This window comes from Anopheles coustani, chromosome 2, assembly GCF_943734705.1.
Source record: "Anopheles coustani chromosome 2, idAnoCousDA_361_x.2, whole genome shotgun sequence".
Lineage (NCBI taxonomy): Eukaryota > Metazoa > Arthropoda > Insecta > Diptera > Culicidae > Anopheles > Anopheles coustani.
In genome coordinates this window covers 28,846,529-28,973,444 of record NC_071289.1, presented here as the reverse complement: position 1 = coordinate 28,973,444, position 126,916 = coordinate 28,846,529, and the positions used below count along the sequence as shown (strand labels likewise).

The following is a 126,916-nucleotide window of genomic DNA, read 5'->3' as shown; positions in this document are numbered from 1 at the left end:
TCAGTTTATCCTCAGCTGTGCTCGCGAGAAGTGTGTTACTTGGTGATTCCATTTCAGGGCGTGTTTTTACCACAAGCCGAAGCTCGTCGTAAAAGTGAAGTGAGTACCACGAGATTCGCGTCATCGGTTGCTTAAGCAACATCACGTGTTTTGTTTTCCTCACGGGTGCAAAGCGTGATATTTTTGCCGGGAGCTTAACCTTGAAAACGCCGGTTTGCGTTACTTCTCGTGTAACCATTGCTAAATATGTGCTCGAGTAATGTGATTTGTGCTAGTGAATGAATTATGAAGATTTATTAAAAAAAAGTTGCAATGGAAGACAAAGTGAAACCATCCTTCTAAAATACAGAAAAATAAATCATACTAATATCTTGAAATAGTTTCACCTGGAACTAGCGGATTTCCGAAATTGTGTGCGTGCATTTGAGTTTCTAACCATCCAAACACGTATGAATTAACATTCTCTCAGTCATCTCAGTGATGTGATGTAACCGCTTCACAGTTTTAACTAGTTTTGTCGCCCGTTTTGATTTTATTTACGTTGTGCGGTGTTCATTCGAAGTACACTTATTCTGAAAACACGCTATTACATGTTTGTAAATTTTTGTTCATTTAGGTGTTACTAACTGTGTAAGGGAAACATCTTGTGAAAAATCAAAATAGAGGCCTTGTGACAGACGTCGTTACCACAGAGCTATATTAAAAGAGCTTGGGATTGTGAAAACTATTGTTGATGGATGAGTGAAAATTGAATTGAAATTTTTCCTTTTCTTTCCTTCCTTTACTTTTAATGAAAAACTCAACCTGCACGAAACATTCATCTCGATGATCCAGGTCTCCAGTTGAAGCAGCTCCAATATACCTTGAGCCACTGGCATATAAAAGTGACTACGATTCTAGATCATCATGAGTTAACAATTGGTTCAATTACGCACCGGAAAGGTGTGTAGTTCTTCGATCGAAAGTTTCATACGGAGTAATCACATCGGCACATTCATGGTAAGTGTGGATAGATTTCGAGATGGATAAAATGATTCGCTCATGCGCTCAAATGATTTTGGTTAGCAAGGTTAAAAAACGGGACACACAGTTAATTTCTCTACTTGGTGGTGCAACAGCCGAGCGGTCCGCAAAGGGAAAAAGCTTTGTAACCCTTTAACGAGCGCACCAAGCCGGTCGTTATGGCAAGAAGAAGAATAAGAAGAAGAATAATGATAATAATAGGAAAAGTAATAAGAAGTTAATTCTTCGTTACGAGGGACGGCAATTTATAGGAATTGTTAGTACCCATATTGTGACGGTAACTTACTTCGCAGATCCTGGACCAGATTATATGAATGTTTGAGTTGAGATATAGCCTCTTATCGTTTGTATGGCTCTTTTCAGTCCCTTGCCCTTTGTCATATACCATCTTGAATATTTTTTCGGTTCTAACAAACAGTATTTAGTTAGGTACAAGTGAACCAACGTTTCGCTGAGCAAATGGCAATCATCAAATTCAATAAAAAGCTTTTAAATCTCTGATGATTTCTGAACACAAATCGACGAGTTTTCTGAAGGTTTATAAAGAAATGGACATCTACAATGCTTGTAATTTTCAGGCAAATTCTAACATAGAAGTTCAAATACCATGCAACCGAAAGGAAACCGTTTCTCCGTATGCAATGCGAGTTTTTCTAAAAAAAATACTCTATCTATCGCATGTTTTCGTATGACCAACCTTTAACCGCGTGCCTGGGAGCCATTGGGTGGGGCCGAATCGCTTAGGCTGTAATCTGGAAAATATCAAGAAAGAAGAAATCTTGCTTCAATCGTATACTCACTTTCCCAGTAACTCGTAATCAGTAAAAGCGGCTGCTTACATTCGCAATCTCCCAGCCGACCGGCGTTAGGTGCGTTGTTGCTGCTCGACTGCCATCTACGCAACACACCCGTCACCGTCTCTACAGCTAGCGCTTTCCAGTCACAAGCGGACATAAACGCTAGCAACGTCTCACGATCTTCGAGTGGCACATCGTCGGGACATTGTAGCTCCGAGAGAGATACTTTCGAATCCATTGCGCCGGAGGGTAGACGATACAGACAATTGCCTCAGTTCCGTCCGATGGAGTTGGAGTATTTGTAAAGTTGACAGCGTTCTTTGCTTCGCTGGTGACTGGATTGGTTTGATGATTGGTGGATGAGAAGGTTGCTATGTTCGAATAATAAAAATACCGAACTTCTAGAAATTGAGCAAAAAGGGATGAACCGAGCAAAGCCGACTTTTTTCATCCATCTCAAATGCCATTTGGAGCGACAACAGCGTGAACGCTGATGGCATTTTCCAGCATTTCATGGTTTATTCATGCGCAAGTGCCAATCAAATTGTGTCTTTGGGAGGAAAACAAATTCAAATCTTACACAAAAATGTGACGCTTATCGCTAGCGATTGGGCGTCGAACTGATTACAAAAACAAATTCGTACCATTATTCAGACCGTAACCGCCCACCACCCGGTTGATCGTTTTATGACAAGCGGTAGCCCCACCCGGAAAAGCTTATCAGGCGCACAAAAGGCTGGCAAATAAATGTGCAACAATCTGGTGGCGTCAATCGAACCGACGCCGTTTGCTTTAGGGTGCAATAAAACTGTTTAAGTTATTGGTTAGTTTTATTCGATATTCGTACTCTTTTGGGAGTTGTTTTGCTTGCATAAGCGATGTGTATCGACCCAAACTTCCAAGAGCGAACGCTGGTTGATGATGAAAAATTTCATAAGTTTTACCATTGTTTGAACCACTCTTAATGGAGGCGCCATTCGAATAAACGACGGGCAAAACTCACCCGTTGCGAAAACAGATGACGATTTTTGGATGAGCAATGGTATGGCGAGTTTTTTGTCAAATTGATTGAAAAGAGTCCAGAATCGGTCAATGCGGAAACGGATGCTTATCGTCAGCTATCTTAAACACAAAAATACGAAAACTCAGTCACACAAAAGGGCAGAGGGATCCCTCTATGGCTACATCTACTTACAAAACCACAAAAACACGCGAAAAGATCCTGAGATTTTCTCACGATGAATAATTAATCACCCCACAGAAGTGAGTCATGAAAAAAGGGATGTCAAAAAAATAAAATTATTGCCAAACCAGACGCAAAAGAGTCGGTGGTAGTCGAACCCAACATGAAAAGACCTTACATATAATCAGCATGCTGTCAGTAGTACTAATGCTGAATGAACTGCAAAGTATGATCCTCATGGTGAGAAGGAAGAAAACCAAATTTTGCTGAAGATTTTGTTTTCTTCTAAAAAAATTCTGAAAAAGGTCCCCGAAGACGTTCCTGAAACAGAGTGAATAATCACTTTTGGTATTGCTTTATTAACCTTGTTAAGCCATAGAAGCAGAAGCCAGTTGTTAATACAGAGTGAACCAATCGTTGGGAGATGTTTTAGACTTTTGGAGATGTAGATAAAGCTCTGTTTTCCTTATACTCCACTTTAAGTAATCTCAATTAATCAATCTGGAGTTATCAACAGGGAGAGCTTGTCTGAACGTAGTGTATTCAACTTTTCGTTATCAAAACCTCAAGGAAACCTTTTTACCCCATCCAAGACTACCGAGACAACCATCGCATCTGCTGGGTTAAGTGAAGTAGTTCGAACCGGTACAAAGATATCCAAATTAACTTGCAACAAAAGTGCCAGTTCATTGGGTCTACCCCGGGATTCAATGGAGGCGCATGGTCTTTCTCGACTGAATGGAGGCGCATGGTCTTTCTTGGCTCAATGGAGAGCATTTCATTGGAAACCATCAATAGCCGGGTAGCTGTTAGTCGGGTCACGGTTTGCGTTGGTTTGGTATCGACATCGTGTAATCACCATGTGTGCTATCTTCACCTTCCCCTTAAACGTTGTTCTGTCGTTTAAAATGCGGGCATCATTCATTAAAGCGTGAAGGTTTCTGCTGGGCAAAGAAAGGGAACCTTTTTTATTTCTATTATTCAACTTAAATTCAGCATATGATTGATTGTCCGGGCATTGATCCAGACAATTTTTGACTATGGTATGCTCTAAATTCGAGTGCTTTTATTATCCTTAAAAGGAACCCCACCATCAGTTGGGTGTTGAAAATGACGCTTGAAAATTTGAGAACAACAACATTTTGCGTCTTTGGTACCCTCGTCAACGCCAGGACCTTCGCATGAGCTGTACGTACAAAGGCCATTTTGAAGGGGGAGGGTCAAGTCTCAAAGGACGAAAAATTCCATATTTTTTTATAGTACAAAATCACCGAATGAAAGATACATACGTTTGTATGTAAGGTTTTTTCAGTAGTATCATTTAGGAATATCATTATTCCCTTTCAACCGAACAAACAGCAATCGTCAGCCTCAAATATAATGCCTAAAACATCACCTTTTGGTCAAACAATCTCCTGATGCGCTCCGAAAAAGGCACCCTGGTGAGGTAATTTAATGTCTACTTCGGTGGTAAAAATAAACATCCCATAAACAAACTGGCCCCGCACTTGAAAGAAGCTGAAACTCTTTGTTTTTAGGGTCGGTTGGTTATTTGCTTCAAACGATCCTTCCTATCCTTTGCAAGCGGCAGCCTGTACCATCGTTCGAGGTTGGAGAATAATTAAAACAATTATCCACCCAACAGTTGCTTCATTCAACCGGCAGACGGAAGCGCCGGGTCCGTAAACATTTCACCCAGCTTTCAGCAATCACCAACCCTCGTGGTGAAAAATAGAAAACCATGCTTCTTTTCCGTCCTCAGTTCACTGTGCGAAGGAAATACCAAGAATCAGCATCCATATTAATCTTCAAGCCAGACAGTGGTTATTTCCTTTCCGTAAACTGTGATTTCTGGTTCCGAAGCAAGGCACTTGGGGTTTCTGGTTGCCACAGTTCGGCCAGCCTCGTATCCAGTGAAGCGAAACGCTTTTTGTTGGTACGCACGCAACGCAACGCGAAACCGTATAACAACACCAAATACTTCGCCACTAATAAGCAAACAGATTAAAATGATTTCATTTGCGAATAATTGCTTTTTCTTGATTGCTTTTCTTGTTCTACATACCGCGCAGAAAGCACGAGGAAAGGGCAAAACGGGAAAATGGCAACCAGCAAAGAAAGCAAGGCATCACTGGCGGTGTTGATTTCACCCCGAGAATACCAGCTACATTTTCGGTGCGAAGAAATTTAGCGTGAAACTTTTCTAATGAAATTGAGAACACGTTGTTTTTTTCTTACATTTTCTGCCGCGAACATCATGCAACGTGGTCAAGGCAGTGGATCTGTTTACTGTGAAAGTTACCCTCTGCTTTCGCCAAGGGAAATTGGTCTTTTTCTCTCACGGTGCTTCAACTTCCCCCTCAACACTCGACGTTACGCTGTTTATGTTAAGTTGGGTTTGCTCCTTCTTGCTTTCAAAACAGTCCTGCCTCTGACAAGTTCCGCGTGTGAAGAACGACCGTGCGCTGCTGGTCCGTCAACTGTCGGCCGGTGTTGGTCGGGTTTTGCCCCGGAGGGTGATAAAATGTGCAACAATATTGCGCCCTGCTCTTGGCAGTGCTGATCCTTGCCGGGGAGTAGCTCCAAGGTCGGCCTTTTAGTTCGTGGTAACCGATAAATAAGGGTTGGTTTTCTCTCCTTGGGGCGTGAAATGGCAACCCTTCACGGTGAGGGCATGGCCTAACGGTCGGGTGAATCCTTTTTCTACGATGGTGAAAGATGACCACAAAAAAAAAACAAAACCACAACGTATTTCCTCGTTTGGTAAGACTCTTTAATAAAAAAAACCCAACTTTATGTTTGTACTCTATCAAACCATCACCCAACGTTAAGGGCATCTGTTCCGTCTAGATCGGAAGCTACGGAACGCCTGAATGTAGGCAATATAGTTTAGAACCAAACCTTTAGAACAGAGTACAGAATAGAACTGTACAACGTGAAACGATAAGAAAGACGTAGCAAGATTACAGCGATAAGCACTGTTCATCGCTAGTACAGCATGGTGTAGAACTAGGATAAAAAGCAGTAGCTAGGATTTAGATATCGCTATAATAGCATCCGATCGTGGGATGCCTTGAGGCCACGAATTTGAAGCAATACATGGAGAACTTGGAATAAAGAAGCGTAGGCATTATTTATCAAGGCAATTAGATCCGAAACGGAATCCGACCCACGGTAGTTCTATTAGGACACCTTTTTGCCGTCTAAGTCTCCATAAGTTGGAAAGGAAGAGTATTAGTCTGTTGGCCTGCCCATCGACTTTGCTTTTATTTCCAGAGCGAGTAACCTTAATCCGCGGAGGTTACTTCCGAGCTCTTTTCCGTCCAGGCAGTGGTGGCTTCCATCCGCTGAAGTCACTCCCTGGATCCTTCCTCACGCCACGAGGAAGGTCGGTGCAAGTCTGTGTGTAAGTTCGTTCGGCCGCACACCGAACATATGGTCCTTCGAACCGGATCCATTGTGCTGGTGAAAAGTGAAAAGACAACCCGATGCCACGAGTTAGGCACACCCCATCGAAGCAAGTGTATTCCCCAGCGAAGACGCCGAGTGAGCCGACAGCGAGTACTTCAACAAGTGAACCTCAGGACAGCGAGAAGATGGAAAAGGCGCTGAAGACGGCAGTCCGCCAACGAGCGCAGATCAACGCCAAATTACTGCGAATCGAGCAGACGCTGCAGGAAACGAAAGAGCCAACCGTTTCCCAGCTGAAGGTGCTCGCCAAAAACGTCGCGACTGTGTACGCGGAATTTAGTGCCATACACACCACCATCGTAGGCCTAATTCCAGACAGCGCAATGGCAGAGCAGGACGGCGTATACGACGAGTTCGAGGAAGTGTTTTACGAGGCGTCCAATAGAATCGAGGAGTTGCTGCTTGCTGCGGAATCGAAGACCAAGAACAACATGTCTGCCGCGGCGCAAGTCATCATCCAGCAGCAACCGCTTAAGGCACCGATCCCGACTTTCGACGGCACATACGCTGCATGGCCCAAGTTTAAGGCCATCTTCGAAGACCTGATGGCCAATGCCGGCGACAGTGATACTATGAAGCTGTATCACCTTGAAAAGGCATTGGTCGGCGAGGCTGCAGGTGCAATCGATGTCAGCATTCTCAACGCTGGCAATTACAAGCAAGCCTGGGAGATTCTGACGGAGCGCTTCGGCAATCATCGAGCCATAGTGGACAGCCACATCCACGGATTGCTGAACCTCAAAAGGATGACGTCAGAAAACTTCCACGAGCTAAGAGCTCTAGTCCAAGAGACTTCCCGGCATGTGGAAAGTCTCAGGTTCCTAAAACAAAACCTGGAAGGAGTGTCGGAACCAATGGTAGTCCATCTGTTGGTTTCGGCTTTAGACAAATCAACCCGAAAAGCCTGGGAAGGGACGCAGCGGAAAGGTGAGCTGCCCCGTTACGAGCAGACGATGGCATTTCTAAAATCCCGATGCCAGATTTTGGAAAATTGCGCAGCAGCGTCATCATCTGCTCCTGTGGCCAAACTAAAGGGCAACCATCCGCTTTCTCCGAGACATCCAGCCCAGAAGAGCTATACAGCAGCGGTCATTCAGTGCGAAATCTGTGGTAAGGACCATCCTAATATAAATTGCCCAGAACTGCTGAAAGGGACACCACGGGAAAGAAGTAACACCGCACAAAAGGCAGGACTATGCTTCAACTGCCTGCGGAAGGGACATCAGTTACGGGAATGTCCCTCCAAGAGAAAGTGCTACAAGTGCCAGCGTCGCCATCATACGCTCCTGCACGAGGACGTAGCACCCACCGGCCAGCCAACTATTTCCATGGCAGCAGAAGTAGAACCTCAACCTCCGAACCCAAGAGTGCACCCTCCATCGACAGCGGCAGAGTACGGCGGACCAGTGGTACGAGAACAACTTTCGACGGCATGTGCATCGCAAACCATCAAACCCAGTAAGAACGTCCTGCTGTTGACTGCCGTGGTCAACGTGCTGGACGCCAAGAACCAGCCACATCGCTGCCGCGTCCTCCTAGACAGCGGTTCTCAGGTCAATTTCCTTGCTGAGGAAATGGCCAACCGTCTAGGACTGCCAAAGAGACCGGCAAACGTTCCGATCGTGGGAATCAACGCGTTGCGCACGCTCGCTCGCGACAAGCTGACCGTTACAATACAATCCCGGGTGAACAGTTACCAAACAAGCTTGGAATGCTTGGTAACTCCAAAAATAACTGGCACGATCCCGTCGTGCAACATCAACATCGACAACTGGGACATTCCGGAGGGAATAACCTTTGCTGATCCAACGTTCTACACGCCAGACAAGGTTGATTTACTGATCGGGGCTGAGTTGTTCTTCGATATACTCAAGCCAAGCCAACTCGATCTTGCCGATAATCTACCTCGTCTGCAAGATAGCCAGTTTGGTTGGATTGTGTCCGGAGCCATAGTAGAGCAGCAGATTACCATCCCAGCCATATATTCCCACCACGCTTTGGTCGACATCGAAAAAATGATCCAGCAGTTTTGGCAGATTGAAGAGGTTCCAGACGTCCCGGAACGATCCATCGAAGAAGTGGAGTGCGAGAACCATTTTCTAACTACATATAAAAGGGATGAATCTGGAAGGTTCATTGTGCGACTTCCGTTTAACAAACAACAAACCCTGTTGAACAATGGTCGCACAGTAGCCCTTAAACGGTTTATGATGTTGGAGAAACGACTGCTTCGCAACCCAGAGCTACAACAACAGTATGTGGAGTTCATCCGAGAGTACGAAACTCTAGGGCACTGCCGACAAATCCGTGAATCCGACGATGTACCCAACCAGCTGTCCTACTATCTGCCACACCATGCGGTTTTGCGGCCATCTAGTTCAAGCACGAAATGCCGAGTCGTGTTTGACGCCAGTGCAAAGGCATCTCCAGCCGAGTTATCGCTCAACGACGTGCTGCATGTAGGACCAGTTGTACAGAACGATCTCTACTCCATTGTTCTGAGATTTCGAATGTACAAAGTAGCCTTTTCGGGAGACATCGCCAAAATGTATCGTCAGATTCTCCACGCTAAAGAAGATCAACGTTTCCTGCGGATTTTTTGGAGACCACACCCTTCCGAGCCACTACGAGTCTTCGAGTTGTGTACAGTTACCTACGGTACAGCATCAGCACCATTTCTTGCCACCAAATGTTTGCTCCAATTGGTCGAGGAGGACGGGGATGCCTTTCCGATTGCATCCCGCATAATAAAGGAAGAGACATACATGGACGACGTTCTCTCAGGTGCGGACTCGGTTGAGGAAGCTATAGAAGCCCAACACCAACTTAAGCGGCTTCTCAACCAAGGAGGGTTTCCCATCCGCAAATGGTGCTCAAACTCGCTGGAGTTTCTTGAGCATATTCCAGTAGAAGAGCAAGAAAAAGCCATCCCAATGGCCGAACGAGGAGTGAACCAGGCGATAAAGGTGCTTGGGTTACTCTGGGACCCAAAAGCAGATCATCTATATATCGCTCACCAGCCGAAGCCAGTCGCAACAGCTGACCAAAGGGTTACGAAGCTCATCATTTATTCAGAAGTAGCCAAATTCTTCGACCCTCTGGGGTTAGTGTCTCCGGTCATCGTGTTGGCTAAGCTACTCATTCAACGTCTTTGGAAGCTGAAAACTGACTGGAACGACCCCATCGACGAAGGATCGATGAAACAGTGGCAAGAACTCCAACCATCCTTGCAACACCTGCATCGCATCCAGACTCAAAGGTGCGTCACATTTGAGGGAGCAACGTCGTACGAGCTGCACGGATTTTCCGACGCCTCAAATGTGGCCTACGGGGCTTCTATATACCTACGAAGCCTGTTTCCTGATGGTTCAGCGAAGCTATGTTTGCTCACTAGCAAATCCAAACTGACTCCACAGCACGACGTTTCCATCCCACGCAAAGAGTTGTGCGCCGCTCTTCTCCTCACCCGGTTAGTACAAAAGGTTTTGCCAGCCCTGAATTTGAAGTTCCAAGAAATTGTGCTGTGGTGTGACAGCACAATTGTTCTAGCTTGGATTCGAAAACCATTGAACCAGCTGCAGCTATTCGTCCGAAACCGAATTGCGGTAATCCAGAAACACACGGAAGAGTGTCGATGGGAGTATATAAGGTCTCATCACAACCCAGCTGACATCGTTTCGAGAGGCATGCTACTAGAAGCCTTGGAAACCAACAACCTCTGGTGGAGAGGACCCGATTACCTTCATGAGGCGAGCTATATGGTTAATCCAGCAGATCCTGTTCCTGAGGACGAACTTCCCGAATTAAAAGGAATGATGGCCAACCCAACCGTGACTATTGAACCATTTTCATTTTTTGAACGGTTTAGTTGTTTTCGAACGGTTCAGAGAATCATGGGATACGTTCTCCGGTTTGTGGAAAATTGTAGAAGACCGTCAACCCAACGACAAACCAGCCAGTATTTAACGATTCCCGAGTTGCGCCGTTCAACTGAAGCCATCATCCGTGTCACCCAACTCATCCATCTTGACGACGAAATCCAGCGAGCAGTGAAAAACGAACCATCGAAGAAGTTTGCAAACCTTCGTCCAATCTACTCTGAAGGTTTGCTCCGTGTGGGAGGCCGTCTGGATCGGTCTCTTCTACCCTTCGAAAACCGCCATCCTATTATTCTACCAAACAAGGATCCAGTTATTCGTCTTATGGTTCGACAAATGCATGTGGAGTTACTTCATGTGGGACAAACCGGCTTGATGAACGCCTTACGTCAACGATATTGGCTCTTGAATGCACGCTCTACGATTCGGTCTATCACCCGAAAATGCGTCACCTGCTTCAAGACCAACCCAGCCCCCGTAAGCCAGTTGATGGGTAACCTGCCAGCCGCCAGAGTGACGCCATCACCACCGTTTGCAGTTACCGGAGTGGACTACGCCGGTCCAATTTTCATCAAGCAAGGTGTTCGTCGTCCAGCAATGATCAAGGCATACATAGCAGTTTATGTGTGTATGGCAACAAAGGCAGTTCATCTAGAAGCAGTGTCTGATTTAAGCACAAATGCGTTCATTGCATCTCTCAAGCGGGTTATCAGTCGACGAGGAATGATGCAGCAGATTCACTCGGATAACGCGACAAATTTCCGAGGCGCAAAACACGAGCTACATGAATTGTTCCAACAATTCCGAAACCAGCAAACCCAGGACACCATCCAAAGTTTTTGCCAGTCCCGAGAAATTGAATGGCATTTCATCCCGCCAGATGCCCCTGAGTTCGGAGGTCTTTGGGAAGCTGCGGTGAAATCAGCAAAAACTCATCTTAAACGCATCGTAGGCAACACCAAACTCACCTTCGAGGAGTTATCTACCGTCCTCACCGAGATCGAAGCTGTACTAAACTCACGACCACTCTTCAGTATGTCTAACGATCCCGCGGACCCCCAAGTGATCACGCCCGCTCACTACTTAATCGGTCGACCACTCACGGCTTTGGCGGAACCATCTCTACAAGACACCAAGGCGACTCGACTGACTAGATGGCAACACCTTCAGCTTATGCGTGAGCATTTTTGGCGGGCATGGCAACGAGACTACTTGAATACGCTGCAACCGAGGAAGAAAAATCTACGCAGCCTGCCGAATGTTCGCGAAGGAATGATCGTCCTCATCCATGATCGACATCAGCCTCCGCTCCATTGGAAGATGGGCAGAGTGGAAGCAGTATATCCTGGTGAAGATGGCCTTGTACGAGCGATCGATGTATTCGTAGACGAAGCAACATATCGGCGACCCATAACAAAAATTTCTTTATTGCCCATAGAAGAGTAAGAGTAACCCTGAAATATTGAGTAGCCTCAACGGGGGGTGTATGTTCCGTCTAGATCGGAAGCTACGGAACGCCTGAATGTAGGCAATATAGTTTAGAACCAAACCTTTAGAACAGAGTACAGAATAGAACTGTACAACGTGAAACGATAAGAAAGACGTAGCAAGATTACAGCGATAAGCACTGTTCATCGCTAGTACAGCATGGTGTAGAACTAGGATAAAAAGCAGTAGCTAGGATTTAGATATCGCTATAATAGCATCCGATCGTGGGATGCCTTGAGGCCACGAATTTGAAGCAATACATGGAGAACTTGGAATAAAGAAGCGTAGGCATTATTTATCAAGGCAATTAGATCCGAAACGGAATCCGACCCACGGTAGTTCTATTTGGACACCTTTTTGCCGTCTAAGTCTCCATAAGTTGGAAAGGAAGAGTATTAGTCTGTTGGCCTGCCCATCGACTTTGCTTTTATTTCCAGAGCGAGTAACCTTAATCCGCGGAGGTTACTTCCGAGCTCTTTTCCGTCCAGGCAGTGGTGGCTTCCATCCGCTGAAGTCACTCCCTGGATCCTTCCTCACGCCACGAGGAAGGTCGGTGCAAGTCTGTGTGTAAGTTCGTTCGGCCGCACACCGAACAGCATCTGTGGTCGATTTTTTATAAAAAAGCTTAAATAGTCAAAGATCAAAGAAAACGAAACCAGCTGTAAGTGGATGACCATCTAGAGAATTATTCTTTGAAAATGATAAGCCCAAGGAGACAAAACAACCGAGAGAAGTTTTTCTCGGGAGAAAATTACTCTGTTCGTTGGTAGAAGGTTCTTATTCGATTGGAAGTCGTTTATGTAAACGTTAGAACTCTCATATCTGTCCCTGGATTATAACAATATTATTTTACAATGCAGTCATAAGGATATTTCGATTTTCGGCCTAGATGAAGGTCCATCAAGGATCGCTTATGACGAAAATAGTCACCCAATCATTTGGAATTACATCTACCTTGTTGATAAGAAACGGAACAATTAAATAACGAAAAGCATCGGATAACCATTATTGAACAGAATAGAATATTTTTCCCCTTTCCATTTCCCTAGGAATGCTCAGCTGGATTAGGGAATGTTGCCAAGCCTTTCCTCTTCTGGGAGCTAAGAAGCATCCGTTTCCAGTTTGAAAGAGTTCTCATATTATCATTCCTTTGATGATGAACCCTTCCACTTACGGTATGCCCAAGAGACGAGTGTTTGATTCACATACCTTCTAATGAAATAAAAGCGTCACATTTCTATGTGTTCGCCTATTTGGTTTCCCATTGTACACTGAAATGGAAGAAATATACTCCAATGGTTTCTCTAATTAAACATGTCGGGTATTTGTTTCAGCCTGTCCTAATAGTTGTTGACTCTTGACTAGTTAAAATTATAGGGTGCATTTAAAACCTTCATTTTAGTCCTGAAACTGCTACTGCTACGGAGAATAGATCAGACCTGGTTATTCATGTCATTGATATGCATGTGTTCCGATGCAGAAAAGATAAATGCGTGAAATGTTTCTAGTGAAATAGGAACTCTTTCCTGCTCTCGGTTTGCTTTCATTCCATCGTTAAGAGGCGGAAATAAATATCACTTCGAAGCAACAAAGCAATCCAGTTTCGCAAATGCTTCCTGGGCAGCATGAACCTCACGTACATTGATCGGCACTCCACATGGGACACATCAGAAAAGCTTTCATATTAATTTTCATAGAACGATTTAACCTTTTCCTCTGTTTGTGTCGTTTATTTTTATTTTCTTGCTACCGTAATGAACTTTATTTTCGCAGGAATTTATTGGTTGAGAAGAACAACCGGTATTACGGTAACGGGTAGTTGGAACGTGAACCCATATGACAGTATATTCAGTCAAGCATATCAGAGTTAAAACCGTCCCAGCAAATTTCACAGCTATGTGCATCATCAACTGCGGGAAACTTCATTTGTTTTGCATTGTACGCATACGTACGGGCAATTCGGATTCCAGCTTCACGAACTGAGAGAAAATCGCTTTCGACACTGGGTTGTTCGAATATTTGACACATCATTTATTTCCATTTCCTCAATTGCGTCGTTGACAGTATTTAAGTTTCTTCCAAGCAATTCAATTTTTGTTGATCGATTTCGTTCTATTCCTTGGGTAGTCTGGTTTAACGCTGCATGGTGCATCTTTTCCAAACCACCCAAACTGGGTTCTCTGGCAATATCCTGTCGTTTGCATTCTGTCGTCGAGCCAATCTAAGAAAAGCTTGGAAGATATTTCAAAGAACCCATTCGATTTCATGCATGGCCCGCATAATCTTACGCGGTTCTCGCTTTAGCAGGATATTTTCGCTCAATTTTTCACACGGCTTAGGATGAACTATTGCCATGTGCATTCGTTTGTTGTTATTTTTTATTCGCTGCAGAAAATTGCTCCGGCTGCGCTTCACCAACGCCCGATGCTGAACACGATGATTGTCAGTATTTTAGTTTTCTTTCTCACATAGACCAGGCGCTGTGATTGTGTATGTTTGGAAGTAGGATGGTTTTCCATTCTCTTTCCGACGAGCGGAGGAAGCTTTAGTTTGATGGAAAAAATACTGCATACCACACATGCAAGATGTACGATACAGCATCGTTGCAAGAAAGTACAACCATTTATCCATGATCGTCCCATTTTTTCATCTTCTAGCTTCATGCATCCTATTTCCTTCGACGGCGCAAAAACTTGCTCTACGCGGGAGCAAGCAACGCAAATATTTTATGGGCTTCAGCAATGGCGATTGCAACGAAACACTTCATCTTGGATCCTACCCGCCTTCAGGCCTAGCTCGAAAAAAAAAGTGTTATTGCGTGCAGAAGCATTCGAGTGCCCGTGTTCGTTGTAACGTTGCTTATACCGTTCCAATCCGAAATGGCCATCCATTAGCACCATGCCTCGTCGTACCATCCCTTTACTTTGCTGCTACCGACTTTGCGCTTTCATGGTGTTAGAATGTAAGGTTATGTAGAGCCTTTTCCATTTCCGGATAAACTTCGTAGAACGTTGCGTGCCGAGATTCACCGTAACGCTCGATCCAGCCTCTAGAATGCAATGAAGGATTTACAATTTATGGATCGCAAACTGTCGCTAGTGATTTTGCATAACAGCAAACGACTGGACCAACGAACCCATTGTGCCGCTTGAATGCTTGAAAACTTTCCCATTTATTTGCTTCCAGAGGAATGCACGGGGATAGTAATAAAAAAAGCAAACAACGAATAAACAAGAATGGAAAGATTCTTATAGTTTTTTCAAGAGGAATATAAATCATAGCTCCTCTGACAGTGAGGCAAAGTGAAGGCACATCCTTCCGGGTGAGTGTTTTGGAGCGTGACTAAAATATTCCTAGGCAAAGCAGAGACGAGCGTGTTTCGGCATATGCTGGTGAACCAACGCACGATCTGGTGCCTGACTTTATCTATATTATCAGTGCCGGACCAATCTAGGCTCTTTTGTTTTGATTATATTTCCTTGTTTATATTAAGTTTTCTCACTCATCTGAGAAAAATTACATGCGTTGTTTTTCCCTTCCACTTAAGAGTATCACGCGACACAATGTGTGCTACTTCCGTGAAAAACATGTGAGATGTTTACTTGTTGTGGTATTTTGACTGAAATATATATATTCCTTTTACTTGGAAAACCTCTCGAAAACAGGTTTGGCAGGAAAAACAAATACTCAGAAATTTAATATCCTTAGCTTTAAGCAAAAAGTGAGCTTTTGTAATTCAAAAAATCAAACATCCAACCAGCTTCAAGCAATCTCAATCAAGTGCGTTACAGTTTGTTTTCCTAGAAATGTCCGCCCAGAATTTGTGATTATTATACAAATACCTCGGGTACCCTTTAGGTACGAACAATATCAACTCGCTGACTTGAGTCACGACAAGCTGACGAGTGACAGTGCTGTGGGACAACAGCTTCATTACGGTAATCCTTATCAAACTCTGGAGTTTGGTAGCGCTCCTCCGACAGCTTCAAACGCAAGCTGTAGCACCATGAAAATCCCACCTTTTCCATGGCGAGCCGATTTGTCATGCAGGTCGGTTCATCTCTTAGAGTGGCAAATAGCTAGACAAACTTTACGAAAACTCCCAAAAATACGATGTGTGTCCTTCTGTTCCTTCCCCTTTTTTTGTACTATACAAACCTGTCACCCGAAATTTGGCCTTTGTCACGAGGAAATTGATGAAGCTATCATCTTTCGATGGTTCGAGGTGTTGAATCGGAGGCTGGAAAATCAGAAAAACTCTGGTCGGTTCTGGTACAGATCCTCCAGACCAATATTCTTTACAAACCTGAAGTGTGAAATATCACTAAGAATGTGTGTTTGTGTGTATGCGTCGAAAACAAAATGGCAAAAACAGAAACGTACCACTCACCATCGGACGGGCGTGAATGATTGCGACTGATGTGGCGATTGGTAGAAGTCACGCCTATCGATGCTGTCACTTATCGGTTGAAAACACACTGCGCCCATGGGAGAACCTCGGCATTTACCCAACGTCTCGACGTGCGAGTTGTTCAACAGACGCGTTTCATGTCAGACAAGTGAACAACCTCGAAACTTCCTGGAAATTTTATTTGTAAAGCCCAGAACTTTGAGAAGCGAATCGTTTCTCGTTACATCATTCCATCATCTCGCTGACACTTTGGGCGCAGTCAGGATGTCATGGAGAAAAGGAGGGCGTTCAAGTGAAAGAAAAACGTGGGAAATCATCCGCGATGTTTCTTTAAAGAGCTTCTACAATCGATAAGAATATCTGACGAATTCTTCTTTTTCTAGCTAAATTTCCATCACAGATGAGGCTTTAAAGTTCTTCTTAAAGTTGAGTTAAATGATGGAAATGATGGAAAGCTTTCAAGCTGGGTTTTTATTACGTAGGGTTTGATAATTAACAATTATCCCATCATTACAAATGGATTATAGTATGACCAAAATTACCATTGTATTACTCTTAAAGTTGCTTGTTATCACATTTCATCAGCACGTCTATCTCTTAAATAATAAAAAAAACTCTGATAGATCTTATCCTATAAAAAAACCAGCTCTTATTCAGACAATACAAAAACTTGGCTTTATGTTTTAATGTCTCCCATTTTACCCTGCAAATGATCATTTCGTAAAACAATGAAACATTGTTTACGATACATTCCTGCGCCTTTCGTCACGCCTTCCTTTTTACGGACGGCCCTCGACCCGCATTGGGCGAAAACCACAACCGGCAGAAGGTGACAGTAATCAGCCTCCGCGAAATTGAATCAAAAAACCGCATATTGTCTTATGGCATTACGTCGGATTTAAGCTCTAAGTCTTCGAGCCACGTAGGATGCGTGGGATGGAATGTAGTGTTGCCCCCGGAATGTCCCATCAAGTCATGCTCGCGGGAACAATCAGGATGAATATGCATTCGGGATTTGGGAACTTTGCGAAGAGTCATAGTAAAGCCGCCTACCTCGGCGGCTTTCATCGTTGGTATGTCTAATGGTTACTTGAAGCTTTTAGATGCTGTATTTCACGGGACGTCATGTTGAAACCAGACCCGGATGCCTTTACCACTTGCTTCCACGGCATTTATTCCATAGCAAATAATGAGCAACGCGCGTTTGATACATGTTCTCACACTCCGTTGACATTGGAGGTTGCTTTCCTCACCTGCTTCCCCCCAGGAATCCCTATCACGTCATCCCCATTCCTGGTGGGTTTCGCTCAAAAGCGGCTTCCACTTAAAAGCCACAGAAAGTGATTTTAGCTGTCACTCAACTCATTCCGCCATTACGGTGGAGACTTGCTTGCTTGCTCGATACTTCAGTCACGTAGCGTCAGAAACCTGTGCCACCCACCATCCGGAGACCGAAGTGAGTGCTAAGCCTATGACAAGCTTTGGTAAATTGAGAAACGAGATTTCCTTCGGTCGGATGGATCATTAATTTAATTTTACCGATTCTACCCCGGCACGACGCTGACAAGGGTTTAGAGGTTTATTGCTAAAAAATTGTGCAAGAATGTCGATTTATAAGTCGTATGTTTGATCTATTTACTTCAATTTCATTTCAATTTTGAACATCCCACGATAATGCTCAACCGTAGTGATTTTGAACATGAAAACTCACCACATATTTCGGGGTCGTTGAAATGCTGGAAATGAAGAAAAGAGTTAACTAACCATTTTCATGCCGGTGGTTTATGATAAGCAGGCGTTGCTAATCGAACACAGAATAGAATAGAACTTTGGAGTAAGTCGTGGTGAGTATTCTACAGAAACGATCGTCATTTTCAACGATGATGTTCGATGGATGTTTGCTTAGAGGCCGGACTAGGGATAGTTTACAAGTGGCACTCTGGCCAAACAAATCTCATTTCGATTAAGAGTGAAGGCAAAAAAGCATTGGCAATAGCAAAAAGGTACAAAAATGAACAATCTTTGGCACAACCGATTTCGGGTCAGAAGTTTCATACAATGAAAAACGAGGTGGGATTAAATACGAGAAGGAAGATAAAAAATAAAATTGAAATCCTTCCGTGATTCGGTCTCCAATGGCTAAACTCAGGAAGAGCCACAATAAGCGAAGGTTAGAGAAGTTCTCATCATCTATGCAATGCAGCACATGTTTTTATTTCTGTTCGAAATGACCCCTTCAATTGCATTGCCAAACTATATTCAAGCCATTTGGGAAAAGTTTCTAATCGAGGTTTTGCCTTTGCCTGATGTGGTTTCTCTCGGCGCTTGAATGTTTGGTCACAATAAGGACAAACTCTTCGAAGCCCAAACAGTTCGGAAGGAAAAGTTATGGCGTTTTTAGACCCCCTTGGCAATCAGTGCCTTTTTAGTCGTCTCCGAAAGCGAATGGTTTGTACCTCTGTATCCGAGTGTTTGGTTCGTTTTGAATTTTTGCTTCGTTTTTATGTGCGTCTCGCAAGCTAATAGTCTGGGCAGGAAATGATTTTACCAAAAACTAGTTTCCGGAGCACTTCCTTGACAGATTGAAGGAAAACTGATTGATGATGCGTCTTCAAATCGTGATGTCATGAGTAATGTTGTCAATATGTTTGTTCTTTCAGGTAAGCTTTAAACAACAGAGAAACCGCAAAGGACAGACCAAATTCTCCACAGAATAAATAAGCAAGTATCATTTGTGTTTTAAATTAAATGATAAATCTTATTATGTTTGCTCGTTCAAGCTATTTATGCAAGCGTTTCCAAATCGCAGCTTTGAATTAAAATTGAATGATCTAGAAACGAATATCGTCGTTCACATCTCTACCATTCCTGGTTAATACTTCTACATGCAACCCAACTGAGTATGTGTGTGGGTGTGTGTAGGTCACCGTAACACAATTAGTGTCATCCTTAAAATACTCCCAACGACGTTCTTGCAGAGACACTGACATGGACAAATGCATATGGCCCGAGAGACGCCTAAACCGACTCGTCTTTAAGGACACACGCAACTACTAGAGCCCACATGGGTGTGGAGTAGAAATTTGGCTTCTAAAAATCATAACTTATGACACTTTACCTTCCACCAGCCACCATACTCGCAATAAGGATGGTTTCTGTTGGATATACATGGACCTCCAACGTACATTTTTACGTTGACCATGTTGCAGGGGAGGAAGTTTTCGGGGAATGATGCGGTTGATGGTTCTGGCGAATAGTGCATGTGGTTTAGCTTCTCCTGTCTACCCTGCCAGAATTATGCATATCGCTGGTAGGTTGGCTCAAGTGTAGGGAATGAGGCAGTCGGGAGACAATTTTCACAACTCCACAGAAAAACGTGTGCCGAAATGGACACAGAACATCATGGTTATGTTTTATTTGAAATTTGAAAAATGACTCATGTCTTGTGTATGTCATCATTTCGCTCTATAATCGCTTTTTGAGTGAAATGAAACAGTTTAACGCACAGCTTTTGTTGTTTAAAATCCCTCTGGTTTAGTTGTTTCTAGAAATCCGCCTATTGATAAAGTTATTCTATCACAATTCATGTTGAAATCTATCACCATCAAAGGATCGTCTCAAACGCTGCAGATGAGGTTCACAAGTGTACCTTCACCAATAAAAGGATACATTTAATGTCAATATCGGTACCGCGAGGTACCTCATGAAATATTTATTTCACTTTTTCCTACTGGTTGCGTTGTGACTGTTTCCTAACCGAAACCACCACACAAGAAACTTTGCTGCCAATGCATAATGATGGAACACTTCATCCGGCTGTTCTGGATTCGATGCAGAACTGCTTCAGCTAGGAGAGAACTAACTTGACTCTAACGTGTCTAAACCGGGGCCTCGCGTGGTGTTTGGTGCGTTTGGATAATGATGTCAAACGTTATGGATTGCGAATAGTTTCACGTTTAAAGAGAGAATGGAAAGATTGTTAGTCATATTAAAATCGCTACCGTCTGTGGCAACATCACATTTTCCTGGCTGCTTTTTGGTTCTAGACACAACTGGAGGTTTATCAAACCTTACGCTCAGTTTGTATAGCTATCTTGTGAATCAAGTTTGTGTTACGCTCAGTTTGTATAGCTATCTTGTGAATCAAGTTTGTGTTGCAGTCAAACGCACTGGCCTATACGCAACCACGTGCATTGATGCCATGACACGTCCAGCCCAGCACTTCTCGACTGAAAATGCCACGGCCTGAGTTGATGCTTGTGGTATTCCCTTCATCCTTGCAGAGCTTGTTCCAATAGTTGAGTATGTATGTTCACCAGTTCGTGCGTTATGCTATGTGCATTTTGCGGAGGATCCCAAAAGTGTTCAAACCATCCCGAGGCTACATTTGGATTTTCCGCTCTCCGACTCCACGTGGGTCTGATTTAGAATGGCCCTCTGGCTGAACAACCATTAGCTACAGCACACACTGTCAGTCGCACAAGCAGTGAAGACTTCAACTCGTGAAAAATTTAGTGAAAAGTAGTCGTAGTAGACTACCCGTGAGTCCGCTGGATTCTGTTCGATCCCAGGAGGAAAGTTAGGTACAAGCACAAACACTTCCGCAGAACAAACGATGCTACAAAAATATAGTTGTTTGTGAGTTGTAGTAAAAAGTTACGTTCCTTTGGGGTTCGTTTACGAGTGGTTTTTCTTTACTTGATCGAGCAACATGGTGGTGCAATGTAAAGAATTTGAAGTTCGGATGCGTGCCTGAAAGTTCTTCCGTTACTGATTCTCGTCGATTCTTCACACATTTTCACAACAATGGAAACTGTGAAAATCCCTCTGGAAGTTGGTGTTTATTTTGTCGATAACCAGTTCTGTGGTGAAATATTCGCTTGAAACCCGTTCATCGGCTATCGTTTGTAGTTGAGTCAAACCTAGCATGGCAAAATTATTTTGTCGAAGGAGAGTATTTCAGTTTAGTTATCAGGTAGATTTCCAGTTTCTGATTAAGAAGATCCTACTGAACGCTTTGAAATTCAGAACATTTAATTCCCTGTTCATACATAACAAGGATGTCTTTTGATTGTCAAAGCACGGTTGAACAATGGCAACATTTTGTACTGATTTCCTTCGAGGAAAAGCGTAGTTGATCAAGATGAAAATTGTGTCTCCATCCACTACGAGGGCTTTGAGATCAGAAGAACAATCGTAAATTGAATTCTTCGCTTTTCTCAAAGGACATTGGCTTCGGCTGACGAGCACAATAACGATTTAGACGACGACACCACGATGCTATCTCGCTCTCGGTGATTTACTATGTCAGCTTGCTGAACGTCAGCTCTCGATAGCGGTGGGTAAGAAGTTTTCCTTCCTCTTTCGAGGGACGCGACAAACGATGAATAACATTTCTTGATGAGTTTTGAGCTACGATGACACCCGGACATGCTCGTTGACAGATTTGTAGCTGATCGTTCACAGCGACCAATGTTGGGACTCCAAAAATTACCAAACGCAGTTCAGTCAAAGTTTTTCGAGGAGTCTGTTGTGAATAGTTGCTCAAAAGTATGAATTCCCGTAGCTACGCTCAGATTGAAGGCTTCTAGTTTGATTTTCTCTTCGTTTCGTCTCACCTCGAATGTTCGAGAGCAGTTGCTTTGCCTTAAATGATGTAAACAAATGTTTCATTCAACTTCAATAAGAACCAAAGTGATAAGTTTCACTTCCAATCAGAGACCACGGAGAAATCGAATGTTCTTACCCAAAGTATGAACATTTAATCCAAAGCGGGGTGTATTCCTTGAAAATTAAACAAATTAAATCATTACTTATTTTCGTTTGTGTTACTCGTCAAATGTTTGCTTCATTTACAACAACCCTCTCCAGTTAAAACAAAGTAATAATTTTCCTCTCCCTACAAAAGTTCATATAGGCTTCACCTTTTGGAAACGAATGAAATGGCACAAATGTTATCGCATAATATTGTGTTGGCTGATTAGGAGTTGCTTTGCTATTAACATCGTTTGACTTTTTTGTTTCATTGGGTGCTCAGTATTCATTGCTGGGTTCGGTGGTCGTTTCCTGATTGCTCTCATGAATGATGTCAGAACGCGATTGACACCTTGTAATTTCCCGGACCAAGCGAAAATGCCAATCTTTCGCACGAACGCCTCCATGCTGGCACGTGATCCGTTTGAACCTGCGGGACATTGAAGCACACACACGATGTTGCGCTTTAGTTTTGACGTTCTAACTTTTCGGGAGTTGTGCTCCCGAAGTTAGCTTTGCTTCTTGATGCCAGCCATTCGACGAGCGTAAATCAAATATATAACAGACATCAGTTTGTGTCCCAAAACACCCTGAGTAAAGAAGAAGAAAAGAGTGAGAGGGATTGTAGAGAGAGAGATAGAGGTGAAAACCCACGAGTAGGAATTTTAATGTTGCCTTTTGCTTTCGGAACCTCCCTTGAGAGCGGTGTCATGGGTTGCAGAAGGAACGTTCGCTACAACTTAACTCTGAAGGTAAACATACACCTTAAAAATGCCACCATCCAGGTATTCAGTTCTTCAGTTATAGCGAGGACTACACACAGATACACAAAGCCACGGCGAAGCGCGCGAAAACCGAAGATTCAGGGTCCCTCCTTACGCCATTTGTATGCACGACAACGATGGTGCACGTACGCCGTGACAGATGAGGTCGTAGCGCAGGCAAATGAGACTGGAAATGCCTTGTTTGCACGTCCAAATAACAACCTGTGCCATGACTTTCCACATTCCAAGAGGATGAATACTCGTGTGTATGCATAGGAGTGTTTAAACGCATAGTATTTTTGTTTCCCTCGGAGCGGCAAGTTTCCGGGGAAGGAATGTGAATTTGATACTCTACACCGTTTTTGAGGCTGCCCAAATACCATTTTGTATTCAGTTAAGTACGACATTATATCAGCAAACCAACTTAGCTCAGGTTTTGCCATGAAATGTTTTGAGTACACTCATTTTAAAATATTCGGCAGGTGTTTTGAGTGAGCATTGAAGGCATAATATTTCTTATTCTTGTTTGATCTTCTGTGAATCGTGAAGATCGTAGTGCTTAGAAGAATGTAAGAAACTCTCCTCTATCCTTTCCTTTTCGTTATCACCGTGTGTAGATATACAAAAGTTTGCTTCTCATTTCATCCCAAGAGATTGAAGAACGTGCGCATGGCACTAAGCAGATGATGAAGTTGACTGCACGTTGTATAATACTCGTGAGCAAATAAAAGTCTACTGGGGGCGAGGGTTCATGGTAGAGATTGCCTGAGCGCCTACAGACACGCACGCATGCTAAATAACAGTATTAGATTCCTGTGGTACGTGGGATGCACATTTCATTAGCATGCAATGAAGTACTCATCCGTAGGGTGACAAACCAAGTACTCGAAAAACAACCTTATCAACTTGGTGGACTACTTTCTGTTCGTTCCTTAGGGATTTGCAGTTGTTGCCTAGCAGGGCGAAAAGTTCGGCTTCTCAAGATACCAACAATTTGCTTCTAATACTGTGAAGAAACATGACAAGTTGCTATTGCTCGCAAGCGACAATTCATATTAGCAAAGTACCACTGACACCGCCATCGTGTGCCTGTTGCCCATAAGTAGCATCATACCGAGGAAGTGGCCATCTATTTAATGACCATAATACGTCGCTTTTATCCCGAATACGTCGAACTAAGACTAACCACCTACGCTTTGATTCCAGAAGCCATCATTCAGCCAAAACTTTCGATCCCGAGATCCGTATCTTTCCACAAACATGCTTCACCAGCTCGTAAACTTTGCTAATCGCTGTCACGCAGCTTAGTTTTCTCGCTAAGTCTTGAACCTGAAACCTAACAAAAGATGAAAAACCTACACGGTTTCTCTGCAAAATTTTTTTAACTGATTAGATTTTTTTCTATTTTGCATCGTTATTTTTTGTTCAGTCTGTGTAAGAGCTGCTGGGAAGGTTATTTATTGTAATATGATATCCCACCCAAAAATAGACAAAAATCCCAATATCCTTAACCTTCAGGTTGACTTAATCTACACTCGAACCCATCGTCAATGCGTACAAAATTTGATGTATTGTATGTTTAGAAATACAAATGTAGCAACTTGCTTCACTGTCGACTGAGTGATAGTAAAGCCACAGATTTACGAGGGATTTGGGCACCACGCACAAAACCTACCGTTCGCTAGTACGAACCTAGTGTAAAACATCCCCAAAAACCACCATTAACTTGATTCATGCTCACCCGCATTCCGCAAGGGCTTTCTCGGCCAAAGCCAGAACCCACTGTTGTATGCCTAAAAGCCTTCTGCAAACATCTTTGCTTGCGCACGAATACGAGCTCTATCGTATAAAGAGATAATCGTTTTTCACCTAAACCTCGGAAACCTTCCTCAAACGAATCGATAGCGATTTATAAAAATTATCCAGGTGCTTACAAACATTATCTTACCGGAGCATAATCCTATCATAAATTCAGGATACCCTTCTATTAGGCCGCTTTAACCACATAGCTCGCTTGATCAGACAGAGAAGGTCGAGTGATACTTAACGTGAAGGTGTAAGCGAGCTGAGTTTTCCTTAAACGAGGGACTCCCCAACCTTCTGACGACTTCTTTGTAGTAAAAATCGTAAATCCTTTGGTACGATAGCAGGAACCCTGCTGTACTGATAGTGAAAAAGAATGTTGAAACAAGGATTTTCGCTGTAAGTAGGACATGGAGAAGAACAAAAGTGACACAAGACAGCAGGCTCAATGCATCATCTCAACCGGTTGACCAACGGATCCCAACAGGCAGCAAATGACACCTACATTATGGGGAAAGAGGAAAAGGTTGAAGATGTGTCTTTTGTTTTTCTCATGCGGCGTCCCTGATAGCCTCAATTTCGTCCTGATTTAACTTTTATCGTACATATTTCCGCATGACGTCTTTTTGCAAAGTTTTTAGAGAGTTTTAGCTTAAAATTGATAAACTGTCTAATGAACTAAATTATATGTTTATGCTGACGCATACGGTTTATGAAGTAAGTTTTTTTTCTTAGTAAAAAAGCGAAAGCAACTGTTTGATTAAAAGAATTTAGCATTTTGAAATTCCAAATTTCAACGCAACTTTATATTTATAGCATTTTCGGAACTCAGATCTTCTCTTATCGTATTTTCACAGCCTTCCGAACTCATCTCGCTTCAAAATACAAGTCATTTCAGTAAGATTCTTCTAGGACGGGTTCTATGGAATCTCGAAACACTTGCAGCGACTATAACCTTTCCCGATAGCCCCTTTTGATATATTTGAATGCGATATCCGTGACAGCGCACATCCTCAACATTATGACCAATACCAATAAAGCGTTGCTTGGAGCGTTTTTAAATTAACTTTCCTCAAAAACTCCCCCTCCGGCACCCTGGGGTCGGTCCTTCCGTAACCAACCGACGCCGATCCAGCTAATTGACGAAAAAAACTCGTTCAATCTACGCGAACCATCGCTTCGTGATTTTGCCGGGGGCCAAATTGCAATCGAAATTGGAAAAAGGATCCAGCTTGAGCACCAAGTGTAATTGAATCCATCCGTCTTTTAACACGTCCGTGCGTCTGAAGGACAGGCCGGTTATTTGAAATAAGAAAGGTTTGGTCTTATCAACCATTGGGCTCAACCCGAAAAGGACCTGTGTATAAAAAAATCATATTGAATTTTTCTGGGAAAGGAAAAACATAACCGCATGTTATGCCTTCAAACCAGCACGCCCGAATGAAGTCGCATTTTTGGGAGGGTTTTGTTTCGAGAGATTGCTCAAGACACCCGCGACTTGTATTGAGTTCGCAATCCAAAGCAAAAACTAAAGAATCGGTACAACTACCGGAAAGTAAAAAACCAATCGACGATAATCAAAATGAACTGGATTTGCCATTTTCGTTCTCGCTATTCAGTCTGGCTTCGGTTATGAATATTTTATCGATCATCTCTATAATGCCTGCTGCAGTGGATGGAGCCGGTTGACGAATTTTCCCAAAACTTGATTCGCCATTTCTCATGCTGTCTGGCCACGTGAGATGGAATGATGAAAGGAAAAGAATTCATGACTAAATTAAACTATCACAAATGGCGCTTGACGGCCGGAAAATCACGAGGCCTCGTTCTATTTTTGGGGTTTGCAGAAACCTCGATGGAAGTGAGACCCGGCCACGCAAACTATTTTTTATCGCAAATATCCTTCCGTTGGTCGTTTCGGTGCTTGATACGGCTTCCATTTTTCCCACCAACCGTAGCGGTCCGTGCAGTTAGCTTAAATATCTGCTCCCGAAAAATGCTTGTGCTGGCAACAGAAGCAAAAAACCAAACACTGCGCAACGGAAATGACGGAATTTCATCTCCGTCGTTTATCCCCTTCTTTCACTTTTTTCTCCACCCAACTGAACACTAATAGGGGCTCTTGAAGGTCTCCGTAAAGAAATTGCTTTTACTGGCAGTTTATTTGTGTTCCAGGGGAGAGGAAATATAGAGAAACAGACAGCAAGTTTGGAGAAAAATTGTTGAAAGAAAGAGCTGTAGCGTGGTTGTTAGGTTTCTGCAAAATGGAATTGAGTTCAAACTGGTACTGGTTCGAAAAAGTAAAACACCTACACCAAAGTTAAAAAGGGTAAAAAACGAGGATGAAATAAAAAACATAACTTTTCTCGCATGATGAATGGGCGCTCGTTTGTTTGAAGGAAACCGATGCTGCGGCAAACAGCACCCGCAGTCTCTCGCCGGGTCTAAGGGTTCCAAGGGAGTAAACCTCCTGGACAAATATGTTGAAGTCAGCCTAAGCCCGCCGTACGGCATTTTTCATTTTCTTAGGCAACCTCGGAGCCGATCCCAATGGGTTAGATACAGCACAGTATCGTTCGATCATATTTTTGGGGGCATGGGAACTTTTCACACTTTCCCTTCGAACCGAACGAACTTTTTATCCTCCAAAGCTATACCAATTGGTCCACGTTTTTTCTGTAAGCTTTGCTTGGCGTCCGTCGACTAAAGTTGCCACCGGGTGTGTCCACCCTTTTTCAGACAGATTGATAGCCAGAAGACGCCTGCTTCGCAACAAGCTGACAAAGAAGCAAGCAGATGGACAACAATAAAACTGGAAACAAAAACGAGCCAATGGTGCACCCCATGGTGGGAAAACAAATGACATCTCGATTGCCACGACGGAACCGGAAAAGGGGAACAATATTAATCCTCTGTATGTTAAATAACGATCATAAAAATAACAAACGACGCCAACTTACATACACACTTTTCTGGGAACGGTTAAAGAGTCAATGACTCCATCCGAAGGGCCACCCGAGCGTGTTGTTTTTCGCTCCGGAAGGGCTGAGAATTCGGTGCCCACGGTGTAGCCATTACCCTTATTTCATAATTTATTATCATGCGTTTGTCCCGCATCGATATGTACACGGCTCGTGTACACACACATACACACACACACACACACGCACGCACTTTCCTGATGTCCTTTCGTCGAAGGGGAGGGTCTTAATGGATCACCGGAACTTACGACGGTACGGGAAGGAAGGTAGGTGAGAGTTGAAATTTTGAGAAAATGAATGCTGTGGAAAATGCGTCAGAATTCTTTTTCCTTAATGGAGGAAACCATAAACGGGCGAATGTTACTGTTGCTAAAAAGGAAGTGCAAAAAAGTTCACATTTTCCGGTCAACAGTTTCTGCGCTTTTCACTCCTCAATATTTTATTTTTCAGCTTTTATTCATTCAACATCGCGCTCGGCAGCATTCGCCATGAAACCTGCATCCGTTTGTTTATTTTTGGGGATCCGCCTTCCGGAAAGCCGGCTGCGGAGGGACCGCGGCGAAGGGGCCAACATTTTCCGGGTCCAAATCGAAACGAAATGAAATGCCGGGTCAGCACTAATTAAAATTTCGCTCATGAAAAACCGGATCCTTTCTTTTGCCGGTCGCATGGTGACGGGGATGCCAAAAGGTGACCGGGAGGGTGAACCACCCGGAATTCCGTACTCGTACTGTACGTGCCGTGGGAAATTACCGTCGCTTTCGTCAGCCACCCAACGGTACTTTGCTCCGATGATTCGATGTTTGGGGAAGGAAGATCGGTAATTTATTCCCACCCTGTATGCGTTGGGACGTTTGGACGAATGTTGAGACAGGGGTGGGATGTGGGGGGAAAGAGGGATGGATATGGCTGACCGAATGTTCAGCATCCTTCAAGCATATAGAATCCCACCCTATCGTGTTCTGGAGATTGGTTATTATGTTTATGATAATGCCACTGCCTACAGCTCGTTCACGTCGAATGGTTTTCCATCTCCGATGGTTAGGAGAAGTCGTCAGAACAACAACTCACCCGGGTGACCGGAAGTGGAATAACACCGGAAGCAAAGGTGCTATTTTGTAGCACTCGACGATTCCCAATCCTGAAAGACCCGTGCGTGTGTGTCCTAAAGTGTACCCTCGAGGGTTACGGTTGTGGTGTCTTTTGTGTGCCCAAGGCGGGATTGGAGAGCCCGCTTTCGCGTTTCACTATACTGCCAACTTTGTTGAGTAGTAGCAACGCGTACAATGTCATCCCCGTCCACAGTTGGGGTCGTGTTGAGGGCCTTTCCGGTTGGATGACTTTTCCGGCGAAGATGGCAAACAATTTGCTACGAACCGAACGCAAGGTGTCTTTAGGACATTCTCGCCATTGTCTATCTAACACGCGTACACATAAACACTCGGAAATACAAGCAGGCAGTCTAAGGGATGCTGGTAGTTGTGTTTGAAATAGAACCACACTTCCGTTACTGGCACATGACTTGACAACTGGCATCCGATGACATGTTCGGCCGACGTTCTCCGCTCCGGAAACAATGGTACCAAGGCTGTGCACTACACAAACAACCCTTTCTGCTCTACGGAAGTGAAGAGGCATCTTGTGGTGTCTCAAGATGGCTGTAGACGCATTGAGCGCAATTTACCTAATCTCTTATTATCATTAATATTCAGTGGTGAATATTTTATCCCATCACACGCTCCGGGAGCCTCGATACAGGGCGTACCGGGTGTTTGTGTACGAACGGAACATTATCGGTGCGCTGGTAGACGTACGCATGTACTTTTACTATTGCGGCATCACCTCAATTTGAATTGGTGGGTGCTAGCAGGCTTCATATGTAAATACGCACGCAACATCGCACTACCGAAACGCAGTGGAGTTCGCCTGACAGCTGTCATTGAAATTCTAAGCCTCGGTGTTCGAGTTGCCCGGGGACTACGGTTCGTGGATCGCTACCATGTTTGAACAAGCCGTAATTGGAAATTTCGGCCCATGTGTAATTCAGACACGGGAGGGTGTAAAATTCAAATTATACCTGTGAAAATGATCGTAATCGGAGGAATGGAAGTCCCGCATTAATTATGCAACCGATTTCGATTGTAACGAGGCGATGATAACGGAGGGTTGGGAATCTTTTCCAGCGAACCTGCCAATCGAGGACATTGTGCCCACGTTATTTTGATCGCTGTAATTACTTCCATCGGTTCTCTCGGTGGGAGAATATTGTTTCGTTTCGATTATTCTACCGACGCTGGTCTTTCGCAATCGTATTGAGGCATGGTAACGATGGTGCCGGTGCTTTCCGTACATGATCCCAGGTAGAGCATTATGAGGGAAGCCCGCTTTGGTAATCAGCACCTGCGAAATATCATTTGCATATCGTAATACCTCATAACCACAACCTCACAAAAATGCTAATCGGTCCCACACACCATTACGAACTGCCCGAGTTGTTCATATCCAACTTTGAGAAACAACGTAGGAAAGTTTTACATTCCTCAAAGTAAATTTTCGCATGAATATTATGTTGAATATATTTTCTACATCGACAAGAACACGCTCACCTGTTATGCTTTCTTTGAACCGCTTGGACGGATTGATTGGGCGGACTATTACAAACCCATCTACTTAGTAATTTGTACCGAGAAAACCCGCTGATCCAATACTGAACCCTCCCAACTAAGGGCAATTCTTGCTAATTAAATTGTATGCCACCGATTCGTTCACCCTTAACTATGGAGGAGAGATACACAATAGTCTCTTTTCACTACATGGAATCAATTTTCCGTGCACTCTGGTGTGCGTATTGATCGACGAAAGAGTTGTTTGTGGCCCATTCTGCATTCACATCGACTTGAGCAGATAACAGAGCTTGGTTTCCTATGTTTGCTTGAACACAATCTTTATCGTATGAACCGGGATCATGTCGATGCTAACAGGATGTTGATATGCTGCCATATTTACCCTGGACGAGCTTTCTTCTCCACTAGTGGAGATCGTAAAACTCATCGTTCAACAATTTCCATGGTCTGACAATATCTTTGGATTTCGATGTTACTTTAGGAATTTCTTTGGCAATGTGTTGGCTTGGCAAAAGGGTGTTGGCAGAAAGTCCTTATTCCCTTTCTTGAGTCCTGGACACTTTCCATCCCTTATAGAACCATCAGGATAACCAGTCGTTGACCGCATCATTAGACGATGAGACCATTAACGACTTATAAAAAGGCTAACAAATACGCAACTGGAGAGCGCGCGATTGGTTCTTATTTCCCATTAGTGTCGGTAAGCCCTCAACCGCCATCGTTTTCCGACGGAAGCCCCAAAAACTGTGCCATTAGAAAAAACAAAAGTCAGATTTTTTTGTCTATTCAGCATGCTTCTCCCTTTCACTGTTTTATCTTTTCTCCTTTCTGGAGGTAAAAGATTCATGCTTGCGTCAAACTCACCTTATAGCACGATGTTTGTCTGAATGATTTTGTTCCAAAAAAACAGAACGAAGAGACGAACAAAAAATAAGAAAATAGTGAAATAAAGAACAATAGAAGATGAAAGCTCGATGGTCCATTTTGCGCCTTATTTTGATGAAAAAGTGAACCTTGCTCCACTACAGTAAGTACAGAAAAAGAAACGGTGTTAAAGGATATAAACGAAAAGAACAACGCTTCACTACTTGTGTTCAGTTTTGGTAGCTAATGTTTGTGTTTTGTCCTGTACAGGTTTTCCCTTCCGTCTTCAATTGATTTGACTTAATTCAAGCCTTATTTCAACCCATTTTGGACGAAGGCACTTACATTAACAAATCCATTTTCTAAAGGATCCCCATGGTTTTGGACTCGTCTCCAGGCAGCTTGGCCAGTTACTTTTGTGCTCTTCTTTTACTTTGTTGTTTTTTGTACCTTTTCGTTTCTTTCCTGTTTCATCCTTGAAACACATCGAAAAGACGTATACTTCAAGGTTTCTTCAAATATCATCTCCGGGTTGGTCGGGTCGAGGATGATTGTCTTTTAACGCAACACACCGTGGAACACGAAAGAATGGGAAAAGAGTTCCAAAGAACAATTGTAGCTCGATCCGACCGTAGCAAGTTCTTGTCGTACGTCTACCCAACCCTGTAGACTTATTCAATCAGAAGGAACGCACATGTAAGCTTCTTCTTCATGTTTGATGGCGTGGGTTCCAGCTATGCTCTTTTATCCTCAACTTTAGCTTTCGGGGAAGATGGGTTGCTTGTGACAACGGCCTACATACATCGGGCTCACGTAGGACCGGTTCATACGCACCCGGAATTCGGCGCGGATTCTGAAATTGAGTCCTGTATACGGTTCGATGGATTTTATTTCCAAAACGAGGCAATACAATTTATCAGAATAAAATTAATGTGGCCGTATCCATGTAGATATGGATTTTTGCATCGTTTATCGATCGTTTTGTTTCAGTTTGCAGCATTCGTGCCTTAACTATGGAAAGCCTAGTAAATCCCTTGAAACTAGTACCTCGCTCGCTTGGTAACAACCAGAAACTTCTAATCAACGAACAACGATGGGTCTGGTGTATGCAAATTATGGCAAGGGTATATTCATCCCGCACAAAGTTCCGTCGCTCAGTGGTCTCCGGTTGAAGATTGCATCGCAAGCAAAGCCTCCTCTGGGTCTTTCGGGTCGCTTCAGAGCAATCCAGTTCACCGGGATGACCCTTTTGGGACATCCATTGGAAACCCCGTTCCTTGTGATGTTGGAGCAAACTAATTAAGATATGATTGCTTTTGCAATTTGCACATTCTGTTCGACGGTACCATGAGTGGGTCGGATTATGAAGTGACCAGTTTATGCAACTCGAGCTTTTGACCTTAGGCGTGCATAGCGAAAGGTGATTTGCAGGCTAATTCTGTTAAGTTCAGTGACAAATATCAATGAAAATTAACTCATATTCTAATGGGTTTCATGAGCTTTCACATTTTTACTTAATATAAAATGCAATAAACTGGGTATTAAAGATATCGATTTGATAAGCATACAGGTCACATCAATTCTTTACTATCCCTATCGCAAATTCTTATTCCTAAGCGATTAATGCTTAGTCCTATATTGAAGACACCTTTCGGTTCAAAGTAAATTTCTTATGTTCATGAAGCAAGGTGAGCTTCGTTGGATAGTTTCGTCGTTTTTCCAAGATGCGTGGATCTCTTTCATTCAAAATTTAATAGAAAATTGCTATGCTTACGTAGCTACTGGTTTACCGAGCGTACTTCGCCTATGGCAAGCGCACACCGCTCCTGAAAAACCGCATATCCATGCCTGGCATAACTGACATACGTTCTCTACCTTCCAATCAGAAGAACGTGGCATCAGATTCGTCTTTCGATGCAATGTGCTGAAAGTTTTGGAGTGAAAATTTGCTTCTGAAGAGAACAATCCGCACAAAGAATCCGCATTTGAAAGGCTGTTATATTTGTCGAAGGCTGAGCGTTGCAATTGTGGTATTAGGTAACGCGATTGTTTTGAATCAACTTTTTGAAGAGCTTCTTCCTGTTGGAGGCTCTGTGTTGGATGACAGAATCAACACTGATCTGGTGTGGAAGAGTTGTGGGAAAATTTGCAAAATTGCACGCTAACAGATATGTTCATGAATAACCTGATACAATCGAATGAAGAGTCCTTTCCACTGGTTGTAATCATGCAGCGCGAGAGCTTACAAAGGTGCTCGCTTCGATGGAAAAGCCTTGAAAAACATGCAATTGCCGAATTTTCATCTATTGAATTCGAGCAATTTTGAATACCATTCAGTGATTGCGCTAAAAATGTTTCCTTTTGTGTTTTAAAATCGAATGTGGATTAGACAGTTATCTAGCGGACCGATATTTTCATGAATGGCAGCCAGCAGTCGATTTGATTCTATTCTCTAAAACCGTAATGCTGTTTTAGAGTGCTGTAAGAAGAGAAAAAAAGAAAGGAAAACCGACTACTAACAAACGATGGTGGAATGTTGTTGATTTACGGGTTTGACGCACCGTCGAGTGGCATTTTTCAGTGACACTTTTTATTTTCGGTCGGTTTTTATCGCTATCCCTTTTCTGCAAATCACTTCCACCGATTCGATCGGCATCGAATCAGTCAAGCGCACACAAATGTGGATGTTTGAATGGTTCGTCCCTACAGCCACGTGTATTCTGTGGTGAGTAAAACGAATGTTTAGTGGCTTTACCGAACCAACGACACCTAAAATGGTTCAACTAAACAAGAAACACGCATCGTCGATTGTTTGATTTTTGCTTTGAAATACGTTTTTGTGTCCTTTTCTTTTTTCAACAATGTTTTTGCTATCTGCTCAAATCCTTTTCGTCATAAATTCCCATTGTATGGTTTCATTTCACATTCCAAACACTCCTTTGGAGTAGTGGCCGTGTTTTGATATACACAAGGAAAATTTCATGTTTCAGCCTGTAGGGTCGGGAATAACTTTGAGCTGGTGTAAATTATTACAGCGTGAACGGCTTAGAGAATTTTCTTTCGAACTAACAGAACAGTAACTAAACTTGCTAACAATGAAAATAATTATCTGGTTTTTAAGAAATGCGCAAGATTAGCAACAAAAGGAGCAGTTATTATATAGATTATTCTACGGAAACCATTACTTTTGTTTGTCTTTAAATAAAAAGCAAGGGTATACCGAATTTTTGATTAGTAGAAAATAAGAAGAAGATTCATTCCAGCAAGAAGGCTGAAATTGACCAATTTTTCTCAAAGTACATAAACGTATCATTCTTTGAAAAAAAATATCCTATCATGCGCTTCCCCCAATCCCTGCTTCCCACGCTTCATTTCAGGTATGGCTTTTGTGGTACGGAATGAAATATTTGCTTAGCATGAAAAATCACTCCTCGAAATGTTCGCGAATGAGATTTGCCGCGGAATGTTCTAATGGAGTTGAAAATGACGTGTTTTGCCAAACAACTCTCCATTTGCACCTGCCAGTTTAGTCTGTTTGTTTGCGTAATTAAGATTTCAAAATTCCTGGCTTTGCTGTTCCCCCTTCCGTGGAAAATATTCTAAAATCTAAGCCCCCAGGCTGCGTTTCAATTACTTACCTGTTACACTGATTGATGGTGTTTCCTCTGCCACTACCAAAACGCTACAATAGCGCTCAAACCGATTTGGGCTGATTCCTGGTGAATGATGCTTCTAATGAGCCCAGCAGCATTTTTCGTCCGCAGATGTTCGACAAAGAGAAAAGATATAATTCAGCGGGAGATTCTTTCGTTAGATTAGCAAAAACGAAAAGTTCATCTCGTAATCACTTTTTCCAGCTGCTCGGGAAAGGGCTCAAGAAATATTCGTTTTGTGGAGGTGGAGAAACATTATGAACTGAACCAATTGCACAGCCTGGCGTGTAGATAAAATGAACAGCAGCAATCATTTAATCCTTTCACGTTTCACCCTCCGTCTGTGCCTCATCCAAGTGGTACAGGATTGATTGCCGCTCTCTGACATTAAGTCATCCATCTGGCGAATTGAAATTGCGCCTGGGCAGCAAAATGCTTCACCTAAAACGAGTTTCCAAACGCTCGAGTCCTGTTGCAGTACTTCGGGGAATTGTAGTTCTCTTTCTGTGCTCCTTTTCCCCTCTTGTGGGTGAGGATTACTAGCCCCTGGTGAAAACGTTCCACTGCAGCAAGCAATTCGCTTTATTGCGGTTATTAGGTTGCAACCACGGTATAAAATGGGCCATAAATTTCCCATACCCATCACGCCCAGTAATGAAGTGCAGTGCACGGAGAAAGGATCTTTTCATTCCATTTTCTACACCGTCCAGTGTGTTTGGCTGCACTGGCAGTGAATCGTCTCCATGACTTAATCACCGTCCGGGAAATGGTGTTGCGATCTTTTAGACGTAGCTTCGTAGCCTTCGTAGCTGAGTGTGAAAAATCCATTCCTCCAAATCTGCCATTGTGCATTTCACATGAAATTTTAATCCATTTTTTTTTAACGATCATAGCAGCGCTATACAACATACATTTGTGTGCGTTACCAGTTTTTTGTAGGTTTGTACAAAAAGGGTGTTGTTTTCTATTTTGTCTAAGAAGTTATCTGCTCCATTGGTCGAAAAGTGAGTATCATTGACTTTTTATTTCGAACTGAAGAATACTACTGAAGAATCAACAAAAAAAATATCATTAGGTTTAAGGTTGTCAGGATGTCAGCTTCATACGTATAGTTCCATATTTTTGTCCTCATATTGTTTTTCTACAGGAAGAACAACTTGCTTTCCAAGATTTGTTTATTGAAGTCAATTAATAAGTCACCATCTAGGTTAAATTGTTTCAAAAATTTTCGACCAGTACATCATGGCCCCTTTTTTCGACAAACATGATGTTTACGTTAGTAGTGAAACTTTTTTTCACGCTAGAAATGTAGACAGTTTTTTCGCCCTGGATACGTTAATGGGCAAGCAGCAATTGCATTTCTTTTGCAGATTTACAATGAGTACTGTTTCGCATCGATTGCACTCTGATTCAAAATTGAAATATTTGATCATTTCAATTGCTCAGTGACAGTAACAGGATCGAATATTCGAACTTCATCTTTTTGCTGCAAATTCAATTGTGTACAGCCTTTTCCAGTATTTTGCTCAGTCGTTGCCCATTCCGCACTTCGGTTTGATTGCAAAAGTAATTGAACGTTGAAAATTCAATTTTGTTACGCACTGTTCCACCTTTGCCAATGGAAAATTTTTGTTTCAATTGTTTGTTCCTTCATTTCGTTTAACATCCATTGCAGTTCATTCGCTTTCAGAGTTGATTTGTTGAAGATAAGGTTTTTTGCTACAGTAAAATTAAGCCAAACTGCTGTAGGATTGAGGGAAAAATATTTAACCAACAAATGAAGCATACAATTTGTTTGTTTCGCTGCGCATTAACGTGACTGGATGGTTTCTGTTTCGGTTGTTTAACACCTGCTGGAAAAGGCAAAAATTCACGATTAGAAAACAAATCGAAGGGTGAAAGGGAGTTAAAGCAAGCATGAAAGGCCTTCAATTGGAAATAATATTTTGTTCACTTACCCAGGGTTAATGGAATTGGCATGAACGTGGAAAAAGTATGAAAGCTCTGTAACAAACAATCTTCATTTCGTTTTCATACGCAACGAACTTTTCACGGAAAAGATGACAGTCAATTTAAGATGTTTCTTCAACAACCTTCGCCCTTCTCACGGCTGAACACCGGTCATCTGCAGCTGCGTAAAACACCAACACGGTTAAGATTGTTCAGGTGGAAAATCTGGTATGAAAAGTGAAATTCCATTTGAAGGAAAATGCGTGTACTGTGGATTCAATGAAGCGTGGATGTTTTCAAAATACCGTTTCGAATTCAATTACAAGACATTCTTTGTGATATTTCGGACGAAAGTTGGAATAAAAGTAGACCCAACGTCCTCATCCCGGAAACAAAACGGACTTTCTTTTGTTGGCGAAAAATTTTATGAATGTGGACGTTGGTACTAACCGATCTTTAGGTGATAGATCAAAAGCTTTGCACATACTCTTATGAATCGCTTTAGTAACTCCTATAAATTTGAATGAAAAACATTTCATAATAAAATACTTCTACTTTAATGTGGATTCAACCTCGTAAGTAAAACCTCATTTAGGGGAGTTTTAAGAAACCAAAAAAAAACAGTTTTACGCTGCTTTACAATGTGTTTTTTTTAATAAAATCAATAAAATAAACCCAATTTTTCATTTTCAACGACAACAAGCGATATGTCAAAATTGTCGTTCACTTTCAGGTGATTTGAACCGTTCGACTGGCACAAGAAATGGGAAAAATAGGTAACCAGCAGTTGCCCTCGTCAAGTTTATGAGTTTTCCCACGAAGGGCGCCTTGCTAGCTTTAGTTGTCGACGATCCTTGTTATCGTTGAACAGGTGAAAGACGTTGCACGATGGGATTTGACCAACGCGACCGCAAACCGTTCCGTCTCTTCCTGATGGAGCTTATAATTTATGCAAAGCACGCACTCGAACCATTTCTCCCCGGTGGAAAGTGTTTTTTGAAGAGATTAGCTCAAGATTTATGACCCCCCATCGGTGCAGAGTCGAAGCATGGAAAAAAGAGCGATGCTAAAAGTGAATCTGGATTCCTAACCGAATTCCGAACGGAATCGTTCATAGAGGAGGAAACCACAGCGTGAACACGACGAAAAGAATCCCGTTTACGACGATGCCCTTTCTCGTTCATCATTCGAAGGCAAAGGCAAATCACGAGAATTCCAACCGGGATCCGGATGGTCGAAGGGATACCGTTGATAAATTGAAGGAAAAACGTTCAGCAAAAGTGACGTCGCTTCGAGGCACCCGATCAAAACAAAACGACCTCCTGACTGAAACTACCAAAGAATTTGTTGACGAGAAAAACGAAAGAGAATTAATGTCCAGGGCATCGCGTTGCACGGATCGTTGCCTTCGTTACCGCTTCCGGCGCAAAGATAATCGTTGAGCTGGAGCATCTTCACGACGGTGCGATTACGTTCCGGCAAACAAACATCTCGAAAATCCCTAAGGAGCGGTAAATTGCTTCAACGGTAGGCGATCCTCCTGGCTCTGTTGGTGTCGCTATTTTCCCTGGTTTTTTGTTTTTGTTTTTCCTATTACTTATGACAAAAAATAATCAGCTTATTGGGAAGCCTAAGGCTCGAAAGTAACAAACGCTGGAAAATAGGCTGGAAGACACGAAAACAAAACTCAAATCATTCATTTGATGATGATAGATTTTCTTTTCTATATACTCCTTATGGCTTACGGACAAAATCCAGGTGTAAGAAAGTAAAAGAAAAAGAGAAAACTGAGAAAACTCTTTCAGAGGAACCGTTTCTTAACCGACAAATGTTAGCACGCTACATGCACCATGCCAACAAGGGTATTAAGCGATAGTAATCTAAACAAACAATGGTCTTACTCAAACATGGCTCTCAAAAACTTACCGTCCAGGTGCTGAGTGGCTCGCCTGGGAATAGTTTGTCATACCGAAACGGTTACCGGTAGACAAAAGAACCACCGACGCTGAAAGAAACACGGAAGCTGATTTTCACGCGCATTGCAAATGCGATGTTCTGCCACGACACGGTTCCAGGTCCGGGGTTTTGGTTGTCGGGCAATGCGACCGAGTCAACATTCGCTTCCGTGGTTTGTTTAATGCGGACAAATTCGCATCGTATTCTCTGCGTCCACTTGCTGCAAGCTTCCCGGCAATCTCTGGATCTCTGAGGTTGGCCGGGCTTAAACAACAAGCGCCGACCGCAAAGCTACACGTTGTGGTTGCCTTATTTTCAACGCTCTACCAAGTTGGTCAGTTGGTTTATGTTCATCAGCAAACGGCTTGCAGCGACAATACCGCTAGAAGCGCCAATCAGAGCCCTTACCTCCCCTGGCCAGGAAAAGTCAAAAGCTGGTGTAAACTTAACCGAGTGGCTCGGGTATTCCGCTCACGCTTTTCCGACACCAGAACCAGAGGGAAGTTAAATTATGATGCATTAATTAAATTTCACAATTCACACACTGCGCACCAGCACCACATTTCAATGCTTATGCGTGGCCCTAGTACGTGGTCGGTGCGCCGCATTCCAACGGAACAAACCATAGGAACGTGTTTGTATTGCTTTGGCACGACATTAGTGAGGCTACGAAAAAATCAAATAAAACCTGACACCATTATTTTCCCACCCAGTCGCAAACGGATAATTTGAAACGCTTTGCGGTGCACGAAAGGGGAAGAGGATTGCTGAGGTTTTGTCACTTTTCACGATGATAATTCAAACCAAAGCGCGTTGAATCGATTTGCGCTGTGCTACGAAAGTACACAATTTGTTTTTCTTCGTCCGAGTGTCCAAAATGTTAGGCAATTTGCTGGCAAGGCCTTGCCCCTTGCTGCCTGCTCCCTTGCAAGGGAGAGAAACGTATCCCGATCGGACAAAACCAATTTGCGATGCGCTCGTGCGTCCGCGTTTGTTCGTGAGGCCGTCGTCAGAAAATACGGTTTCTATTTTGTGGTTAATTTATTTTCTGAAACCAGAAATTTCCTGATGCTAGTTGAATGTAGCGTGCGTAGCTCGAAACTTGCGCTTCCTGTTTTGTTTTTGATAACCAATACCGCTCCTTTCAGGTCACATTTCATCGGATTGAACGGATTGTTGGAAATTTGCATTTAGAATTCCATCCTGCATACCGAGCGCGAATGGCCATCACAGTCAGCAGCAAATCCTAGTCCAGCTCAATTTTAAATCTGTTTCGCTATAATTTATTGATATTCGTTTCCACGATCTTTGTTCCTCCTTCCTTTCTCCTTTTAGGAAAATCCTCACCATATCAAATGCCACTGCCTCGGCTGTTGTGCGAATTGTCACTCTTTTTTCCAAAACCAACCGCGAAACGTGTCCTATCCTCAGGAGTAGGAGGAATTTCAACAGTGTCCGCTCTCAGCACATTACCATTTAGATGAAGTGAAAATTGATTGGTAAATAACCGACCATCTGCTCAACCGACGTCACAAAGCGGAAGGACATTTGGTTGGGATAATTTGGCTTAGCCAAGTATTGAAATTTTCCTACATGTAATGAAAATTAGTGAAAAAATGTTCTAGAGTTTCTAGACATGCATTTCAATTGAATTTCACAATTTTTTTATTTTCATGTAGCTTACAACAATTTCATCAATTTTATAGTAGATATGAATTTTATATTTGTAACTTAATTCTATGATGAACATGTGTGTCATCTTGCGATTTTTTTGCGGTTTGCGAAAAAAAGGATTTTTACGATTGAAATGACAATAAAAAAAAACCCGTGAAAATTCCACCAAATGATGCCACGAAAGTTGTCCCCAAAAATGACACCAAAACACTCGCGTCACATTCTAAGTCGTCGTACCCAACAGTATCACAAGTGGTTACCAAATACGGAAATTGAGTTCGATCTTTTGTCCAAATGCATTTTATTCCGGATGGTCGCAAATCGAATCATTTGAATTCTGGATACCAGACATTCCGCATTCGGAGTCAGGAGCTGTTCAAGCTCGCACCGCAATCATCAAGAAACGATTTTCCCTCCTCCGCTGGCCCATTCGTTCTCGGGTGTCACACATTTTCAACGGCGTTTTCTTGGGCAGCATATTTTCAACAGCATATGCGTTTTATAGATTGTAATGATTTTTATAGCGAAGAGCGGCTCACGGGGACGTAAAATATGCGGGAAAGATGGTTTCCATTTACGAAAACGAATCGGACACATTACGTGCGGTCTAGCGTTTCTTATTTTTATCTATCTGTGACAATCTGTGATGAGTTCTGTCGATCGTTGTCGATGGAATGAGTAAAACTATCAATTTCTATTCCGATGGCCGCTGGACCGTCCATACATGAATTTGAAATTCTTCATCGTCCGAAAGGATTCTTACACCAGTAGTCAAGTTCGGAACTTCTCCAATCTCGGCTCACTAGCCGCTTTGTAATCCTTTGATCGCCCAAATCCCTGGGCATCCAAACCCTCGGTTACGAAAACCCTCGATCATGGACAAACGGCGGGACGAGGTTCGTTATCATCGAATCGGAGAATTTCGGACAAAAATGTCGACATACAACCCGGCTCACTTTACGCTGCATATCGCTTATATTCCTTAGCGAAGAAGCTTCTTCACTGACGTGTGTTTGATATTTTACCTTCTCCAGCATGGTCTGTTTGTCTAACTGAGGAAGCGTACCGGTCTTCCGAAGGTTGGGTCAAGAAATGCTTCCAGCATCGGTTGAACAAATGGCACCCTGAATTAGACGGTGAATCGATTTTATGCAAATTTATGCAACCCACGCATGCCAACGAAAAGGTTACCCCCAAAACCGAATCCTCCTCGGCCCTTTGGCTCGTTAGGTTTGGTGATAGTCCACTTCCCCGTTCTTCGAAGGGCTGTGGAGTGGGAATGTATACAATTTCAGACTGTTGGATTATCACCCGGATTACAGTCCTCCCAGCCGTCCAAAGAAAGTGAGCTCGGAAAAACCATATGCCGTGAGGATGGGTCGATGGTTTACAGACCTATAACAACTGGTACAATTTATGCAGGGAAGAGAGGAAAACGTAAATGGATCATCGACCGAATGCCCAAATCTTTCACATGTTCCAAAAGATCGTTCACAATCTAGAACAAAACAATCTCGTTGTAGCCTGAAAACCACCCGGACATGGTTGGAATGTGGCTCATCTGAGCCGCACCGTTCTGGCTTTGATGTGCTATGGCTGTTGAATTATACCGAAGGCTCTTGATACGTTCGTTCCAATGCTGTGCCATACTCAACCGGACAAGCTTCAAAAGTCAAATCTGTTTCTGGTTATAAATGATGTGTTTATTACGTCGGATTTGATGGTACTCATAGTTGCTGGAAAAAAATTAAAACAACATAATTGTGATCCATTTCACCGGAAACCAAACTAACGGTTTCAACGAGTTATGTATTTTATTCAGTAAATGAATCAATTGGTAGAAATCCGTGGTGCAGGTTTTCATTTAATCTAATTTATGGTTCGTTTTGGGTACTGAATTCAATTACTTTGCCTTGGGTTGCGCTAATACCAGTACGAATTTTATTGGGTGTAAATATGTGACTAAACTTACGTTTTGTTTGAAAGTAAGGAAAAAAAACTGGGGGTAATCAAACACAGTTACATTCCCTAACGTTTCACTAACGAAAAAACCAACGCTGTACCCGTTGAACCCCGTTTGCTCGTGTTAGACGCAGTGGGATGTTAGATACGTCATGGGTAGTACATCTGGCAGTAGTGCATTTGTGTTTTGTAGCTGAAAATGGGGGCATCCAACAATCCCAGGGTGTTTTGCGCCTGGGTTTAGGAACACCCAACTGATAGCCATCCGTCGTTCATCGGTGCGGGCAAATAGGAACGTTGAACTAAAGCTTCAGTACCTTTTCGAGTACTAATTAGATGAAATGAACTATACTGTTGAAATTTCGTTGTACACTAGTACCTCGTTTGATCTGTCTCAAAATCAGTAAAAAGTTCAAATGAATTGTAAAATATAGTGATTTTTAATTTTTTTGTACGCAGTGATATGATTATCGACCCATTATTTTTAAACAAAACTGTCACATTTTTTAAGTAAGTTTAACTAAAATAATAATAAGTAGTATGCAAATACAATGAACAGAAAAGGTTAAAACTTCTGAAAGAAAAACATTTTAATTTAAAACATTAAAAAATAATTTGACGAATCATCGACTTAAGCAGAAGAGCCCCATGAGTTTGAAGTTCTTTGAAAGTTAAAAGTTACAAAATAATTTAATTTTTAATTCTATCTAAATAATCTATCTTTTTTTGCATTTTTGTATTGTGTATTTATAAAACTGTAACATATTTTTGAATGTCTTGTGAAAAACTTAAACGTTATTTAACTTAACGTCTTTTTCTGATTCTTATAGCCTAACAAACTACATGTTGTCATGATTTGTTTTTACACTAATTGCACGTCCTGTCAAGTAATCTAATAAATTAAATTTAATTTAAATCAATAAACCGTCTGACTGATGTAGGTGAACTTTGAGCCCGTGAATCTGTCACCTTGCGTAACGGTGTCCAGACCTTAACTCTGTGTAGTGGGTGATCAGACAAAGGGTACACATTCACTAATTGATTGATGGCATTTTTCCACCAACTTTTCCCAAAGCCGTGTCCCATTCCAGATGAAAGCTAAATGCTGCTACTTTCAAGGCCATTTCTTGAATGGATTTTCTCAAATAGCAGACCGGAAGACTCCTTCGGTAGAAAACTCCAACTTTGTACCAAAGATACCATAGTTTTTCCGGTGTCGCGACACGTTTCAATCATCAGCAATAATCAATCATCATTATATTTACTAATAGCAGTACAGACTTTAATGGTGTATAAATCTATCAGTAAATGACTCGCTAGAGGCAGTCTCGCCAGCTTTTTGATGGATTTACCAAGTGTTGATCTATAATCACATGGTTCAACCCAAATGCAATCCGAGCAGAAAATCAATCCTGCTCCAATCCTACTCCTAAATGGATCGTGGGTGTTTCAAACATGGCTACATACATACATATGCGTGGGTATAATGGAGTGGACAGTGTTGGATAGGATGTTCGGAAATTGTATCATACTTGACACAAAAGTTTCGATCGATCGATTGATGCACAATTAAGCAAGTTGCAAACCTGCATCAAAGTATGTTCAATATTGAAACTACTTGAATAAATACTCACACAAGATCTTAGATCGTACGACTAAACATGATTTTCGACAAGTTTACGAGTTCAACTCAATTAAAATTTAAAATAAGCGTGGGAAAAATACAATTTTTGGAAAGGATTTCTTTAAGTGTTTACGCTGCAACTTGCGAGGCACTACGTTGTGTCAATTTGAACCAATTTGCTGTAGAAGCAATTTCTACGTTTCTGTGCCCTTGACTATGAACATCAAGCCTACAATTTTCTAGTAAAGTTCGGGCATCACATTGTCGTATCGCTGGATCCAATGATCCACATCCACCGCATGGTGGCCACATAATTCAACGTTTGGCCAGTCAACCCGAAATCGAATACTCTATAGGCCATTGGTCGGTCGCGAAGAGCCTCGTAGTAATGATTTCCAATGCGTCTTTCTCGCCATGTGTCGTTCGTTTTCGGGGTGACTGTGGTCCGAGAAAGCTCGTGTCCAAGTTACAGATAACGAATGAGCTGGAAATGATTGTTTGATTTATTTTGACATGAACACCCTTCCCTCTTGCGAAAAGGAAAGAAGATACAGAAACCGGAACTGAAAGTGTGTGCGAGTGAGAAACATAATTCAATTACCGCAATAAGGATTACTGCTAACCGTCCCCTGTGTGTCCATGCCGCGATGAGGTGATTGACGATTCTGCCAATCGGGGTTGAAATGTGGTTTTCCGTAAATGACGAATGCTGGTATAAGAAAATACTACCATATTCTCGATTCTAGTTATCTGCGTGTGAGTATGCCAGAAAAAGCATATCCAGATACATTCGTCATTCATTGAAAATGGAATGTGTATGTTTTTTCGCTTGTCTCTTTCCATCTCTTCCATGCCTACTCTTTTTCCTTCAATCTAGGGGTACATGACTGTCATGCGTGCGTTTGTTTGCATGTGTGTGTATTTATGTCTCAGCTGACTCATTTTATGCTCTATCGGGTGGAAAGCTTTTAGGAAAATGGAACCAGATAGTTTATTGGAATTCGTTCCTATGCTCATTCACATTCGACAATTTGTCAAGTCAACGTCCTAAAGCTAGCAATTCTGTGTATCATATCAAACGAACCCCACCACGCACCCTTTTCGACTCTTGGCTTAGATTACTTGTTTGGGAGATCATTTCGATATCCTCGACGACATCTGTCACCAGACAACGCATAACTGACTCGACACGAACGGCTGACTAGATAACGAACTGACTGACTAATACCGATGCCTTGATGCAGCCACTCAATGAGCAAATGGACTGTACAGAGCAGTGCTTCCTTCCGTGCAGATTGAATTTCTAGGGCGTTGGACATTTCAATCGACAAATGAAACTTGCCCAACGGCGAACAGACACTGCGATAAGGTGCAATCATTTCCGACCGCGTGGAGAAAAACTACCACCAAACAAGTCTGTTCAAGCAACGGCGAGCAAGGTCGTCGAAAGAAACGAGCCTGTTAGGTAAACAGAAACGCCCGAGAAAATCGTCAGTGAACAAATCCGGTGTCCCACTCTCGGCTTGAATGGGGAAGGATTTGCTGGTCGACACCATGAAAAAGATAGATGAGGATAAAAAGAGAGAGGACAGAAAAGCACAGATAAATCTTTGCGGAAAATGGCGGAAAACTCATTAAACTTCCATGAACCGTTCCTTGGAGGGAACAGCGACGGATGCGATACACCCAGTAGCAACAAGGACACTGCCTCAAGCCGTGCTTCGAAGAGCAGGACTAAATCGAAAAGTGGACTTTTAAATACTTCCCTGGCGCGATCGTGCTTCGTGGGTTGGGTTTTCATATTTCGCTGCCCTGCCGACTCCTTGTCTCATCTCATTGATTTTCTTTGAATCAATTTCCTTTCTCGACAAAACTTTTGAGCTATTGAGCGTTTTTTTGCCCACTGGCTGCCATTTTACGGAGTTGCTAATGGTGGTTTAAAAGAAGCGAGTGAATTATAAATTGAGTTTGGCGAAGATCAAGTTTTATAAAAGCAGCTCACACCATCGAAGCGCCAAAACCCAGGCCATAAATGATGATACGGAGACAGCCTAGGACAGAACTGTGAAACTTTGGTGAACATTAAATAAATCGCTAGGATACCCGAAACAGCCAGTATATGAGCTATCCAACGATGAGATTAGCATACCCGCCTTGAGTATCTTTCCATTGGCCTTGGGCATTATAATGTCAAACATGTTGTTCTCGGTAAATACCACAAACGGTTCGCTAGCGCCCCATTTGCAAAACCCAAACGGTTCGGTCGAACCAATTTTTTTCCTAGTCCACCAAGGGCACTAGAAACCTGGAAAAATTAAAAAGAACCACACGACGGTATCGGTTTCATCATGCATAACCAACAACCGTAACCTCTCTGGTAAATCAGAGCCCAAATGATCCTTTGCGGACCTTTTTGTACACCCCAAAACACTCCAACGCCTCGGTAGGTCCGAGGTCTCTGCGACCGCATGCTTCGGTAGGGGCTTAAGTTAATGGCACGGCGGGTCATCGGAAAGGATCCGTGACATGCCGGCCGATAAATCCCAACTCCCTTGGCAGTTAACACGAGCACGATATTCCGATACGATACTCCGTCTTGGTGCACGAAGCTCATCGAAACTCGCTCACTCGCCCTTTTCGTCTTCAGTTCATTGGGAGCTGTAAATGAATCCAGATTATGCGGGTACTTTAATTAGTAATCCTCTTTTCTCGCGTGGAACCTTTACTCTGGTTTCGGGTAATCCTGTAACGAAGATCTGGGGAAGGGTTTTCAAAGACTGATACTGGTTTCGCAAAATCGAATCAAAACTCCCGATGAAGAGATGCGCAAAATTTTAATTATTGTTACCAAAGGGTGCTGCCCGTTCAATTAATATGATTGGAAACATAAACAGATTTTACAGTGCCACCATTGGGTTTAAATACGTAGAAAACTAAAAAGTATGTGCTTCTAAAAGTATGTGCTTTCACGGGGTAAGCGATCTGCGTATCTTTGTTTGATTCTCAAGCTTGTTTAGCTTTTTGTCATGTTTACGACGTTTAGTTCTTGTTTAAAAAATCGAACTATTTTCTCTAAAATGGTAGCTTAGTGGTCAATTCATGGAAGATTTTAAGCTCCGATTCCAACGAATTATAAACCAATCACTTATGGTTTAAATAAGCTTCCTGACACCCTTTCTATACGGCTTCTTTATCGGTGTAATTCATCGCGGACACTTCACAGATGAACCGAGGCGAATCTGCGTAACTAAGCTACAGCATAGGCAAAATAAATTGGTTCGAAAAAAAGAAATACCAAAGCACGAACAGTATAAAAACAAGTTGAAAATTGAATATACGTGTTGAAGATAAATCACCTCCATCAATTAGGAGACTAGTTGATGAATCCTTCAACACCCTTTTGCCGGGTTTTGTGAACTCATTTCGACAATAACGATGGGCTCTCAGTCATACGGTTTCTTCTTAGCCAACTTTTGGCCTATTCGAGCATCAGCGGCATGGATGGAAAATCAGGATCACTAGAACGCCAGATGGAGGTGGCAGAAATCCTCCGAAATATCCATCAATCGTTGTATGCACTTGTTCTTCTGTTTGTGAATTGGTTCCAAAGCGGAAGTCCTCAAGTAGGACGTCACCGCTATTCAAGCGGTATGTCTCGACCACAACTTGCACTGTCAGCAGGAGCCGGTAGTTGGCACGAAGGAATGGCCTCTATGTGCAGGACTTCAACCGGGACGAACATTTTTTCGCACATGATTGCATGTAAATCCAATTGCTGCGGAAGCTTCCCGAAAAATGAAACGCCCATTCTCGAACTATGACATTGGGCGGTTGAAGGGTGATACGCTGTGGACTGATGGAAAATTGGCAGTGAAAAAATAGATGCCGTGATACACTCACACACAAAAAAGCTTAATTTTCTCTATGCCCTCCAGTCCCGACGATTGTGGTTATGGCCCTAAAATCGCCTGCAAACGAACGACACCAAACGTAAGGGGATTTTTCCCTATTTACATCCATTGCAAGCTTCCCCAGCTTTATTTCGAGGAACAAAATCGTGATGGAAAGACTCCCGCAATGGGAACATATTTTCCCCGCCGACTATCTTTCCCGCTTGCAACAACAAAGCTGTGCTGATGTGCATTTCCCTTATTTTTTACATCCCGAACTCAACAGACTCTCAAGGCTCTCAGCGGAACAGGATGAGAGAAAGAAGTGGTCGGTGGATGGGGAAAGATAAAAATGGGAAAGAATGTGCTTGATTCTGGCACTAAAAACAGTTAAGGAAAAACTACAATAACACAAATTGAGCGCCATTCTCGAGGCGACGACGTTTGCCTTTTCCTTGCCTTGACGACGCCAGAATAACGATTTCCCGAAAAGACAGAGAAAACACTATCCAAAACGTAGCGTATTTTCGCTGAAAAGCAAGCTACCGGGAAGAGTGCACCAGTGCAGCAAATTGAAGCAATTTTTTATTTAATTAATTCCACTTAGTGCTTGTTTATTGCACAAAACTGTCGCTGACCGAGCTGGAGGTGGATTGGAGCTGTTCTTCGATGAAAGCGTTGTGATAAGCTTGAAGAACCCTCCAAAGACGCACAAGAGGTGCTTAAGTATATTATGTTTTTTGTCAACTCTTGGTATCCTCCCTTTTTTGCCACTTCTGTTTGGTATTTTGACAATCCGGAAACAACCATCCGTGCTGTATTGTGGAATGTTGTTGTGTTCACTACAACTCGCAAAGCAAAGAACCATGTCCTAATTCCATCTGTCGTAACTTGTTACTTTTGGGAACTTATTTTTAAATCTTGTTTCCCGTTGGTTTTCCGTTCCCATTCGCTTTTGACTCCAACAAAAAATCATTGCTTAGTTGAGTAAAAGAAGACAAAACTTTATTATTCCCTTAATAGAATGACACTTAAAGGATTTTTATAATTTAAATACACTTATTTCACTGCATAGTTATGATCTTTGTTCTACAGCCTTATATGAAACTGAATTAAATTCAAGTTAATTTATCTACATCCACAGTGCTATCGTATCATTCGAGTTCCTTTTATCTCAAAATGATATTTTATGGTTGATTAGGTGTCGGCTCTTTAGCAAAACATTCCTGATTGATCAACATTGAGCCATTTCTCTATTATTATTAACCTTTGTTCTTTACTTTTTTCCAAAACTGATTTTAATGAACGACTGGAGGGATTTTTTTTGTATTGTGACCATTACTTAATTTAGACCATTTGGCTCATTTAGGAGAAATAAAGGAGGACCACTTCTACCGACTCATCACATAAAGCGCATAAACTTGTGTCAGGGAAAGGACGACAAAAGGAGAAAGCATTTCTTATTTTGTAGCATTACGGTAGTATCTCACCCACCCATATTTCATCCAACATCTCGGAATGACCGTATTTTGGTTCAAGCTAGACTTGTTTCTTTCGATGCTGTTGGATAATAGCTACTTTTATCATTAGATCTCGCTTGATATTGCACAACCCGTCATATTCACAAGCAGCATGGAGGAAGTCAAAACAGGGGACGTTGTTTTGTTTCGTGAACACAATGGTATCGTTATTTAATCTTTGACAATTCTCATGTTGTATTTCCCTCCGTATCCCTTACTGTTCTTCGTTGAATGGCTACAAAATATTGTCATTAAATTGCTATAACGGTACTCAAGGAGGCGCCTGGTGTTTTGTACTCAGTGTCTGGTTTCGTAGCGTCGGTTCGGGATGATATTGCAAATGTGGATTGAACACGAGAGTAGCCCCTGTTTAATGTACATGAGTGATCCATTTACCAGGCTAGTTTGTGATGGGGAGTATCATATACTAAACCGAGGAATAAAAACCTGTTTTTAAAGGATGCTTTTCTTTCGGAAATCAATACATTTTCTAATATTATATCAAAGTTTTAAGTTGTATCAACAGAAACCCTCCGTGAAATTTTGCAATGAATTTGTGGGGAAATTAACCATTATTTAATTTTTTATAGGGAACGAACGAAAAGAATGAGCTAATCCGTGAAGTTTTGCAATGAATTATTTTGACTACTACCGAGTACACCATTTGTTGAAATATGTGGAATCAGTTTTGTTGTCCAACTTCAATGAACCAGGAATAATGAATAAAAATATATTTCGCCTGGATTGAGGCAAAAGGAGATTAAATTCGATATTGGTGCTTTTCTATTTCCAAAATAAATTTCATGTCGTTCTCGTTCCACTTTTTTATAGTCAGGGTTTGTGCTACAGTAGCACGATGTAGATTTCTTGACCAATCGATAATCATTGTTGGAAGATGGAGTGTTCTTTACGTTTGCTTGGCAGACACTTTCGCTATGATTGAAAACTAGATTTCATTTGTTACGCTGCAGTTTTTTATGCAGTTTTCTCATTTATTTAGCAGCACTTAGCAGGTTAACTGTATTCCATCAAACGCAACCGGCAGCAATGGAACAAGAGCATGGCTTATCATGCATACCAATGCAAGCGTTGAGGTTTTATTGGCTTCGAGGAGACAGTTTGATCGAAATTTCGCTTCCTTTGATGCTTGCACCTTAAAAGAGTGTTCAAAATAGCGAGAAAAAAATACTGCTCCGTTAGTACAGTGTAGGTTGAACAGTTTTATTTTATTTAGCCTTTCTCATCGCAAGTTGGTTTGCTACAGTAAGCACACGGGCAATCAGTATTTTTCTTGCTGGAAAACCGGTCTAATGGGTTTATTGGATTCGCTGCGCGAACGACGTAAAGCTACAAAACGACACGGTGGTGCCTTTTCGGTCTCACAACATGGAGCCGTAGGCAACTAAAAGTTGCAATTTTGGCGCAAAAACAGGAAGTCAACACCAAGCCATAACAATTTCGTTCCAATTCCACCTCAACTCTCCCAGAAAATCTTTGCCGAACGAAAGAACAAACTGCAGCAAATTGCAAACCAAACAGGAAATGTGGCAATTTAAAAGTTGATTAGTTTGCGTTCTGTTTTACTTCATTTGTTTGTTTGTTTCTACCATCTTGCAATTTTTTACTATGAAAATGTGTCGGTATATCGATACGAAATCAGAGTTAGCATTATGCACACTTGTTTTAAAATGCATCCCACCATACATTGTACCCGATTCAAAATCGATTATACATTGCATGTGTAATCAATAAATAATGATCATTTCATATCATCAAAAAATGTAGAAACTCTCAGTTTAATTCCTAAATCTCTATTGAACAAACAGCTGTTCCTCAACATAATCTTCTATCAATCCTAGTCTCATGACACCCTGCATTCAATCGCAGGGAGCAATGCGGTAGCGAATGCAAGAAGAACCCCCGATTGCGAACTATAAAATTGAAATGGTAAAATATTTAACTATCCTTGCATTTTATTTTCCTTTTACGGAAACCTACCCGGGTAAATTCCATCACTGGTTTTAAATTATCCGCATAGCGGTCCATTTGACTCACAGGAACTAAAGAGTGGTTGAAGGGCGATGGTTTTTGATTGTCGAAAGATTAGTTTTTTTCGCCGGTAGGATCGAACGATCGCGTGAGCTACTACATTTACTCAACTTTAAAATGATTCTTTTCTACTAGTGTGTTTTCTGAACAAAAGCTATGAAACCATTGAAAATCTTCGAACAATTGCACGTCAAAGTGTCACAAAACATAAAAAAACAGAAGTTTGGAAGGCTAAACCAGACAGACATCAATGCATAGAAAGTAGAAGAAGTTGGGCGACCGGACATTGGTTGCATCCGCGTACTGACTCCATCCAACCTATCCAAGGGTGAAGTCAGAAATCATGGCAGAAGGAAATGGATTTTAAATTGTTTCAAATTGTTCCGACATTGTTCTCGAGATTTGTCGGTGTTGCTGGGAGGATTGGTTGGTTTAGTGTGTTTTTTTATTCCGTGCAGCGCCCTGGTTCCGGTCGGAATCATTGATAAAAGTGCAACGTACAAGGTTCGATGGATTTCGTATGTTTGGTTTTCAGATTGAACTTCCCGGTTGTACCCGCTACTGTAATGGATGAATTTCCACCAACTTACGGGACCAAGCCAGGCAGTCGAAGCGGTTTTTGTTTTTCTCTTGTTCCATTTTCTTCCTCTAAACCGGCTCAAATCCGGTGCTTCGACAATGGCGTTCAATCTACCATCTTATCTTTCTTTATTTTTTAGCGGTGGCATGGTTCGTTATTCCACTGCAATTACCGTACATCGTGGCACGAAACAGAAGGAAAATCAAAATTTATCGCTCTTCGTGGCCATTAGTGGTCACAATCGGTCGCCTATTTCGATTATTCGGTTGATTGCTTTTAACAACTGCGTTAGGAGAAAAGAAATATAAGATCTGAATAAAAATAAAAAGAAATAAATGTTGAATTTGAATTGTGCTCTATATATTATTCAAACATGGCAATGTCAAAGATTTGACTCTCTCTGTTTTATTTGCAGATATTATATTTAGCTAAAGTGGTACTGTGAACAAAAACAACTATTTGCTCTGCTTTGCGGAGGTCTACGAAGACATCGAAGGAAATGTGATCCCCAGTGACAACGATTCTTACACCACTGCAAAAAATTCGCTTGGAGGGTGAGTATCGATCGTTTTGAATGTTGTTTATCCATTTTGACTGCACATGTGTGTGATTTGTCTGAATTGGCTGAAGCATATTGAAGGTAAACTTTGTACAAAACTCATTTTCCGATTTCATAAACCACATGTACATAAACTTAATCAAATCTATTTTTATTCCTGCCTTCCTTCTTCACTTACTCTTAGAAGGTAAAATCAAAGATTAGTGCCGAGCGAAATGGGGGTTTCATCAATGTTTAGCTATTCTATCAGATAATGGTTGAGCTATGTGAATGGAAAGAACGGGAAATATACCGGCAACATTTTGCTACTTATAATATTTAACATCAAATACCTTTTTCAGTGAAGTTAACGAAAACTGACGGGTCACTAATTGAAATGTAGCATTATCATCCACAAAATGAGTCATTTTGAGATGTGCCTTTTCTTATTATTTTGGCATGAGAAGTTTGTACGAGTGTTAGTGTTCCAAACAATTTCCGTCCTACTACTGGAGGAATTCAGCTTAAATAAGTAAGGAAATGTTTCTTACCATGAGATTTCCACAAAAAGCCACGTAAATAAGATTTATCGTGTGCTTTTACATTGAACATTATTAGAATTCCTCGTCAAAGTACAATGTTAGAGTCCAATGTAGCAGCACTTCGTTGTAGATCTTGTCTTCGTGTCAAGTTTGAAGTGTACTTCGAAGGCACGCCAAATATGTGCGAAAGTCTTTGTTACAATTTAAAGCAACTAGTAAACAAAAACTGAACCTGACTTCCTACCAGAATGAAGATTAAACATACTGAGATCAAACGAGCATGCAAAGGAAATTATACCAATGGAAAAGCTAGACCCACCGGATGGTGATAGAAATATCAGAAACAATAAATACAATACGGCTGGATTATCAAATAAATGCTACATCATTACGCGTACGAATGAAAAACTCCTTTATCGGAGTGAATGAACACCGAGAGATTCAAATGGAATTGAATACAGCGTAACAAACGAATCAGGTCTTGATTTCCTTTTTTATCGAGGGTACCTTTTTTATACCACCTTAAACTCTGTGGTGTTTCCTCTGCAGGGGCGCAGTGAAGCAAACACAAAATGAGGACGATAGTAAAATCGATAGCGAATTCGGAAACCACCCAACCATAAATACAATTCAATGATTCAATCTGGAACATGAAGAACGCAATGGTTGGTATTAATCCAAAAATGCATTCCCTCTAGCTAAATTCAACTCGAGTAGGGATTAAAGTTAAAATTTTGGACTGGCAATCTTGGAATAAGAATATCTTCCCTATTTCGCTCATAGCTTCTAGCTTACAATGATAAAAATAGTGCCAAGGCTAACCCCAATAATCGTACATGAAAAGTATAGAGATAGTGGGTAACATTATTGATTTTTTAGAAAGTTTCATCCCTACATTACGGTAGGGAAGGAATCATTTTCGTTTCCTTTCATTCAGCAGAGGTAATCATGCAGTAAATTAAATCAGAAGCTCATATTTTGCCAATAGGAAGTCATTGCCAAGCTATGTCACTAGCAGCTTAATACAAATTGAGTCGTTTCTGCTTTGATGTGGGCACGGTTATGACACGTTTAGTGTTCTTGTGTGTGTGTGTGTGTGTGTTTCCTCATCGCCTCTTTTAACTAATCCACCGTTGTTTTTGTTTATGTTTGAACCGAGATTAACATGACTTAATTTAACGAGCGCATAATTGCTTACGTCTCTCGGCATTATTTTTCAACCCATTAAACGAGCTTACGCTAACGAGCAAGAAGTAGTATTACGGCCCACAATTCCATTAACGACCTTCTCTTCCAAAATTGGACGAAAATCTGTACGAAGAACATTGTTGATCAGGTTGTTTTTTGTACATTTAAATAAAGTCAGCAGATTTTTTTGTTATACTTAATAGAAAACTTCTCTACAAACGGTTATTTATTTGAAAAGTGACGACGAGATGTTTGAAGCATTTTATTTTATTTATATATTTATTTACGCTCGTTATTTATGTTTTTCAACAATTGAGCGAACGCTTTAAGTAGAAAATGATTCTCTTCTATTAATATATTCAACAGATGTGTTATCTTTTGCTTCAAAACAAAAGAGTAATGAATTCTCATTTCAGCTATCTTCTTTTCTTCTCTTTCATAATTTTAATTTTCATAATTTTAATTTTCATAAATAAATAAATAAATAAATTATGAGATGTGTTATCTTTTGCTTCAAAACAAAAGAGTAATGAATTCTCATTTCAGCTATCTTCTTTTCTTCTCTTTTCCATGAATTTCGGTTTGTATGTTTTAGTTAAAACTGTATTTATGCTGAATGCTGACATATTTTTTGATGTTCACTGCGAATTTTGATCACGTTGAATTAACTATAGATGTCGGAAGAGAGAACATATATTCAACTAATTTTGTGGCAAGAAAAGCTGTGCTTATTTTTGCATCCGTTTCTTAATTTCATCAATTGAAACTTGGTTGCTTTGAGGAGTATGTTTCAGTGGTGGCAGTGAGCAGAGCAACAAAATTATTTCTATGAAATTACTTTTACATGGCAGCCTCCTCTCCTCCCTCCCACGCACCGGCCAAAGCTCGAAGGAAACTTCTCAAGGGCTAACCAGTTCTTTACGGTAAACCTTTCCAATTAACTGAGAATCTTGATCCGCAGCCCACGAGCAATCCGGGAAGATATTGTGCTGCTGGAAACGTTCACATGGAAACAAACTTGTAAGAGGAAGGTGTACGCCATCTAGAACATACGAGCAAATCAACAGGCACCTTACCACATAAGACAAAACAAGGCAAAAGCTGTAGAAAACTCAAGCACGTTCGACAACACTCCTCGGTGTAAACACTCTACGTCGCACAGGCGAACTGAGGGATCGTAAGGGTGGAGTTTGTTAATTATGTATGAATTCAATAGCAGACGCCTGCAGTCGCAAACACAAAAAGGTACAGGCTCTGGGCCCGATAACATCTTGTGTTGCATCGACTCCGGCAGCAAATAGGGTAAAGGTAACAAGTTGCAACCTCGAAAGTATCCTAGATAACACACAAGTCTTTTTAAACTAACATGTGCCTTCGTTTGGCATAATAAGAGTTGGTTGGATTGAAGAAATCTTACACAAACCAGCATCTAAGTGCAGCTAGAAAGTCTTTCCGTAGGAAAAGCTTCAACTTTTACGGAGTATTAGTTACAGTTTATAAAATAAACATACCAGTTTCCCACAACTATACCTCACCCACTGCTGTGTATGCTCCGGAGCCTGTTTTGTATGGCTTGAATTATGTCAAGCGACACGGGATGCATACATATTTCGACATGAGTTGAGGGATGGACACAAAGTTTAATTAAATTTAATGTTATGCCTTGCCCAAACATTAACCAACCAAGTATAATATAATCAAAGAAACCCTTGTACATCCATCCAGCCATTCTACAATTAGTTTGCTGCTTGTATTCACCTCTCTTTAACTCTCTTCGAAGTGGAAAACAGCACCCGAGAAGGAAATTGTATGCGTATGTTCGTGAACAGGGAATATTCTTAAAACGACAATCGTTGTAAATGTTTTCAATTTTAGACTTTTTTCAAATTACCGTTAAAAACGCTAGAGTGCTAATAATGTGTTTTCAAGTCGAACGCAGTTGGAGGGTGCTTGGATTTATGGAACGCTATTTAATTTACAAACGGAAAGCAGATGATTTGAATACGGAGCAACCGATGCTCCGACCATGGTTATTGCAGGAAAAATCCAGTGGTGGTTCTTGATGCAAGCTGAAATGTTTCATCTACTTTTCGATCCGGTTCAATGTTGTTGCACGGCTTTCCCAAATCTGCGTCATTGGTCGTTGATGCAAGAAGTGCAACGCATTGATAACTTTTTGGGGTCTCCATTGGGCGACCAAAATCTTGTAAATTCATTTAGACCTCGCCATCAAGCCACCATGAACCGCAATATCAGCGTTGCTGATGCCATCCCGATTGAGTTCATAATCCCTTAAAAGCCCTTTGGAATTATGAAAGTAGCAGAGAAACTAGTACATACACTAGTTTAGCCTTAAGCCTGGTATTGGAGTTCACTTCCGTTAGCGATACAAAATATTGCAACCAAAAGCAGTGCCATCGCTCCGGCAGGAAGTAGAAGTCTTTATTACTAAGAGGTTCACCCATTCCTCGAAACACCCCCCACCAAAACAACCGGTTGGTGTTTTTAATCCAGCGTGTTTCCGGCAACCGAACCGACTCCGACGAAAACAATCTTCCAGGTTCGCTCAAGAGGAGTTGAGTGAAAGGGTCCGAATAGAAGATCCCAATTTTGTCAACCAGCAAATACTGGTTAGAAACTCGCAGGGGTATGGTGGTCCTAGTAAAGCATGTGCTCTCAAGCGACATTCGTTCAACAAAGATGGCGATTTTCACCACATACATAGTGATACATTTCACCTAATCAAGATGATAAAGCGTTGCAGTCTCGGCGTGGGTCGTCAAAAAACTTAAAGTAAAAAACTTGCGACTTGAGAAATCTCGGGCAACTCCTAATGATAAATGGCTTCACGCGAAGTCCTGGATAAGAAATCTCATACCGGCACATTTCCTGGGGCACATTTTCGCAAAGAATTCCGGCAAAAGTTTAAAATTACGAAAACCCTCTTCGCTACAGTTCACTCCGGAAAACCTCCGCTGTGGGACATAAATGTTGCAGAAACAAACGATGTGACGATGGGATTAGTGTTTGTGTAACCCTAAGGCACCCGAAGCCTGGTAACACCGTACTTTCTCCATCTAAAATCTTCGTGCTAAAATGAACTGGTAAAGCAAAAGCATGGCAGGGTAATAATTAAAAGCAAATGTGAATCAAACAAATGCCGTGTGCAAAGTTGGAACTGAAACAAGCAAGACTGGTGATGTATGTACAAGTTTTGCATTCAAGTTGATATCATTTCACTGTGGGTAAAGGAACGGCATAAAGAAAAGTCAAAATAAAATAAAAGTTTAAATAAATTCTAATTCCTATCGGCAAGTAATGAAACAAGCGGCACTGTAAACAGCTGCAAAATCGACAGAAAAGCGATGTTAGGAGTTATGTTTTTATTCACTTTTGACATTTACACAACTGTTCAATGGGTTATTGGTTCTGAAAAAACTTTTAACTTATGACGGATCTTGTAACTGACAGTTTTAAGTGAAATATTCTTCATAGTTATGTTAAGTTTATGTAATTTGTTTTTCGATCTACAAATGTACATAACCAAAGAAAAGGATATTGACCATAAAATTAGAACCGTTTACTGTATTCGGTTGACTCTTCAATTACTTGACGAAACATCCACGATACCGCTTACAAAATTTCTTGCTTCAGTCCTTGTAATTTTGATCTTTTTAAAGCCGATTTTTAATTATATATCAAAACTACCGACAAAAAATTGTTTGCTGATCCCCAAAAGGTTTAAGCTCTAGCTAGTCGAAACCTTTGAACCGAAACAGCATAGCCAGTTCTAGGTCAATGTTTATTTTCTTCACCGAAAACTACCAAAGCTGAGCCATGCTCAGAACATTCTTTGTTGATTTTGCACCAACTATCACCGGAACACACGAAGGACAGTGAAACCCCGGGGTTGGATTAACGGGTTGTGTTGTTTCTGGAAAACGTCCAAATAGCTCTAACGTTGTTGAGTCGTAACACAAACAGAGTATTCTCAATGCTTGGGATTGAGAAACTCTTCCACTCCAAATAGGTTATGCTAGTTTTTGCCTGTTGCGTTCTTAAGTGACCTACGGACATGCGTCCTATATACTCAGAGACAGTGTAATACGCACCTGGTAGCAAAAATATGTTCTTCTACCTAGAGTGCCACTCGAATACTTTTTATTACTTGGCGTACATGGTTAGGCTTCAAATTAGTTCGAGAATTTTCTTGCAGTACCTCTTTTCTCTTTTAAAAATCTACACCGCAGTTTCTCTTTTAAAAATCTATTTTATAGCTATAAATTGATGTCATTTAACACTATCGAAATCTCATTCAATGAATCCGCTATAAGTACTAACCGAGGCTTGAAAAATTGGGTATAACGAAATTGCCAGGACATTTCCCAGCTATCTGATGATGATGGTAATCTGTTTTAAAGACAGTTACTTTTCTAGAAGAATTAATCGAAACACGCAATGGTACAGTAACGCTATACGAAGTGTGTTGGTCGAGCTGCATCCCAAGCACATCTGCTACTGACGACTATGATGATAATGATGATGGTGACAACAATTAGAGGGGATTAACGATAAAAAGCTGGCTTTCGTCATGTGTAGTATTCTTGGTATTTAATTATGGGTGCCATTGTTTCATCGCTACTGAGCACCAGAAAAGCGACGAAAAAAAAATATTACAAGAAAGTGGCACAATGGGCTTCGAGTTGGAACTGTGTATGTGTGTGTGAGGGTGTGTGTGTATTGCTCTAAATTGATTTTAAGTAAAGAAAAATCGCGGCAAGGAAAATCGCTACACGACGCTCGTTTCAAGTGATCGTGAAAGAACGATAATGGTATTGGGTGTTAAAGTAGCTTGGTAGGATATAAATTGAAAACATCTACAGCTGAGTCGAGTAAAAAGAAAATGGATGTTGCATGAATACTTAAACAGAGAGTGAGACAGAGGACAACCGTTTTATGGTACTCACTAGAGAAAGTTGCTGTAAGAGCTTCGAGGAAAAGTCAGCGGTAAACTGGAGTCAGACGCTTCCCGAAGAAAATCGAATCGGCCAATAATCCACCGCAATACTCAACCCATCCCTTTTTCCGGTCGCAGATAGGCGGAAATGGGAGCATCTGTTTCTCCATCGGCTTTCTACACTTCGCTTTACCGACGCTCCTAGCAATGACTTAATTGAAATTATAAATCAACAGCCGTCTCCGAAAGGGCGATGTTTTAATTTAATTATTTTGATAACGATTTTTCCTTCCCATGAAACGATATTTCGAGCAAGGAGGAACGGGGAAGGAGACTAAAAACGACGCCCGGAACGAGACTAGAGATGGAATTTTTTCGCTCAAAATTATTCTCCGTTGGTAAAATTTGAACTCCCTGTTGACATGTCGCTCTTTGGTGCTAATAATGCTATTGGAAGTATTCTGACTGCCCGTTTGAGACTGTTTCAGTTGAAGTATTTCTAAAATTTTCGATTCATGTTCAGTGGTTTTGATTTTATTGGCACCCGCATAAGACCACTGAAGACCTTATTGACTTGATATCAATTTGATTGAGTTTTTGAGTTTTAGCTCAATGAAACTGAATTTCATTTGATAATCATTTCATGTAAATTTTAAAATCAAAGAATAATATAAAAAGATTTAAAAATTATTATATTTAAAAGTTAACTTATATCAAACAATTAGTTTCAGTGTACTTTAATTTCTAAATTGCTAACTTTTCAGTTTTCAAAATATCGTATGGTTGCATGAAATTTGAGAAACTATTCAACTTCGCAGGAGTAATAACGATTTCACCACGAACCATTGTGTTTAACCCCAATCCTTACCATCGCCATCCATCAACTCTGATCTTGGCCTCGGCTCCAGCAGCAACAGCAGGTTTCACGGCGCTGCAAATCGGCTGCCATTAATTAAGTATGCAATTATAATAATGACGGAGTATTATAATCGTTTAATTAAATATCTCCACCTGACGCGGAACCGAGAAACCGGCATCATTCAAACACGAGCCAAATCACGCCACGCCAGCAAATTGCGCCAGCTATCCGTGCCATATTAGTGTTCGTCTTGGTTGGTCGGTCGGTTGGTCTGGTGTTGCTGCTGCTTAGCGACGATTTTCCGACTGTGGTGAGCTTTTAGGCGGAACGTACATCTAGCCCAGGGCGCGCGACAGGGCGCATCGCAAATTGTCCCTCGCTTAATTCTGATTAAAATGACATAATTTATTTTATTTACATTTGCATTTATGTTCCTCTGAAGCAATGGATAGAAACGGAAGCCCTGGTAGCATTTAGATGGCACGCCAAGATGTCGGCGAGTATTAAAAATATCTTTTACGCCTTGACTAGACATCTTTCCAACCCTAAAGACCTCGACCACCACCATCACTTCGGTTCACTGTCATCATCGCTGTCGTGGTACCAGTATTTAGCTCCAGCTAATGAGCTCTTGGCTAAACCGCTGCCAAACAACAAATTGCAGAATAATACGAGCAATCAAGAATGAATCTTTTACAACACGCAGCTTCGCCGAAGGGATAGTGGATTCATGCTTGCGACCACAGGCTCACTTCCTAATGGTGCACTGTGTTTTAATATTTACTCGTTAGGTTGTAAATTTTACTACCCCATCATATTATGGTACAACTTTACACCAGTTACAACCACTAAAGAGCATTAAGCAGTAATGTTCATCATAAAGTCGAATAAGTAAAACTGGATAACAGCCGAGGATGGCCATGGTGACATTAAATTATGATGCATAAACTCTAATATATCTACAAAATGTAGTGGGAGCACACTTCACTTCACAAACCGAAAAGTAGTTGAATCATACATCATTCAATCTAAATGTCATTTGATTTCGCAACGGTTGTTCCAAAGAAAACATATTTTTAAATCTAGAAATAGAAAAATAAATTATTTTCGTTCATAGACGCAGTTAAACAATTTTAACGACAAGCCAATTTAAACTAGTGAACAGTTAATTTTATTCGGCGAACATCCTCAAACGTTACCTCCCTTGGGGAACACTGTTTAAATTTCATTTAATGTTAAGTCCCTCCGCCCGCCAACTGCCGGACTTAACGAAGTATGACCGTTCCTTAAATGTCATCCTCCGGATAGCCTAAGGCTGGATGAGAAGACTTCAACTTCAGATTTTACGAAGAAACAGGAGAAGGAAAACAACCAACCATCTTAAAACTTTCATATTCTTAGAAAACTTGTACCATTCAGCTTGTGCTTAGTTTTTAGTAAGGAATATAAGATTTTTCTTCATACATTTTATCAATTGCAAAACATTCTTCCCATAGGTGACGTTTCGGTCCATCTAGTGAGCGTGGGTTGGTGAGAAAACCGGACTAATGATAGCGCCATTCAGGACTGTGAAACTGAGAGAAGCTAAAGTTTTGCACCCTAACAACCACACCCGTCAACGCCTAATTTTATGTCCTTTCCAACGTCGGTATTTTCCTGATCCAGGTTGATTGCAGCCCCTAGGGTGGGATGATTTTGGTGAAACTTTTCCGGCCTATCTTTTCCCAAGTTCTTCCATGTACGGAAAATCGGAAAACAGTACCAGAGATACACGATGCTTCTGCGATAAAGCATGTGTACGGTTAGCCCCTGGAAATTCGTCAAAATGTTCTGATTAAAAAATCATTAACATTTTCCTAACTATGGTTGAAACAATTCCTCAAACACTGGTTAGGCGGAAAGTGAAAGTGGTTTTACCAAAGGCGTCTACCGTACAAGTAAAGGACAGTGACAACCAAACTTTGACCTTTATCTAAAAAAGATCATCTACGATAAGAATCGTAGCAGGCACAATATGACATTGGATTTGGAGTATGTCAAAAGTTACAACTTTGTTTTCCCTTCGGGTACTCTAAGTAACAAAGCTAATTCATTTCATCGTTTCCAGAACTCAAACTGCCCAACACAGATAGAATTAAATTTGTTTTTGTAGGTTCAGTTGCTGTTTTGTGTAGGTTTTAATACTAACCGAGAACTTTACTCGTGTATATAAAGGTGAAAGTCCATTGACGATAGACACGACCCGAAACCGATCGTTACGTCATAGAAGAAGAGGGAGAATGCTGGCCAAAAATGGCTTTCAATTATCTCAATTTTTAACGCAATAAAAAACGAACTTTTTAAGGGTATCAAACACACGGCATCGTTTGTTGTTTTTTTTCTGCCCTTGTTAATTCCGCTTCATATTAGTACTTCAACACGAACCCGATTTTATCACTCGGAGATATAGAAAGCAATTTGCTACTCATTTTTTATTTCATTCTCTCTCACTCCCACTCCCGATCGTCCTTTCATATATATTCTCACGCCAAGGGAGTCGAGCAACATTATCTCCCTTGCATGGCCTTCTTAGACGCAAGATAAAAGTTTATCAACGGGTATCATAAAAATTCCAACGTTGTTTCACCATTTACTAAGCGAACATGTTCTCAATCGTCGGTTGCGTACTTTGCCTTCATTTTTAAGACTTTTTCAATTTTTCTTCCCAGCACGTGCTAAAGTGGCTCGATTCTTGGAGCAGAAAAACATAAGATAAAACAGAAGTACATGGGGGTGAAACCATGTTTTTGTTACTTTTTTCATATCTGCTTCAGTGAAACTGACGAAGAGTTTTCCATGGTGGGTTCGATTTTTCTGGTAAAGATTCTATCACCTTCGAGCTCTTATCTGTACACTCACTCTAACTGTACCCGTATATACCCACTTACAACACGGAAGTGGGATGAAAAACGGTTCCTGAGCTTCTACCGCCTCGAGAACTACTAACTTACCTTCCTGTCCCGGGCTGTAGGAGGAAGGGTGTTCTCGGCAAGGCATAAAAAAATAAATACGTACGATCCGAGCTGATGGGAAAGTTTGACGGGAACATATTTCACCGCACTGTTAGCGAATCAAGCGAGCTTTAAATGTGCCGAACGAACCCATTTACGATTATTTATTACCCTCACGAGACGGAGGGATCGAGGAAAACGGAGAAATTAGGAAACTTTCTTGACTTTGGGGTGGAGATTGTATGAGAGTGTTTTATCAGCACTCGTTCGTAGGCCCCGGAGCCGAAATACTTTCACAAGTGCGCTCGTGCGATATAAATGTTGCGCCAGTGACAATATACCCTGAGCCTGCTGAAAAGGGTCTGGGGGACCAACGAGTATCCGGGCAGAGCGGTCCTGAGAGAGCACTTGAGGCTACACTAATGCCTGATGATATTTTCGATAATTGAGCCTCCACAAGGTTCCGGTCGTTCCAATGAAAGTTTTAGTTCTAGGAGTGTTCGAGCCTCGAGGAGAAGATTAACAGCTTCCAATGCGAGGTCGTTTGCGCGAAAAGGTTTTAACGTCACTCCCTCTATGAAACCTTGTGTCAATTATGATGGGGAGGATACGATGCCTTTTCATCTATGGATATTAATTATTGATGAGTTTAATAACTAAGATTAGTGTTGTTCGGCATTTTCACACAAGCATGTCGACAGGATTTCTATTTTCCCATCAGCTTTTAATAAATTTAAAAGCTACTTGAAATATGATTGTTTTTTTTAAATTTTAGAGCAGTTCAAAACAAAAGCATCTTAGACTTTTTCGCAATGCCATCATTTCCACTTGTTTTCGTTTAATTTCAAGCTCTTTCTATCGGGGCTTTATTTAACGTCGTATTGTAAGCTTGAAATTTAAGCACCACGTTTTAGAGCCTTTAATGAAAAGTAAGAGAGACCAACAATCGGGAAACAAAAATTTCTTCCCAAGGCGACTTTTAATGGAGAAAAAACAACAAAACAATGATGACAAAAAAATCCAATAGAATACCAAATGGTCTACAAATTCTCCAGACGCCCCCGAAATCAACAAATTTTCAGTCCCACGACGACGCCCAACCACCAGCGTGGACATTACTTTTACCCACTCCAAAGGCCCATTTTTCCCCTCCGAAGAAAACCAAGCCGGAATTCATTGATGCAGAAAACGAAAGAGAACGAAAAAAAAAGTTCTGGGACTGCCGGAAAAGCCTTGTCTTATCACACTTTCTCTCAACTTCTCTCCACTTTGCTGTTGTCTTATCAATCGACGTTTAAATTTCTGGCCTCCCGATGGAAGAAGTCACTGAGACCAAACAATCAGGACAATGGCAGGTCAGTGGAACGTTTCCCTACAATTTACGATTGAAGACGAACATTTGTTAGAGAGAGAGAGAGAGAAATATGCGTTCAGTGAAAAAGTGAAAGCTATACAATTTGGTAATGTACGTTGATAAAATGGAATCAAGATTCTGCTGCCAGTGAAATATTTTCCGCTCTCATCATGCAGCTTTCATCCTCCGTTTTCTGGGAGCATGATTGGAAAGGAAAAAAAATCCGTCATCTATCGGCAATGACATGGAAGATTATACTATTATACTATTATAGTATTTTATCTGTTTTATAGCAGTGAGGACTTTCGCGATTGACGCCGCAACTTCGACAAGCCCAACGATCTCCGGGTGAGTGAGCGAAGCAATATGAGGATTTGATATGAATTCGTTTGCCCTCAACATATAGAAAGTCAATATTCGAGAAAGGCATGTAGAGGTCATTAAAAATAACCTTAACATGCAATGAGGTCTTTATCAACATTGAATATTAAGAAAATCGCTCATGATCTAATATATAAAAGTCACCGTTGTCTGTATATATATATGTATGCGCTCGCATCACGCAAAATATACCGGGCCGATTTATACCAAACTTGGCAGAAAGGTAGCTAATTTTCCATGGTTGAATGATCTGAACTTCGTTTGTTGATATTCCCATACCTCCCTACCCCTCCCGAACACCTACCCTCTAAAATTAATGAAAAACAATTATAGTTTAACAATTATTGAACGAATTTTGCCAAAAATTGGTACAAATACTGCTTACATAGGGACATACCATGAGTTAAAATTTCATCCATCTAGGGGAAGGGGAAAGGGAGACTCTCCCACTACCACATACCTCAAAAATGGTAAAAATGCAATATGGGTATCAATTTCGTGGTATTTGTGGTCTCTAAATCGAATGGCGTCACTCATAATGTTCAATCTTAGCCCAGACTCCCTTTACCCTCCTCCTCTTCAGGAAAAAATAGCAATGCTCAAAACGAAAAGCGTTGATTCTCATCACACGTATGCAGCGCAAAATTTACTAAGTCTATCTGTACCAAACTTGGCTGGAGTGAAGCTATTTTTTTTTCTTTTGAATGCCCTGCTTCCCTTTCCTCCTTCAGAATACCTATGCCTTAAAAAGGTGAAAAATTATAATAATTTAACAATTATGGAATGGATTTTTACAACATTTGGTACACATACTATTTTAACATGTAGCCATATTGTGATCATATTTCATTCATTTGGCGGAAGGGGTAAGGGGGACTACCATCCTACCCCTTGGCTCAATAATGGTTACAGTTCAATATGGGTATCATTTTCGAACAATTTGTCATTGTGAATGGTCACAGTTTGTGTGCTCAAACTCATCTCTCCTACGTAACAAATATTCTCAATCACACTAAATCGGTCTAATCAATTCAATCAAACATAATTATAAGAAAGCCAATTTTCCAAGTATGACACATTGTGAATGGTCACAGTTTTTTCATACTTGCTTTAATAGATTAATTTTAAATGCTTGCACTTAGCTGGAAGCATAGTTGGGTAATGAATACAAAATGTATATTTACATGGTTTCGTCCAATAAAGGTAATACTAAAATTTTCAGCACATAGCTCAATTTAAGATTGTTAAACTGAAAACTGAAACTGAATGCAAACACTCTTCAGTTTGAAATTGATTTCTACCTGGATGAAATCGGGTTAATCAGCTAGTATTTCATAAATAGGTAATTTAGTTTTGAAAAGATGTCATGAAACGAAAATTCTTCAGAAAATGTAATCATTTCTATATAAGCTCGATTCACCTTAAACAAAACAGAAAACTGCTCTAGCTTAAATGAACTCATCAAAGTCAATTTTCAAAAGGCCCAGATTCATGCAACGCTGCAAAAACGTTGTAGGTTTAGGTCATTTTCATTATTTCTTTGATAATTTTGACAGAGGAATTAGAACAATTAAAATTTTGGACACTCCACTAAAGAATATTATTCTATGTCACTTTATCAAAATTTTCCATCAATCATCTAGAAAAACAACTGCTTTCAAGTACAATTAACTTTTTAACGCTCAGTAGTTAATCTCCACCTGAACAAAGGCAAACTGTTGTTGGAAGATTTACATCCACCGGATGTAGAAGAGAGACCGGATGGGGAACTATCCTCTAATTTAGCCTCACCTACACGTTATTACGACGGGACAGTTCCTCCGACAATTCCCACGATGCCGGAACCAATTCGTTTTTCTTCATTAGGTGATGATCCATGCCCGCATGGATCCAATGCTAGCTATTTGTCTATTGACCGTGAAACGGAGGGGAAGTTCTACCCAACCTGAATGAACCGACGAGCTCCACTTGCCAAATGAAGCCGGGCAAATGGATCGTTTCCGTTATCCCGATGAGCAGCGCCAGTGGACCGGCATCATCGCCTAACGCTGGCGTGTTTGATCTTTTAGCTTGTCGGACTTTTCGTAAACGTACGGAAAATAGCTGCGTATGGTTCGGAAGTTTCACTCAACCATAAATTAGTAACCGTGTTACTAATCCTTCTTGATGACGACATAATCAATTAACAGCGCAATACAAAGGGAATTCCATTTTTCGTGTTGTAAGAGGTGGTAGCTATCCGTAACAAAGGATTTTACAGAGAAAACCGCTTTGAAATTTCACACTCGGGATTTCGTTAGTTTTCGCTGCATTTTAAGCTTCGTTTGGAGAATAGTAACCAACTAAGAGCTTTGTCTATAGCTTGATGGAACGATTAATTACAATAATGGATCAACGTAGAAACTCAAATCAATTTAGAAGCTTCTGTAAGTTGGTCGTGATGCACGCAAGGATCAGATAATGTTGCTCGATAATGATGAACTTTGAATGACGTTTCGCACCAAACTTTCCTATCAAGATTAATGTTTACGCTTCCTTGCCTTTTTGCTAGATTGGTTCCTAAAGAAAGCAGTTTACAATCACAAATAAAATATATTTTGCTTCATTTCCTTAGCTCCTCGGACCTATGTGTTTTAATTATTCAAGTCCGTCATACATACATATCGTCTTCTTAATGTCCCGTTTATTCTTTTGACAATTCTGGACTGCATAAAATTGGTTCAATGAAGCAGCAAAGCAGTTTGATCATAAATTAAATCCTTAGGAAGTTATGTTGTATTGCCAAATAATAATGAGATCAGAATGACTGATCTAAAACCTGCAAGAAAGCGATTCGAAACAAAAACAATTAAACGGAAGTACTTCATAATTGAACTGCTAAACTTGTTGGAATACCCCTTGGGTTGGAAAATAAATTGAAATGGTACCACAAACATCACTCGATCGAACGACGCCGTGGCATCCAGAAGACAGATACTAACCTTGACACCAAATCATTCACCCAAATTCCTTTAATATGGCCAGTGTCATGCTTATCTCGTGGTGGTAACATCAAACAAAAAAGGAAAGCAAAAACGAACAAGGATCCTTAATCCACGTCACTGGGTAATTTATTTGGCCCTGTCCTCCGTTCTTAGGAAAACCAGAACAACAATCATTTATTATTGATAATAGCGATTTGTGTTTCTTTTTCTTCGTTTTCTTCATGGTGGTGAACTTTTGATAAGAAAAACAAACCACACAAAACTCAGATCGTTGTTATGACAGTAGAAAAATGACAGAAAACAAACATAAAGACGATTTTGTCCTTTTCCCAGGGGTGACTTAACAGTTCTACTGTATCAGTCGCCTTGAGGATCAAAACGCAAAATAGGTAAAACTAAAGGCATACACAATTTCATTGACCGAAGCGCGCCGAAGAATGTGAAAATTGTGTGAAATTGTGTGGTTGTTCCTCCCATGGCGCCAATAAGATGCGATGACCCTCGTGGGAACAAATGAAATATAACTGATTTATTACCATGAGTTTTAAAAAAACTCATGAATGGAAAAAACGGAGCATAGGCCACGCGAACAAAATACATTGGACTTGAGGAAAACGGGATGCTGTGAAACAAAACAGCCTAATGTCACGCATTGATTATTAAGCAAGATATAGAATGTTGACCTGGCGAAAAATGAGCATATTTACTAAAAGCATCGGGCAGTGCTCATTAGCGGAACGTTAAAATGTAGCAGTGTTTAAAATCCTTTCCGCAATACGCAGCGTCATAGTGTGTCTCCCCAGAATCCTGGGAAAAACGACTCTGCTTTTTGTAAGTAATCATTACAAATGGCATACCCTGGACAAGATAAAATAAAGAAATAACGAACGGTAAATTCTCATCTCGGAAAAGAGATGATTAACGTAGTTAATTACAAACGACCGGAAACATGTAGGCACTGATCGTTAACGAAGGTGATAAGGCTATGTCTGTGTTGCCGAAAAACCAGGCTGATTGACGACTGTCTACGAAACCCCGTACTGCTGTACGAGCGATTTCAGCCGCTTGCTTGATACTTCTTGTTGCTTTTAGGCTCTATATATATCAAACAAGCGATTTTCCAGGAAGATATTTGTTAAAAAAAACTATTAAAGAGACAATTTTGTCACCGTACTGATTGGCGATAAAGTATGCGGCACAGCGGAAGTACTCGATTCCATCGGTCTACCTTTTCCAATCAAGCGTTTCTAACGATTTTCCTATCTGTCACGCATGCCGTCTGCTCACTTTCTTTCATCGTGTATAATGGTTGATAAGAGGTTATTTATGTCGTGACCGGTCATAAGAAATCTTATGTTTCCTGGCAGGAAACGATTTGAGCTTGACTTTGTTTACTTCAAAGTATTGGATTGGAAATGTTCAGTCCAGTAGTTTTTATAATCGAACATAAGAACATAAAAGTATGGCTTGTCAAAGGATTAAAAATAGTAAAAATGAAATAGAGTAGTATTTTACTATAAAAAATGAAAAATGGCAATCGGAAACTTTAAAGTGACAATGTTGCGAATTAAATATCATTTATGTCATTTTATAATGCACACTAAAACAGATGAAATTTTGACCATCACAAAAAAAACATGATTCTATTGAAAAACAGATGAAATTTTGGGAAAAAAATGATAAGACTACCATCAAACGAAATGGATTTTAATCAAAATAAACATTTTCACGACTATATTTTCAATATCCAATAAACCGTATTCTCTTGAATCTATCGTCAATGAAGCGCAACGATGGTGAAAGTGAAACTGTTTCATCACTTTTTTTGTGATTCCATTTGATCGAAAGGGCTAATGTTGGTTTTTTTTATTATCTTCTGACAGCATTTAGTGGATGGAAGGTATTTGAAATTTAAAATGTGTTTTAAAGCCTACTATAGTATTTAATTCTTTTTTATGATTGATACTTACTTACAAATGCAACAGCAATAAATTAAGCACAAGCATATGGTTCTCTGTAGACATTTTTGTAGTTAGAATGATCTGTGGCCTAGACTGCGCTCTTGAACGCCTTTATTTACGCCTTCAATTAAACTATTAATCAAAACCCGTCTTCAGTTTAAGATGCTAACAGAACCGGACAGGGTGTGAAATCAGTGTTCCAAATAGGTAAACAGTAAATCAATTTACTGAAAAGTGATGCCATGCTATAATTTTTCATTCTTTAGGTAATATTCTCATATTGTGTAATGGAAAATCGATTTTTTATTTTGAAATGCTGAAAGAAACAATCGTTGAATCCATGCCTTTTAGGATTCTTCCGTTGACCTCATTTTATCGAATTAGAATAATCGTTCTGGAAGAAATCCTATTCATAAAAACGACAAACGATCAATCAACCTACGGTGCGCGTGAATAATCCAATTACTCAATGTCAAACGAAGAACATGGCATCGATCCCATGACCAGTTTAAAAGTTCCCTCAATAAAGTCATAGAACATAGTTCGATCACTCATTTTAAGTGCCATTTGAATTCTGTTGCTTTCCAAACAACACGACGAGTTTCCAACGTTTTGTAAATTTTCTCAGGTGAATTAAATAGTCGTTTGGATAACTGAACTATTAGCATCCAATTTACTGTATTAAAACTGACGTACGTGTTAGCAAAATATCATTAAATCTCAACAAATATTATATTTCAATTCATCTTAACTGCATTGCCTGATACATAAAGAGGAAAACAAGGCGCCTCCATAAATCTTTTCCCATTGTGCATCGCCTTTGCCAAAAAAAGTATCCAACCGATGGAGGCGCCTAGTTGCTCACTTATCCGTGTGTAACAAATGATCTCATTGCTGCTCCGCCAAGGTACATAGGTCCCAATCAGTTGACATTCTCGGACACACGACATGTTGGCGATAGGACGAGCTAAAGAAGAGCAATACTTTAAAAAAAAATAATCAAAGCCACGGGCAACGCAAGGGTAAATGATACATCCAGGGCAGAACGGGTCATACAGTGAGGGCGTGAAAAATGAACGCCAATGAACGTTTCTGAGATATCCAAACGCTCCCAACGCTACCCGACGAACAAAGTTGCGCGACGGCGGGTTTAGGTGCAACTTTTTCCATACAAAACGCCCGGGCGATGAAAGTGCTACCCCAGTGCTCCTCTCCGCGAGTCTATACTTGCAAGCGGTAGCACAACATCGCGAACAAAACACCGCGACGAAGCGATGCATCAGGAGGAATTTCCCCATCCCACCCCTGATGGACCCATACTTGCAGATAGAACTGCAACACGGACAGGTTCGGACCAAGGCGTGTTAAACAGGGTAGGTTTGGTAAATGACGTTAAACATTTCAAACCATAAAAATCCTGAAGTTGAATCGGAGAATTGATTCATATCAAAATTTAACCATGGCTACGATGAAGGCTCTTAAAAAATGAGTTATATTAAATACCAGTGAAATCAGTTTTCTTAACTGTCAGTACTTTCTATGTATTGCTGCGTTAAACGCAGTAAGGGACTTTCTCTCGCGCATCTCAGGCGAAATCAAATTTCGCAGGAAGTTCTTGAACTTCTTGCTTCAGTAAATATACTCGATCAATAGGTTGAAAATTGGCACTGCACTTGTTTTATCTTGAGCAGTTGCGAGAGTAAGAACGATCGCTCGCACAGCCGCCTATCGACAACGTAACGCTTCTTCTTCTTCTTTCGCTATGCGAGTCGGGGTATATCCTCCTACGCTAAGTCGAACGTTTGTTCCCTTACTCGTAATCAGAGGCGTACCGACTCTGTCCGAACTCCTATGAAGGGGCTCGTCCTTTAGGACCGGCTAATAATAGCCATATGTCCAGCCGCCGGCCACGGGAGGGATAATTCCTTCCGTTGTCAGGACACAAGAACTCGTGGTCCGCTTGATTGACTCAAACAGAACGAGATGTGCGGCAGCTAGGATTTTTCTGACCTGAGCTCCAGCTCGGCGTGACCACGCGGTCGTGCCGTAACCTTACTTTTCCGCTAACCCTTTCAGGAACTGCACTGCTAACCTCCGCTCTGATTCACTGCCGAACTGAAACGTAACGCTATGATGTTCTTTGTGTACGGCTTAATTGATTACAGCGAATGCGAAAAACCAAAACAATCGCTATACATCACTCATACCATGATTCATCTTGATTCATAATGTAAAGAAACAAAATATTAAGTCAAAAACATGGGTATTCTACCGAGCTATTACTTTCATTCGTAGAAGTGTGGTGGAGAATTGAAAAACACTTTTTTGAGTGACTGAAAGTGAAATAAGTGAACCAGATTCAAATATTGAGCATCAAAAAGAATCAATGTGTTCAGTTTTATATCAATCATCACTTCAAACACTGCTCATAATTACCAAGCGATGAAGAAAAAATAAAATATTATTTTGACAATCATTTATGAATTTGAACCAAATGTCAACAATCCAAAGTAAACCAACCTACAGCTTTATAGGCCTTGGGCAGTTTTGCCTGTTGTCAACAGAGTTGTTTTGATTTTGCCACCGCTTGCAGAGTAAAATTGCAGTTCACCAAAAATGTGAAGAAAAGAGTAATGTAACGGCAGTTTTCGTTAATATTCGGTAAGTAAACGTTATTGAGATGAATTATAATCAGAAAGAATCCAAACTATGCTAATTTTTGTTCATTTTCTCTTCCAAAGTTCAACGCGAGCAGCAGCGGCACCAGAAGCTCAACCGCGGTGTCATCGGTGGAATTAAAGTTTGGTGCAAGGAGATGGCTGATTTTTGCGGTCCCAAGCTTGCGGCTCCAAGTGAACAAACGGTTTGTAAAGTGCTTAAATATATTTGAATAAAAAATGTTCGTTTAATATAAAATTACGACTTGGGAATTTTCCTTTGTATATGATGACAATATGTATATTGAAAACATCGCCTCCATTAAAACATCGCGCATTGTATAAAAAACATCGCGTCACGTCGTTTTTGTCACGCAACCTACATATTTCGCAGGTTCCATCAGGAGCCCGATGATACCATGAAAAACGCCCCTTTCATAGCGCAACATGGATATTCTTGTTACTCGGGTAATATCAAAAATCTGAGTTTTTAGTTTTTTTATTCTAAATTTCATCCTGCCCACTTAGCTGCATGATGTTGTTTGTGGTCAGGCGAGAAATAATACTTCCATATTACTCGTTATCTCAAAACTCTTCAATTCCAGACAATTTACTGTTGAGCGTACAAACCAACAAAGTTTACCAGCATCCCCTCACTTTGATTGCAACATACTCGGGACGGTGTACGAGTATGTGAGATTCATTCGTTTTATTGAAGGGGAAGCTTCTTACATGGATTGCAATGGATTGCAACAATGGCAAGAAAAATACGGATGTACCGTGTATTCAAATCTTATCAAGATCAAAATCAAAGTATGAATAATTCACGGTCATATTATTTGCCCAGCGAAACATATTCGACTTTACTCCTATTTCGTTTGCTTCCTGTCCGCGTCTGTTTCTTGGATTCTTCCAAACATTTTTCTCATTTCATTCATGGTTTTGCAACTGAATTTGGGGACCATTTTTCTATAGTGGTATTATGGCATCGGAATTCTTTGTAAACTTAAAGGAAACAAATATTTTACCCTGCAACATAATGTTCATGGGATAATTTTTTTACCGAAGCCTAATTATTTCCATACACCATGAAACAAGGTTGAAGCAAAGAGATTATCAGAAATACTACTTCAGTTTTAATTACTCACACAACTTACTGGAGTTGATGGTTGTTGTAATTTATCAACCCATAAAGGCAGCAGCATTCGAGTAGGATTAACGGAATAACTAGACATCGATGCCAATTTGTTACTATAAAACACAATCAACTGTGGCTAATGGGGATTTCAGTGCGCTTACGGAGCTTTGCATCTGTTAATCACTATTGGTTACTGCATTTTTCGCCCATCGCATGAAATTCTATAAAAGGTCGTAGATGGTGTATCAACCGCACTCGAAATAATTATCGAATGCGTAATACCCGTCACTGCTACAATCGACCATGCATAATATTTTTCCAGTTATGCATGTGATCTATTACGTTTGATGCTGCGCCCTTTCCAGATAGATCATGGGAGTTTTGTGAAATTAAAAATTGTTTTTAAGTCAAAATTGCACACAATAAACAGTAACACAAAGCCTCATCATTGCAGATGATTACTAAAATACTATGTGCAATCCAAATATTGAGTTTTTTCTTGAGTTCCTATTTTGGTATTACCACTGTGAAAATCCGGATGATGCCGAATGGAATCATTTGTAAATCATATCGGTTTGTGTTCGTTGATACCAAAAATTCAATCGATTTTATTTGCTTGTGTATCTTTATTCGATTGTTTTACGGAAATTATCAAGGAAAACCCCTTAAATGAGAAATCTTTACAATGAAATGCTGCTGAACAATCGTGTGTCTATATTATTTTATAAGTATTAATCTATTTTGTTTATATTATGAAGCCACTTGTAATTTTAAATTCGACCTGATAGTAGTGCATTCCGAACATATGCTGAAGAACGCAACAATCCATTTGATAACAAATTTTTCATACACCAAGACCGAACCAATTGAATGATGTTGCTTGCACAACGCAAACAAAAGCATGCATTTATTGTGTTTAGAAATTGATTCATCTATGCTTCTTGGTAACTTGAAACCATAGTTTGCAACCACCAAATTGGAATTCACGTGCTTTTCATTTGGCTCACAGGAAGATGAATGTTCTTGCAAACGTCCTCGTAAAATCGGTGCTCGAGAGCACATTTACATCTTTATTGCTTGTTTGCAAAATGTTGCATTGTGCGATGCATGCTTGAGTTTTTCAACCTTTTGATTTAAAGTGATGTAACCGATCTTTAAGAACTGGTTCAGAGAAGTGTCGAAAGGATGTGACTGACGTGTATTGAGTTCTAGGTTTGTCAATAAATACACTAAGGCAAATTGAAAGATTATCTAGTGAATACTTTTTTCTTTTCATTTCTTCTCATGAAAATCTGTCTACAACATATAGCATTGAGTTTCGGCATCTGAACCAACAGAAACAAATAATGTTCACAGCCAACGACTAATACTGAGCAGATTGGATCGAAAATTGGGTTTTTTTCTGAATGGCCGTTTTTGCCGTAATTTATTACTGTTTGATTGTTAATTTTCCTCGTGTTGTTTGAAAGTAAAAGAAAGCCACATTTAGTACTGACTCTCTGCTTAACTTCTATTCCCTTGCCAGGTGCAAATCAATTAAAATGCTATCGAACATGTTTCGAATTTATGTTGGTATGTCTAGGTTTAGAACATCACCTTTCCTCGCAGAACTTTGCTTTTTACTTTTTGTCAACTGTTCTGGGTTCTGCGAGATGGTGGTACGTTTCAACAAAAATAATGAAATTCAATTTTCAACGCTTTCCGATGCTTGGATGCGACGTTTTTACGAGGTAGTTTTATGATTATGTCCTGATTAAATTATACAATACCACAGTTATGTGGAAAACTGTCCCACGGCGGGAGTTGATCCAAACATGGCGTTCTTACTAAAAGACCCTCAAAATTAATTTTACGATGCCATACCAGCTTTTGAGATATTCACATGCCACTAAATTGCCGTTTTCTATGCTTTACCAAATTTAAAACTTCCCTAGGGTTCCTGTTATCATTCCAGGATGCTTATCTGTAGCCAGTTCCATTACGTTGCTTACCTTAAAAAAACACCAGAGCATTGTACGATACATTGTTAAGGAGAAGAAAACCGAAACGAATGCAGTTCACGGCTTGTGTGTGCTCATTAATCATTCTATTTTTCCAAATTATCATTCTGTTGAGACGATCCCAAGAACTCTTATCGATAACTCACCTTTACCATCTGGCCTTCGGCCCTCGGGGGACAACATGCCCAGCAAGCAAACAACCGCAACCTTTCTCGGACGTGCCTGCTGGGGAGGAAAAATAAAAAAAATCAAAATTTAAGGTTGAGACGCAAATATTGCGATTCTTCAGGGAAGGTTCTAAACAGAGCACTGCAGCCGGCACAAGGCTAGTGAGCTAAGATTTTGCTTGACGTTTTTAGATTGCTCGAAGAAAACTTAAGCCATTTTGACATGTTTCCATCTTCGGGTGTACCGAAACTTCCAGCGCAGACCTTTTCTGTTTCGGAGGATAAATAATGAAGAACAAAGAAAAACTTTTTCCTCCAAAAGGATGGTATATCCCTTGATTTTCAGTGAATTCTGGTACCAATACGACCAATAAGTCTTGTAAACGAGACTCAAGAGAATTTTAGGGCTTTTCGAGCGCTTCGTTGAAAATTTTGCCTCAATGATAGAATGGATCAACCTCTGACAATACAGAACGCTGTGGTGAAGGTGACGGTGGAACGAACCGAAAAATCAATTGCAAATCAACCTTTGTCAAAAGGAAATTTATTGCTCTACCATGCGACCCTGGCTACGAACCTAGCCTTGTGCATTTCAGCGGTTTGGTGCTTGTCGAAGAGAACGGTAAGCTGATCTGATCTTTCGTGGTGTTCTGGACAACGGGCAAACCGTAATTCTTCGCAAAATAGGCAGGAACATCCTGTCTAGAATAAGCAAAGAGAAAATGGAAGTCATTCCAAGGGGCGATTATGACGATGGTCAAGCAGGTTACTTGTGGATTCAACGCAAGAGTATGAATGGGACCATGCTTGCGGGCGGTATCCAGCCCTATTTAGTCCGATTGGTTGGACGACAATTAATTTAGAAGCTAGCATATTTTCTCCTCATCGTTTGAGCCTAGGTAATACATAGATGCCGAGGTAATCAGATGCATTCTTGTCAAATTCCAGAATCTTACTCTATGGCTTTTTGCTGAGCCTTCTGCGTGGCTTCTTGCATTTTCGCCGTCAATTCCTCACTTCCATTGGATGTCGCTCACGCTGATATCAAACGCAAAGGTGATAAATGAAGCCTATTTCGTTGAAATGATGGGTTAATGGGATTCTCCGATCCTTTCCATAGCGCCTGTTTCATCATCCGATCAAGTCAAGATCAAGAGCAAACAGCTAGGAGAATCTTTCAGTGGGTAGAAAAACAAGCTAGCAATACACCGACAAACGAATGGGAAAAAGTATCCTGATGCTTATTTCAGTGGTGAATAAATTGCCATCAAAAATAAGAGCAGGCTCAGATGTAGAACGTAGCAGACATCAGCTTCCTTTGCTAAACGAAGGCCTTCTTTGTTCAAAGAGGATAAAATGAAACTGACTTCACTTTATTATACTACCGAGTCCTGTTTTCATTTGTTCCGCAATCATGCCGAAAAAGTTAACCTAGTTTTATAAAATCATGAAGCGGTATATTGTATTAATAATCAAAAATGATTTCAATCTACTCTCTGGGGATCCATTAAGAAAACCATAAAAAATCTGTTCAAATTGTTTGAGGCGAATATGAAAACAGTCAAAACAATGCACCATATGAGCATACTGTGAAGCACAGGGAGCCGTTAATGATGGCTCGTTTCATAAATGTTATATACAAGCACTAAACAGTTTATTTCCTCAAGTTTCGCTATGGTAGTGACACCATCTAATTCCCTTCTCGTTGAGTTGCCCTTGTACGTAAAATGAAGTTAGCTGCGTTGTCGTTTTATTTCGCGTTGTGCTGAGGATGGTTATTTGTAAATGTGGTGATTTGCCTGACACAGTTGCGCTGCAATTAACGTAAACGTCTTATCATTATCACGTCCGGCAGTAATATCAACACGTTCTCACCACAAAGGATACAAAACAATGGATTCTTAAAGGTTTCAAAAGACACAGTGGGTCGAATGGAAACAGCGAAAAGAGGTTATTTTCTTTTTCCCGGAAAACTAGCTCGTTTGAGGCAATAAGAGGGTTTGAAAGGTTTTCCAACCTGACGCGTTCTTGGAAACGAATGTTACAAAACAAAATGGAAGTATGTTCTCACCCTGTTAGTTCATCGTACTGGTATCAAACAACCAACAGCCAATGAAGGCTTCCTTCAGTAAGCAATGTCCTCGAAACTTTTAACTGACACGTCACCCAATTTCATCGATAAATCATACTTATCTCAAAATAGTATAAAATACCTCATCCACTCATCATGGTTCATTGAATAAAACGAGGGTTAGTCCACCAGATGATCTAATGTTCCATCAATCTTAATCTTTTCAAATTCGAACTTGATCACTCCGTCAACAATCAAGCCGCAATCAATGGCGTTCCCACGCGACCGATTCGGTCCTTTACTTCACATTTCTGTTAAACAAGGATAGCAACACACAAAGGAACATTTTCACCTAATGCATAACTCAAGCCGGTACCACTAGTGCGCGTTCCCAAAACACGAATGGCAAACTTTTCACTCAGTAAAATTGCTGCAAATAACGAAAATCAGTCCTCATGTATTCGATACTGGACAAAAGTTGCATTCGATGTATTGCAGTGATGGTTTGAGAAAAAACATGAAAAACTCGTGCAAAAATGGGCTGCTGAATAGAAAAACATTCGGCCAACAAGCAAACTCTAGAAAAAATAAAATCGCATAAAAATCAAGTGAAACTTTTGCACAATGAATTTCAATCTCATTCACCGAGCAATTCTTCAGATTTCCAGCTGGTTCCTTGTGGAAGCAACTGATAACAAACGATTTTTCATGCTACTGCATAACTTTACGCTGGGTTGCTCTCTTTTGCCTTTACCCCAGCAATCAAACCCACTTTCAAGCCATGCTTCAACTTTGTTAGCTGGCGATGCAGATTACCATTCGTTGTACATTTTGTTTTTTGACCAACACCGATGACCTTTTGAGGGTTACACCTTTTTCCGTAAATTCACGAGAAATATAAGGAAAATAATACAGACAACAATCGATAAATACACGGTTTTGAATAAACCTGAATCGTAATAATGAATTCCGTCAGCAATCAGGAAAAAATAATACTTACTTTGCTGTTTTTTACCTAATGGGCCTATTTACTTTCAAGGACACCACGTTGAGGATGACGTTTATTTTCACCATATTAGTACGTGCGTGTCATCATGTTGTGCAATAAAATACATCTATTAGGCTTGGCTAACTCATATCCCACAAAATTACACTCGGAACGGGACGTAATTCCGAGTCGTCTATTTCTAGGGAATGACTGTTTTACAGCGTCTCTAACCGGACTCCATGAACAATCGTACGACAGTAAGCAACGATGCACCTTCACTCGAGAGTAGACATTAAAGGATGCAAATAGAAGCAAATCAAGCAAATCGTTAAGGAAATAGAAAAATAGCGAAGAAAATCCCCTACAGGTGAATTAATTTTAGTAAGTGACTTTCATGATTTTGAGTGCATCTGGCTAAATTATGCATATTGTATCGGGCTTATGGGTTGATGTGCAGGGAACTTCAATATACCAGCGCTGTTATTCGCTCTCACATGGTAAAATGTTTCTCTCGTCCAGCCTTTCTGAACCGCCAGTCTGTTTCAAACCCAATCGAATGGTGGATTTGAGTGCGGCAAAAGGACATGGTGTTCATTTTGGCTCAAAGGAGCTACGGGCAGTCGGAGGAAATCAACACACCAACATAGATGTGCTCGTTTTAGATCGGAACGCGATCCAGACAATTTTCCATATACGATGAGACACTATTGGTGCTTTTAAACTTCCCAAAAGGGTTGAGTCCTACTCAGGATTGAAATTGCTTCGAAAAGAGTTCTAAACAGGGGTTGGCAACCGGTTTTAATGCAGCGTATTTTTCCCCAGGTATTCTATAATGAACATCTACCACGCACAACAAGGGAAAAAGCCTTTCAAGCCCTTGACGGGCAGGAATGGCTAAGAGGGCGTTACACCAAGAAGAAGAATAATGAGGAATACCTCGAATAGATAGCGGACAGAAATTTATAATTAACTTTCCTTTATATTTTCAAAGATTTAACATGGAATGGTTTACAAAAAAGCCGCTTTCATGAATGTTGTTTTAAAGGTTTCTCAAACCCTGCTTTAAAGTATCGTATTGGTTTCTCTCTACAAATAGTTCCTAGACCCGAAGACTGTTCTAACCACACAACATCCCCTACTCATCTCCTCTCGGAGAATTTTTGCTCGTCTACCACAGATATGCTGGTAAGAGGATTTTTCCTCCGTTGCCGTTATCAGTATCTAACCAATCAATAACTGAAAATAGAGAAATCCCTCTCGACACTTTCGTGGTGGAGTTTGTGATGATGAAAATACATACACATTCCCTTTAAGTATAAAGTAAGAAGATGGAATATCCTTAGTGAATCTTCATACTATAAAACGTGGTTGCTTATGTCTACGAACAACTAGGCAATATGATTTCTTCTTCTTCTTGGCGTAACGACCTCTTGGTCATGCCTGCCCGTTAAGGGCTTACGAGACTTGTTTCCCTGTTGTACGTGGATAGTCAGTCCTCTCGTACAGGGGAGGGTCCGGTCTCGGTTGGGATTCGAACCCACGCCGTCGAGGTGGTGAGCCCCGGTGCTCATGGGCCGAGCCCCGGCGCTTCATGGGCAATATGATTTATATTAGCTTTTTCACAAAACATAGAAAATACCTACGGAGTTTCTACCAAATTGAATGATTCATCACTTGCCGGAAAACTTGGCAGTCAATGCTACTACAATTTGCCATCCAGGTGAAAGATTTGTCCGACTACTGATTCACTTCAAAACAGGATACCGCCATCGATCATGTCCAACTGAGCAAAAATAATCCCAAACCTTACGGGGCCAGGGACCCCCTGAGGTTCACTCCGTTGTTTTTGGTAAGTAATACCGTTTCCTTACGAATGAAACATGATGAAACTCGTTAATGATAAGTCAAAACAATAATAGGCGAGCAGTTTTAAAACAAACGCTCTAGACGTTTTGATAGATTATGAACAATTTCATTGTACCCATGTCGATGGAAATACTCTACGCGGGGTATGTTATATAGCTGTAGAACTTGATCATGCCATTGCTGGACAACCTTGTTTTTTGATTATTTGGTAATTTTAGAAACAATGGAAATCAGCATTGATCTTCTCGTCTACCAGCTGTATTGACACTGAAATAGATTTGTTGTAGTTATTGTTAGCTGTTTCTCGCTCGTTTATTGTAGTCATAATTCCAGTATTCTTATTCCACTGTCATCATAGCGACAAGAAATCTTGCATCCACTTGGCAGAATTTGGTTGCCGTCTTTCTGGAAAGGGTGAAAAAGCTGATAGTTCGGGAAAAGTTCCGTTTTAACATGCTAACATGTCGAAGACTAGTATATTAATATAGACACCTAAATTGGTTGACAGTATTGCGGGATAGAAATCTCATTTGCCCCAGAGACCAGTTATAATCCACTCTAGAACCGAACGCTCAGTTCAACAGTCTCACGCAACTATGACTGAACGCGAACTTTACCTCGCGCTGAGTTAACAACCTCCCGAATCTCCTACTCAGTTGGTGAGCTTGTTAACACGTTCGTCGAAAAAAGGGACAAAAGTTATCGAAACTGGGTACTTCTCGAAAATGTGCACAACTTCATAGAGAATGGGATGGAAATTGTAGCAATTTCCAAATGCGGAATGCGAAAACAGCTAACCATCGCAACACATTGGGGCTCGGTTCATGCCTAAAAGCACTAGGCGCCAAAATTATTTTTGGACCGGACATGGACCGACACCACCCGGTGGGCGAGATACAATTCGAATCGGAACAAAATGGTCCCACTTGACCGCATTAGTGGGGACAGTAATTTATGAAATTTATGTTAATGAAACGAATAAATCATACAGCACGTAACTGCCACGGGAACACTGAAAATTTCTCGGTAAGGATGTCAAATATCCAAGTGTGCGTTAAAATAAATTTACCATCAACCGATCCAATGAGTATACAAACCTTGTTATCAACGCTTCCAGATCATCTAGCCTAAATAATAGTTGTAACTTTTTCATGAACATTGCTTTAACTATCGTCAAATGTAATAAAACATGGTTTTGTTTACACTAAACATGGAAGTTGTTGATTTACATGAGTAAAATGTTTGAATTATATGTCACAAAGTGTCTTTTCTTTCAATATTGTTTCATAACAAAACTAATAATATTTTAGATCCGGACATACGGAATGGCAAATGCTTGTCAAAACCATTCCAAGCGGTTTACAAATTAGTATAATGTTAAAAACTACTCCCGCGAGCCTTATTGACTAAAACAACTCCATCTACAGATTGGTTGTATCCAGGATAGAGCAACTTTAAAACCGACCAGCAAAACCCGTGGACAAGTAAATTAGATTTACGTTCACTCTCGGGTCCCAACAACATTAACATAATAAAACAACCGTACACGTGCCCGCTGTTGATTGCACGCAACAGCGAACTTCAACACGTGCCCCCAAACGATAGGTGTTGTACCTTTAATGAAACCAGTGGATGAGAAGCACCTCAACGGACCGACATTTATAATTTAACCATCGCTTAAATGGGTGAAGAAGTTAAGTTCACTCGAACCCTTAATTTAATCCCAGGCTCCATGACACGTTGTGTTCCTTCTCTTCGTGGTCGAATAGTAGAACCATGCTCCATGGTTGGGATTGAAAACTTTTCCCCCCAGAATGAATGCCTGTCCGCAGAAAGCCAATTATCTTACATTCGCAACAACACCCCGAACACCTGGCGTGTTTACGAGGGGCAGCATTAAAGTTCATTGAAGCTTCATTTCCGGTCAATAGCGTGACGTATTTTTGAGCCAACGTGTTTATCTCCACACAAAGCCCGATATACAATGGATCGTAAGCAGTTAAATAGGCAATGTTTTCCCTTGACGACGTACGTCCTGTACATGGCCTAGGCGTTAGATTACGAGAAGATTCAAAAAGTGAGGGATTACCGCCACGTGGTATGGTTTGTACGAAACAAGAATCCTGCTGCAGGATTATTGCTTGACCTTTGTGTTTGATTTTTATAACCTATGAAATGATCGACCGCATTTCTCACGACATACGTAACATTGTTATTTTTCTTTTACTATCTTCTCACCAGTAGGAGCTACGCTGGACAGCATCGGATAGTCTAAAGGTAAATGGCGCCACCGTTGATCAATACCACCGTTCGAGACGAAGATGAAAAACGACCAGTGTTTGAGAAATCGTCATATCGCACACAAATCACCGAAGAGGTGAACCGAGGCCTACCGAAACGTGTGCTGAGGGTAAATGGAGAATTAAGGACAAGGGACATCCTAGGTCCCAATTCTGCTCTTGGGTTCCAATTTTCCCAAGGGATGCGCCTTCCGGGTGCCACAGGAAACAGCTTATTTATGAACCGTTGCGTAAATCTAGCCCATGTGGGATTTCCTGCCGATTTGTTGGTTTCCAATAACGTCAAACCGATCCTGCTACTGGTCAATGAAAGGGCATGCGATGCTGTACAAATACCTTATTTCGTTAACGATTTGAGAAGTTCGACTGGATAGTAAGGAAGGATCGATTCCATTTGAAATGGTTTCGGAAATGTCTATTTCTTTTTGAGGCAGTAAAATGGTGTATCGGCAAAATAATTTTGGTCCGCAAGGGCAGATGAGACTATCTTACATTCCAATTTTTCTAAGTTCACATCGAATACCTGGCTCTGAGCATGCCTCAATAGGAATGGTTTGATTCAGCACAACCAGTATTCAGTCCTTCCGAGAAATTGTTAACGAGGGTCAAAGGGACTCAATACAACGACTGATGCTCAATTGCCAAAGAAAGCGTACATAATAATGAAAAATAACAGACGGCCTCATTACACTGGACGGTTAGACCCATTGTTAGTGAACGACACACATGCTACGACTTCAACGAACTACTAGTCATGCATGAACGAAAAGACTCTCGTGTTAGTGTTAAATATGATCAACATTTTGTCATAATTGAGCTTCTCTAAAAGGTTTTGCTGAGGATATTCTTCTGTCGATTTTCCTGAAGAACTAAATTAATTCAATCTGCCTTCGGGTAAAAGATAACAAAAAGGGAAACTGAGTTTTGGTCCTCCGAACTAAAGCGTCCAGGTTCAACGAATGGCTCTCAATCAAAACTGAGAGTTCTGCCTTGAAGCAAAAACTTTGGAAATTCATTAAAAATTTATTGCAAAAATAATGTGCTACAAAGGAAGAATTTATTTATTTGATAAACATGGAGGTAAAGTAGGTCTACTGCTAAACAATCGTACCGAGAAGGAGAGATAACAGTAATTTATTGATTTTCCCAGTATTCCCACCCCATCGTCCGTCACATTTTAAATTTCAAATGAGGCCAAGCCCTTGACCTATCGGGTGGGTCTGTTGATAACAACTCCCATTGCCACATTTTCCCAATTAATAATTCAGCATAATTGAAAACGGCCTACGGCCAACCATCATACCCGTCCCGTGACCGACAAAGGCCTCCCTGGAGGCAGAAATTGATGCGTACTGCCAATGATAAGCTGCAAACGATGGGCCCCAAGGCGTCGTAGGCTCGTAACGCATTCGGAATCCGGATCTCCGGTTCACCGATGTACAATTCGTCGAGGGAGAAACCAGAAATGCTTCGGCTGCCGGAAGTTCACATAAAATTGTGTTTACCGCCTTTCCACAATTTCGCAGAGAAAACAAAACGAATGACCATCGGTTTTGGAGTGCCTGCGGCCAACGTGGGGGAGGAAAAGCGCAATAAATGTAAAATATGTATAAGAATAATAAGCATTAAAAATAATGGCTCGACTTCGACGATTCCCGGGGGATACAAAGCCGTGGGTTGGCAAATGGAATTTGGCGTGGAAGAGCAAAACTGTATATGGTATGGATGAAGGTCGAGTAGCCGCGCTCAGCGGAGCACTGGATTTGCAAAACCCCGACTATAAAGGATATAGAAGAGGGCGGGTGGGAGAATATGAGATTCCTCGATGGAGCCCGAAAAAGAATCATAGGAAAATGAATGGACAGAAACCAAATAAAAAAAACCATATCGGCCAAGTCAACCGAGAATTCCCAAATCACTGAGGCATAATAACACTTCCCTGGTTTCAAAAGCACTACGGAATGAGCTCTGGTTTGAGCTTTCACAAGGATCTGGAATCGTAAAAAACACGAAAAATGTAAACATTCCTCTAATCCTGCCATGCCTGCGTTTTTGGTCCAACATGAGACCTGGAAGCACCAACAGGACAACAAGATTTTAATATCCTCTACCATTTTCTTCCCCCAAGGGTGAGCGTAACCGCTGGATGATCACGCAAAAGTAGCTCAACAATGCACCGGTGAATACTTCCATGCAACGTGGAGCAACAGTGCTTGGAGACGTAGTCAGATGAAAACACATCCTTGAATTTTACGTAGAACAACCTTTTAAAACTTAAAGCTTTAAAAGAGACACCTTTTTTGGGCTAAACATACGAGAAACTTTACTTCTCTCTAAAGACGCATTGTCTCTTAAGGGCGTAGTATTCAGTGAAAGTTTAAAACGAATGAATCGTAATAACCTCTCAGCTTTTTTTAATGATGGTAAGGTAGAAAAAGCTAAGGAGCTTTCACTTTTTTTATGTGGCACAACATTCCGTAGTGAGACAAGGCCAATCTCCGAAGCGAATTTCTTTGACCGAAGGACGGTATATTATAGATCGGTGGTCAGCCAATCGTAATACCGACACCGGTGCCACTCTCGAGATTCGGTTCCACTCCTGTGGGGTGGTGTTTCTCTGTGTTACCGCTGCCCCCTTGGAACTTTCACATAGTGATGTTTAAAACCGGATACTTTTCATAGGGAGTGCCGCAGAATGAAGGATTTGAGCAAAGAGTTTCCCGGGATCAATGTTCGTTTTCTTATTTAATTCTAATGTTCCGGAACTACTTTGTGAATGATAATGATACAACCTGAAATATTGTGAGCTTATTCAAGAATGCATGAGTTGGGTTTGTTTTCACCTTCGTACCGAAACTCAATTTATGGTGATCAAATAACGAGTCAGCCACGTGATGGGGTACTAATGTGAACCATCACCCAAATAGAAGAAAAACCGCCATTAGCACGAAACATATCTACAACGACAGTGCTACTCCATCTATTGACATTATCATCGGTTGTAATTGGTCGTTATGGGCTTCTACAATTCTCTCAAATTGACATTAATTTCCCATTACAATCAAATGCAATTTGCTCGTCTGCTCCGCAATTGGTAACCGTTTATTTTTTTCGTTTATTCACGTGCGTGCCCTGTTGGCCTCTGGGGAGGGGGATGATGAGAGTGGAAGTCAATCGATCCGTGCTCATCATTCGTCCACTCTATGTAATCATCGCGCTCATGAGCCCGGAAGGTGTTTGTCAGTATCATTCGACCAAGCAAAACAAATATCTCAACCCTCCTGTGTGTTCCAGTATAAAGTCTGCAAATTGGGGTTTTCCTGTTTGGCTAATAGCGTTACCTAATCTCATTGTTGCATTTGGATTCCAGTTATCCATCTATGCGTAGCACTACCGACGGATATCCGCCGGCAAACCTTCCTGCCTGCAATTTGCATCCCTTTGTTGTGTCCTACCATTCCACTTTATTTGGACGTTTAATTAAATCACTTTTGCAATCATCACTGGTTCACATTTGCTCTCATGGTCCAATGGTTTTAGCAGGACTCTAAGGCAATAGGTCAGAGGAGAGGCTTTTCAAATAAAACGCTTCCTCCTTCTATGAAGTGCTTCCATTTTGTGAATCTCAATTTTTTCCAATTATGTGTTCGGACCAGGAAAATTGAAATTTTTTTTTCTGATTTCCAGTTTTTCTATGACGAGAATGGAAAACTTCAATAGAGATTTTCGCTAGAACCAGATTTATCAATTACCACCAATTGACTCGAATATTTGTGTGTTTGTGGTAGAAACGCTAGCACAACCCTTTGCCCATTGTCAACAAGAGACGATAGTTCATGGGATGATTCAAATCTACCCATCTTCCCGGGTCAGCCCGTAGCCGGAATGCACCTTCCGGTAAAGTCTACAACTCTCCATGATATCTGATTGTGTGAGAATGTATGTTTGGAGGTGTGCTCAGATAGCATTTGAGATGCTGTGTAAATTCAGCTTTCCAGTGAATTGCTATCCTGAGGATCTTGTCAGAGCTGCAAAACTGGCTAGTAGCAGCGTTGGTGTGATGGGAATTTCTTTTAAAATAAGTCTTACGAGTCCACTTTTTACATTGTATTTTATGTCATAAATAACGCTTCTTGTGTCGGTTACGGTTCTGGATAGTAGACAGAATGATAGGAAAGAGAGAACAAGAAACATTGGAATTAAAAAAGCTTGGAAGTAAAGGTTTATCAAAGCTAAAGGTTAAGTCGCATTTGTTACCAGAAATGTTGCTTGAGAACTTCCATAATTCCATTCATTAAATGACTTACTTGAGCTTACTGAATTACCCAATGTATTAAGTGCTTACAGAATCTATTTTTCAATACTCACGGTGTGCGTAGTTACACATTTTCAGGTATTGTGATTAACTATCCACATTGTTATATAATGTGTGGAATATTTTATTTCATTTGAATTTGATACACTTTCAGTTTGAATTTAAAAAGGCACAAAAATTACCATTGAATGCTTGAGAAACCGTTTTGAACTAACTGTTGATGTTTATTTTCAAACATTTACAAACTTTTTGAAACCAGTAAATCCTCTCAGTTTTGCCCAGCCCTCAATAAAAGCTTAATTGTGGTCAATTGACCACCTTAGAGTGTTGGTGTATAGTCTAACATAAGTTTAATTTCACTCAACCATCACCATCCATGGAATTGCATTTTTCTGCCGGTGCTTGTCGTACAATGTGTCTACTTGCCCAAATCGTTCTTTCATTCACAATGAATAAATTATGCCAACTATACTCTTTTTCGTGGACCATTCGAAGCATTTTCTGACCTACTATCACCGGAAAGTGGCCAGCCCGAGTTGTGTGTTTGTGTAGTCCTAGCTAGAAAACGTGAAACCGTAGAATTTTGTCGCAAAAGCTGCTCTGTGGAATTTTTGCCAGGATATCGGTGAGATGGAAAAGTCCACTGACACAGCAAAAACCACAGAAAAAAGGCTCTTTTAGCAAAACTTTTGATTCGGCACTTGATTTCGACCCGCCCTGACCGACACTAGCTTAAGTCGTAGAAAGATTTCTCTGGTTTTCCACCGTGGTTTTCCATCGCTGTGATCCCCTGAGACGGGGCAGTGAGGTCACCGCAGGTGATTTTTCCTATGAACTTTTATCTTCTACCAAAGAGAAGGAACCGCCACCATCACGTTTGCCTGTTTGCGCCTCTAGGAGGCGTTGTTGATTTCGAATCAACTGGCAGGAAATCTTAAGGGCAGGCGGGTGCCGAGGGTGGCTACCGAAACATCTTAATGCCTCCTTTCACTCGCTTGCCCCAGATATTCGTGAGAGAAAACCGGACACACAATTTCCGGTTCTTTCATTCACCGATATGGCTAATGAAAGTAGCATTCGGTGTCCGGAATACAAACCTCACGCCTAACGAACGGTGACCACTAGGAAGGTACTTGCCAGGATCTTCATCTGCTACCGCTGGACCTGAAGGAAATGGGCGGTTTTCACCGGCATCAACTGGGTCACTTTTATTGACCATTTTAGTGAAATTGGAACCACCGTTACGACAGAACAATTTTACGGTACGAGGTATACCAAGCAAAGACGATTTGATACGATTCATTCCATTTTTATTTCATCTTCAATTTCTTCCAGGCGTGTTTTTCGACATACCTGTACCATCAGTGTATCACTCCCGGTAAACATTAACAAAACCATTCGGTGATAGTAAAAGATGACGTTTCAAACGAGGAGTGAAAAAAAAACACGGAGTTTCATGGGAACGTAAACTAATATCTCGAAGACTCGAATGCGGAAAAGATGTTTAAGATAACTCGTACCTGCGCGATGATGGTAACGATTATTGGCACTCGAACAGGGAATGCCGTTGGCATGGGCACGTCAATCGGTGCTTTGACGTAGATAAAAATCACAACGAAATATCTTATTACCTATTATTGTAGCCGCTCTTATTACTTTTTATTATAGGGCCACTGTCGAATCAGTTGAACCTTATAACAATGATAGGCTCTCGACGTTGCTTCCTTCTCGAGGACATTAAGTGGAACGCTAAATAAAATCGTAGCAACGGCCGGCCAATTAACTTCGGCAAGAGGTTACACCCTGAGGCAAATGGTCGCTAATGAGATGGAATGTCACCGGAATAGATTCAAATTTTCGTTAATCGTTTTTGTAGTCATCGCGGGAGGAACTCATCCGACTGGTTGTTCAGAAATGCCGAAGATCATTTGATTGAGTGACAATCAATTTAAGTTTACAAGCAACGTTCGCATCACCCTTTTAAATCAATATGCTAGGAATCATTTATGTAGCGTGATGAGAAAGTACATAAAACTGCGTACTTACAAACAGACTTTCTGTTGATTCTTTTACCATACAACCATTTATATTTCACAGAGTACGGTTTCGAACAGAACCAATTTTATCAGCAGCGTACGCTTCGTTAGCTTCGTACAATTGAACAGCGAGCGACATTTGTTTGACCAATACATGCTCCAAAATACTTACGTTGTCTTGTTGCTGCCATTCAAAAACATAGACAGCTGTTCCCCGGAAGTGGCCAAAACAAAGATACAATTTACAAAAACGGAAATTATAACGGGGAAATAGAATATCGCCAGAAAAAATTCGCACCGCAATTTGTGAAACAAACAAAACTTCCTTCTCTGGGATGCAACTCTGGTGCATGGCCAACGAAAAGTACCCGATTGGAGCACACTTCGTACATCGTTCCTATTTTGTTTCCGCGTGTTTTGGACGGTATGCGTATTTTCATGCAATTTATTTGTAGCAGCTGCGCTTGTCATTGTTTTAACAACAAACTGCACGGAGAATATCTACAACTTCTTGGTTGAAAACAGCTTCCCAAGCAAAACAAACTGAACGTGTTTTGTTTACTGGTTTGTAAGTAAAAGATAAAATGCGCATGATATGGATGAGATAACGTCAGTTGGTGGTGGTATGAGCTGTTGGTAAAATAAAAAACTACACTACAAAACGACATAAAAACAACATACCAGAGTACAAAGGATACTCCCGTGATCATGAGGCAATGGGTCACGAGGATTCCTCTCCGCTTTGGAGCACATTTCAATGGAAATAAACAAACATGAAACGACACTCGCCTCACTGAGCCAAAGTTTTCTTCGCTTGTCAAACTCAGCGGGGTAATCTAACAACAAAGGTTATAAACATGGCAAGCATGCCAGTAAAAGAGATGCAGCAGTAGTTACCATCAGTGCTACCGCTGTTTGATGTGCAACAAGGATATTGTACTTACATAGCGACTTAGGTACACCATTCGAGTTGCATTCTCTTATGTGTTCGCTGACAAATACACGTATATATGATGCCTATTCAGTACCTTGTGCTCTTGTATATAATGTTCTTTCTGCAACTTCTTCATCATATTTTTACTATAATTTCAACAAGTATATTGATACAAGATGGTATTATGAATATTTTACCATTTGTCAAAACAGCAACATGTACTCGAAAAGAATGAATTGTATGATCATGAGTAAATGTATGAATTCTTCCATTGGAAAACCTCAGCCTAATCACATTCGAGTAGTGGATCATCAAGAACTATCCAAAACTCAATTCCCTGTTTATAACATGGGGAAAAGCTTTTGCTAATTACATTGGAACTGTTTCGGACAATATTGAACGCACCTTGACTCAAGTTAGCATTAGGTACACAAACTGATGGGACAGCATGATGTCCATGTTTCCATGCGAAAAGCGATACAACACACGACCGCACAATGCCTTCTTTAATTTACCTTTGATCGAACTTCCCCCTATAAGCCACGGAAAGCTTTCTTCATTCTGTCCTCCATTGTTAATCAAAAGTCCGACCCATCTCCTCTAAAGCAAATAGACTTACTCACTTACTCATACTCCTGAGCGCAGCCAAGCTAAACGTGCGGAAAACTCAAGTGACAGAAACTGTTTAGCTTCAGCCAATGTTGAGTAACTGGTTCTGCCTCGGCGTTTCGCTGCGTACCGTGGAAAAGTTACACATCGTGCACCCTAAACTCTGACTAAAAGCACACATGCAACCCGCCTGGTCGTTAAAGTTAGATTTGAAACTTTATCGTACCACTATTTACTGACGCCGGCGGCACTGTGTCAACGAGGCAACTTTCGGTGTGTCTTATTGTTTTCCCGTCCCAAATGTCACCTCCCACAGAACGTGGAAATCTCATCAGCGACCGAGATTTTGTACTCGTACTCTCCTTTCATTGCCAGGACCAACCGCGGACTTCACTTTATGTTTCATTATATTCACCAAACTCGTTACGACATTTGGAAACCTCCTTCCTCTGAACTAAGGATCGGTACGGAGCGGAATATGTTAGCATATAATTCTACACCGTTTCGCGACTAATGGTACACCCAAGGCTGGGCTATTACGCACGCGTCACTACGTTCGTTTTCGAACCAGAAATCGCATCCGGCACTCGGGGACGGTATGGGACAGGTTTCGCCACTTTTCCTCGTTTATGGTCATTTATATAGCATGGTAACTTGTCACTGAAGTTCACTTATCGAACAGCCTATAGAAAGGCAGTAACAGTTTAACGAAGAAAAAACGAAAAGCTGGCGAAAAACATCTGCTCAGCTGGAAGTGGAACAACACGAAGCATCCGAAATGGTGAAACAAATTGTTCAATAAAATGAGAAGCAAAGGCTACAAGGAACGCGAATAGCAACCCGAGCAAACAGGACCCACAGCCTAAGGAAATCACGTCCGTGCAGTTTCGGGGCCGTAAAAATGTTGCGTCCCATGACTTCGCTTCGAGTACGAACTTTTTACATTTGTAGAACATTGCGAAAAAGAAAAGCAAAGTAGAGGCATACATGCCGGTAAAATTGACGGATCACAACCCATCGGCAATTGCAAACATGTCAGTTGCGATCGTAAAACATCCGAATTGAAGCCAACAAAAGGAGAAAAACACCGAAAAGAACGAAAACTCACACATTCAAGCGCAACGTGCACCACACTCATTCTGCCAGTTTGCGAGCGTACAGTTCCGAACATAGAATTCGTCCCAAACAGATTGATTTTATCCCAAGCAAAAGAATTCCCAAATGATCCATTCGACGGAGTTTTCATCGGACATTGGATTACATTGTATGAAACTATGGAACATTGGAAAGGCGTTTGCTCACTCCGGACGTTCTCTAGTCGATCCGTTTAACTTTTGACCCCCATGCGAACAATTGTACTACAATTATTCGCTTGCAGGGAACCGAGAACAAGGCACTCGTAGCGCTTGAGTTGAAGCCCTTTCAATTCGGAACAGTTCGATTTTCGTCGCTTCTGGGTCTAAGTTTTTTAACGATTGTTTGAATATGTATGTTCTCGGGCAGCATTCTTCCATTGTCTTGTGAGCTTGTCTGCATTTGGAGCGGCTTTTATAAAATGGTTAAGAAAAGTTCCCGTGATCCCAAGGTTCATCCACTCAATCACTGAATGCAATGATGTAAAACTACACACGCACAGGGTTAGTATACTTTCGGTTCCTCGAGCAACGAAGGCATGGTTCGTCTGCAGTGTTTCTTGCTAGGCCCTTAAGATGAACTGTATTTGCCATTAGTGTATCGCGTAAACCACCGTCCGGTTGGGTTCTAGAACAGATATATAAACGGCCTTCGGACGATGGAAGACACTTATCAATTTGATTGCGACCAAAGAGTTCAATTATGGCTTTGATCCTTGAATTGGTAATTCACGGACGGTACCACTTCACGTGCGTATAGCAGAGGATTGCTTTATGACCCCTCGCCATACATACATATACTCACTATTACCGCCAGCATGATCGTACACAACCTGCTGGGAACGCTTCCATTTCCGTCACGCTAGAACGCACCGTTCCCAGTTCGAATATCTTTGAATAACATTTATTTAATTTATGGGATAGTTCAACCAACTATGGTCCGGCCTACGGTAACGATGATGATGTTATTGATGGCGATGATCGTGATGTTGAACCCTGCATCGGCTCTGCTGCAAGGAAACGGGTTGACTGATGGATGTTGTTTACTGTCAGATTTGCAAAGTGTAGAAACAGTTCCAATGGGAATTACGCTCGCATCGTATCGAGTTGAAAGCTGTGGTGCTACTCTTAGTGGAATATTCTAATACAAAAATTAAGCATTTGAAAATTACTATAGTAAGCATAAAAAGATGGTAGTACTTAAGTTAAACGTAAAATACAACGTAATTTGCCAATTACAGTTTTGTAATGTATGTATCTCGTTTCGTTAAAGTTTCTGTTTTGCGGTTTTTGTAGAAATTTAGATTAAAATTGAAATCAAGGCATTTAAAACTTTTTTTTTATAACTATGCTCCACTAATCGAACACTGTTACATCGCATGGTTCTGCACTTCGAAACGAAAAAAAAGAAAAAAAAAAATATAAATCCACTCATTGCAAGCCATCAGTTGATATTTCACATTTGGGGAAGCGCTGCACAGTCTAATATAGCTTACCACACAACTACTCCAACCACTTTCAACACACGTTCTACAGGGTGCCCTAACCATCGAGCCAACGTGTGTCGATGTTGTTTACATGTCTGTCTTTCAAGGAACTTCCAGCGCAACCAGTTGTTGCCCAGGTTGTACCCGCATCGGGAAACGATAACGATGATAATATCATCATCGCAAGCTCGGTCCCAAAGCGCTCTAGTTCTCCTGCCTCCCAACTGCGTTCGTCGATGATTTTAGTTTTTCTTGGGAGAACAAGAGCGCTCCAATATGCTTTTTTAGGGACCGGGATCAAATCGGCTACATTTTGCCGTCCTTTTACTACTTACGCCAGTAAAGCGAAAACGCTCGCTAACAAGGGGGTTGAATCAATATTAAAACGCTTATCACGAGGTAAAAGATGTCATTATGAAAATTCTATCCTGACAAATGCATCCCTCGGTCATCGAAGTGGGAGGGATCGTTATGAAGTCGTACGAGATTACCTTCAAATATGGCTTTACCGAGGAAAACCTGTTGTTATTAATACAATTTAAGTTAAGTGTCGTGCGAGTAATTCTTGCTAAGTATTCGTATACACTCGATTGCAGTATAATGCAGGACAAAAAAATACAAACCAAGTTGCACCAATAAGCAAATAATCTGTTGAGGAATGGCGTCTGCTAGAAAGCTAAGAATAAATTGTTTAGTGATGTCATGTACCGTATTTTTTGTTTAACATAAAAATAAAACAGGACAAGTTTACAACATCATGTCGTATACTTGACCAAGTTGCGCAGCCATTATACATTATAACAATCCCTGGTTCACGACAAGCGTGATTTATGAAATCAAAGGTTGCATTCCGGGAATGAATAACTCCCGGTTGGCATAATGATGACATAGATATCAGCAAATTAAATATCATCGTTGGTGTGGACCCTTAATACGAAGATTCTCTAAAGCTTTACATGTTTCCTAGAAGCCGAACAGTTCCAATGAAAGGTCGATGTTTTTCGGATTCACCCAGACCGGAAATAATGATGGACACCTTTTCCCGACAATTCCCTAAGTTCTACCGGACACCCAGGCACCCGCACACGCCTCTCGTTCACTGCGTTTCTCAAGCCGAGCGTATTAAAGTTTTGGCCTCGGCACAATTCACGAGCGTGTCCAGATTCAGACCTTTTACGTTCTCGCGAATTTTACTAAGAAGGTGACATTTCACTGTGTTCCATTATTTGCATAAGTTTACCTTTTCTTTTCCCTTGCTGTACGAGTTACAAGTCTCTTTGACGAGCGGCAACATCCAGAAGCTAGTCATACGTCCGACGTTTTGTCGCTCGAAGTAAAAAAAGCAGCGAATTAAAATGGCTTCCCGAAAATACTTTGAAGTCACCGGGACGCACTGGGTGGTAGAAAAACAAAAAAGATTTGTTGCACGAAAAACTTTCCTCACAGGGCGATTGGGAAGCAGTCCATTAAAATTTATGAATGAAATAAAATTTAGTTTAAATTTACATAACCAGCAAAAAGACTATTTGTTTGCTCCACCTTCCTTCAAAAAGGACAAAAACTACATCGGATCGGATCCGCAGATTATCCCCGATGTCGCTTACGACAACCTACACAAGAAGTGCAGGAAGAGATTCAACCGAGTGAAAGTGGAAAAGATTCTCCGATAAGTTCACTCCTCAGTCAGTGATGCATTCGTGTCTGCTTTTTCTTTCGCGGAACGAATAAACTATTCTCGCGAAGTCTTGTGGTTGATGATGCACTTAGCAGGTGATGAAATCGGTATGAAAAGGCAAGCAAGAAAATGGAAGCAGTGGAAAGTTTGAAAGCGGTGTTGCTCTATGTTTGCGTTCGCTTTTTTTCTTGTGTCTCATGATGTGTTTGCACCGCTTGTACTTTTCTTACCTGTAACGACGACAGTAGTCGTTTCAGGCTTGCCCGTCTATCCGTCATTGCATCTCCGTGGGCACGTCGATTGTTCTACAATCACTTGACCGTTCATACAATCCATTTTCAGTTTGGTCACCTCAGGCGACATAAGTTTTGCGGCTTCCAAACGTCAGTGTAATGTAACGGTTGCGACGGATGTTTATATTTTATTTGTTCCACCATAAAATCTGTTAATGGATGCAACGTTTCGTACGTGCCGTTTTCATCTGCGCAATAGCTCGACCGTTGCTGAGTTTATTTTTTTCAAATGGGTTTCTCTCACCAGGTTTTAAAGGTTGTATTATTCACTACCACGAAAGAACGTTTGCAAATTTACCTATCACTGAAGTCACTAGCATTCGTTTTTACTCCATCTAGTGAGATTGTTGCCGAGCAGTTTGTTTAGGGCCGATAGAATCACTCGGTATATTTCTACCCGGCAAAACCTTCTATGCAGAGAGTCAATTTCATTCAATCACAAATCCCAACGTTTGTTAGTCTTATAACTCAATCGTCATGACGCAAGTAATTCTATGCATATTGAAATTCAAGGAAAGCTTGAGCGCGATCCCGACTGCGAAAATGAACGTTTGTAAATTCGATCGATGTCGATGAAACAAGTTTTGCTGGAGAGCTCCTTTACGAGTGAGATACGAGAGAATTCAGTGTTTTGTGAGTGCTGATATGTTTTAGATATTTTCTTTCACGCTAAACCAAACCACCCAATACAATTTGCAGTCATAAATGAAAAACTAATTTTCCAACTGACAGCCACGGAAATCGAATTAGCCACTTCATACAAGAACAATATCGTGGTTGAGACGCGGGACCGGAGTTTTCCACGTCGTCAGGTGCCAATTGCTGCAGCCGATTGACCATCCAAATCATATATTTGGCCATTGGAATGACAAAACCTTTTCGTCTTATAAGTCATTTACTTCAAATGGAACCATTTTGCTAGTCTTTCTTGTCTCATGTGTGCCATTTACTCTATCTGCAGGTCACAGCATCCGATGTCAACGTGACGCGACCGAGAAACATTATCTTCTTCCTGGCACGGAAAGGAAGTACGGTATCTACAAGACCACGGGGGAAATAGGTACGTCACACGTGCTATCACAACCATACAAAAGCGTGCAAAAACAAAATACCCCCGGCAAGTGTCATATAGCGACGACAAAGCAATGACCTCGGAGGAACAAAAAATTTTTCAACAACGCATAAATTCAACATTGTTTAATGTATCGGTAGCCACTGTGTTTGTTTTTAAAGGGAATAATGCCAAAGTCTCTTATATAATTAAGTTTTCTCTCTAAAAAGCGGTAAATACTATCATAATAAAAGGTGGTGTATTATGTTGATGAAACCATGTGAAATAAAAAAGACTCATCCATTTATTGAATAGAATATAAAGGAAAAACTCTAACACAAGTGCCTAATGGATCATTTTATTTTCTACGTTGATAGATACAGCTGCATTCAAAGTAAAGCAGATTGAAGAAACAAGCATTTGTGGTAAAAGGAAACATACTGAAAGAAGAGATAAGTGGGTGGGTTTGCAAGCAGTTCAATGTATCGCTTTTACTCCATTTACATACTTTAGAATCTTTAGAAGTAAGATTCTCGAATGGATCAGCCCAATTTTGACCCTTCTCGTTCCGAAAAGATGTTTTGCGGGTAACATAAGAATATTGTTCGCCTTTCTAGTTAGATCTATTTGCTTGTTGCGAGATGTTTTCTATCGTTCGCTAATCAGTGCTTTTATTCCGTGTGTATTCCCATTAATCAAGTGATCAAGAAATCAAGAGTCAGAGATTCTTCCGACCGTTTTAAAAACATACAATGCAACGGTATTTTGTTACATATACTAGGGAAGAGAACACAATCGAAACAGACAAAACTATATCAAAAAAAGGTAAAACTTATCATTTGGATATGTATTCTGTAGAAAGAACAGGAATTTAATGATGATTTCATCAATATGATATGTTGAAAAAATCGAATTGAATTGAAAAAAATGCAGGTTAAAAATTTGAATAAAAATTTATAAATTCAAGTATATTGAAGAATATTGTGCTTTCTATTTCCGTCTGAGTAAAATCCCATGAAAGAAAATTTTACAAATTTCAAAAATCTCAAAAAAAAAATCAAATAAATCAACAGGTATATGTTTCTGGTATGTATTGCGTGGCACTTATGTAAACAAAACAAAAATCGAAGAACGCTGATGAGTTGATGGCTGACTCTGTTTTCGTTTTGGGTATTATTGGAGTGTCTGAATGAAATTGAAAAATTAAAAAGGTTTGTTGTTTTTTTTTTTAGTTTGATAAATTACAGCTGTCCGAAAGTATCCACAATAATGTATGTTTCATTCTTCATCGTTTCATAAGGTTACAATCGTGCAGTGCATTTACAGGAAAAACTGAGCGAAGCCTAACAAAGTAAAGCTAGTTTTCTGAAAGTTTCTGGTATTCTCAAATGCTTTGAGCAACTTGATAAATAATATTTGACCACTACGGTTGACAAGTGCACGCCTTGTCCAACAAAACACTGAAAGTAAGGCATCAGTTTGGTAAAACACAAAACTTTGCGCTTGTTTGTTCGAAATTGCTTTGGTTTCCACCCTCTAACGACCGGGCACTCAACAAACGAGAAATCATTTAGCCAGAAGCAAGACGTTGACCCGACATACTGGAACAAGAGATGGTTGGGTTGTTACTAAGGGCAAAGTTGCAACCAGTAGCTGGACCAAAGACCGCATTGTGGAGAGAAAAGCTTTACTTTAAGCAAAACTTTTCAATTGATTTGATTTTCTATTGTTCTCTGGATTCTTCCGGACGTGATAGAATGCGAAGTTAATGCAGAGTTCCCTATTATTCATTTTTCTTGTGAGTTTCAGTGTATTTTGAGATTTTTTGTAATTTAGATCAATACTGTCCTAAATTTTGTTCAATTTTATCGATTAGTATCGCACAAATGAGTTAAAATGTATAAACATTTAATGACATGTTTTTGAAACAGGTGCACTTAGAATCAACGACGCACAACGAAAAAAAAAACAAAACTGACTGACAAAAATTGCCCTCGGCTCGGCCAAAACTGTGAAGAGGTTAAGTTGATCTATTTTCTTCAGTACTTTTAACTCCATTATACTCGCTTACTTAACTTATCATTTTTACTGTCTGAAGTAGTTTAAAATCAAAATCTCTAATTTCTTCCATAAATATTGCTTCAATAACAACAGCATTGCCTTAAGACGCTTTTCGTGTATGTGTACGGCCTTCTGCCTTTCATGCAGCTTCTAGGGAACGAATGCATTTATCATAAAATCTGCTGTTACAGCCAACATTGTTTATGCCCTGCACAGCATTGCGCCACACTCGGGCTACGTGGAACCAAGGGTGTTGCAATTTTTACGAAATTAGGTCGTTTCCTTGTAATACCCTACGCCAGCTTTCCTTACCATTCCCATGAAAAAACTTACCTTATTACGCCACGCCTTGCTGTGACTTTTCCGGATGCACAAACCGGTGCATAAACTGCAATTCACACAAACAGCATCGTAATTTTCACCCAGCGTGCAACCGCACAAACTCATTTAAGTTTTAAACGAACGCTAATTTGTGAAGCCCGCAATTTTACCAGTACCATCGTCGAGTCGATTTGCTCGGGCTATAACAAACCAAACGGGAACAAAAATATAAGATTGTCTCCAAATCCATAAGAAAATCGTCTCATCGGCGCCAGCCAACTTTTTGCTGAGTGAATGGGAAAACTTTTCCAATTGGAAAAAACTAGCAGGAAGGTGGAAAGAGAGAGGGTAACAAAATATTATACATGCTGCCTCCGAATCTTACGACACGCATAAAAAAAAAACAACTCTTACCGATCACCATTGTTGGCCAATTGGAAGCTCCCAAGAAGGTTCGCATTCTTCCACGGTCATGTGTTATGAAATCTAGGACTTACGTTGGTAACGTGGTCGTTCGCATTCGTGAGAGGAAAACGGGAAGAAAAAAGCACTCAATCAGCACTAGTTGATTGCAGTTCGGCAAAAGTTTCAACATTGGATTCTGATTCGGGCATTCCATAAGCTTCTCACCTTAGTTGCATCGTTGCAGTTGCTATTTGGCTTATTGCTTTCCACTGCTGCCATTTAATATTCCTTTGAATGATGAAGTAATGAAACATGACTTTTCATATTTTATTTCTGTGTTTTTCTTTCACCACGTTTCTATCGATTGCTTGTTGTTGTTTACTTTCTAAAAAAGAAGCACCTGCACGATTTTTTAAAGAAAATTTAACAGCTTATTTGACAATTTTAGATCTACCTCAGCTCGTTGTTACAAGGCCTAAATAATGGGGTTGGATGGTTGCTGGTTGTTATTTTAATGTACGTGCTTGCTGAGGCAGCTGAATTTGATAGATGAATTTGAAAATCAGTCTAACAAGTTACAATGCACCACACGAATTTACTTCATAGTAATGCATCTAAAAGTTTAATGATTTTATAGAAAATTCGATTGTAAATAGATACCTTAACGTGTCGCCATTATTTTTGCCAGAGAATAAGATTCCTCAACGAGGAAAAAGTATCAACCATCATTTCAACAGCTGACCAGTTTTTTACCGCCGGTGATATTATGACGCACCTTTCAAAGATTGCGGTTCGTTTCGTTTTCCACCCAGTCACGATTAAAACGCGCTCTTCCTTAGCATAAAGTACGCTGAAATAGAAATTAAGAATGGGAGCAATTGAAGTTGATGACGTTTATTATTTCTTCTTCTTCAGCCGGGCAGCCCCTTGTGCTAGTTGAGTCAGCTTTGATGAGGTCCCGTATGTTTTATATTATTTTCAACAATATGAGCGTTTATTTATTACTTGGTTCGTTTTGCTTCCTATAGCTTCGTTTGAAATATTTAAAGTGGACGTAAATAGAAAAGAATTTAATTTCATCTTCAACTCGGCCCACTTGGGCGGCCCAGTCAGTTTCAAGACGGTATCTAAAACAACCCAACGCTTACGCTCGCCAACGCTTGTTTGATTCTTTAAGAAGTAACAGACAACTTGGACCTGCCACAATTCTTTCCCTATTTCTGAGAGAAATAAAGATATGTTTTTTAACATCACATTTTCTTATCACCAAAGGAAAATAAAAATAGAAGGGAGACTTTCACACACAAGCACACGCAAAAACAGTGACCCACCGTGGGTACCACCGTACACCAACATCGACTGCATCCACGTTCCGAGGGCGACTAATTCAGTGAAGCTTATGAATAAATTATGATTTTCTCTTAGCGGCTCCCACCAACGAGCCAGGTGGCTTGCAATTTTGATATCGTTTGTCGGTTTCTGCCGAAGGCTTCTCTAAGTTGTCCTTAGGATGCGAGAATGTTATTTTCTTTCTTTTCTTTCGTGTGTCATTTTGTATGCTTCTCCTGCTTGCTCCTAGGTATGATGGGTCTAGCCAAAAACAAACATTTATAAAGTAGTGCAATTACGAGTGGAATACCAATTAGAGCTCTACTAGCCCCGGTGGTTTCTCGGTCTTTTCCGGGATGCGGTTCCTGCTCTAATTTTTCCGTTTTTTGTTACTCACTCTTTCTCACTAGATCATGCCCGTGCTCGGTGGCCGCTTTCGATGGTTAGTAAAATGATAGTGCACGGTAAACAACCGGGAATATGAACTTTTAACTCCTTCAAAACTATAGTAAGGGAGTTGGAGCTCCACCGTCCCGGCAGTTTTTTTCTTCTATTAAATCTCCTGTTTAATGCTTCTCTGAAACGTTGGGGATTCTGTATTATTAACGCGCTGCACGGATGCTTTTTGGCACAACGTGCTTTTGAGTGTAGGTATGCTATGCTTTATGTTTATATCCCTGAAAAAAATCGCGCCTGTTAATTTCGTTTTGGCTATTCCATAGACAAAGCACACCAAATTTGAAATGAATCTACACTCTGCAAATGCAATCATTTTCTACTAACTTGCTTCAAATAATATCCACAAGTGGAAGCTACCTGTTGGAACTGAATTGCTTTTGCCGTTTAAGAACCACTTTTCCGGAAACGAACTCTACGAAATGAGTTTTAGCCTTCCGTTGCTCCGTAATGGGTGTGTTAACTTTTTCATACATTTTCCTAGTACTACTATTCATTCCCACCTTCATGATCCTCAGAACCTCCCAGGAAACATACGTGATTTATGGATGGATTAAGAGTTTATTAAATAAAAGTTATGTGCGCTTAAGCATGACACTTTCATTAGTGTTTCCTTTATGTATGTTCCTTTAACATTAATGAAAGTGTCATGCTTAAGACAATCATCGTAGTTTTTTCTGAATGAAATATAACCATGAACAACGTACTCTAGGTCGCTTTTGGCTACTAAATTATGAATGCTTGGATTACCACATTCGCGTGGCCCATGTTTTTCATCGTAGAAAGTACTTATTGCTTGATGATGAAAAAAAAATGAATAGAAAAAATGTTAACGATGTAGAATAGGCCACGACACTGTGCACTGTGCAGCAGCTAAAGGTCCTATTAATTATTCCCTTTGATTTTAAAAGCTGGAGAAAATTTATTGGAAATCATATAAGTTAGACTAAGGAAACTTATTTCAATTGGATGTTTGCATGAATACATCAATAGCTTGATTAAAACATTCGAGCCGACGCCGTTACAAAGAGCTTTGAATACAGAAAAGGTGATTTTGGAAATGCTAAACCCTATATCTATAACCCCATTCAAATAATCCCAAACATACATATATTTTTTAATGAATCACAACAATTTGTTTTCAACTTTTTGCTAAAAGAAAACTTTGATTTTCATCTTCCAACAATATTTCGTTGCTCTGAAATATTGGCTTGGGCCCAGACATATTAGATAGGATTGACATGTTAGATAAACCAAGCAATTTTTAAGGAGATACTTGACATGCCAACAGACAAATCGGAGTACTCAAATCAAATTGCTATAAATATGTGTGGAATAAGTCTATTTTTTGAATTATTTTAATCAAAATAGAAAACATTTACAGAACAACAATCACCTTCACCAATGCATAAACAACTGCTATAAATGCTCTCTAAATGACAGCAGCCTATCAGGTGCTGAAATGTGCTACGAAATATGGAAGTTAAACGTGACATTAAAAGACACACATCCCGTTCCCAAGCAGAACCTCTCTTAGATGCCAAACGCGACGTAGAATCGGTAAAATTTTTCCCCTTGAAACGTGTGTCAGTGCTTGCTCTCAAAAGAGATGGTATTTAACTTTTTCTGACACTTTACTTTAAGAAAACCCCGTACACTCAACCCACGTGCCCGGGAAACCCATTTTCCATTTAGTGCTAATGAGAATGGTCATGCTACAATTAATTAACTCACATAAAAGACAGCCGAGCCACTTCCAGTTTTCAGTCACCGAGTGTGGCTTAAAACTTTCCGCCTATGGCTATTGTACTTCCTGATGAACTTGTGCAAAGTAAACACACCAAATGGCGTGTGGCCATCTAAGAACCCGAGCCTTGGCGATGGCAACGAAAACCACAAGGAAATTATGGTGGTGCAATGGTGACGAAAACTTGCCACAATTTATCAAACAACAGCTCGGAACAGAGAAACTTTTTCACATTATGAAAAATTCAAAAACAGGTCAGTCTGGTCTATGGGAAAGTGTTTTTCTTTTATTGTTTTTTTCACGATACAAAATGATCTCCTTCAGCCATCAAGTACACTAGCTGTGCACGGTTTTTAAGTCTTTGCCTCCTTGAACAAGCGATCATAAAAATATGCTGCACCAACCGACTATCCCGTAGTTTATTTTTTCCGTGCTTTTAACGCAAAGAAAGAGTTAGCTGTTCATGACATCGTGATTTTGTTTAGCGGTTTTGTATTTTGATTCGAACCATGCACACTCTTTAATGCTTTTTTGAAGCGGAACAGTTAGATGGAGCGTTACGAATGTAACTCATTAGTAACCGAACGTAATCTAAGCTTCTAAAGGTTAAAATGTGAACATAAGAAGCGTAATTTGACACAACAATTTTTATTTGCGGATAGAGCCTATCTTTCAAAGATTGATTCCACCGAATTACAATTTATTTTCGCTGAACTATTAATTACAACGTCATCTATGCTGCCTGGTATGATATAGGTTACCATTCAATTCTTTACAAACGCGTGATCTAAAGCATATAAAAACCTAAATATAATCTAATTTATGAGAACGCTAAATAATCATTTTTACAGTTTCTGGTCACCAAATCACTATTGCCCCTGTGGGTTTTCTCCTTCTTCCCAGTTTGATACTGTCCATGGCTACAATTGGGCAAATTATATTTGCCATTTATGACATCCAAAGGTTGCATTTCTCCAACAAAAACTTAAGTCAAACACTCAGGAAAAGCGCTTACTATAGTACTCGTTAGCACTACATTGCGACAAGTTTTTTAAAATTCCGAGATCTTTACTGAATCGTTCACGGTGAGAGTGGCGTAATAAATCTTCGCTCATTGTAATTAATTTTTCGACCCCAGTTCAACCAATCTACGGCATGCTCCACCTTCTCCACCTCAGAAGAAATATGTGAATGAGGTTTCCCGCCTGAGATTCGAATCGGTTTTCCTCGGAAGGCCCCAAACGCGTTGCAAAAACCAAAATCCTCCATTGAGATAGTAAATTTGCCTTGCGGCACCTACTAAACAGTTGAGACTTCTAATTTCCTCGAGTTAGATCGAGGTAGTGAAAGATAACACGTTTGACCAAAACAATATTGACCTTTTATGCATAAAAACGCAGAGCGGAAAACAAATAAAAATACATAGAAATATAATTAAATCTGAGAATTGAATATAAACTGAAATGAATACCCTGCGCATCATCGCCAAAAACGAAATATGTAGTATAAATAAACAGCGCTAGCAAAATGAATAAATTGTGTTTTCTACCCAGACCGGCGACCTAGAGGACCTCTACCACGGTAGGCACCGGAGGCTTTTGCATATTATTAAACATATTCATAGTCGCTACCCGAGCGCATACGATGATCGTATGATGATAGTATTATCATGTATACAAAAACACACAGCCACATCCAGCCACCGGGAAATAGATGCTTCGAGCAGACAACGTATCTGTCTGGCGGTATGAAATGCGGCATCCATTGCATACACAAACATAAAAATTGACAACTGCCATTGCATTGCCATGAGCGAGGGCTTGAGGCAGCTTTCATACAAATAAATAAATGTGACTGAATTTTCCACCGAAAACACACACAAAAACTCACATACTCGCAGATCATACGTTGCACATAAATGAATTGAATTTATAACTGAACTGAAGTTTCAGGAATCATCTAACATTGAGCCCCGGCCGACCACCTAACCCGACGGAAACAAGGCCTTCTGCCGACGAGCCCCTGTGAACCGTTTTATTCAAATCCTCCGGCCTCAGGCCAATTCGCTTGCAGAACCATCGTTCCGTGACCCAGTCGCACAAGTTCGTGTGGCTGCAAAATGCATACAGAAATTATAAATTATTAATGAAATATGTACGTTTTCAACACCCAACAGCAGCAGACGGTACAGGTTTGATTGCTTTAGGGCGTGCAAGAGAGAGGAGCATGGACATACAGGAGCGAGGTTAAAGTGCATTTTCGGTGATAGCGATCTGTTTGGGCTTCGGTTATCTCGCTCCCGAACCAATTGTTTGCAGCTGAGATAAAATTACTAGTGGAGCAACAGTCTAATATGGTACGTCTCATGCCACCAACCGTAACTCGAAGGTTGGACTTATAACACTTCATGGTCACACCTCTGGTGGTTGGTTGCTCATTCGTGGAGACCGAAAAGATTTAATAATTCAAGAAACGAACATGAACATGAATGATGCATTTTATACGTCTCACCGTCATCGTATTGTTCACAAGTCGCCGCCAGCAAATCATTTGATCATCGGCAAAAAGCTTGAAAAAGCAAAAGACTTACACAAATATAGAGGGACTCGAATACTCTGTCAGTGGAGCTGAAACAACCCGTCTCTTTCGAGCTTCAAGCATAGAAAATATGTGAACAATCAATCCACAACCGTATTTTAATGCTTAGAGTTGATTTTTAAGATGCTTGAAGCAACATCGCACAAAGTGATAAATGTCATTAAGCCAAACAGTGTACGAGGCTTATCTAAAACGGTTTAAACGGGGTTCGTTGTGTGAAACTTGTCTCCAGTCCAACAAGCGTGCTGCTTCAAAAAAATCCCGGGCATGGACCTAATTGAGTGCTTCTCAGAAAGAATGTGTGAAGTTTTGTGTCAATTGTATTAGTATTCGTAGAGCACTTTACAAGTATACTATCTATCATCTGAATCTTCAAATTTCCAATTGCTGCCTGAAAAGCATGGACGTGGATATTGATTCACCGAATCTTTTTTCCGTTTCCGTCCCTTTTCGAAGGTGGCATACTTATGCGCTTCCCACAGCAAAAGGGTTTTGAATGCCAGACGGCTCAGCGTGGCTCGGACGCACTCGATTTGTATATTTTAGCATATAGATGATATCAGCTGATATGGTTTGTAGGGGGTCGTGGGTAGCTGGAGATAACAAGAAGATCAGGTTGTACGCGCCAGACGGAAATCGTCTAGAATACCTATTGTACCACCCTATAAAGTTCTCCTTTTCGATGGAATGAAGAATGCGAAGAGCCTTCAAATTCAACCTCACGTCTCGAGGGTAGTTCGTCCGTCCGTCTTTTTCACGCTCCTTCAGATGACGCCGATAAAGGGCCGTAGCATCCGTCGTCAGGTGATTAGGAGCTCACCTAAACTGCCAACTGAAAAGAGCACCTTATGCAGGCACGGTCGGTTCGTCGAGGGACGCGCTTTTTCGTAGCGATGGCAAAGCAGACGAATGCTAAGCAGCTCGTCCACAGACGGTGGTTGGTGTGTCCATACCCCGGAGTGAAACGTGAGATGTAGTACGTGGCGATCATGGGATAGACTTCATTCAATTGCACCTGAAGCTCCTGGAGAACCAAAGGCAATGGAAAAGGAACGGTTGTTGAATAACGGGTTACAATTCAGCATATCTTCTGCGTCGACCCTGTGGAGGATATTGAACCAGAAATCATACAATGTGTGTGCACGAGTTACTACGACAATGTGCAGCCTGGCAGGAAATTTGAAGACTTCTTCCCTCAAAGCTCTATTCCTCTAAAAGTCATCCTTTTCATTCCAAAACTACTCTTTCGCGTATGTTGTCATGCGACGTGCTCCGTACATGACCGATCACAGCACGATAATTCACGTGATGCATACAAAATTACCCTTTGGAGTCTTCACTCGAAATTTTCACCTTCTGGCACCGGCATTGTCGGTATAGTTTCCGGGAGTGCAATAACTTCATCATCTTCAACTTGCCACGAACGGTGAAACAGACAACGCACGACGCATACGTTTCGTATATTCATTTTTGTCCTTTTTTCGGAGGGGTGTTTCATAGATGGGTGCCAACGATGACAACAGCAAGTGCAAAATTTAAAGGTAAGAACAACAAGAAATTCTCACTCAGAACCATATACCATACTAATGCCCAGTGACAGCCGATGCAAGCGCAACCTCACAAGGTACGAGGACGAAATTGGAGGCGTTTTGCGATGCACTGGCGCTTCCGATGCCGGCTTCTACTTTCTACTTATTGTTCTGGTACTATCGGCTTGAATGGAAAATTCCAACCGAAGAAAGGAGCTCATTCACGAGCAAGGCAGATTGAATTGGCAAGCACCAGTCACTGCTTCTGGTGGAACTGAATTATGCACCTGTGTGATACCGTACGAACAACTGGTTTAACCACACACAACGCGTGTCTTCTAAACATCCCCAACTGGAAAAGCATGATACTAACATGTATTATTGTTATTTTAAGTACCCTATCCATCGCAGGTGCATCTCTGATGTTGAAAGGCGTACGAATTATACCACTTTAATCTTTGCCTCTCGGCGATAGAAGATAAGGAGACAATTGCAACGGTTAAACAATAAAACTAATCCTTCCATCAGTTAGAAGCAATACGTGAATCTGACTTGCACACTCAAAAGTACAATTAGACTTTTCCAAAAGCATGGAAATGGTTAAGGGTGGCAGAAAGAATTATGTTTGCAATATGTAAAGCAATCCTTCGCCGACCTAATACCCAAAGTAAAATGGTTGGTGAAAGCATCTACCTACATCGAGGAAATAGAATATAATAACATCAGCACCAGCAGATATTAGAGCAAGAGAAAAATTTCACTGGAAAACTAGCGCATGAACTTCCTACTACCAACAGTGATAAAAATACATTAAGAAAAGAACATAAAAAGCAAAAACTAAATAAAATAAATTCAGAAGAATTGAAATCCAGACATTCCTCGACGGAACTTTGCTCAACCCAGAACCGCAATCATTGTAAGCAACACGCAAGCATATGTGCAGCAATACATCAAAAAGAATTACTGAGCATAATTTGTATCATCCGAGGAAGTATAATTGTACATTTCCAAGAAAAATCGAGGTAGGAAAAATTAAAAGAGCTGTATCTGTACAAGTCTACTGAGGGACTAGGAGAGCGGGGATGGAAAATGATCAATTGAAACGGAAAAAGAACAAATAAACGAAACAAACCTGCTCGGATTTGCTTGAGTTGTTTTTGTACGATTCTTTTCGAATTCTGACAATAACTTGTGATGTCTATTCTTTCTGGAAAATTATCCTATTTTTCGAACCTGTTATCTTTTCATCTATTCTCTGATCTGCTCAGATCTGGTTCATGTTCAGCATTGCTTTATGGAATTTGAGAGAAAACTAGGAAATCATTAAATCATAGAGGTTTTAAAATAAATCCCAATGTTACTTTTTCATGCTATACCACAAAAAACAAAGAACTTCAACAAATGCTCATCATGTTCTCAATCCAGAGCTTCCTTTTTTTCAACGTTTTGATGCGCAAAATGCTGTCATGGATGGACGGTTACCTTCCTATAAATTATAACCACAGCTGATCGTTAATTACAAATCAATTCATCAAATAGTTTAGGCTAATACTTACGCAGCTTCCCAAAGGAGGTAAATCAGTGGAAATTTATGTGCAACCTTTATGTCGATGGTTTTATTGTACTTAATAGTATTGTAAACATTACACAATCATCATTCGATAGCTGCAAACCCCATTAGTTATCGAACCGGTAGAACTAAATAAACACCGATTCCCGTTTACAACAAGGCCACCGCTTAAATTTGAATAAATTTAATCGTTTTTTTCACCACTTATTATTATTTCTACCGTAATCCATGTTGGATTGTTGCTTGCTCAGTTCATTTATTTGTACAATATTTCAAAACCAAAACTCCTACGTGCACCATCCTGGTAAGTTTTAGCAACAGTCTCTTTTTATTATGAAAAAGGATTCGATTTTCCTCTTTCCTCGCAACGCGTAATCGTGTGTGAAAACAAGTCAAAATGTATGCGTACTGAATAAGCCGTCAACTTTGATAGGCATTAATGAAAATAAAATTGGATGATTTTGGTTCAATATTTGAACATAAAACAACATAATTTATTTGTTCTTTCTTTAAATATAGTTCTAATTTGGTTTAACAGCTTTTCATTCACTATTTGTAGAGAAATGGTCGACATATAGGAAAGAAAAATTAGATGAGCTTTAAACACCGTGCTATCTGTGCTCCTTTCTAATACAACTTTATGTGAGTTTAAGGTTTACGAAACACCGTAACAATGATGTGCTTTCTAATTACTGAACATAAAGGTTACGTACTGTAACTTAACTAGTCTTAAGCTATGATTCCGGCAATTTGTATGTTTTGAGAAAATGTTGAAATCAGTTGATGGCACAACCATTATTACAGTTCAAAGTTTGCATTTGCTGTTAAAGCCATAGTTCTATGCATCTTCTAATGGATTTTCAGTGGAGCCCATCTTAGTTGAATCAGATTCGATTATTTTTCATCCACCTCTTCAATAGACAAAAAGTGTGCTTACTTCACTACATCGAACATTTCAGCATAGTCTTCAAATATTTAGATTCTAACGAACAAAAGACATACTCATTCTTCAACGCATTTATCCCTTGGAGGAGGAGGTTAAATACTTGGTCGAGACAACCACCACCCTGCCCTTAGCAAACCGTGAACAGGTAAAAGTAAAATAAATGCTGCGCTGCATACCTTCTTCACCCAAGCCCACCGAATGCGCCCTGGAAAAAGCTTTGTTATATCAGTATTAGATGGGACATTAGTTTTGTTGCATTCTGAGGGCACGTTTTATTGATGCTAGTCACAGGTTTGGATTGCTGGTACGAACTACAGCAGGAGGAAAAAAAATCAGATTCTAACGGAAGCTTTTTACGAGCAGCAGAGTTTTCCGTTCCCAAGGCATTGAGGTGACTTGGTGCAAAAATTAACCATTCGTGTTTGGTTGTCGCTTTAGTGTTTTATTTGTATGCGAACCCTGCGGTCCATGTCGGTCTCAAAGCACACCGGTGTCCGATGCATTTCACGATTCGCAAATAAAGCGACGCCGGAGCATAACAATTAGTACAAGGCATGTGGAAATAGTCATAAAGGAAATTTCCGACGAAAGAAAGCAGTTTGAGAAAGCAATGGGTGGTTTTAGCTCGAGTTGGATGTGGATAATATGTCCCTCTAGCCGGAAGTAGAAATTGAGCCTCGGGATGTTCCTGGTCCAAGAAGAAGAATCAGCTGAGTCAGTTAGTGACGTTGACATTCCCTGATGTGTATTTAATGGATCAACGAAACATTTTCGGAGCAGCTAACAGTGTCGCAGCAAGGTCAGTTTGCGACGGACAAAACGTGGTCTAGAGAACGAAGCTTGAGAAACCGTACCTCACTCACAAAACTTCGTGGTACACCACAAACATTGTACAGGTGGCATGAAATGGGCTTTCTCCATAGTAAATCAGGGTGTGTATTTCATTCTTTCTTTACAATGTCCACATGTTTTCACCACCTACATGAAACGAGCAAATCGTGTTTTGGGAAGTTGAATTTGAAAAAGTGTTGTTTGCTTGCCTTTTTTTCACACTCCATGTTGGCTCAACCAAAATCGTACAGACTGAACAGTTTGTCCTTCGATGTTAAGTAAATTTGAGTGTGTCGCTAGCAAGTGAAAAACATTACCGGCATTTGAAACAATTTACATAAAGACAAAGCATATTAAGCCACGTGGGAAAAGACAAATATAAACGTAAAATCTCCTTATGACCAATTTCAAAATTTATTCCAATCAATTCAAAGCACAACTCCATGAACGAAAATATTGAGCTATGAATCATTAACGATTAAAGCAATTCAACAACACCCCATGGAAATATCAACCATTTTCCAGTAGAGAACCGTTTGCTCGACCTTATTTCTAACAATTTCCATTTCAAAAAGAACCTGAAGCAATACGGGTCATGATCAAAAACTTTACAATCAATTTTCCCTACTACTGAATTCGAAATGGGTTCGGATTAATGAAGAGGTGCCAGTGGAAAAATATGAAAGTGTTATTTCCTCCAAAACCTATAACAAAGCAGTTAAATAATTCATCAGAAATATCAATACAGTCGGTAAACATATTTTTGCAATCTACTTGGCGTTACCATTACTTGAAACCCTTCCAACCTCAAATACTAACACACACTTCGAAAATGATCGACGGGGTAGCTCTAGTCTCTGCAATAATGCTAAATTTGCTCACCACGCTTCACGTCATCGGTCAAAACAAACATTCAATACAGAATGAAGAGCATACCGAACGCACTTTGGTGGCAAACCACGAATGCTCACAAATGCCGTACCGAAATGGACGTCACCCTCCGCAGAAAAGGGACACAAATACCATTAATAAACCAACAAATCGCCACAAATGGGATAATGCTCGCTTGATTGCATGAAAACTTTCCAACGCTAAACCGAACGCACGCTGGCGGCGTTTGTGCGATCACCGTTATCGGAAAGGTTCGAGATGCCACAATGCACCCTGCTGCTTACTATGAAGTGCAAAGGGGTGGTAAAAAGGGCATAGATTCCACAATTCTTAGCAGCAAGGGGTATAGAACAAGAGTTGCTGCAAGGCGGAGTTGAAATGCATAGCCAAGGTCAGGGAAAACTCTGGAACTCCTCTTCATTCCAGGGTAAACGCCTACGATGGTGACAGACTAGATGGTGAGGGGGAATGCCTCCATGCCATCACTCGGAAGTGGCTTCTAAACTGTGTTACAAACGTAATCGTTAGTTTGCGAGCTTGGATTTGGCATCAAAAATTCACATAATAGATTAATATTTGCGTAGTTCAATTAGCGAGAAGCTGGTGTATGCAAACAGCATCGGCGCCTAATGAGGAATAACTTTCATTTCTTCACGTTATCATCTATTTTGCTTTCAAATCTATTTTATCAACGCTCTGTGCCCACATGCACACATACTGCTGGGTTGTGGTTCCACATGTTTCGTACTCTGATACACCCTGCTGTGTCTATCACCGCTGCTGTTTTATCTGATCCCCTTTCCCACCCGCAACGAAACAGATTCCTATGAGCATTTGAGCGAGCTCGGGGTCTAGAGCGCGATTGCGTCCCCAAGATAACGTTAGATGCTATAAAATTATAATGTCTATACCTATGGTAAGAGTCATCCGGTGCGTTGTGGTTATAACCGGGTTTTAGTGAAATGCTTATTAAAGAAGTATACTGCGTTGCACTTCAGCTTCTTCTACTCTCCCGTTATCATCGCATTTTCAGCATACTAGCATATTTGATAATTCTCTTGCCGATCGTGTGGGCGCAAAGGTTAACGATTCATCACCACCAAAAGCAAAATATTTATAGTTTTAAATCAATAAATTTTCATTATCGTACCGTTCGTTGGAAATGTACAAAACACTAATCTTTCCTGCAGTCGTTATAGCACCAAAATGACGAATTTTCATTCCACCATAGATACGCTAAGATCCACCAGGCGTCTCCATCGCTAGGGAAGTTGCGAAAACATAACTACTACTGAAAAACTACTGAATAATGTCGCACAGTGACGCTAATTTTGTATAGTCTCACATGTCATTGGCAAAACTAAATCTTTAACCTCTCACGTTCGCTCGTTAGTGTCTCAATATTATTTTCCATTGAAATGCCATAAACGAAGCAATAGCGAAAGTGACCACAATGAGCCATGATCATCAGGAGGAAAATTTCTAAAAATATTCCAAAAATGAAAAGGCCAAAGCTGTCGTTTGACACAGACAATGCATCAAAAGGACGAGCAACGTAGGAGAAGTTTTCTTTCCTTTAGAATAATTCATTTGCAAATGCTATATCTATTAAGTGTTGCAAATTTTTTAAAATCCGCTTTTGTTGCTTGCTTATACAACAAACATAACTAAATCTTGACTTGACATTCAACGAGTATAACATGCTCTGAAAAAAAGCTTCCCTAGATGGATATTTCCGCTTTTTGTGCTCACTTATTCATATTATGTCACACGTTAATGTTAATTGTGAGGAGAAATTAGATAAGGCAAAGAGATAATTGCAAGTGTAACCCGCAACGAAGTTGAACCAAGATGGTCGGGTAAAACTGCAGCAGTAATTGAATTAATGTCGTATTCCGAGTGCGTATTTATAACATCGTCGGGCACTTTCGGTGTTGAGTTTAGCTTCAGACCGGTAGTAACAGCTTCAGCAGAAAGACCTGCAGACTCATGTCATTCATTTTCTTTTTCGTACCCTTTCCGTCTCGTTATCGATAATCGGTTGTGGTCAGGTGGGTGCAGTGTTTGGTTTGCGTTGGGTACGGTTTGGATGCCGGATGGCAGACTCTACTACAACAGATGGTGAAGTGGCCGAAGTGCGACGTCGTTCCCCTAGGGCTCGAGCCCGCGCGAAAATTGATGTTTGTGTGCCAACGCAGCCACACCGCCCTTCGTGGGCCAGCGAGGACTCGGACGGAGAGGAAAGTGAATGTGATGACGAACAAAGGTCCGGGTTGCTTCGGTTTCGTTCCGGATCTCCACGACCAGATCTACCGGGAGTAGACACGGTAGACCCATCGTTGGTTCCCGGCTACGTCCGGCTACAGGAAGAATACATAGAACCATTGGTGGTTGTGATGGACCGCGAACTATAGAAGCAGGTATACGGAACATGATGATGGTTATGACGACGGTAGCCGGTGCGAACGGTGGAAAGGAGGTACAAGGATCCAGTGGTGCGATGCACTCTAGAACAATCAGCCCAACGCTGGAACTTGTCGGAGGTCAGCGGAAGGAACCGATGCAGGCGAATAAATTTGACGAGATATCGTAAGTATCCACCACCAGAGTCCAGCTTCACCTCGCAAGAGTCTAACGAATAAACACACCTGACTCACGAACGACACGCCATGTTGCATTCCCAAAAAATCTGAACTCTTCAGCACCGTTTATGACCACTTTCCGACCGATTTTCTGCCTGAGAAGTACCTGTGCGGACTCTGCCGGAAGCTGCTGCGAGAGCCACGTGTGCTTGAGTGCTTGCACACGTTTTGTCGAGCTTGCCTAGGCCGTGTGGCGTCGGAAGCCACGGGCGGACAGGACAGTGCCCTGTTCTGGCATCGGCTGCACAAGAGTGCCGACTTCGACTGGGACCGTAAGCAATAAGAGGTCAAAGAGCCACCACACACACTGAAAACATTCACCCTTTGCATTCTCCCAGTCGTTCACTCTACACTTGCAATCTGAAAAGCTGTTCCTCTTTCCCCGGTATTTGTTGTTTGTTAGTTTATTTTTTCCACTTGTCCAGGTGTATGCTAAGTTTTACGGAGAACCGAGTGTACTGCGGCACCTTCGATAAGCATGGATTTATTGTGCCACATGTGCAGCACGTGCTAACGCCGCGGTTGGGTTGTGCTGAGACTTTTCTACGGCTTCTGGTGTCTGGTCGCGTTTCCTGAAGGCGCTTTATGTTTCTTTAATTTCACTACAATTCAAGTTCACGGCAGCAAAAGTGACAAAAAGAAAGTAAAATGGACATAAACCGATTCATCAGCTGAGAACATTGAGGGCAGTGGTGCATTTTAGAATAAGATGGTATAATTTAAACCATATTTATAATGGTTTTAGATGCACAGTATAAAGTTGGACCAAATATCATTTTATTGTAGTACGTATTCGTGATATCATGTTATTGTAGTGGGAGTCAACTCTCTTACTCTAAGTCTAAGTTGTACGAACCTTATTCCTGCTTATCTAAAGTATTCTCCTAGCATCCCAATGTTTTGCTAGTAACCTTCAACACAATCCAGCTGATGAAATTTCCGGATCTTTACATCTGTTGGGGTTTTCAACTCCATTCTAAACAATTTGTTAAATAAAAAACAGCTTTTTTCTGTTCATTCTCAGTACCGGGGAACGAAAAGAGTGCAGAAAACTCTTCAAGGGTATCATTAAATAATCACGTCGATGATGCTGGTGCAGCTGCTTCTCCAATCAGCCCCTTCTTGCTCAACGGTGGAAGCGAGTCACGCTTCGACCAGCTGCGCACCACATTTCAGAGCTTTCGGGAGCAGCACTGCTTACGGTCACCAGTGAGGACCTCCGAAAAGGTACGTAAACGCCAGAACAAAACCTTGCTGGCATTGTGAGACTTCCAATTCGTACCAACCGGCAATAAGCTTTATCTGCTAAGGGCCTTTCATAAGACATTCAACGGATGACCGCACTGGGACACAATTAATAATCATCAAGTTGCAGGGGGATTTGCAGACAAAAGTAATCACTCTCCGTCGAGCCAAAGAGTTGAAAGTGTAAGATAAAAAGTGCCACAATCCGTACTATTTCGTTTTTTTTAGAATGATTGGTTGGTTGGAGTTTAGTTTAAATAGCACAGAAAATCACATCACACATAGTGAGCAATGTAAAACTCATGCGTATGAAGCGAATGTAATCTATTAATGCTGTTTTTTGTTTGATCCTAGTTAAGCGATCATGAAAGTAATTGGGTAGAGCGAGAAGAAAATGAACGGCGAGACATTCCCTAGAACACATATTCCTTGCAATCGCATTTCAACGAGCAGGTGTCACCTGGTTTCCCAGGTGCATCCTTCAAAAACATATTTTCAGCAGCACATCCCTGCGATCGTCTTCGTATGTCACCACGTTCTGCCTCACGGTTGTGCTCATCGTTAGACGATACCTGTGCTGTATATTTTTTTTCTTTTCCTCCTTCCCCAAGTACAGGCCCGCGTAATGTACGATGACAAAGAGAAAGTTCTCATCTGTCTCACCTGTAAGCAGCCGAGCGAGCTGCCGGCCGGTCCGTGTGGAGTCAGCCAGCTGCCGCAGCACTTTGTGCTGGTGAGGAATCGAGAACATCATTTCCCAACACGGTACATCCTCCGTGTCCTCCTTAGCCCACATGTGAGTTATACTTTGGCGGAGACAGTGCTTTACTTTTCCCAAGGATATCAATTTAACACCACATTTGGTTGAGGATATTGGTTGATGTTTTTGAATCCGTTAGAGCGAAGGTGCAGTCAGTTCGTGAAAGGAAAAAATCTGGGTTGAAATGGAAAGTGGTACAAAAGTTCGACATTTATCATTCAACGCGTTCTACTTCTATTGCACGCCTTGCACCACGAAAAGATTTACAATTCGGGTCCTTCTGGTGTTTCAGAGTTTTCAAAATATTATTTTCTTTTAAAATCTTATGGGAGAAGCTGATGGATGTTGATTATTTTAGTAGTTGCTTTTGTTGTTCACACTACTTTTAACCAGTTTGTGATGTGTTTTGCTTTTTCCGAAGTACATTTTAAAATTAACTTTCATCGTCACAACCGAGAAAGGGAAATGAAATTATCACTTATGCATTGCATTTCAACCGTAGTTATATTTTTAATTTTTAAACAAACAATCGTTTCCCATCATTTTATTCGCATTCAAATCCAATTTGTTTCCTTTCAATCATACACCAGAATGCGAAGACTGATAAAAAGTCGTACTACAACGTAGTCTATTTTCCACCGCAGCAGTATGGCTGTGGGCTAGGTGGTTTTTATCTAAGTTACACACCTTTTTCCGATAACATTATTTTATCCCTGTTTGTTGTTTCGACTGTACCGTTGGCTTTGTTTGTTGCACTTGTTGTTACCAGTATTTTGCTCACGGTTTTATTTACTCGGTTTCTGATCAAAAGTGAGTTAAAACTTATTAGATTTCACCATTTTAATTCTCACATTTCTAATTCTGAAAGGAAAACTAATTACAATTTTTCCAACGCTAGTGATTAAAAAAAACATTCATCAAACATTGCATTAAAATTTGAATCTCGGTACTTTGGGTTCGGCAGGCAGTAACTGCTGTTGTGAAAAAAAATTACTTCATGGATGTCCTGAAACCGCAGCACAAAACAGCTTTGCATGGAATCATCCGGCTCGGGGTTAGCGAGATGTAAATGCATCCCTAACAGCAATTACAACTCTTCTGCACCACGAAATCCGGTGAATGTAACGCAATGATACACCGAGACAAGTTGAAAGTGTTACGTTCCATTGGTCTAAGAAGATAAACATAAAAATTCCTGCAACTTAAAATTGTTTGTCAGGGTAACATATCATCACAGCGGATGGAATTTGTACTGCTTTGCTGCGCGGGCATTTGTAGCGGGCAGTTTTTTCGTCGCAAGTTTTGTTTCTACTTTCGTTGCGCGTCGTTTATTTCGAGTGTACCTGCTTCGAAAATACGTTCTTACGTGTTTGTAAACCTGTATTCATATATTTTACACTAATCGATTCAATTAAACCAAAGTTTTGTTTATTATCGGTATTTTATTGCTGATCACAATAAAAAATAATGCATATGCAAACTGACCATCATTTAATACAAAACTTACCAAAATTTTTCGGAAAACATTATTTTTTCTTCGTTTGTAGATCAAAAAAACTGTGATAATTTTTTGAGCCATTTTTCATTTTTCCATTTGAGGCTGGACCGTGAAGGGGTTAAACAATAAGACAAAATGTATGCCGACTATGCGTTCAGATAAGCTAAGTAGTTTTTTTTGTTTTTTTTTTATGTGGCACGCCATCCCCTAGTGCAGGGGTCGGCAAAGTCCGGCCCGCGGGCCAAATCCGGCCCATCAACTGATTTCATCCGGCCCGTAAGAAAATTTTAGTGCTTCATACCAAAAACACAACTCAATTTTTTCACGAAGTCAGTTTGTGTTTGTTTTCTTCCCAAAATTAAAGATTGAAATGGTTGAACGAGGTGTTTCTGGTACATGTTGAAAAATAAAATCAAAATTTAATGAAAACAAGTGTAAAAATGTGTTAAAAGTTTAGCGATAAAATTACAAATATTGTATCTTTTAGCTCCTTTTCGTGTAACTTTACTTTTTAAAAAGTTTATACCATTTAAAAGGTAGTACCCTTTGAAAACATTAAATCATCGTTTAAGGTATCCGGCCCGCGCTTTCGGTTTCCTTTTAATACCCTTTGAAAATATTAAATCATCGTTTAAGGTATCCGGCCCGCGCTTTCGGTTTCCTTTTAATAATTTGGCCCTTTTTAGGAAATGTATGCCGAACCCTGCCCTAGTGGGACAAGGCCTTTCTCCGAAGAGAGTTTTTGTGACCGAAAGACGCTATATTATAGATCGGGGGTCAGCCAATCGTAATAACGACACCAGTGCCAGACTCGAGATTCGATGACACATCTGTGGGGTGGTATTTCTTCGTGCTACCGCTGCGCCATGGGCACCCTCAAAGCTACGGAGTAGAGTTGTGTAAATCTGATTAAGATAAATGAATCTGAATGAATCTCTGCCCTACAAGAGATTCATGAATCTTTCGTCGAGAGATTCATGAATCCCAAAGACACAACCGATGAAAAGTCACAAGCCAAAAATGAGTTGAAAGATCCGTTTTTTTTGTCGCATTGTCCACGACTACGAAAGAATCGGGGAGATTCATGACAGATCAATGAGCGATTCATGAAGATTCATTAAGGTTTCAACAGATTCATTATGCTTTGAAGATTCGAATCCGCAAAGATTCATGAATCCATCTGAATGAATCTTAGTTGAAAGATTCATATGAATGAATCTCGCCAAAAGATTTATTAAGCACAACACTACTACGTACTTTTCTTTTTCAGTCAGAGACATTCCAAAATCTATTTCGTGGATCACTTCGATCGAAGTTGACCTGAAGGATATTAACGTGAAGATTTTGCTTTCGAAGGAAAAAGTATAAAAAGAACTAACTAAAGAAATTAGAGGCATGTTTAGCTTTGATTCTTTGCGAACTAAAGTGATCTTAATTTTGTTTGAAGCCAAAGATGTTTGAAGTTCATTTGGAATCGCTTCGCAGAACTATTCGATGTGCTAATCAAGTTATGCATTGCTGTTTTTCTTGCTTTCTTGCTTTTATTGCAGAGCATGTTCACAAAATGCCGGTTCCAAAATTGAGTTCTTCGAGACGATATTGGCTGAGGTAAGCGACGTGGAAAACCGGGTATTCGTAAGCATCCTGCTGAAGCAATTCGAGCAGTGCCTCAAGCCATCCCGTTTGGTCGACCGCACCGTCACCGCCATGCTGCAGTTCTTGGCGGACGAGGAAGCCCCGAGTGTCCGGGTTCCGACCGGCGTTCCCTTGTACGGCATCGTGACGACCTAGAGCGCTGATCCGCGCCATAGCACCCTGGAGCACTCGGTCGGCGAGCTGGCGGCTCTGAAGGCCCACAAGCGCGTCCTGCTGACGCTGGTGGTATAGGACCACGAGAGGCGCCGATTGACACACGGTGAAATGATGGTACAGTCGGATCTGTCTTTTCGGGTCAACAAAGACCACTCGGTATCGTCAATAACCGGGATAGCTTGCATGTGCTGTCGTTCGTAGCACCGCTTGCCAACGTGATGCATTTGATGTTTTCTCTTGATGGGAAAATGTTTAAGGTACGCTACAAGGCACAACAAGCCCCGGTAGCGATGGGAGCTCTTGGAGGGTGAGCAAACACATGTTGATTGATTGAGGAAATGACTATAGTGAACGATTAAATGATTCATTAATTGCTAGTTCCCTCTCACCTTCCTTCACAGGAGTATCCTGTAATCTGTGGCTGCACTGTAAAGTACACGCTCATGAATAACAAGAGAGGCATTCGGGAAATTTTCTGCGCTTTTGGTTACTTAAAACTTCTGCATTATATAGGATAATATGTGCAGGAATAGTATAGTACCAAAAAGGCTATATTATTGAGTAGCAATCAACTTCATTGAGCGTGTCAATTTGACTCAACTTAGCTCCTATTGTTATTTTAGATTTATGACGGAAAAAGCCAGCAACTTTCTGTTGAAAGAAAACTCAAGCGTAGCATTTCTTTTAAATTTAGAACAAGTTTGAAAAACGTATCATTTAAATTGAATCCGTCGTGGCCAAAACATTAAACCATCTACGTTTGATTGTGTGTGAAAGCATCCAGCTTTATCGTGGACCACATGACCAAAGATTATTTAACGGCAGACGGTGAAAAGTTTACTGCCTCAGCAGGTTGATGAAAACCTCCTGCACCGACCATAATTCAGGGTAAAATTGGAATGTGAACATTGAAAAGGCCAGTCGAATGGTTTTGTACGCTTAGAGCAGTATTTGCCTAAACATAGTATCATTTTCTAGTTTGATTCTCCCATAGGCCCTGTATCGTTGAAATGGAAAGCGGTTGGAAAATGTAGCAGACAGCTGAGCTAGTCGAAGCCAGTTTGACACGCAACCAGTTACTCCTCATGACCTGTCATGCGGCTGCAGTTGTTGAAAGCCATCAATTTTTGAGACTCTTCAACGGCTGGGTGACGTCGTCATCCTCGTTAGAATTTCTGTCCTTTTAACCGGTAGAATTTCATCTCGATGACACATGTCTGCTGCCATGCGATCATGAAGCCCTTCCTTACCTAAGGTCTGGAGGGATTGGAAAAGATTTATGTGCCTCTGGCTCGGTTGAGTTTAGGAACAACATCGTTAGCTGCAGCGAACAAGCATGAATGTCGATTTCTGCAGCTTCACTGTATTGCAATTTATTCTGTTCCGATTGTCATATATCTCATCATTATAGACCAGGATGTTCCTGCCATCGCGCTTTTCAAGCCAATCATACGGTACAGGTTAAGGACAGCAACGATCGTTCTATACTCTGACTTCCTACTATCACTCTTCTCGATGAACCAATTGTTGATGATATAGATTACATGCAAATCAATAACGACTGGACGAACTGGCTGAAAAATTATCGAAGATAATGCACCTGGTTCTTCTGCAAATCGAGCCGATGCAACAGCCTTTGTGCAGTTGATAATTAGCTACGTAATACTGTAGTACTCAGTGAATTCGCTTCAACCCACTGGAACAGAAGATATGTAATTTTCAAATCAACGATTGGACTAGTTTGTTGATGATTGGCTTCTGCTGGGACACAACGCCTGGAAAAGGGAACGGGCTTATGAAGCATGCAATAAATCTTGCCATCAAAAGTAAAAGAGGTAGTGGTTTGATTTCACGATGCAGGGTTTTGCTATGATCCGTACATTGCTATCTTGATTTTGTAAAATATATCCCAAACCACAAGCGATGGAGGCGCCTGGTGGCTCGTAGAATGTGTACGGCATTGATAGCATTGAACGCTATTGAAAAATGGTTGTATAATGAAAACTTATTGATTTTAAAGGTTAAATATATAACCTTGTGCCTTAATGAATGCTTGAACTACGGAATGACCCGTTTCGGTCACACAATCAGTAGACGTTCGGTGTCGTCGCAACGTTCGAGCAATGAAGAGAATTATTAAATATGCTAGCATGATGCTGATATAGTCTCATCAATACGCTCCTATATACGTAGAAAATATACAGATAACGAGAGAGCGCAGGAATTTGAAGCTCAACGCGATATACTTCTATGATATGTATCTTGCTGAAAACCGGGTAAAACCACAGCGCACCGGATGAGTCTTACCGCGGGCATAGACATTATAATTTTATAACACCCAACGTTGCCTCGGGGATGCCGAGTTCGCTCATAAGTCTGACGGTATAAGTTTTGTAATGGATGCGAATCGGGATCAGGTGGAACAGGTAGATACGTCATAGACACAGCGGGGTGTACAAAGTTCGGAACACATTCGATCGGAAAGAAGGAATATAACGAACGTTGGCGTCGATTGAGAAAACGCGTAGCTTGAGAGGGTGATTATGCTTATGATTGTCTAGATTTATTGATGTCTATCAGTCGAACACATAACAAGTATTTAGTATCGTACGTATGGTCGCTATCTGTATCATCTGACATGATCGTCCATTAAAACCACACTCCAGCTGCATGTGTGCAAGTGAAACACACGATGTAGACAAAACAAACTCGAAAGCGAGATAAGAACAAAACGCGAAGAAATGATAGAGCTTATCAGGCGCCGATGCTGTTTGGATAGACCAGCTTCTTACTAATTGAACTACGCAAATATTAATCTATTATGTGAATTTTTGATGCCAAATCCAAGCTCGCAAACTAACGATTACGTTTGTAACACAGTTTAGACGGCTCTCCCGAGGGATGGCATGGGAGGCATTCACCCACACCATCTAGGCTGTCACCATCCGAGGCGTTTACCCTGGAATGAAGAGGAGTTTCAGAGTTTTTGCTGGCCTTGGCTTTGCATTGCAACTCCTTGCAGAAACTCTTGTTCTATACCCTTTGCTGCTAAGAATTGTGGAATCTATGCCCTTTTTACCACTCCTTTGCACTTCATAGTTAGCAGCAGGGTGCATTGTGGCATCTCGAACCTTTCCGACAACGGTGGTCGCACAAACGCCGCCAGCGTGCGTTCGGTTTAGCGTGGGAAAGTTTTCATGCAATCAAGCGAGGATTTGCCCATTTGTGGCGATTTGTTGGTTTATTCATGGTATTTGTGTCCTTTTCTGCGGAGGGTGACGTTCATTTCGGTACGGCATTTGTGAGCATTCGTGGTTTGCCACCAAAGTGCGTCCAGTATGTTGTCCAGTGTTCTGTATTGAATGTTTGTTTTGACCGATGACATGAAGCGTGGTGAGCAAATTTAACATTATTGCAGAGACTAGAGCTCAGTTTTTGATCATTTTTGAAGTGTGTGTTAGTATTTGAAGTTGGAAGGGTTTCAAGTAATAGTAACGCCATGTAGATTGCAAAAATATGTTTATCGACTGTATTGATATTTCTGATGAATTATGTATCTGCTTTATTACAGGTTTTGGAGGAAATCACACATTCATATTTTTCCACTGGCACCTCTTCATTAATCCGAACCAATTTCGAATTCAGTAGTAGGGAAAATTGATTGTAAAGTTTTTGATCATGACCCGTATTGCTTCAGGGTCTTTTTGAAATGCAAATTGTTAGAAATAAAGTCGAGCAAAGCTACTGGAAAATGGTTGATATTTCCTTGTGGTGTTGTTGAATTGCTTTAATCGTTAATGATACACAGCTCCATATTTTCGTTCATGGAGTTGTGCTTTGAATTGATTGGAATAAATGTTGAAATTGGTCATAAGGAGATCTAATGTTTATATTTGTCTTTTTTCCACGTGGCTTTATATGCTTTGTCTTTATCTAAATTATTACAAATGCCGGTAATGTTTTTCACTTGCTAGTGACAGACTCAGTTGTAGTTAACATCGAAGGACAAAGTATTCAATCTGCACGAATTTGGTTGAGCCAACATGGAGTGTCAAAAAAAGGCTAGCAAACAACACTTTTTCAAACTCAACTACCCAAAACACGAGTTACTCGTTTCATGTAGGTGGTGAAAACATGTGGACATTGTAAAGAAGGAATGAAATACACACCCTGATTTACTATGGAGAAAGCCCATTTCATGCCACCTGTACAATGTTTGTGGTGTACTCGTGTACCACCACGTGAGTGGTGAGGTTTGTGAGTGAGGTACGGTTTCTCAAGCTCCGTTCTCTAGACCACGTTTTGTCCGTTGCAAACTAACCTTGCTGCGACACTGTTGGCTGCTCCGAAAATGTTTCGTTGATCCATTAAATACACATCAGGGAATGTCAACGTCACCTACTGACTCAGCTGATTCTTCTTCTTGGACCAGGAACATCCCGAGGGTCAATTTCTACTTCCGGCTAGAGGGACATATTATCCACATCCAACTCGAGCTAAAACCACCCATTGCTTTCTCAAACTGCTTGCTTTCGTCGGAAATTCCCTTTATGACTATTTCCACATGCCTTGTACTAATTGTTATGCTCCGGCGTCACTTTATTTGCGGATCGTGAAATGCATCGGACACCGACGTGCTTGGGTTGGACACCGACATGAGCCGCAGGGTTCGCATACAAATAAAACACTAAAGCGACAACCAAACACGAATGGTTAATTTTTGCATCTAGTCACCTCAATGTCCAATGCCAAACGGAAAACTCTGCTGCTCGTTAAAAGCTCCTGTTAGAGACTAGTTTTATTTTCCTCCTGCTGTAGTTCGTATCGCAAACCGAAGCTGTGACCACTACCAACAAAATGTGCTCTCAGAATACAATAAAAGGATTGCTATCCCTCACAGTGGCAACAAAGCCTGAATCTTTTCAGATTGAGAGGGCTTGGTGACATTTATTATGCAGCATTTATTTTACTTTCACCTGTTTTCACGATATTCAAGGCGCAGAGTGGTGTTTTTATCGACCAAGTATTTAACCTCTACCTTCAAAAGATAAACGCGCTCGAGAATGGGTCTGTCTTTTGTTCGTTAGAATCTAAATATTTGTAGATGGTACTTTAAATGTTCGACTAGGTGAAGTAAGCACACTTTCTGACTATTGAGGAGGTGGATCTGAAATAATTGAATCTGATTCAATTAACATGGATTCCACTAAAAATCCAATAGAAGATTCATAGAATAGATTCATGGGCAAACATTAATTACCCCGAGACGCATTTTGAAGCCAAACCGGCCATCGCAAAACGACCACCTCCGACACAAGATTATAAGTGTAAGTCCGGGAGTTGAATTGTCTATTTTTAAGTGAAGATAGGCAAAAATTCTAACCCGTTTTCTGAATACCTTTTTACGTTTAAAGTTTGCATTAGTAGTCTACAGTTGAGGTAGTATCGTCGCAGTGAATTTAATTGAAAATACAGTAACTCTGCAAATACAGCAAATGTGAAATGTTCTGCAAGAGTGAATCACAAACCTTAGATCTGCGTTAAAAATTAAAATAGGAAATGTGCACTAATAGCGTTACCTGATTTCAGTTTTTATTATGGTTCGTTACGCGGCCGCTCCGGTTATTGTGTTGAGGGTTCAACAAAGAGTTAAAAGAAGGATGTTAAACAAATCAATATAGGTATGAGAATGAGCGGTGAAAGCGAGAAATTGATACAGGGTGTGAAAATTGATTAAGTTTATTCAAATCAACAATCAGAGGTTTCGTTATCGTTATCGATGTGTTGTTTTTTTTATTGCAGAGCCGGTTCAATCGCTGATGTGGTTTGCAACTGCCAGATGATAATTATGCACAATAATGTTTGCCGTCCAAACAGATACACTGTGGAAGAGACGGATATCGTTTGCTATTTGGTGGCCGCTTTTCCATGTTGCGCAATTATCAACCAAAACGCTGGATATAGATAGGTTCCCATCAATATGGACTATTTGATAAACTGTGGCAAAAGTTGATACTTAAGAATTCATTTATATCGATAAAAACAGTGAACATTAAATTGGCGACGAAAGAGAGGGTTTAAGCTCGATTGAGAGTCGAACAAGTGGTTTTACTTGCCGTCCGGTTACAAATAAATCGTTGTTCGAAAAAATTAATACATTACGGATATATTACTTAAACCAGTAGTGGATTCGGGTACGGATTGGTTTCCTAGTTTCCGATCAAATTCCACAAAGCAATGGCAAACATACAGCAGATCCACATATTACTGTTCACTAAATGTTTATCAGTTTTTAAATTTATCATGCAACAGACAGGAGGAAAGGTAGTTAGTTTGAAAACTAGGATAATTTCCTACAACTACAGAGAGCTTTTTGTCACGATGTTTCACAAAATGTTTGGAAGGGAGTTACACTGATCATGATTGTTTCGATTGATTAATTCTTTTGCCTTGTTCATTGGTCTCTGTCCAGGCATTCCTGCTTGTCTCTCCGAAGACCCGTTGCAGTACAGCACAAGTTATTAAAAATTTTACTATTTTTTTTGCTCAAAAAATACACGATCAATCGAGAAATGTCTGGATTTGAATTTTGGCTTCGGTTTTTGGCTCAAAGAATTTATCTTTCAATTCTTCCATTGAAAGGAAAGTTAAACGTTTAGCATCGTAGTCAAACCTCTTACGCGCATTGCACTTGGACCAATTGAATGCTTGGAGTAAGATTGATGAACGTCGAAGTATTTCCGTTCGTTACTTTAATTTGTGAATCCTTTCAGACTTCAAGGGCGCAGGAACAAACCAACCACCAAAAGTGTAGCATAATGAAACTAACAGATTATTCTAGTTTCATCTTTCGCCAAAAATAGGACATACAAGATCATTGTGTTGCTTGATTATTTGTTGTCCCTCGACAGCAAACAATTGTTTTGTGAGCGAGATAACCGAAGCCCAAACAGATCGCTATCACCAAAAGAGCAGTTTAACCTTGCTCTTGTTTGTCCATGCTCTTCTCTCTTGCACGCCCTAAAGCAACCAAACCTATGCAGTCTGCTGCTGTTGGCTGTTGAAAACGTTCATATTTCTAATTTATAATTTCTGTATGCAATTTGCAGCCGCACGAACTTGTGCGACTCACAGTGAAGGCGTGGTACATATAAGAATATATGCGGCCCGGTGGTTTTGAATAGAATGGTTCAGAGTTGCTAGTCTGCAGAAGGCTCTGTATCCGTCGCGTTATCTTCCAAACCGACCACGTTTGGTAGATTCTGGTTCAGGTTTAGATGATTCCTGTTTTCAGGGCCCCAGTTTCAGTAATAAATTCAATTCATAACTTCAATTTATGTGTGCCGTTTTATCGATGTGTATGTGAGTTGTTGTTTGTGAGTTGGGTGAAAAATTCCGTCACATTTATTTATATATTTGCAAACCCGCTCAAACGTTCGCTCAGGACAATGCAATTGGTGTTTGCCATTATGTGTGTGTGTGTGTGTGTGTGACTGTGTATGAATTGGGGCCTGCATTTTATGCTACCAAACAGAAACATTTTCAACTGGAAGCACCAATTTCCCGATGCATAATTGTGGCTGTATGCTTCTGTATGCATGACAATACTATCATCATGCGCATCGTATGCGATCGGCTAGTGAGTACGAATATGTTCAACAATATGCAAAAGCCTTCGGGGCCTACCGTGGTAGGAATTCTCAGAATCCAGTTTCGTTCAGGGTACAAAGATGTAAAAAATCGCAAATTACTTATTCAGAGATTTTGATCTTTATTGCAAGTGATCTTTATTACTGTAAATGTTTACTATTTTCGGTTGTGCAATATTGAATAAATTTTCTTTTTGCATTCAAGCCACAGATTTGACTCTGGTCTTGAGGTCATATGCCATGGAACAAAATT

General features: G+C 40.8%; 1 protein-coding gene across 1 annotated transcript; it reads left to right on the top strand.

Moving 5' to 3' along the window:
* Positions 1 to 6,599: 6,599 nt before the first annotated feature.
* LOC131264176 (uncharacterized) lies at positions 6,600 to 113,471 on the top strand. Its single transcript, XM_058266464.1, has 2 exons — positions 6,600 to 8,933; positions 113,256 to 113,471. Exons 1-2 carry the CDS (start codon positions 6,600 to 6,602, stop codon positions 113,469 to 113,471), a joined length of 2,550 nt encoding a protein of 849 aa, XP_058122447.1.
* Positions 113,472 to 126,916: the final 13,445 nt, after the last annotated feature.

Bases quoted from the DNA above. Each gene is read 5' to 3' on its own strand.
- LOC131264176 (XM_058266464.1), top strand. From the start codon at position 6,600: ATGGAAAAGGCGCTGAAGACGGCAGTCCGCCAACGAGCGCAGATCAAC. The intron at 8,934-113,255 runs GTAGGACCAGTT...GTGCCAACGCAG, and splicing joins CGCTCAACGACGTGCTGCAT to CCACACCGCCCTTCGTGGGC.